This window comes from Dendrobates tinctorius, unplaced genomic scaffold (genome assembly GCF_039654945.1).
Source record: "Dendrobates tinctorius isolate UK_male_01 unplaced genomic scaffold, ASM3965494v1 ptg000036l, whole genome shotgun sequence".
Taxonomy (NCBI): domain Eukaryota; kingdom Metazoa; phylum Chordata; class Amphibia; order Anura; family Dendrobatidae; genus Dendrobates; species Dendrobates tinctorius.
Window position 1 is genome coordinate 36,367,495 of NW_027361704.1, and position 108,852 is coordinate 36,476,346.

Consider the following 108,852-nt stretch of genomic DNA (forward strand, 5'->3'; position numbering starts at 1 on the left):
GTCAGCAATAATGTATAAATCCTATATAGCAGACCTTTGCATCTGACTGTTGTGAGCAGGGTGGATATAAAAGGAGCTGAGTTCGCGAAAACGGGACTTCTAGCGGGAAGACAGGGTTTGTGCATGGAGAAGGTTGACTCCATCTCTGCTGTTCCACGCCAACCAGAAGGCCGATTCGGTGGTCTGTCCTTCCCTGTGTGCGCAACCTGTGTATGGAAAGAGCTGAGTATATTGAAGACCCCTGAACCCGAGAGCCCTGACCAGTGGCACCACTCACAGTGACTGACAAGCTTCACAGTACTGACCTCGTATTACACGCTGATTCAGGTGATTCTGTTGTGGTCACCTCGAGACTTTGTGCCGCACTTGCTGCGCCATCTACAACCGCTTGTTCAACATTGTGTTTCAGGATTGGGAGACCACGTCTGGAAAGGCCAGGATACGCCGCTTCAGTAAAGAGACAGTGCTTCAATTTCATCTGGGATAACTTCAGAGACATTTCACGCCACCTGTGCTGCCATCGTGGGATCCAGGGAGTGAGACACCTTCAACAATGTGCTCCAGATTTTCGATGAGACCCATGGAGACCCCACTGACCTAGGGGAACTGAGAATGCATCTCTTTAGCCGCATGCAGAGGGAAGGGGAGACTGTTACACAGTACATGAACGCATTGCAGAAGCTACATACTGCGATTGTCAGAAAAGTTGGCATACACGTAGGGCTTACTGATATAATGCTGGGAGATTTTTTAGTGACGTGCTTGCGAGATGCACTGACAAAGCAGGCCCTGCGAGAGTGCGTGAGGGTGAACGCTCGCTTGACTTTTTCTGAGATAGGAAGCGAAGAGCACATGCTTGAACAAGAGCAGGGTTTGACAGTCCTGGTGGGGAAGGTCTGGGGCGCAGAAGTGTCCGTGAATGCAGACACTGAACCTCAATGTGAGGAAGAATTGCGGAAAGAACTTCCAAACCTGAAAGGAGAGATGGCTGATGTTAAAAAGAAGACCGAGGCCATTACAAATTCTTCAGGGGTCAGTGGAGGCCTGGAGTCTTACCGGGATTCCAGAGTGTACAGTCAACAAAGACCTTTCACTTGCTTTAACTGTGGCAGAAACGGACATATGGCGTGGGAGTATACATGCCGGGGAAAGGATCAGCCCCGACGTCTGTTAAATTAGAGGGCTCTGAGGTGGGAGGATGCAGCCCAGAGCCAGGACAGATGTGAGGGAGTAGTGTAAGTCCCACTAATTTAGTGTCTGCGTGCCGTCTGGGCTGAGTTTGACGGTCGAGCAGTGCACTGCCTGGTGGATACAGGCTCTCAGGTGACGATGATGCCAGAGGCCTATTTTCGGCAACATTTTCCTGAAGTTGGACTACCTAAGTGGGGCCCAGTGATAAAGTTGATGGCTGCTAACCAATTACCCATTCCAGTTGCAGGGGTGGCGTGGATGCAGATCTTCATGTGTGGCAAGGATCTGGGATGTAAGGGGGAGAAGTGAACAGCGTACACACAGTTACTCTGGGAATGAATGTCCTGAAATAATTTGGAAGTCTTCTTATAAATGAGCTCTCTAATGAGACCCTGAAGCAGTGGAGTCTCCACTTCCCCCAGTGAAGAATATTCCAACAGTTGGTCCGTGTAGCTCAAGCGCAAGAGTTGTACCAGGATGAAGGAGCATTGGGAAAAGTGATTGTGCCTACTTCTGCCAAACTCGCTTCTCCCCCATAGCAAACGGTACATACTCTGCCCATCCGAGCTCAGATCCCTTTGGAGGGACTGGAGATTCATATTGAGCCTTCCTTTTCAGAGAAACTGCCCTTGGTGTTTCTGGTAGCCCGTACGTTAGCCACAGTGCGAGATGAGGCAGTACCCATACGTTGTGCTAATCTAGAGGACCAGGACATCACAGTTTGTCCCAGAAATGAAGTGACCTGAATTCCTCGGTGACACCGGAGCCTCAGCATATTCAAGAGGGGCGTACTATTCTAGGCCAACAAATGCGAGCCGAATTAACTGGACTCACCCAGGAACAGATGCAGCAGGTGGAAGTTCTCTTTGGACGATATAAGGCTGTGTTTGCTCATCATGAAGATGACTTTGGCTGCACCACGGCCATCATTCACGAGATACCCACGGAAAACACGGCGTCCATAATAGGACGCTATCCACATATTCTGACACAATTATATCAGGAGGTGAAAAGTATGCTGGGCCAGATGTTGCAGAGAGGTGTCATCAGAGACAGTCAGAGTCCCTGGGCTGCTCCAATAGTTTTGGTACGGAAGAAAGACGGCACACAGCGTTTTTGTGTGGATTATCGGAAACTTAATTCCTGTACCGCGAAAGATTCATATCCTTTGCCCAGGATTGAAGAGTCACTGTCCGCACTCGGGAAGGCTAAATTCTTTTCAACGTTAGAAATCGCCAGCGGCTATTGGCAGGTACCAATGTCAGAATGGGATTGAGCAAAGATTGCCTTTATTCTGCCCATGGGCCTATTCAAATTCAACCAAATGCCATTCGGCTTGGCTAATGCCCCCGGGACCTTTCAGCATCTCATGCAAAAGTGTCTTGTGATCTGAATTTCCAAGCTCCGCTAATTTATTTAGACAATATCATATTCTGCGCTGCTTCATTTGAGGAACACCTACAACGTCTGGAACAAGTGTTGAGTCACTTGCAGAAACACGGATTGAAGGTGAAACCTCAAAAATGTCACCTGTTCCGCACTCAAATTGAGTACCTGGATCCTGTTGTGTGTGCTGAAGGAGTGAAACCCTCTCGTGAGAAGATCGCTGTGATACAAGATTGACCCACTCCAGAGACAGTGAAGGATGTTCGAGTGTTTCTAGGATTTACTGAGTATTACCACCACTTTGTGAAAAACTGTGCTCGCCAGGCCAGACCACTGCAGGACCTGTTGAAGGGAGCACCCTCAGGCACAAAGAACTGGAATATTTGCTGGAAAGAACATCAGGAAGAGGCTTTTCAAGATCTTAAGAGGGCATTAACGGAAGCTCCTGTGTTGGCTCATGCGGACTTTTCTGAACCGTTTATTCTCCACAGCGACGTGAGTTTGCATGGACTTGGGGCTGTATTGTCGCAGATGCAGGGCCAGAGCGAGAGGGTGATCGCTTATGCAAGTCTGTCCCTTCACGATTCTGAACATAATCCGGACAATTACAGTTCTTTCAAGTTGGAGCTGCTCGCGTTGGTGTGGGCCATGATGGAGAGGTTCAGAGAATATATGTACGGGTCTGAAGTTCTAGTACATACCGATAACAATCCCCTGGCTCATCTGGAAAATGCAAAGCTAGGGGCCCTGGAGCAACAGGGGGTGGCCCGAATTGTGAAGTTTCGGTATAGAATCACATACAAGAGGGGAGCAGAGAACCTTCATGCTGACGCCCTGTCTAGGGTAGGACATAGGTAACCAGGATGGAACAGAGATGAGGAACTGGAAAGTGAGGAGATTCCCAGGTTTCTAGAGCCCGCCAAGACGGTGGTGGCGACGCAGGACCAGGTTCAAGCACAGGACCCAGGAGGCGTTTTAGTGCGTTCCCAAGATGAATGGGCCCAGCTGCAACAAGAAGATGAAGAGCTTGCTCTGTTGAGACGGTGTGCAACTACAGAGAGACTCCCCAGTCTGGCAGAGAGAAACACTCTTTCTCCGTGGATTCTTCGGCAGTGGGATCGCCTCCAGACGAAAAATGGTCTGCTTTACCGGAAAGTGCAACTTCAGATGGATATGAACATTGCCTAGTAATGGTAGACCATTTTACAAAATTTGCTGTTGTGATTCCTACCAGAGATCAAACTGCGGAATCTGCTGCATATGCCATCTGTAAAAATGTTATCCAAATTTACAGCTGTCCAAAATGGATTCATTCAGATCAGGGAGCCTGCTTCCTGGGAAAGATGATGGAGTAACTACAGCGCACGTACCGAATTGACAAATCTTGGACTACACCCTGCGCGTGCAACCTGTGCACGGACAGAGCTGAGCATATTGCAGACCCTTGAACCCTAGAGCCCTGACCAGTTGACACCACTCACAGTGACTGAAAAGCTTCACAGTACTGACCTCGTATTACACGCTGATTCGGGAGACTCTGTTGTGGCCTCCACCTTGAGACTTTGTGCCGCACTTGCCGCGCCATCTACAACCGCTTGTTCAACACCGTGTTTCAGGTTTGGGAGGCCACGTCTGGAAAGGCCAGGATATGCCGCTTCGGTAAAGAGACAGTGCTTCAATTTAATCAGACATTTGTCGCCACCTGCGTTGCCATCGTGGGATCTATCAAATTCTTCCGTCCGGGAGCCACAGACTGATAAGTTAATTTGCTTTAACTGTCTATTGTTAATGTTGCATCCCCCTATTGTTTTACCCCCTCCTGAATTTGTATACTTCCATACCTTCGTACTCTCTGCATGGAGCAGTAACCGTTAACATCTCCTTGCATATAGAACCCGTTAACTCTCGCTCTGCCTCCTGCTCGTCACTGCATCCCACGTTCCAGATAGTACCTTACATCTGATTGAGTTTTTCCTTCTCTTTAGCAGTGATTAACCTCTACATATCTTCTAATTACTGATGGCTGTACTCAATATTGCTGTGTTATCCCGTTAATGTTTATGGGTCAACACCACCATATGCAGCACAGCTGCTGCTAAGTAGATGTCATGTATGTATACAGAGCAACACAGACATTGAAGATGTTGCAGCGATTGAACTAGAGCTGCATTTGATCATTTATGGGATGCAGTCATTTAGACCCCTTGCCAATCTAATACTGATGAGCTACCTGTAACATCTGTGCCGATTTGTATTTCCTCTGTTTCCGCTTTGGCTGCTGGGCAGTGTCGCACCTTTATTGCTGGTGACGCATAACAGTCCTATTTTTTTTCCTGGAACTTTTGGTGCCACTTAATCAGAAAGTTTTGGGGTTGATTTTGGTGTAGATTTTGATCACTCCTTTCTGAGAGCCCTGGTCAAGGCTGTCAGCTATTTAAACCCCCGAAGCTTTGACTTTCACTGCCAGTCAATATTTCTTCTTACCTGTTCTATAGTTCGGTTATGTTCTACCATCCTGATTTATGACATTCGCTGACCTCGGCTTGTATTTAGACCACCCACTTCCTTTCTCATTTCGTCCCTGAAGTGGTGACCCTTCTTGTCATCAGCAAGGTCCCCCAGATGGCAGTTGACTCTGTGGCCCCAGCACGAGTCCCTGTATACATCCAGATTCCTGAACAGGGATTAAAGAGTTAGAGCTTGTTTTTCCATTGAAGCGCTATTAAAAGCTGACAGGCTCCCATGAACAGTGTAATCTTGACACTAGCCTAGGACTAAGCTATCAATATTGTGAAAAGCCTCTTTAAAGAGAACCTGTCGATTGATTCATGCTGTCGAACTCTAAGACGCTGATGCATTTCAGAAAAACATACTTTGAAAAACTGGCTGGGGACTATGGCTCAAATTGATTAAAGCTTTATGACCAGAATTTTGGTGTAAAAGTTTTGAAAAGTCACAACATTTTGGCGCAACTTGGAGTTGCATCAAAATTTTGCAACTTTTGATGTTTTCACTCCAGTGTCTCTAAGTTCCAACAAAATGGGCGGACCTGGTGCGGGGCAAAATGCCACAGCTTGTCTAGATGATGACGAGCTGTGATGTTCCTTATGCCAGATATCTTACTTTAGTATCTGACTTGAGTGTGGTCTCTAGCGTGGCACAAAGAGGAGCACTCCACTCATCAGATGTTCCAGATTCATGAAGAGTCATGCAACCCTTCATGAATCAAGAGCATATACAGTAACTCCAGCATGCCTCCTCATCGAGACCAGCTTGAACAATCCCGGTCTTGATTAAATGGGCCCCTATTCATGTATTCTGAGACAGGTCCCCAAGTTCAAAGCAGTCTCTCTGCTTGTTCTCCATGACTGACAGGTCTCTTTCTGTAAACAAACACAGAAACAGACTTATTAATTTAGGGGTTACTAGTGAAGAAAAGCCATCGAGGACCAGTCTCAGACTAGTCATCCAAGATGCATGGTCCCTAGTCAGCTTTACAAAGCCACAGCATCAAAGGGTAAAACATTAATAGCTGCAGTAATGAAGCCACGGTTTTATCTCATGTCAGGTTCCCTTTAATATGCTGGGGCTTCCATTTCACTTTCATCCTAAACATTTTCAAAAACAACTTGGGTGCCATAACCTGTGGGAACAAGAATGTCAACTATATTAGGAATATCTCCCAGTTCTCTTAAAAATGAATGGAAATCACTCAATATAATGTTTTCCAAGGGCAATCAAGTAGGTTTATTCACTTTATTTATTTTTTTGATAATCTTTAAAATTGAAAATGAAGGTTAAAGTTTTATTTGATTTTTTTTAAGGTGTTTGTCTTAGTTGCTACACTTTATCTACGATTCAGACTATTGTAATGAAAATATATTTGCTAAAAGAAGAAAGAGAACAAAATAACTGATTGGTTACAAAATCTTTCCAGACTTCACCCCTTCATTCAGACAGAACAGGGCAGAGTAAGAAATCTCCACCCTCCACACAGTGAGGAAATTGCAGTGAGTAGTTTGGTTGCTATGCATGTTAATGACTTTGCACCCTGAGCTGTAGGATCTGTTTTAAAAGAGGACAGATAAGGAAGGCAGCCTCACATTGGAGGTGGATTCTGGAAAGGCAGGACTGAGGCTCAGAGCAAGCCACCAGAGAATACAGAGGAGGGCACCCTGAGCCAGAGCAGCACCACAGCAAGAACAGCAAAGCAATAGGGACATGAAACCCTTTGTAGCAGCGCTCCTTCTCCTCCTCATAGCTGTGTGCGCACTACACGTGGAAGGTGAGTTCTGTGATTCTTAGTGATCCAACCTATACATCTGGCAGTGCTGATCCTGACATCTCAGCACTTCCATATTAAATACCTTATATTAGGCTTTATTTGACCTTACCTATATTTTTACAGGTATGATTGACTGTCGGATAATTTTAGATTCTTCTCATATCTTTTTAAAGCGGACATCTCCATCAGATTACTGTCTGTCTAATACCATTTATTTATTATACCTGCACCAAAGCGAGAAGTTTCCACCTCTTTTAACTCTATATTTTTGTATTTTTGGTCTCCCGTTACATTGTATCCCATTATACAATTATTTGTTTGACACAATTTACGGAAGCATTACACTTTTTTTTTTTTTACCCTCTGCAGTTATGCTCTCGTTTTTTTTCTCTCTAGGTTCAAAATGTAAATGTTCCCGAAAGGGTCCAAAAATCAGATTTTCCGATGTGCAAAAGCTGGAAATTAAACCAAGGCATCCGTACTGCGAAGAGAAAATGGTCATGTATGTGATTTTTCGCTTACTTACTGCATGTTTCTTACAGATGACGAGCAAGTCTAAATCCTATATTTAACTCTTTCGATCAAACTAATCACTTTTTGGGATAAGATTTCTGCAGATTTAACTGCGGCTTAGTTTTTGCCATATGACAGCTCAGACTTTCAACTCTTGGCAAACCCAGTTCAGCAGAATCTGTACAAATAATTCCCATGCATGAACTTCTACATCATTTATTGAGCCTTATTTGCCAAGTGTGTAGGCTCTATATGTGATTAATCAGTATGTAAGTGTGTGATTATTTATGCCCCCTATGCATCAAATATGCTAATGATGCAGGTGTATGGGGTATATGTCATAATTAGGATTTCATGACATCAATCTACATGGTAATTATTGATCACTTGTGGACCACAGGCAATCAATAGTTACCATGATGGATTGAACTAAATTGCAAAGCTAGCTGTGCTGCATCTGTACATTGAGGGATTGTGTCATACTACAGTATTACATTGTAATGCTATATTTCTACAGCATATTAGGTCCACTGTGTGAATAGAAGGACTTTAATACTGATATTATGGGTTATTTCAAGATGCTGGAGCATTGTGCATGAAGATCTGTGATGTGTGAGAGGTATCACAGTGTTCTTGGTGGTATTCAAGAAGAATGCATTGATACTCAGCTCTGTAATTATTGTTACCTATATAACCAGCAGTTAACCTCCCCCCCAAAAAAAACAAAACAAAAAAACTTCTATATCTATCCAACGTTGAAGTGCGTAGCTATACCAGTTTCTTCCTCTTTGGTTAATTACTAGATGTGATAACCACTAGTAGCTCTCATTACAGACCTGTTGGAGCTCGGCATCCAGCTTTCTTAGACTCATAACTATAAAATCTGTTTAAATATGCACAGATACAACTGGGAAAGCTGGGCAAGAATCTGAAAAATCTGCATCACAATCCCAGGGACAGCTGTAGTAAATGTGATGAAGGTTGCCAACCATATTTTCCACATTCTCTAGGAATAGATAGAAGAAAAATATGTATTTGAACTAACAATGAGTATTGTAGTATTTTTTTAAGTTCGATTTTTATTCTTTTGTTTAACTGTTATTTATTTCACTACTTATTAATTTTAATCTAAAGTTTAATAGCTTCTTAAATTGCTGCATTAGTACGGGCATTGTGACTCCATTGCGTTGTGACTAGAGATGAGCGAATTTGTTCGGATTTTGTCTCCGAATCTAATTTTGACATATTCGAGCCATATTCGAACAATATTCATGCCGAACGTATTTCTTATGATCGGTTCCGAACATATTCAGTAATTTCTAATCTCATTCAATCTAATGACGTTTGGCTATGTCCAGCGAATATTGCAAAAACAATATTCGAATCTGATCATATTCGGAACCAAATCCGAATAAATTTGCTTATCTCTAGTTGTGACGTCACTTGTTCCATCAAAGTAGATGACGGCACCAGTCCAAATGTGTAGATATAGCAGGGTGTCAATATTGAAGTGCAGATCTTGAAACTATGCATAATATGTGCTATTTGTGGATTCAGGGCAGAGGGTAATATTACTGAAATACCATAGTGTACAAAGGAAACAGGTAAAGGTGTTGTTTGCTTTCGATAACACCCCTCCCATATGCTTTATTAGGGCTTATGGGGACAGACCAGGTGGAGGAGGATTACTTAGTTTATCCAGAGCAGAGAATAAGTACAAGGAGCTTCTCTTGTTCTTGAGGACTTGGTGGGTTTTATGAAGACCATCTATTATCTGTAAGTGTCCTATTTTCTTGACAGAATTGAACTGCTATTGGTCCCAATGATGAGCTACTTACTGAAGGAAGCAGAACAAAGTTCAGACAATCCTAGCTACAATCGATTATGTATCCATTTCTTACTTCTGGAGTTAAAGGGAACCTGTAGGCAGGATGCAGTCCTTCAACCATCACCACTTTGTAATCTTGGACAGTGGCAGGTTTTCAATGACCATCATGTATCTTCTGACAGATTTGCCATAATAAAGTAAAATGTTTTGGAGCACTGTATTAAGCAATAGTAAGAAGTTAGTGGGGAGGAACTGCTCTCCTAAACAGTCAAACTGTCCTGGTCCGTTTCTTTGGATGGTTGATATCTCACAGACTGGGTGTATAATCATAAACCACCCTAAGCAGAGTCCAGAGAAGGAAGGGTGCATGCATAAAGGTGGCTTGTGATGATGTTCCTGATCTGTGGGACATCAATCAGGAGGGTGACCAGCAAGCCTCTACATCCTCCTGACTTCTTACTACCAGTTGAAGACTGTGTATAAAGTTATTTTTCACTAAATCAAATTTGTTGGAGTCAAACTGGATAACATATTGGTGGGATTTGGAGGGCCAGCTCCTGCTGACAGATTGTCTTCCCATAAAAATGGAGCAGTAAATGACAAATTTTGCCCTGTAATTGTAGACATTTATATCTTATAGCTTTCCTACCTTAAGGGATTGTCCAGTTTTTATCAATTACAATAGATAGTGACAGCTCTACAGTGCAGTGCCAGACCCCTTAACCACCTTAACATGCCCTATTATGCCATATTGTAGTGACAGCTCTACAGTGCAGTGCCAGACCCCTTAACTACCTTAACATGCCCTATTATGCCATATTGTAGTGACAGCTCTACAGTGCAGTGCCAGACCCCTTAACTACCTTAACATGCCCTATTATGCCATTTTGTGAGACAAAGAAAACCTATATTTGTACTAAATATACAGATTATCTGCCCTACCAGTGCATCCCCAATTACCTGTTTCCTCGTTACCTACAATTGTAGTTATTGTAAAGTAAAAATGCTCTGCAGTGACAACAGTTTAATAGTTGTATGGAGTCGGCAATATGAGCAGTGGCTTATTAGTCTGAGAACTTGCCTGAATGCCAAGAGTCAACTGCAAAATTTGTGATAGAAGGAGTAATGGTCTTACTTAGCACATAGTGTATAACAATGCTTTGTTGAATACTCTGTGAATGAATTTAAAGGGCATCTTTAAGCAGACTCTTTTCTTTCTAATCTGAGGACAGCATTAAATAGGGATTAAAACACTGAATTCAATGATGTGTCACTTATCACACTGTATGCTCTTGTTTACTTACAGTGAAGACTTAATCACTAGGACATTATCATTGTTGTGACTAGTTGGCATGTGCTTGCTAGTCTGACACCTGGTGTGGGCGGGGTTAGCTTTCTCAGCTCTTGTTTATACTACATCTAAAATCTCTATGGCACATCTGCTACACCCAATAAACTAAATTATAAATTGCTGTAATCAGGGTCTCTTTGTCTACATCATGCTGCTCTCATATGAGATAGCAAAAACTTACAGACAGATTCCCTTTAACACCCATTTGTAGAGACCAAGATAAATTAAAGGTTAATTTCTGTTTCATAGTCATAGTTATGTTGCTGCAATTCACTTGCAAAATTGTATTCAAACTTTTCAAAAAATGATCTTTATCTTGACATGCTAGCAAAATCCTTCACTGGCTTTAATAGATCACAGTAGGCAGGTGGCCAAACATCAGCACTTATACAATTAACCTATACCAAAAGAGTGTTGGAAAATCATGTTTCTTTTTTTTTAAAGCTTGTCATCTCGTGCAACTCATCTAGGGATATTTGAAGCCAAAAGCAAAATCAAAGAGCAAGTCTTTACCAGTGTTTATTAGAACAATTCTTACTGAAAAGCCCCCTTGTTTTATACTTAGCTGCTTGTTTTTTCCAAGAACCTTTATTATTAACTTGCTTCCTTAATGATTTCAAATGACCACCCATTAACCATTTGCAAAACACTATATATTTCAAGTGTATTTTCTTTTTGCCTATCTCAAGTGTATTGCTATGAACTGTTTCCCTACATTCATAGGTATAACTGTCAGGGTAGCAGTTTTTGTGAGCCTATCCCTAGTTGGTAAGAGAAAAAAACAAGAGGCAATCACTTTAAAATCATAACAGTTTCACTTTTTGAACGTCCTTGTTTCTGATGGACTTTGTGGTTGAATGCTTTTGGTTGTTTATTATGCTCCTGTATGTTCCTCTACCCGAAAGAAACCTGTACTTGTGCAGCTAAGAGTTTGAGAATGTTGTAAAAAACTAATTTTAGTGAAACCCCATTTACAAAAATCAACATAAGTGCCTGCGTAGGCATGGACAATCAAAATATTGACTGAAATATTACATAGTCATATAGTGACTTCGATCTGTTACTTTGAAATGCAATTTTTGACTTCTTGTAAACTCCTTAACTAAAGTAGGAAAAATTAAAATTCTCTGGTCAGAAATATGTGATCAATTAGATTGTGAGAACAGAGTAGAGTAGTCTAATCTGCTAGTGTCACAAATTGTGGTAGTCAACCATTAGGCAACTCTTCTAGAACATCTGGCAAGCTTCTCAAATCTCAAAAATGGTGGTAGTCAACCATTAGGCAACTCTTCTAGAACATCTGGCAAGCTTCTCAAATCTCAAAAATGGTGGTAGTCAACCATTAGGCAACTCTTCTAGAACGTCTGGCAAGCTTCTCAAATCTCAAAAATGGTGGTAGTCAACCATTAGGCAACTCTTCTAGAACGTCTGGCAAGCTTCTCAAATCTCAAAAATGGTGGTAGTCAACCATTAGGCAACTCTTCTAGAACGTCTGGCAAGCTTCTCAAATCTCAAAAATGGTGGTAGTCAACCATTAGGCAACTCTTCTAGAACATCTGGCAAGCTTCTCAAATCTCAAAAATGGTGGTAGTCAACCATTAGGCAACTCTTCTAGAACGTCTGGCAAGCTTCTCAAATCTCAAAAATTGTGGTAGTCATCCATTAGGCAACTCTTTAAGAACATGTGGCAAGTGTCACGGTCACGTGTGTCTGGACGCAGATGATACAGCAAGGCGGACCCATAACACACGTGACCCTGGATACAGCACCTCCAGTAGGGCGAATTTAAATAATAAAACGTGCAGATGGATACGCCGCCTCCACCTGGCGAATTTAGGAATTACACGTTATACATACATTCTGGAAACCCCGCCTCCAGTAAGGCGAATTTAAATAAATAATAAGGGGGACCTGGGTCACATTAACAATGGTGGGCCCTGCAATAGGGAATGGGGACATGGAGACCACCTGCACTCCCCTGAGCCAGTGTCCCTGCACTCCTCACATTCCCTATACAGGCTCCGCACCTGTCGCCGCACGCGAACCTTAAACCCTTGCTCGCCCTGACCCTAAACCCTCGCTAGAGAATTGGTCGGTGCGGAGACTAATCCCACCACTGCACTAACAACACACATGAGGAAAGAAGACAATACAGGGGAACACCACTTAGCTTTATGCTCTGTGCTTATGCTCCTGCAACAGAGCCCTCCACCTGCGTGCGTCTTCTCCTCCACCCGGATCCATCACCATAACAGGATCCTTCACCATAGTGCAGCCTTGGAGCAGAGTCCACCACCAGTTGCTGCTGCTTAGTAACAGAGTCCCAAGGATGAGTTCAGCTTCTGCCATGAAGTCAAGCATGCTTGAGTCCAGCTCAGCAGCCAAGTCCCACATGGTGAGTGCCACTCTCCATAGTCGCCACTCCACCAGTCCATGCAGACACTTCCTGCTGACACCATCACTGCAACCCCACCACGCCATGCCAGCCCTTCGTCCAGACACCATAGCTGACACACGTCCCCCCTGGCTAAGCTGCGCAGGACTCCTCCTCAGCTCCATCCTTCCACCAGGCTCTCACCAACTCAGAATATCGGGAATGAATGAATATCACCAGCAGTGATTACACACCCTGAGACTCATTTATAGAGCCCCACACCTGATTCATAATTACAGAGAACTTTAAACTGAAAACCTAAGGTGCGATACCACTAACCACCACCAGGGACAGTCAGGTCACTTTGGCAACTTGCCAAAAGGAAAAAAAAGTTCACTCTGTGCTTTTAAAACTGTCAGATCACTTCAGATCATGACAGCAAGCTTCTCAAATCACAAGAGAGCTGGCAAATTTTTTTAGGGGTTCATAAGAAATCTCCGAGAAGCTTCTGGAAAAGCAAAGCTCCACCAACATATTCTTTGACTTGACACTAAGAACTGAAGTCTAGCGGCGTATTCACAGGATGCCGGTAATAAGATGTGAGCGTGATATTGCAAATAAATATTCGTGTGCCACAAGTCTGACAATTTGGAAAATATACAAAATTTGCTATAAGGGCATAAAACTACCTGTTGCTTGAATGTCAGATTTTGGCAAGTACATATATTGGCCATGTCAGTAGGGTATAGAGTACAGATGATTGGAAAGATCTGTGGCAAACCAAATTTGAGTTACATTTCCTAGAATCCACATGTCTTAGCAAATTTGAACAGTTTGCAATTCGATTGGTATGAATCAGTCAAAAACAAAGTGTCATCTCACACACTATCAAAGAGTCACAGTGGACTAATGACATTCGGTGCTGCCAGGCAGATGTCTCCATAATGCCCTCAGTGATCACATAACATGGTCTACTGCAGCCAAATGTAGCAGGGCTATCACAGTAAGTATAAAAGATGAGGTGTGGCCAATGAGTGCCATTTTATGCTTTTCAAACATAGGGAGAGAGGTCAAAAGGCACAGCTCATTCCACATAAGGAAGGAAAAAGGGGCTAATGTGGAAGAACATTTATATCAATAGAGCGAGAGGTGGCAGGTGGCACCAGAAATGAAAGGGTGATTGATTAAAGGGAATTTGTCACTAGGTTTATGTCACCTACAGTACCTGAGAACAGCTTGATGTAGAGACAGAAACCCTGATTCCAGCAATCATCACTTTATTGGCTGCTTACTGCAGTTTTGATAATATCACTGTTTTCAGCTGGAGATTGTCACTAGAGGACAAGGTACCCTGTTGCCATGTAGTTCTCTATATTCATGATCACTGTATCACCACACCCCCACCACTGATTTGCATCTTTCTACCTATGCACAGTGCACACTGAAATCTGTCAAGTGGTGCTGGCAGAGTTCAGTCAAGAGTCAAGGATAGCCTCACGTGTGATTGTTGCATAAGTGAAGCCTGTTTCTTACAACATGCACAAAACCATTACAGAAATAACTTTGTAGAAAAAATAATATACTCCTGTCAAAAGTAATTCTAACTTAAAACTTGGCTCAGATTTGAAAAGGAAACCCTTCAGTCATGATGTTTCTATGAGGGAATTTTTGTTGTGCAATACAATGGAATTATAGTAATTATAGTGCATGATACCACAAGCAAAGAAAAAAAAACATTACTTGTACTGCGACCAGAAATATTCAGAATCACAGTTTGATACTTAGCTATAATGTAAGTAACAGAGAAAAATAAAATCATTTATACAATTATCACAAACCCCAAAAATAATTAAAAAATGGCAAGGTCATGTTTACAATACATACAAAAATTGTTCATTCCAGAATGTATATATTCTCCGATATGTCCAAGGATATACCTTAACCATGACTGGTCACGGGGAGTGCCTGGCGCTCAATGGTGCCATCGCTATTTTCAACTGAACGTGTTTCCTTGGACATGCATCCAGTTGAAAAGTAGTATGATGCAGAGAGCAACTGGCCCCCTGCTACGTAATAGAAGCATAAACCATCAGCCTATCAGAGATCATCCGCTGCAGGTGACATCAGACCATCACAGTGACATCTCTGCTGTCGCTAGTGTGTCAGGTGTGACTGACACTCATCCTGGATCTGACTGTAGAAGAACTTTGCGATTAGCTCAATCACCACCTTGATTTTTGTATCTCTTGATATCCCTCTCCCTTTAGGACCCAATGGTTACCTCCACCTTCTGCTGTTAACTAGACAAGTTTGCTACCCCTAACAAGGGCCTATTGATAGGGTCAGGTAGGGATTAGGTTCCTGCTTGGTGATAGGTGCAGAACCTATATAGGGATGTTTAGGGCAGAGAGGGTGATTTTACTTCTGCCTAGGGGTCTCCAATCCACACTTCCATAGTGTATGAGCTCCCCCCTCACTTTCTCCATTGTTGTGCACTTACTCCTTCCTCACACAGCTTGACAATGGCATTGCATTGCCTTTTTTAATTTCCTTTTTTAAAGAGGTCCACTATTGTAGACATTTTCAACATATTGGTAATATTGTCATTATTAGTGGATGAGGGTCAGAAATGGGGAAATTATTAGTTTATGGGGCCACAGTGAGGATATTAGTACTGCATGTGATGATAGAGTGAGACATTATAATGTCTTACTCTCTGCCCTATACATTTATAATGTCCTCTATTGTGACCTAATACACTAATATTTTCCCACTTTATGGCCCCACACACTAATAGTGTTCCACATTGTGTCTGTAAACCTTTATAATGTCTCTTATTAATGTATGAATAATGTATTGGGACAAATTATGGGACATTACAACTGTAAAATGGAATAAAAGGCGTATGTTACTAGGGTATGGCTGTCATTGAAAGTGTCTTTACTGTTGTATTTGAGCACAAAGTGGGAAACCGCTTTTTCAGGGGGGCACAAAGTGGAATTTTAACATTGTACAGGGCCCCCAAGAGGGATTATAAGCATTATTCCTGTATGGAAGCCTCAGATGGGGACATTTCTGCTGGGAGAGGGTCACAAAGATGGGCATCACTACTTACTGTAGTATGTTTTATTTTTTAAGATACTGTTAATGTGTGAGCATAAAAGGGATATGCTATTACTGTGCAGGGCACCAGGGCAGCTCTACACTATGTTGGTTCTATTTTTTATCCAGCACAATAAATAAAATTTGGTTAGTGCAATAGAAGTGATCAGCTACAGATTTTTGTCTGTTACATTCTGCAGAGACAGCTCATGGCTGGAAGATGCCATAGCAATCTGTGCCGGATAAAGAAGAAAAAACATTATTTTAATTGGAGACAACAATGGTGACTATGGATTTACCTGTACTGTATACACGTATACTACCTACAGAGCTCCGGTGTATGTCACTCTTTGTCACTGTATTACCTGTACACTGACTCTATACACTATGTACAGAGCTCCTCTGTATAATATCACTGGTGATCACCTTTTATACCTGTACATTGACTTTTTATATAGAACTCCTGTATATAATATCACCGGTGATCACTGTATTACCTGTACACTTACACTATATACAGAGCTCCTGTGCATGTCACTAGTGATCACTGTATTAGGCCGGTTTCACAATTACATTTAGGGCCGCAGCGTCGGCCTGCGCATGGACGCCGCTAAGCCCCGCCCCTGCCGCGCCTCTGCCAGTAGCTCCGCCTCCGGGCGCATGACGCTGCATGCGTCATGCATCCCCTATCTTTATCACTGAGGATGCTGGCCGTGCGCAGTATGCGTTTGGCGGCGTCTGCGTCCTTTTGATGGTGCGCCGAGCGCAACCAAATTGCAACAGGTTGCGTTTGGCGCTGGTCGGCGCACTGTCAAAAGGACGCAGGCACCGCCAAAACGCATACTGCACACGGCCTGCGTCCTCAGTGATAAAGATAGGGGACGCATGCAGTGTCATGCGCCCGGAGGCGGAGCTACCGGCAGAGGTGTGGCAGGAGGTGGGGCTTAGCGGCGGCCGTGTGCAGGCCGACGCTGCGGCCCTAAACGCAAATGTGAAACTGGCCTTACCTGTACAGTATACATTATATACAGAGCTCCTGTGTATAATGTCACTGGTGATCCCTGTATTACCTGTACACTGACACTATATGCAGAGCTCCTCTGTATAATATCACTGGTGAGCCCTGCATTACCTGTACACTGACACAATATACAGAGCTCCTGTGTATAATGTCACTGGTGATCCCTGTATTACCTGTACACTGACACTATGCACTATTTAGTATATACAGACCTCCTGTGTATAATGTCACTGGTGATCACAGTAGCACCTGAACACTATACAATATATACAGAGCTACTGTGTATTATATCACCAGTAATCACTATTACCTGTACACTGACACTATACATTATATACTGCGCACCCTTGTATAATGTCGCTTGTAAGCACTGTATTATCTATACAAATAAACTATACAATATATGCTATCAACAGAGCTCGTGTGAATAATGAGTGATGTGATCACTGTATTACCTGTACTCTTAAATAGTGATGAACGAGTATACTCATTGCTCGGGTTTTCCCGAGCATGCTCGGGTGTCCTCCGAGTATGTTGGCGTGCTCGGAGATTTAGTTTCTGTCTCCGTAGCTGCATGATTTGTGGCTGCTAGACAGCCTGAATGCATGTGGGGATTTCCTAACAAACAGGCAATCCCCACATGTATTCAGGCTGTCTAGCAGCCGCAAATCATGCAGCTGCGTCGACAAAAACTAAATCTCCGAGCACATCCAAATACTCGCTGATCACCCGAGCATGTTCAGGAAAACCCGAGCAACAATTATGCTTGCTCATCACTACTCTGGAAGTATACAGTATATGTTATCTGCAGAGGTCATGTGTATAATGTCACTGGTGAGCACTGTATTACCTGTACACTTACCTTTTACCTATATAGTATCTGCAGAGCTCTTGCCTATAATGTCACAGATGATGATAACAGCGTTAGTACAGTGGTTTTTGCTAATGATCAGTATGGTGGTATTATTTGTTCCCTATTTGGTGGTAATATGTGATCTGGTCATAGGGTGGTCAAATTTGTCTCTAGTGTGTGGAATTGTTGGTGGTGTTGGTATACTGTAGAGTATTTTAGTTATCTTGAGACAAATGTGGTGGTAATTTGTGGTCTTGATGTGGAGGCACTATTCAGAGCCTGACAGATGTTCCCTCATATGGGAAAGGAATCTTTACAAATAAAACAATCTACATTTAATGTAATGCAACAAATCGATGACCAGTGTACAAAATACATGTACCATGTTATCTAATATTCAGTACACTGATACATTGAAAAGCATAGCAGACATTTCCTTCAACAAGCTGTGGTTGCTGAAGTTTCAGAACACCGTCTAAGTCTCTGATGTGCTCCCTAATTTGAAACATTATACCAACACTCTGTAGTAATTGATGACAAAATCGCGACACATGAGCTTAGATACAGACCGCTGGGCTACAAAAATGAATACAGAGCCCAGACTGGCATTCCTTTTAATTAGCAGGAAGAGAATTCTCTGTGTGCGAGTGGCAGGATTAAATACCTAACCAGATAATCCATGTTTAGTCCAAGAAGCGCACATTTATCGGCACATCTTGCAAATGAAAATTAATCGCATATTGTTTACTGAATAAATTGTGTTTGCAGTTTTTGTTCCGGCGCCAGGCCTTCCAAATGTTTAACTGCAGATGACCTACATTTTGTCAGGCGCAGCTGGTATGCGTGCTTAGCTATCTCTTTGCAGCCAAATTTATTTTTTAAAAGTGCATTTGGGAATCCATGTAAATCACTAATGCTAGATGTTATTACTAAACAATGCTTAAATTGACAACAGACATTATTAGCATGGTAATATGTCACCTATAACTGCAGAGGTTACAGGCAGATCCTGTGATTTGGCTCGGAGCAGCAGAATCTGTGTCTAATTCACCCAACATGTGTGGCCCAGTAGGATAGAAATGTCTATTTGGCATCAAGGTTAAATATCTACTGTATGTCACAGGGATATATTACTGCATGATATTTGTTGACTGGGACTTAAACGTTCCATAAAAATCCAGAAAATACAAATGCTACTCACTTACGATATGTTTTCCGATAAATCATGCAAATAGTTGTGTTCCAGAAGGCAGAAAATTGCCTCTCATTTGCCATTTAGAGAGTTCTCCTGTAAGTTGGCCAATACCTTGCTATTGAAGACCATGAGTCTCGTATTAGCTAAGGAGAAACATTCATCTGTATAAACATTTAGTATTCTCTTTTAGACTTTTACAGCACACAGCAAAGATTTGGTTAATGTCAAGGATATCATGTAGAACCAGTTTCACATATCAATTATACAGCTACATCACTAGAACCCTAAATTTTCTTGTCAGATGCCTTGTCAAGACACCATGTCCCATTCAAACAAAGGGTGGGAGGTATTGAAATCCAACATGCCAAATCCATCTTTTCCCAATATCTAATACTCAGGAGATCTGCAACCGATCCAACAAAATATTCAGCTTTGGCAGTTTTGGCTCAGTTTTATTTATACACAGTATACGACTAGCTTTATACTTTTTCATCAGAACTTAGGGTTGTCCAAGTAGTGGATTAATACTACAGCTTTGTAAAACTGACCTTACTAGTATACTTCTGGCAAGGAGGAAGGTAGGAAGACTGTGGACAATGCTTTCTATCTCTTCTGCTCGCAGTTGGTTGATGATGGTTTAGACTATTGGTTAAGCACTGAGGATAGCATACAGTAAGTGATGGCATCCCTGATTCCATTGCTGGGTTATTTACTGGATGCCTTTTGACATAGTCTCTAAAATTACAGGTAGGTGCAACGAAATTTCATGAACTGCAGATTTCATGAACTGCAGACTCCACACCCTCCTGCTCATGACTGACAGCTTTCTCCCATACTTTGCATTGGATGACAATTAGCAGTGAGGGGCTGGCATGAATTCAAGGACTACTGAGTATGCAAATTGTCTCTTCAGAGAGGAAGAGGACTAGAACTCTAGTGCCATCTATTGGAAGTAGCAATCCTAGAAGTCAATGTCGACCCTTTAACGAGCCTTGTTACATGACTTAGGATAAAAGCCAAGCCAGATGGAAGTAGCAATCCTGGAAGTCAATGTCGACCCTTTAACAAACCAGATCTCACACTTTGCACTGACGAGGGGCAGTACCCCGAAACACAGTTTCTGCAAATTGAGATTCTGGCTTGGCTTTTATCCTAAGTCATGTAACAAGGCTCGTTGAAGGGTTAACATTGACTTCTAGAATTGTTACTTCCAATAGGTGGCACTAGAGTTCTAGTCCTCTTCCTCTCTGAAGAGACAATTTGCATAATTAGCATATTTCCCAGAGGAGCATTGCAGCTTTAAGTCTCCTCATCTCGACATGTTTATATCATTCTCCGCAAGGAGAAATGATACTGCTTGGATATCGGTCAGACGCCTCTCACACAGCCAAGCCAGATCTGACACTTTGCAATGACACGGGGCAGTACCCCGAAACACAGTGTCTACAAATTGTGATTCTGGCTTGGCTTTTATCTAGGGATGAGCGAGCAAATTCGTGGGTATTCTGTAGTCGGCGAGTAATGCGGTACTCGAATGAAAGGGAGTATTTCACTACTCGCCTCGCTATTCGGTTCTCCCAACCAGCAGTTGCCAATCACAGTAAAGAAGCACCCTTCTCGGTTGTGGATGGCATTACTATGAGTGGCTGGCCGCCCAGCTTCCTATGAGTCATCAATCATAGCCTGGCACTAAGCCCTGCCTGCCGCCGCCATTTTCTGCACATTGCATGCAGAACATAGCTAGTGTAGGGAGAGTGTGGGCAGCTGCTAGGGAGAGTTGTGTTTTTTGGTTCAAATCAGCCAGAAATCCTCTTTGAAACCCAAAAGCTATTTTCAGAGCTGAAAGTATAAGATCAGGGACCGAGTAGTGACCGTTTTCCCAGCTTTTTTTCAGGTCACATTTACCCCTGCAGGGCAGGTTTTTTGTGCTGTTGCCGTGCTGCATTCACAGCGAATAGCACGCATGGTACAGCACAACTGAGACGCAGCCAGCATCGCTGTCTTGTGTGGTGTCTGGGCTGCGTATTCGTGCCTTAAACCTCAGGGCAGTTTTTTGTGCTGCTACCGTGCTGCGTTTACATAATAACAGAAAATAGTACGCATGCATGGTACTGCACAACTAACACGCAGGCAGCACCACTGTCTTGTGTGGTGTCTGGGGTGCATATTCTTGCCTTAAACCTCAGGGCAATTTTTTAGTGGCAGCACCGCTGTCTTGTGTGGTTACAGGGGTGCGTAATCTCACCTTATACCTCAGGGCAATTTTTTTCTGCTGCTGCAGTGCTGTTTGTAAAACACAAAGCAGTACTAGGCTGTAGTGCTACCTTCCACAAAGCACTAACTGATCCTTGTTCCCCAATATCTGCACTGAACATCTGCAACTATGGCAGAAAAATCCAAAATTCCTAAAAAGGCTGTTGTGACGGGACAGGGACGTGGACGTGGGGTCGTTGGTGCCCAACGAGGCACAGAGTCTGGGAGATTTAAGAAGGTTGATGCATCTAGTTTCCTGGTGAAATTTCCCGGTCTGGAACAAAAAGGGACCTGGTAGCCAGAAGAATACTGTCTTGAATGGCTGACAAGGCCTCCACGAAATGTTCTAGAAGCACCCAATCGTCCGTGACAAAACAGTCTACTGTCCACACCGATAACGCTGGGTCATCCTATTCTCAACCTGTTTCTAGTTCATCACCCGGTCAGGAGTCACAGGAAACATTTGACCCCAACCTTGGTCATGCCGTGGATCTGTTTGATCCATTTTCTTTTGTTGCCTCTGGCCTCTCACTGCGCGACATTGAAGAGGAACGTGAGGGGGTATCATCAGTTGAAGATGGCCAAATATTTGAAACCCCACGTCTAGAAGAAAGCCACATTCATCCACGTTATATACCGGGTGAAGAGGTGGAGGCTGATGGTGATGACACACAGTTCCATCTGTCCAGTCGCCAATATCAATATGGAAGGAGGATGACCTGGACGATGAGGTGGTCGATGATGAGACCATCGATCCGACCTGGGCCGTTGGCATGCATAGCCAGCACAGCAGCACAGAGGATGAAGGTTGATATGTAGCACCAACAAAGGCACCAAGGGCTACTGGTTTGAGCAGAGTGCGAAGTGTGTCAACTGTTGCCAAGAGCAATCCCTCTGTGCCCCAAGTCAAGGCAAGGGTGCATTCAGCCGCTGTCTGGAAATTTTTTTCCGATAGTCCTTCTGAACCAAATGTTGTCATCTGTAACATCTGCCATAGGAAGCTGAGCAGAGGCCAGGGCAAAGGCAACCAAAGCACCACCAGTATGCAGAAACACATGGCAGCCAAGCACCCTAGTCGGTGGGCTAAACAACAGGGTACCAAATTAGTGTCTGCTACTGCTGGTCAAACCACTGCCATGTCGCCTGTGATACAGCCTCACCAATCTGCTGGGCAGGAAGCAGGTGATCATCATACCTCTTGCTCACAAGCTGTGGTTGCATACACACAGGCCACAACAAGCTCATCCACTTGTTTGTCCCAGGAAAGCGTCCAATTGTCCGTGCCCCAGATGTATGAAAGGAGGCGTAAATACCAAGCCACGCACCAACAAGCACAAATACTGAACGCACACATTGCCAAGTTGCTAGCTGTGGAGATGTTTCCGTTTAGGCTTGTGGGGACACAGTCTTTCCATGATCTTTTGGCTGTGGCTGCCCCACGATACTCGGTTCCCAGCCGGCACTATTTTTCCCGGTGTGCCGTCCCCGCATTACACCAGCATGTCGTAAACAAGCTAAAGCGTGCTCTCACTAACGCCGTAACTGGGAAGGTCCATCTTACAACAGACACGTGGACAAGTACTTGTGGCCAGGGACAATACATCTTTGTCAGGACACACTGGCTGAACCTGGTGGAGGGTGGGACAAAGTCTCAAACTGGACTATCAACACATATCCTACCCACGCCATGAATAGTGGGCCCAACCTCAATCAGGGTTTCCGCCTCATCATATACATCCAGTCTCCCCTCTTCCACCTCCTCCGCCTTGTCATCCTATGCTGAATTACCCTCCACATCACTCCCAACTTGGGAGCTGTGCAGCAGCGCATCGGCAAAGCGGCAAAACGCTCTGCTGAATCTGATCTGCTTAGGTGACACACCACACAGACAGATCAGTCGCTCTCCCCACTGCAACTCCAACCTGGTCTGGTTGTCTGCGACAATGGGCGTAACCTGGTGGCGGCTTTAAAGCTCGGGAAGCTGGTACACAAGCCATGCATGGCTCACGTGCTGAACCTGGTAGTGCAGAAATTTATGAAAACATACCCTGACTTGCCGTACGTACTTGAGAAGGTGCGCCGTATTTGCGTGTGCACCGAACACAGCATGTTGCATTTCGGCGCGCTCGGCGCACCTTCAAAAGTGCACAGCGCACGCCAAAATCCTACTAGTGCACAGCCAGCGCACGATCTGTGCACCCTATGCTAAAGATAGGGTGCGCAGATCGCAAGCGTCCATGTGCGATAGTAGGTGGCGATGACCGGATGGGGCGGGCAGGGAGCCAGCAGGGGGCATGGCTTAGCGGCGCCGTGCGCTGCGTGGAATAAACTCTAGTGTGAAACTAGCCTTAGCATGTCACTCTCTGCAAGGAGAAATGATACTTCTTGGATAAAGGACTACTGAGCAAAGATATCATTGAGACTTACTCTGATGAGTTATATGGATGCAACCGAAGCCCATCAACAGACTCTATTGTGCAATGTACACCATCAAGTCAGCACGGGACACATAAACAATGGCCTCTTCTGATTAAAACCTCCTCCACCTGCAGTAGCAGTTTAGAGTCAGTGACTTTTATTTAACCCTTTAACCTACAGATGTGTTACAGAGGGCAGTATTTATCCAAAGCCGTTTTGCACTCACTCGATAGATACGTGTAAACCAGTATGCTGTTGCAGAATCTCAGTAATATCTATAATAATAAATGCCCTAAGCAGCTTCCGGTTGTAACAACTTCCGTCCAGTTGTAACCGGTGACGTCACCACACACACGCACATGTTAACCCTCAACACACCACACCGCCTCAACACACACTCCTCTCACGTTTCACCTCCACTCATGTCCACTCACTCTTTCACTCCACATACGTTCCTTTCGCTCACTCCGTTTCTCATACTCACACCGTCATCGTCGCTGCCCCGACATCTTCCTCCGCCGCCGCGATCCAGGATCCAGACGTTCTCCAGGCCGCCGACATATTCTTGCGGGACGCCATCTTGGATGTCGTGAAATCCCGCGATATTCAAGATGGCGTCGCCGCAACAATATGTCGCTGGCGTGGACGACATCGTGATCCAAAAAGATGGCGTCGGTGAAATCTCGCGAGATTACGCCGACGCCATTTTGGATCCCGATGTCGCCCATGCCAGCGACATGTTGTTGCGGCGACGCCATCTTGAATATCGCGGGACTTCACGACATCCAAGATGGCGTCCCGCAAGAATATGTCGCTGGCGTGGGCGACATCGGGATCCAAAATGGCGTCGGCGTAATCTCGCGAGATTTCGCCGACGCCATCTTTTTGGATCCCGATGTCGTCCACGCCAGCGACATGTTGTTGCAGCGACGCCATCTTGAATATCGCGGGATTTCACGAAATCCAAGATGGCGTCCCGCAAGAACATGTCGGCGGCCTGGAGAACGTCTGGATCCTGGATCGCGGCGGCGGAGGAAGATGTCGGGGCAGCGACGATGACGGTGTGAGTATGAGAAACGGAGTGAGAGAAAGGAACGTATGTGGAGTGAAAGAGTGAGTGGACATGAGTGGAGGTGAAAGGTGAGAGGAGTGTGTGTTGAGGCGGTGTGGTGTGTTGAGGGTTAACATGGCAAGAGGTGTTAACGACGTCGGCGAAATCTCGCGAGATTTCGCCGACGCCATCTTGCATTCATGAAGTTGCGTCATTTACCTCACGCCGATTTGCTGTGCGGACGCTTGGCATTGCCTGTACCACCATAACTACTGCTGCCTTGGTCCTATGCCTGTTTACTGCCGGTGTCTAATTACTGGACCAATTTGCCTGTACCGCCATAACTACTGCTGCCTTGCTCCTCTGCCGGTGTCTAATTACAGGACCAATTTGCCTATACCGCCATAACTACTGCCTTTGTCCTCTGCCGGTGTCTAATTACAGGGCCAATTTGCCTATACTGCCATAACTACTGCTGCCTTTGTCCTCTGCCAGTGTCTAATTACAGGGCCAATTTGCCTCTATCGCCATAACTACTGCTGCTTTGGTCATCTGCCTGTTTACTGCCGGTGTCTAATTACAAGGCCAATTTGCCTCTACCGCCATAACTACTGCTGCCTTGCTCCTCTGCCGGTGTCTAATTACAGGGCTAATTTGCCTCTACCGCCATAACTACTGCTGCATTGCTCCTCTGCTGGTGTCTAATTACAGGGCCAATTTGCCAATACCGCCATAACTACTGCTGCCTTGCTCCTCTGCCGGTGTCTAATTACAGGGCCAATTTGCCTCTACCGCCATAACTACTGCTGCCTTGCTCCTCTGACTGTTCACTGCCTGTGTCTAATTACAGGGCCAATTTGCCTCTACCGCCATAACTACTGCTGCCTTGCTCCTCTGCCGGTGTCTAACTACAGGGCCAATTTGCCACTACCACTTCATAACTACTGCTGGGCAATTACAGGGTCAATTAGTATCTGTTTACTCTACAATACTCCAGGACGCCTTCTTCACTGCCAGATAACTGCCAAATAGACTCCTTTACCTGTGCCAACATGAGTCATAACAAAAAGTATGCCAATGCCAGTGAAAGGAAAGCAGCTTTAGCACTACGACAAAAACAATGCCGTGCTAATGAGACTCCTGAGGAAAAACACCATCGCCTTGAGAAGATTAAGGCTTATAAACGCCGTCGCCTCACACATGAATCCCCTAACTCTAAATCCATAAGATTGGCTGAAGAAGCCTCTGCACGCCGTCACCGCCGACAACAGATGGCCTCTTCCTCATCATTATTATTAGACTCACAACAGGATGCTTCCACATCAGCATGTGGAACAATTTACTGCTACACTTCATCCCATATGCCGTTCACTGACATAACTAATCAGCAATCTGTTTCTGCCCTATCAATACCACCATTCAATACCGATGCACAGTATGCCAATGCCAGTGAAAGGAAAGCAGCTTTAGCACTATGACAAAAACAACGCCATGCTAATGAGACTCCTGAGGAAAAACAGCATCAACTTGACAAGATTAAGGCTTATAAACGCCGTCGTCTCACACACGAATCCCCTAACTCTAAATCTATTACATTGGCTGAAGAAGCCTCTACACGCCATCACCGCCAACAACAGACGGCTTCTTCCTCATCATTATTAGTAGACTCACAACAGGATGCTTCCACATCAGCATGTGGAACAAGTTACTACCACACTTCATCCTATATGCCGTTCACTGACATAACTAATCAGCAATCTGTTTCTTCCCTATCAATACCACCATTAGTCAATACCAACGCACAGTTTCTTCACATACAAGCTGCAGTTAGCCCGCAGAAAGTGCAACCAAGACAAATATACGTTGGTCTCAAAACTAGGCGCACCCCATCGGTTGGACATGCACTTCTACTACAACCTCACATTTTCACTAATGATGAAAAGAGTATTACCGAACACAGCTGTGGTGACATGACCCATGTATGTGAGCATTGCTAAGCTTTGCATTTTGTAGCAGAGATACCTTCTGATAACAACTTTACGCTCTGCTGTCAGAAGGGTAAAGTCCATGTACCCATACTACAATATCCTGATGTCTTTACACGTTTGCTGAAAGGGCAAAGTGAATTTAGCAAAAATTTCATGGATAATATTCGAAGTATTAACAGTTCCTTTGCTTTTGCCTCCATGGGTGCAAATATTTCACCACCTCCTGGATATGGCCCATACTGTTTCCGCATACATGGCCAGATCTATCATAGAACTGAAACACTACATCCCTCAGATGACCAGCAACTCGCATTTGCCCAACTTTACATTCTCGATACCACTACCGCAAACGAACAACGCTTACGATGTAAAGAAAATCAAAAATGTCATCCTACATTGATGAACATTATTGCCCTTCAAATCCAAACTATTAATCCTTTTGTGGAAGCTTATCAAATGTTACGTGATGTGGAAGAACAAGAAAAAATTAAATCTCTACAAAACGGAACTGTCATGCCAAACATCACTATGGCTAATAAACAAGATCGTACTCAAGACCCTCAACGCTACAATAATCCCACTGTCAGTGAAGTAGCAGTCGTGTTTCAAAATGACAATGGTGAGCCACTAATGTCCACTCGCAGGATTTCAGAATACTCAAGATGGCATGGCCGCAAGAACATGTCGCCGGCGTGGACAATGTCGGGATCCAGGATGGCGCCGGCGGAAGAAGATGTCGGGGATCGTGGAGCAGCGACGATGACGGTGTGAGTGAGTATGAGAGACGGAGTGAGAGAATGGGTCGTATGTGGAGTGAAAGAGTGAATGGACGTGAGTGGAGATGTTGAAAGGTGAGAGGAGTGTGTGTTGAGGCGGTGTGGTGTGTTGAGGAGGTGTGTGTGTATTGAGGGTTAACATGGCAAGAGGTGTGTCACTATCCTCTCGATGCGATAGCATCGGGCCTTAATCTACTATAATAAATGGGCTAAGCAGCTTCCGGGTTGTAACAACTTCCGTCCAGTTGTAACTGGTGACATCACAGCACACCTCTTGCCATGTTAACCCTCAACACACCACTCCTCAACATACACTCCTCTCACCTTTCACTATCTCCACTAATGTCCACTCGCAGGATTTCAGAATACTCAAGATGGCATGGCCGCAAGAACATGTCGCCGGCGTGGACAACGTCGGGATCCAGGATGGCGCCGGCGGAAGAAGATGTCGGGGATCATGGAGCAGCGACGATGACAGTGTGAGTATGAGAGACGGAGTGAGAGAAAGGGTCGTATGTGGAGTGAAAGAGTGAGTGGATGTGAGTGGAGATGGTGAAAGGTGAGAGGAGTGTGTGTTGAGGAGGTGTGTGTGTATTGAGGGTTAACATGGCAAGAGGTGTGTCACTATCCTCTCGATGCGATAGCATCTGGCCTTAATCTAGTATGTGATAAACTGATAATTGCTACAAATGGTCCTGCTCTTGTGTCTGCTCTTGGATTACTGACCAGACACTTTTGAAAATATTGCTGATAATCTGATATGTTGACGTCCAATGAAAACTATTTTGCTTCAAGTGGTTTACTCTGATATTGAATCAAATGTCAGAAAAAATAAAGGCAGCAGAGCTATGGAAGTCAAATATGGCACTAGGTAATCTAAACCACAATATACTGTATGCTGACAACCAGCATCTTGTTTCATTTTGGTTTTGTAAAAGAATCTGAAACAACATCTTGAAACCCTTTAGATAATGCCATATGGAGAATGGCCTATGCAGAGAGCTCAATAACTGACCACGAGAAAACACAAAATCCATCATAAAATCTGCACATTTCAAAGGGCCTCATAAATCTTTATTGTTTATGGTCAAATTGGGCAAAAATGGGTCATTTATCCTGGGGCTTTAATTGCTTGTCTTCTTTATACCACTCTCCACATCATGGACTAATCTTAAAGTATAACAGTACAGTATGTACCAAGAATATGTGATTGATGCTGTTTCCAACTTTAGGACCCACACCTGTCTCGGGGGAAGAGGTGGTCATCCACGCATAGTTTTGTGCATTACCTTCTATTAAAGTCAACGCAAAGGACCATGTATGCAATACTAACTCTCCAATGAAAATGCAACATTCTAAAACTTAAAGCGGGTTCCCACATCTGACTGACATTGATGGCATGTATTCGGATATGGAATAAATGCCTTAGATCAGAATATCCTTTTAATTACTGCATGACTTTGGCTGAATGGGAGAGAGTTTCAGATTTGTTGCAATTTTCAATGAATTTTTGGGTACAATCTGCTTTTATGGGACCACATGGAAGTTAGTGCCCTCCCACAACTTAAATCAGCAAATGATGTGAATTGCTTAAATGGAACCTGCAACATCCCTAAATGCTATTAACTTGGTGTTACAGGGTTAAAATGCAGGCTTATTGCATTAAAATGCTGCCAAGTCGCATTGCTAAAAGAGTGGCTACCAGGAGAAGATGAACTTTTTGCTCCTGGGAGCTGCCGTCTTCCAGTCTTTCAAGCGGCTTCAGACACCACTAACGGCATTCCGAGTGGTAGCTCTAAGTACGCCCCATCACTTTTATTGACACATCTCTCTGCACAAATGCATTGCAGAGCAAGCTGTCAATCAAAGTGTTTGTGTGCTCACAATATACTGAGCAATGGCACAATGACCGAAACTGCCCAGGCGCTCCTCTACGGCTGAAAGTTGGCGGCTCTCAGGAGGAATGAAGTTCAATTTCTCTTGGTAGTTGCACTTTCAGTATGGCGGTCAGACAGAATTTGCAGATTAACCTGTTTTCTTCAGGTTAATAGCATTTGGGGACATGACAGGTTCATTGACAAATCAGAAATGTTTTGGAAAATTTTACATTTTGCTAAAAATTTCGCTTTAAGCTTCAATGACTACTTAGATTTTCCTCTATGATAACCTACAACAGCCAACATCAATGAGAAAATTCTCATACAGCATATCATAGCTATGAAATAGCATACTATAAAGTACATGATATGACATGCCATAACTCAAAAGGGATTCCCCGTGAACAAAGTACATTTTAATCAATAGATCTTGGAATAATAAGTTTCACAATGGGATGTGTTAAAAAAATGTTCCTGTGCTGAAATAATCTTATAAATGTGCCCCTGCTGTGTACTGTGTAATGGCCGTGTCTGACCATACAGGGACATGGTCTGATCATACCACCGCTCCTGGGCAGGGGAGGAAGCAAGAGTATACAGACAGGACAGCATGGGATCACATCTCCTGGGCAGGAGAGGACGCAAAAGAGGGGATATAGTCAGGACAGCATGGGATCAAGCTGACTCTGTGAGGTAACATTTCCCTTCCTGTTCTTAAGAATTGTTTTACCTCAAAGAAAGAATCAGCTGCAATCCCCTGCTGCCCTGTCTGTATGCTCTTTTGCATCCTCCCCTGCCCAGGAGATGTGGTACGATCAGACCATGTTCAAGCATGGTCATTACACAGCACATAGCAAGAGACATTTTTTTTAACACATTCAATTGTTAAACTTATTGGTAGAGTTGAGCGACTTTTGGTTTTTTAGGGTCGCGTTTCGTTTCGTGAAACCCGACTTTTCCAAAAGTCGGGTCGAGCAAGATCGTCCGATTATAGGGAAAAGTCGGGGTCGTCCCGAAACACGAAACCCAATGTAAGTCAATGGGGAATAAAAGTCGGCAGTGAGAGGAGGACAGGAAACACACCTACAGTGCCCATTTGAATGCCAAAAGCATCAATTCTTCTTTCTTAAGCTTGTCAACCTTAATTAACTTCATAATACAAGTTACGCACTGAAAAATGGGGGTTATTTGGCTACAAACTGTGGGGGGGGGGGCTGGCTCCAGGTTTTCATGTGCCCTGGGTGAAAGAGCGCCCCTTTAACACATACCACAACTCATCATGCTCCAATACGGCAGAGAAATAGCGGTATAGTCCAATGAAAAATACCTCACTTTTTACATCTCATGACGAGGCCCATCTATTTCTCCATACAGAATCATTGGTCCCATATAATGTTTGAAACAGTATATGATGAGCTCCACATAATGCTACAGTATATGTTGGTCCCCATGGATGAAGCTCCACTGTCTTATGGGCCCAAATAATGCTCCAAACATAATGGGCCCCATTTCTAATGCTCTAGTGTATAATGGGCCCTGTAAATGCTGCTCCAGTGTCTGATGTCCACCTTTGGAATGTTCCAGTGTATGGTGGGCCCCATCTATCATTCTCCAGAGTATAGTGCTCCCCAAAAATTGCTGTCCCAACATTGAAAACAATCAAATAAGTCTCCTCGCTAGGGAATCCCTGTACTTGTCTGGACAGGTGCTGTAGCTTGCTTAACAGCTCGCCAGCCGTTCTCACGCCCAGTATGGATTACACGTGATTGCACAAAGGTGAGAAAGGGTACCGTATCCCCAGATAACATGTATGGATAGCGTACACATTCAAAATATATGTCTCAAGAGGCAGGCTCAGACGGTGTTAGGCCCAGTATGGATTGCACGTGATTGCACAAAGGTTAGAAAGGGTACCGTATCACCGGATAACATGTATGGATAGCGTACACATTCAAAATATATGTCTATACAGCATGAGGCAGGCTCAGACGGTGTTAGGCCCAGTATGGATTGCACGTGATTGCACAAAGGTTAGAAAGGGTACCGTATCACCGGATAACATGTATGGATAGCGTACACATTCAAAATATATGTCTATACAGCATGAGGCAGGCTCAGACGGTGTTAGGCCCAGTATGGATTGCACGTGATTGCACAAAGGTTAGAAAGGGTACCGTATCACCGGATAACATGTATGGATAGCGTACACATTCAAAATATATGTCTATACAGCATGAGGCAGGCTCAGACGGTGTTAGGCCCAGTATGGATTGCACGTGATTGCACAAAGGTTAGAAAGGGTACCGTATCCCCAGATAACATGTATGGATAGCGTACACATTCAAAATATATGTCTCAGGAGGCAGGCTCAGACGGTGTTAGGCCCAGTATGGATTGCACGTGATTGCACAAAGGTTACAAAGGGTACCGTATCCCCGGATAACATGTATGGATAGCGTACACATTCAAAATATATGTCTATACATCAGGAGGCAGGCTCAGACGGTGTCAGGCACAGTATGGATTTGACGGCCCAGATTACACAGCGGAGGAGCAGGGAGAGGTAAAGATTGCAAATGCTGGGGCCCTGCCCAAGCAAGGGGGGCCCACTCGTGGGCGTCGGTACTGGCACTGGGCCCCTCATAGTACAGCGGTGTGACTGACGGCGGGTGTGCACCACCACCGTCAGAGACACTTGATTGCACTATGAGGGACCCTGTGCCAGTGCCCGGGCCCAAGAGTCGGCCTACCCACCTGTCCAGGGCAACGGCACTCGCACGGTGTCGTGCGCTAGGTGGTGACCCCGGCCATGGGGGGGGAGGCAGCACAGTTAGGGAGTTTTAGAAAGTGGCATATGTTGATGTTGGACATTCAGCTGATGCAAAAGGCGAAATAGGTGAAGTACCAGGAAGAGGTGGACCAAAGCAAGCCATTTTTCTGTCACCCTATGTGTCATCAGGGGAAGGTGGGACAAAATCCTTGGAAACCCATGCGTGGTTCATTTTAATGAAGGTTAGATCATCCACATTTTGGGTTGACAGACGGGTCCTTTTTTCTGTCAGGATTGATCCAGCTGCACTGAAGACTCTTTCCGATAGCACACTTGCAGCTGGGCAAGCGAGCTCCTGTAAGGCATATTGGGCCAATTCAGGCCAGGTGTCCAGTTTAGCGGCCCAATAGTCAAAGGGGAATGACCTGTGTGGGAGAACATCGATATGGGAGGAAAAGTAGTTTGTAACCATAGTTGACAACTGCTGTCTCCTGTCACTTTCTATCGATGCAATATTACCAGTTGTGTGAGCGGTATTTGAAAAATCAGTCCACAACATTGTCATGAAACCCCTGTCTCCAACGCCACTTCTTCTGTGTGCACCACGAACACCTCTGCCAAGCTGCCCCCGGCCCGTACGGCTCGTGTGAGAACCATCACCGCTGCTGTGTGCTGGGAATGCCTCAAGCAACCGATTTACCAGAGTTGCTTGTTTATTAGCCAATATTAGGTCAAGGTTCTCCTGTGGCATGATGTTTTGTAATTTGCCTTTATAGCGTGGATCCAGGATGCTGGCCAACCAGTAGTCGTCATCGTTCATCATTTTGGCAATGCGGGGGTCCCTTTTTAGGATCCGCAAGGCATAATCTGACATGTGGGCCAATGTTCCCGGTGTCAATGATGCACTGCGAGTGCTGGGTGGAGGAGCACTTTCTGGCAAATCCACATCCCTCCAGTCACGCACAAACCCTGTACCAGACCTTGCCATGCCAACATTTTCACTTGCCCCACGAGATGCATCCTCCTCCCCTAAGTAATCATCCCCATCATCATCCTTCTCCTCCTCTTCTTCCTCCACCTCGTCCAGGAGAGGTCCCTGAGCAGACAATGGCTGAATGTCATCAAGGATTCCCTACTCCTCTTCCTCCTCATCAACATTGGCTGCAGACGCCTGCTCCTTAAGGTGCGTCAAAGTTTGCATGAGCAGACGCATAAGTGGGATGCTCATGCTTAGGATGGCGTCGTCTGCGCTTACCAGCCGTGTGCATTCCTCAAAAGACTGAAGGACTTTACAAAGGTCTTTCAGCTTCGACCACTGCACACCTGTCAACTCCATGTATGCTCTCAAAGTGCCTGGCCGTGTATCCTCCCACAAATGCATTATGGCCTGCCTCTGCTCGCACAGCCGCTCCACCATGTGCAGGGTGGAGTTCCACCTTGTTGCAATGTCGATAATGAGGCGGTGGTTGGGAAGGTGGAGCAATCGCTGCAGCTTCTGCATACGAACGGAGTGTACAGGCGACCGGCGGATGTGCGCGCACAGTCTTCGCACCTTCTGGAGCAGGGCTGTTAACTCCAGATAATTTTTGAGGGAGCAGTGCACCACCAGGTTCAAGGTGTGAGCCAAGCAAGGTATGTGGCTGAGTTTTGAAAGGGCTATGGCTGCCACAAAATTACGGCCGTTATCACTAACTACATTGCCTGCCTCAAGATGTACACTGCCCAGCCATGACTCAGTTTGTCGCTTCAAGTACTCGGCCAGCACCTCGGCGGTATGTCTGTCGCCCAAACACATCATCTGCAACACAGCCTGCTGACGCTTTCCACTAGCTGCTCGATAGGGGGACACATCGTGTGCAACAGTGGCAGCTGCAGATGGAGTGCTCGTATGACTGCGCTCTGTGGACGAGCTTTCGCTTCTGGAGGAGGAGGAGGAGGGTGGAACGCCTTCAGCCAACTGTTTCCTAGACCGTGGGCTAGGCAGCACTGTCCCACCACCACTGTCCCCTGTGGACCCTGCATCCACCACATTAACCCAGTGTGCAGTGATGGACACGTAACGGCCCTGGCCATGCCGACTGGACCATGCATCAGTTGTGAGGTGCACCTTTCCGCTCACTGACTGCTTGAGTGCATGGACAATGCAGTTTTTCACATGATGGTGGAGGGCTGGGATGGCTTTGCGAGAGAAGAAGTGGCGACTGGGTAGGTCATAGCGTGGTACTGCATAGGCCATGAGTTCGCGGAAAGCTGTGCTTTCCACCAACCGAAAGGGCATCATCTCAAACGAGGTCAGTTTGGCAATGTGGGCGTTCAAACCCAGTGTACGCGGATGAGAGACTGAGTACTTTCTTGACCTACTCATAGTGTCTGGGAGGGTGAGCTGGACTTGAGAGCTGCATATGGTGGAAGTAGCGGTGGACAGGGCGGACTGAGAGAGGGTTGATGATGGTGATGGAGTTGGTGTTCTTTCTGATGGCCTAGAATCAGTCTTTCGTTGATATAACAGTGGGATTCCCTGACTGCTGTGACCTTGCAACGACACCTCAACATTTGCTGCTGTGCTAACCGGTGGGCTTACAGTGGGGGAAACAATGTAGCGTTGATGACTACCTTCGTTGTGATCAGTTGCACATGTGGCACTTGAGGTTTGGTGTTGTGTCCACGCTTGCAAGTGCATGCTGGTTAAATGTCTAAGCATGCAACTGGTATTCAAATTTTTCAGATTTTTCCCTCGGCTAAAGGTCTTTGCGCACTTCTTACAGATAACCTTGGCCTGATCATGAGGATTTTGTTCAAAAAAGTGCCACACTGCACTCTTCCTACTTTCGCAGACATTTTGCGGCCTAGCACGCTGTGATCTTTTCACCCTCTGGACAAGCTGTCCAGCAACTCTTTTGATGTTTGGAACCTGTCTTTGGAGTGCTCCGGGCCTGCCAGATAACAGCTGTTGCGATGTCGATGTCTGCTGTGGATGCTCCTCATCTGAGCTATTGGAAGCAGCACCCTCTTCCCCCAATGGATGCCAATCTGGGTCAACAACTGGGTCATCCATCACCTCCTCTTCTATGTCATGTGCACCTTCCTCTGTGTCACCGTGTATGGTGGTATAGTGTGCGGGAAGGGGCACCTGAGTCTAATCAGGGTCAGAATCTGGCTCTGTACACTGCGAGGACAATGTAGTGCTCTGAGTGAATGTACCAGCAGAATCATCCATCAGCGGCTGTGCATCAGTGCACTCCATGTCAGATTCATCTTGACCTGGGTAATTCACCATTTCACTTGATAATCCAGGCATGGTATGTGAAAACAGCTCCATGGAGTAATCAGTAGTATGGCCTGCGTCATCCTTCAATCTTGGTTGGGGTGAAGGACACAAGGAAAGGTGTGGTTCATGAACATGAGCCTCCAATGACGACTCAGTGCTTTTACTTTTTACAACTGAAGAAGAGGAGGCGATAGAGCTGGAGGCTGAGTCAGCAATGTAAGACAAAACTTTTTCCTGATGCTCTGGCTTTAAAAGCGGTTTGCCAACTCCTAGAAAACTAAGCGTTCGAGGCCTTATGTAGCCAGACGATGACGCAGGCTCAACACCTGCTGCATTCGGTCCTATTTTGCTCTTGCCACTACCATCAGATCCACCACCAACACCATCATTACCAGCTGCCAACCCCCGCCCAATTCCACGGCCTCTTCCACCAGCCTTCCTCATTTTTGGTAGAAATGTAGACAAAATCCAACAAACTATATAGTATGTAAAACAAGGTACAAGGTGTCTATAGGACAGGGGAGATTTTGAATGTCTGCACACACTTTTGGACACTGGACACTTTTGGATTGTGTGAGGCCCAATGAATATCTGAGCGCTCTGTGACAGGCTCGATGGCACAGCTGTGACCTAAGTGACTAGAGGATAAGTGAGATTTTGAATGTCTGCACACACTTTTGGACACTGGACACTTTTGGATTGTGTGAGGCCCAATGAATATCTGAGCGCTATGTGACAGGCTCGATGGCACAGCTGTGACCAAAGTGACTAGAGGATAAGGGAGATTGGATTGCTTTTAAAAAAGCAGTTTGCGGAGCAGTGGGTAAACAGCAATGCCAGCCTGTCAGGAAGCCTTAAAAGGCAGCCCAACAACCAACACCACTGATACACCACTATATAGCCTCCCCTTGCACTGCACACACAGTGACTGGTGTGTTGTGCAGGCCAAATTGCTATCAGCAGCAGAAGCAGTTTTTTTTTCTTCTCAGCAGGACAAAAAAAAAAAATTGGGATTGCTTAAGCAGTTTGAGGCCCAATGAATATCTGAGCGCTATGTGACAGGCTCGATGGCGCAGCTGTGACCAAAGTGACTAGAGGATAAGGGAGATTGGATTGCTTTTAAAAAAGCAGTTTGCGGAGCAGTGGGTAAACAGCAATGCCAGCCTGTCAGGAAGCCTTAGAAGGCAGCCCAACAACCAACACCACTGATACACCACTATATAGCCTCCCCTTGCACTGCACACACAGTGACTGGTGTGTTGTGCAGGCCAAATCGCTAGCAGCAGAAGCAGTTTTTTTGTCTTCTTCCCTGCCTAACGCTCTCCCTACAGAATCAGCAGCAACCTCTCCCTATGCTAAGATCGGCAGAAGTAAGATGGCGGTCGGCGTGCACGCCCTTTTATACCCCCTGTGACGCCCACCAAAGCAAGCCAATCACTTGCATGCCCTTCTGAAAGATGGTGGTGACCCGTGCCTATGTCATCACGTTGCCCACAGTGTCCGTGGATGCTGATTGGCTGAAAAAGAGCGCAAAACAAACTTTTGAAACGCGACTTTGGCACGTAAGTCGCCGACCTCGTGGCCGACCTCATCCTAGGGTCGGGTTTCGTTTCATGAAACCCGACTTTGCCAAAAGTCGGCAACTTTTCAATTTTTTCGACCCGTTTCGCTCAACTCTATTTATTGGTATTCCAAGATTTATTGAATAAAATGATCATTGTTCATGAGAAAACCACTTTAAGGCAGGCAATAAGATTGGGGCTACACGGTGAGCATAGCCACAACACTGGTCATATGGCCAAACATCATTGTATGTCACTGCTGCACTGCCACATTGTGCAAGTTAATAGAGTCGCATTGTAACTTGCAATGTTACACGACTGTGGAACCAAATTGAAAAATGCCAGTTAGGTTTTTTTACAACTTTTATATCCTGGACCCTGCAGGACACAGTATGACCCCACTCACTGGCACTATGTTGCGAAGCCGAAGTGGTTGCGCAATCTGTATTACCCTCACAAAAGGACAAACTGCTTGATGGGTGAACAACATCAAAGGATATGTGGAACATCTGCACTATTATAAATAGTTGAATTTGGAGGAGGTCTGACCTCTACCGGTCCAAATTTCATGTCCAGTCCTACGAAAAACTCATCCAATCTCTGTAGTGAAGTAGAATCTACTGTGTACCCACCAAATTCTAACGATATAGAGATCCTTGTCATTTGATTGGAGTCGCAGTACAAGACACAGCTTATGGAAAAAACTTGAGGTTTTCACAAAAAAAGCTATTTTTTTTCTAACCTCATATTTTGCCTAATTTTTGCAAATGTGTATGAGTAATATGTAGAGGTGAGCTAATTTTCAGAAATTCTTTTCAGGCAAAAATTCTTTACAGGCACCTCAAAATTTCCGTGAAAAGACTTTTACTATGCTCTGAGGTCTCCCTAGAACCCAAAGTATTATAAATGGAGTGTTACAATGCTAAGGAAGAATAAAACCTTATGTTTAACCGTCTCTCACCTGTTCTGCAGCCGCAGATCTTTTCCAGTTTCTCAGCTCGTGCTCTCTGGTCACTCTTTGGATCTTTCTGGTACTAGGCCTTGCATGATCACAGGGGGCATGATATGTTTCGTGTCACTGACATGCGTCCTTCCCCGTTCGGCTTACAAAAGACTAGTGGTGGAGGATGTAAAGATTGACGGGAGGGAGAAAGCAAAGGACCGGCACGGAGCTGCAGCACATGTGAAGGGGGTCTTACCAGGGAGTATTACGTTTAATAAGTTTTTGTCCTTAACTAAATCAAATACGGTAAGTCCAAACTGAATTATGAGAAAATCTGGTGAATCTGAATTTTACATGAAATTCATGACATTGAATTTGTCACAAATCGATTTGTATGGACATAGTACCGTAAGCTCTCTATATTAACGTATTAATAGTGGTCTCGGGGCAGAAAGAAAAATCTACAGAGCTTTATGTGGCCAGATTTGGCATGGGAAAATATAAATAGAATAACCTATATCATGAATGAAGAGAAAGGCAAGAACATGATGTAATGGAGTGGTCATGTTTTCCAAACTATAAAAGGGCAGGCTAGCAGTGATGCAGTAAGGCTGGCATGCAAGGCATTTACCCACATCTGTGGGTGTTGACAGATCATAGGAAATATTTCTTTATGTCCTGCCTGTGCTAGAAGAGAGCAATATTGGAAGTGTAATAACATGCCATCAATGTCTGTTCATTTAACACTTTAATGACCAGGCCTGAAAGGGCCTTAAAGACCAACTAATACATAATATGTACTTTTTTTTCCCCGCTTTTGCCTGTCTGCTTTTCAGCCATTTCTAACTTTTTTTTTTTAAATTTCTTTACAAGATGTGGCTGCAGAAGGCCATGTTTTATGCTTGACATAAATTTATTGCAAAATTTATATTCATTTTATTTTATGCCGCAAATGTGGAAAATGTTCATTCTTGCTATAGTTTTTTAAAAATATTATATTTTTTATTTTTATATTTTTATTTCTTTTACACATCAAATTACCTGTTGAATAAATTCAGGTTGTTGTAGTTGTGTAGATACTTAATATGTGTAGGTTATCATTTTTTCTTCTTATATGTATAGAATAATATGTTTTTATGAAAAAAAAATCATATTTTTTACAGTGGAGACTTTACTTTGTAAGTCTTCTTGCAAATTTTTTACGTAAATTGTTTTACATAATTTGTTCCCCAAGAGACTATCAAAGACCTGTTATTAATTTTTATTTTCCCACTGTAACTGGGCCATCTTTAGGGACCCTGGTTATAGGGGAAAACCGCACACTAAAGTGACAAAAGTTGCTAGCAAGCTGATCTGTGTCTGTTAAGACTCAGCAGCTCTGCCATGCCAACAGACAATCAGAGATCATGGGATTGCCAGGTCCTAGATTCATCGGCTATGCAGTTGCCTCTGTATACTACATACTATTCACTGAAAAAACAATGATAAAAAAAATAAGCAAATACCCCACAGTAAATCTATTTATATAATTGCCTTTTTAATGTTTTCATTTCTTGCTCTGTCCATATGTCACTGTATCCCAGAATTCCAAGCGGAGGAAGTTCACCGACCACCATATTGGGACACCCAAGTGATGGGTGTCTCAATATGGAAACTGCTGCTGGTACCAACCTATTGCACGGTACAACCAGCGGAACACCGTCGCACCACACTCACACATACTCTATATGCCGTACGCACCACACACACTCACACACACTCATACTGTCAGACTCTCACACTTACTCACTCTCACACACGCACACTCACACACTCACACACACTCACACACGCACTTACACTCGGCTGATCCCGGCGGCAGATGCGCAACGTGTCTACAGGCAGAGGAAGCCGGTCACATTAAAGGGGTTTTCCCACCAACGAAAGTTCATTTTAAAAATTGTCTATGCCTGACCATTTACGGAGCATACCACATCTCCTGGGCAGGGGAGGAAGCAAAAGACAAGGCTGACATTACAGCAAGGGATCACAGAGGATTCATTTTGTGAGGCAAAATATTTCACTGACTGTTTCTAAACAATATTTTACCTCACAAAATGCTCTAATGTCAGTATTGTCTTTTGCTTTCTCCCCTGCCCAGGAGCTGTGGTATGTTCTGTACATGGTCAGACACAGACAATTTTTAAAATGAACTTTTGTTTATGGGAAAACCCATTTAAAGGGAAATTCCTCCTGACATGCTGTGCACTGACTGTTTAGTGATGGGGTACACAGGTCAAGCAAAAGGTGACATGAGAGGAGAAAGACAGCAGATGGGGGAGAGTGAAAGCGCATAGGGGTGAGGCAGACAGAGCACAGGGGGGAGACACCTCAAACGAGACAGCACATGAGGGGAGAACATGGCACAGGAAGGATAGAGACAGCAGACAAAGGGGATAGCACACGGCATAGACAGGACAAAGAAGAGAGCACAGACAGGAGAAGTCAGCACATGGGGAAAGAGAGAGTGGATAGGTGGGTGAGCACATAGGGGAGAGACATTCTCAACGCTGCAAAGTCTGCCCCCATCGCAACATTACCGCCCTCCCGATGCAATAGCATCTGACCTCCATCTAGTAAATTTATAAATAAATAGCAACAGTCCATGAAAATAATATTGGGTGCTTAGTTAATGTATTTTTGATAAAAAACATAAACGCCATCTCACCATGTCAAGGTGACCCTATTCAGTATGGTCCTAACTTCTAGTATAAAAACCTTACCATTTATCAAGTGACGTACATGTGAGTAAGGGCTGAGAAGGACTGAAACCCAGCTAATGGACACAAGGCCATGAGGAACTACATGAATGTAATGTCCTGCTCATTGTACTCATTGAGCAAGCAAAAGAGAAGACAGAAATGGTGATGAACCACTTCTGTTTTCTCCACCGATCCCTGGCTGTGTCTACAGGATTGCAGGAGTCTTACCGTCATGCCTTAAATTTACAATGATGTGGGGATAAAGCCCATGACCAAGCACCTTATATTTATGGACTTTTGTCCTGATGAGGTCAAATGCATTTGTCTGCTGTTTTGATTCTTTCCCCAAATTCCTAATACCACTGGTTAGGTGGTGAATAAGCTACTTTAAAAATACTTATGTTGCTGATCGTATTACTAGCATCAATGAGAAGATGAAGTTTAAAGGGACTAACATTAACCAGTTCATAGGTAAAAACTTGTTGATAACTGGTGGTATTGTATAGGCAGAACTTGCAAGGAATGAGCCCTTCTTTGTACTACTGCTACACAAGCTAGCTATTCAAATGTTTTCACAGCATAATGCAATATACAGTGAAGGCTGAAACTTTTACAGAAAATGAAGTATTTCACTCATACACATGTTTTGTTATGTTTACTTTCTTTGTGTGTAGTGGATCAACGCAAAAAAGTGGAGGAGCAAATTGGACATAATTTCACACAAAAAAATGGGCCAGACAAAATTTTTTGGCACCTTTCCAAAATTGTGGGTAAACAACTTTGTTTCACGCATGTGATCATATACTCATCTGTTGCAAGAGTATCAGGTGTGAACAATATGAAAATCATACCTAAAATCAAATAAAAAGAGAAGTTGACTCAGTCTTTGCATATTGTGTCTGTGTGTACTGTACTAAGCATGAAGAACAGAAAGAGGAGAAAAAAACAGTCTGAGGACTTGAGAGCCAAAATTGTTGAAAAATATCAACTATTTCAAGGTTATAAGTCCATCTCCATAGATCTGGAGTTGAGTTCCCTGGAATCAAATCTCCCTGGAAGGGGGCGAAAGAGAAAAATTAATGAAAGGTTACAATGCAGGATAGCTCGGATGGTGGATAAACAGCCCTCAACTAGGTTTCAAAGAAATTCAGAAATTCAAGCTGTCCTGCAGGCTCAATTTGCACTGACACTGATGCACCCTATGTCGACATTATAATGAAATGAAACACTAGGGCAGGAGACCCAGGAAGACCCCATAGCAGACTCATAGACTGCAAAAAGCTAGACTGCAGTTTCCTAAAATATATGTGAGTAAGCCAAAATCTTTCTGGGAGACCACCTTGTGGACAGATGAGACCAAGATAGAGCTTTTTAGTAAAGTACATCATTGCACTGTTTACCGAAAATGTCCTGCAAAGAAAAGAACATAGTACCTACAGTCAAATATGATGGAGGTTCAAAAATGTTTTGGGGTTGATCAGTTGCCATTAGCACTGGGTGCCTTGACTGTGTTCAAGGCATCATGAAATATGAAGATTACCAAAGATTTGAGGTCGCAATGTATTGCCCAGTGTTAGAAAGCTGGTTTTGCGTCCTACGTTATGGTCTTCCAGCAGGACAATGACCCCAAACATACTTCAAGAAGCACCCAGAAATGGATGGATCAAAGCACTGGAGAGTTCTGAAGTGGCCAGCAATAAACCAGGATCTAAATACCAATGAACACCTGTGGAGAGATCTTAAAATTTCTGTTGGGAGAAGGCACTCTTCAAATGTGAGAGTCCTGGAACAGTTTGCAAAAGAACAGTGGTCCAAAATTTCAGTTGAGAGGTGAAAGAAGCTTGTTGGTGATTATAGGAAGTGATTTATTCCAAAGGGTATACAATCAAATATTACATTAAGTATAGAGTGAAAAGAAAGTTGGCCGGACCATTTTTGGATTTTTGTGTGAAAATTATGTCCAATGTACCTTTTTGTCCTCTGTTTTTCAAGTTGCTCCAATACACACAGGAAATAAACATGTGTATAACAAAACATGTGTAATGGCAATAATTTTCTGGGAGAAATACTGCATTTTGTGGAAAAAATGTCAAGGGTGCCAACACTTTTGGTCATCACTGTATTTCATATGCAGTAATAAATGCATACATGTAAGAACACAAATCTATTTTTTTTTAAAGTGTTCAGACCTATGTATTGTGTATTTTTTATTACTTTTTTTGGATTCTACTATAAAGCATATTATTCAATATCCCTTCTTTATGTTTTAGTGTAACCATGCATGTATCTCGGCTCAGAGGACAACAATACTGCTTACACCCTAAGCTACACAGTACAAAGAAGTTCCTCAAGTGGTACACAATATATCGGGAAAAGAACAGGTAAGATTACTGTCATTATTATTTCTACTAGTAATGTACAGAAGGACCATTATTACTAAATCTTACATATTATTACTGATACTATCGTATACAGGTGCAAGAAAAAGCTGTTCCTTAAGTAGTCCTCATTATTTATCTTTTTAATAGTTTTTTTCACTGCAGAATTTTTTCCTGGATTACAATTTAGGAATAGTCTGTATTCTATGTAGAATTTCCTCCATTAAAATTGCATAGATACTAACATTACGTTTTTGGCAACTCAGTGATGCTTTAACCCCACACTCACTTGGTTGCTTTCTTGACGTCCATATTTCTTGTCTAAAAATTCCAATTTGATTGTGTAAACCCCAATCTCTTTTAGACCTACAACACTGCTAATCTATTGGGACAGTTTCCAAAAAATTATTATAGTCCTGGAAATTTAGGACAGTTGATCTGTGAAATTGAATGTTACTAAGGAACTGTCCTTCTGTTGCGTCTTTACGCAGAAATGGTGCCACCAATGAATGTTATTTTGGTGAGCTTTTAGGTAAGTTTGCCCTAACACTTTTCATGGGGAGATGATGACAATGTAATTCAGCTAGATCCTAAATTCAAACATTTGCATCTCATAACAAAAAAATAATGGGAATCTGTCAGCAGGTTTTTGCTATGTGATCTGAGGACAGCATGATGTAGGGGTTAAAACACGGATTTCAACGACGTATCACATGGGCTGTTTACTTTCAATGAAGGTTTTAACATTAGGACATTATCATTGCTGTGACTAGCTGAGTGTGTGAGCCCTGGTCTGACTCTGCCGCTCCTCCGATAAGCAGCTCAATGTAAATAGACATTGTATATAGAGCCTGGTGGGGGCGGGGTTAGCTGTCTCAGCTCTGCTGCATTGCTAATTCTAAGAACGCTGATTTTGTCAGAACTGCTCCAACCGTTAATCTAAGTGATACATCCTTGGATTCAGGGTCTCTTTGACTACATCATACCGCTCACAGATGAGGTAGCAAAAACCTGCTGAAAGATTCCCTTTCAATGAAAGGCCTAATTCTCTATGTCAGCCAATAACATAAAGCCAGAATTAAAAAGAAAACATTCTAATACTATAGAACACGCAATTTGCTATATACAATATACTTAGAACTGGGTGTGGAAAATACTGAGAAATGGTAAAACTTTTTTTCAGAATTTTGAACATCATTCTTTTTATTACATTCTTATCCAAGGAATGCAGAACTTATTAAAAACATCTTCTGAGAATAATTGTGACCTCTGGTTGCACAGAACAGTAGATTTTTTGTGTGCACCTTTTGGGAGAACAACTCTAGTTTGACTAAATATTTAACTGTTTCATTTCTAGCTCATTTGTCAGAGTTAAGAATATACATATTCTAAGTATTTACTGCACCTACTTTGTCAGCAAGCCGATATACCTTTCCAGATATGCTTTTTCATATGTTCATTGGAGGACAAATACAATGTGGGTCCGTTTAGTCCGGGCTGGTTTAAAGCCCCCATCACACACAGCGAGATCGCTGCTGAGTCACAAGTTTTGTGACGCAACAGCGATCTCACCAGCGATATCGCTGTGTGTGACATGTATCAGTGACCGCCCCCCCGCCGGGTATTGCTGATCGTGCTCGAAAGCCCTGGACAACTTTTTGATCGTTGGTCTCCCGCTGGCCAGCACATATCGTTGCGTGTGGCAGGTGGGAGACCATCAGTCAGCGAGCTGGAGCTGGTATCCAAGGTAAACTGCGGGTAACTAAGCACGCGCGTCACTTAGTTACCCGCTGTGCACCTTAGATACCAGCGTGCTGGCGCTGGGAGCTGGTATCCAAGGTAAACAGCGGGTAACAAGCTCGCCACGTGGTGCTTAGAAACCCGCTGTTTACCTTGGATACCAGCTCCCAGCGCCAGCACACTGGTATCTAAGGTACACAGCGGGTAACTAAGCGACGCGCGAGCTTGTTACCCGCGTCGTCGCTGGTCCTGATTGCTGGTGAGATCTGCCTGTTTGGCAGCTCACCAGTGATCATGTAGCGACACACCAGCGATCCTGACAAGGTCATATCGTTGTCGGGATCGCTGGTGCATCGCTATGTGTGACGGGGGCCTTAGACAAAGTGGGGCCCCCCCTAGGCAAAAGTTTAAAGTGGGACCCCAAATGCTAACTCATATTGCACCTTCACACAGAAACATATCGGTTGTATTTACATGCACTGCAGGATGTTAACCCCTTAGTGACAGAGCCAATTTGGTACTTAATGACCAGGCCAATTTTTACAATTCTGACCATTGTCATTTTATGAGGTTATAGCTCTGGAACGCTTCAAAGTATTCTACTGATTTTGAGAATGTTTTTTCATGTCATATTGTACTTCATGTCAGTGGTTAAATTTAGCACATTCATACCTGGTATGTGGGGGAAAGCCACTGTTTGGGTGCATGGCATGGCTCAGAAGGGAGGGTGCACCGTTTGACTTTTTGAAAGCAAAATTGGCTGGAATAAATGGTGGGTGCCATGTCACATTTAGATGCTTTCTGATGTACCTAAACAGTGGAATCCCCCAATTCTAACTCCAACCCTAACCCTAATACACCCCTAACCCTAATCTTAACCATAACCTTGATCCCAACCATAACCATAACCCTAACCACAACCTCAACTCAAACCTAACCCTAGCCCAAGTCTAAACCCTAGCTTTAGCCCCAATCCTAACCCTAGCCCCAACCTTAACCCTAGCCCAACCCTAACCCTAGCTCTAGTCCCAACCCTAACCCTAGCCCCAACCTTAACCCTAGCCCAAACCCTAACCCTAGCCCAAAATTAACCCTAGCACAACCCTAACCCCAGTTCTAGCCCCAACCCTAACCCTAACCCCAACCCTAGCCCTATCCCAACTCTAACCCTAATTGAAAAATGGAAATAAATACAAACATGCTGCCCATGCATGTACTGTGACTGTGGCACAGTTGCGACACAAGCAGCTGTGGCGCCGATCAGCTGATCAGCCAACGCAATCCAGAAAGCCAGGTTCCCTCTGTAGCTTATTCGGTAAGCTGTATAGCTTGCCGAATAAGAGGGAACCCATACAAATTCACTCAACCCTAGTAAGGATGATTCTGAGAAAGGTCAGGAATCAGCCCAGAACTACATGGAGGATCTGGCCAAAGACCTAAAGGGAGCTGGGACCACAGTCTCAAACATTACTGTTAGTAACACCCTATGCCATCATGTATTAAAATCCTGCATAGCACGCAAGGTCCCCCTGCTCACGTCAGCACATATCTAAGCCCATTTGAAGTTCACCATTGACCACCTTGATGATCCAGAGGAGGCATAGGAGAAGGTCATGTGGTTAGATGAGACCAAAATATAACTTTTTGGTATTAAATCTACTCAAGGTATTTGGAGGAAGAAGGATCCAGCACAACTCCAAGAACACCGTCACAACAGTGAAGCATGGTGGGGGAAACCTCACACTTTAGAGATGCTTTCCTGCAAAGGGGACAGGAAGACTGCATTGTAAGGAAGGATGACTGTGGTCATGAGTTTTGAGATTTTAGCTTACAACCTCATTCCCTCAGTAAGAGCATTGAAGATGGGTCATTGCTGGGTCTTCCAGCATGACAATGACTTAAAACACACAGCCAGGGCAACTAAGGATTGGCTTTGTAAGAATCATTTCAAGGTCCTGGAGTGGCCTAGCCAGTCTAGAGACCTGAGTCTAATACAAAATGTTTGGAGGAAGCTGAAACTCAATGGTTCCCAGTGACAGCCCTTAAACCTGAAAGATCTGGAGAAGATCTGTATGGAGGAGTGGGCCAAAGTCCTTGCTGCGATGTGTGTAAACTTGGTCAATAACTACAGGAAACATCTGAAACTGAAATGACAAAGCTTTCTGTACCAAATATTAAGTTCTGGTTTCTTTTTTTGTATCAAATACTTATTTAATGCAATAAAATGCATACTAATTATGTAAAAATCATACAATGTGATGTTTTGGATTTTTTTTTTAATTCTGTCTCACAGTTAAATTGTACCTACGATAAAAATTACAGACCTCTCCATTCTTTGTAGGTGAGAAAACTTTCAAAATCGGCAGTGTATCAAATACTTATTTTCCCCACTGTATACACATATTACAGATGAGGTCTGAAGAGTTGTGAAATGTACTGTATTGACAAGCGTAGTGCAACACCTAATGATTTTTGTAAATCCATAGGATTAAATATAAAGTCGGGCTCCATTTCCCCTACCATACAGAAAGGCTATGCTCATCCACAGTATATTTAACATAAGTTTGTAAAACTTTTTTTGGCTAGTTCCTGTCCTTACCAGGAGTGATATCAAAATCTAGTTACATCTATTAATAGCATGAGTGGAGTTCAGACTTTCTGCTTCAGGGCAGCAAGTTCTGATTAGACTAGAAATTTCACTCTAATTATGTTATTTGGAAGCATGTGTCAGTCCATCATGATGAAGCCCCAGCTGTGGGCATTAGAATTTCCCTGGAGAGCCCAAATTAGCTACACATGCAGAGAGAAGATGATAGGAACTTTATATATAAAGCCTAAATTAGAAAATATTCTCGGGCACCTAACAGCTTCTGTCTCATGTTGTAAGGGATTTCGGTTTTGAATGAATGCTTTAACTAATTCAATGCTAGATCACATCACTTTATTCTAGGATTAGAGCATGAAAGGTGACATGTTTTCAAAGAATCTAGAAGTTGACAGAGATCTTTTCCTTATTTTGATATACACTATATGATAACATAATTTCTCCAGCTACACCATCCATATTAGAGTAATGACATGTAATGGAGGTTACTATTATATAACCCAGGTCATTTCTCGATGGCTTAGGAACCACGTGTATCACCTCAGCGCCCTGTACTTTATTACGCAACACATATGTTATCCTTTTGGCAAATGTGTACTTCAATGTTGATTTCTGACTTAAAAGATTGACACCATCATAGGTTATTTTTCGGGTATGTGTACACAATGTCTTTTTCTGGTAGATTCTACTTAAAATCCACCTTAACCCCTTACCAACAGATTGACGCATTGGTACATCATAGTCCGCTCCCTGTCTTCCTAAGCCCACATCTTTGACAACAGATGATGACTGTGTTATTCAGCCATCATCTGCCTCACACTGCCGTGGGTGAAGTGGAGCTGCTAACTTGTTAAAAGCCACTATATGTCTATGACACCAGCTATTACAGTGCAGCCCAAGGGGTATGCAGTTCTAACTGCTCATCTGTGCCGCCGATCGAGGGTTTCTGATGAGTTGCCATGATGGACGTGGGAATGTTGAAAACATCCATGTCTCTCATGCTGGTATTCCTATGAAAGATGTCCTGTGGCTGGCGTTCATAGTGCACCTTGATTTTTGCTATATACAGCAATACTATAATATTGCTGTGTAAAGTACTTGCAATCAGAAGAAAAATATGAAAGGCTAAAAAAATATAAAAGACAAAATCAACATCCACTAAAAATCAAGAAATAAAAAACACACGTGATATCTCAGACAAAGCCTCCACAATGAGCAAACGAGAAAGAAAATTCTTACGGAAAAGAAACAGCAGTGTTTTCTGCTACAAAAGCTCTGTGGTTGCGCTAATGTCTAAAAGAAGCTGTGTGCACAAACCTAAGGGTATGCTTCCATGTTCAGTATTTGCTGCGGATTGGACACTGCGTACAGCCGCAGCATACAATTCGCAGCAGCCAGATGTTACAGCATAGTGGGGGGGATTTTATGAAATCCCATCTCCACTATGCATGCAGGGACATCCACAGCTTCCCAGCTTAACATGCGGCACATCTTTCTAGACCGCACCATGTCTATTTATCTTGCAGAGACACTCAGTCTCCGCAAGATAAATATTACAGTCTATGTATAGGACTCGGTGATTCCGCATGGTTCAATGAACACATGCGGAATCACCGTGCATACAAAAGCTGGCAGTGCTTTGGACAGAGATACATCCAAAGCGCTCCAGTTACAGACAATGGAAACATATGTGGTGCCCCTGAGGCTCAGTCGCCACAGAGGTAGTGCACCTTCTCCTTAGGTGTGGTGCCCCACCATCCAGGTAAGTTGGAGGCTCCTGATCACGCTCCAACACTCGCACCCCACACAATAGAGTAGTTCAGCAAAACCACATTGCGGCTCCTTGCTTAGAGATAAGCAGAGCACCTTTGGTGGTTCCCTGCTTGGAACACTAGACGTGCTGGGAGGTGAGTGGAGTTCAGAATATATATATATATATAAGAGCGGGACAGTTCCAGGATTGAGGGGAGTTGAGTCCAGAGTTGGAGTAGAGAGGAAGCCACTCGGGAGGAGTGGGGATCCCTGGAAGAGGGATGGAGGAAGGAGTGCTGCAGCTGCCTCAGTGATCTGAGCCAGCTGGCATGGGAAAGGAAAGTAGGAGAAGGACATTGAACTGAAGCCTGAGCTTCCATAGAAGGGAAAAGACAAGTACGGAACGTAGGCGTAAAAGGGAACACAGAGGACGTGGGTTAGAACTTCTAGGCTGGTTTCTTCCTCTAAGTGCAAGGCCGGGGCCCGGTCCCCGAGGTTGCATGGATACTAATGGTTCTGCAGCAGACACCGGTGGAGTAGTGGGCTGTAAATGCACTACTCCCATCTATGACTTGAGGGCACAACAGCAACACGGATAGAGAGCCGGGACTTAGCTGTAGAGAGTCCCCGAAGCAGGCTACAGCTGTCTGCTGTGCAAGTAGAGTTCTTGGGAACACCTGTCAGGAGGAACTCTGGTGTAACACAGTACTAGGAGATCTTCACACTTAAAGGCGCTATAGAGGAGACGTTCAGAAAAGGCACATAAGTTGGCGGAGTGTGGAAGGGAGCATTCCATCTTGCCTGGAGGTTGACTGAGTCCCTGACCCGGAGGACACGGCACAGAAGCGGGCACTACAGATTGTGAGTAAAGCTTTGGAACTACATGCCCTGGTGTCCTCCATTCCTTCCTGCATCCGTCCGCCTGGCATTGCTACATCCCCTGCGCCGGATACTACACCATCTAAGTGTCTCCACATCTACACTGCCCTGGGACAACAGTCCTGCCTGTGGAGGGCTATACCATCCTTGCTGCACCACACCATCTGTCCCAGAGGCATCACAAACTATTCATTTAACTACATTTCACCATTCACATCTTCCTATTACTTGGGCGCCCAGGGCCACGGTCCGAGTCACCGCTGCTGTGACACATCCCACTGATAACGGCCCGGTACCGAGTACCCCACAGCCCTGGAAGGGCGACCCACATACCCTTAATGTTAGAGAAGAAACCAACATTGCCTAATGGTCATGAAGTGTATACAGTAGGTGCTCCGATGTGGCAGTCATGGTGTCACGGATATCTCTGGATAGAATTGTGGTGATATTATTATGTTGTCATTATTTTGTTCTACCAGAATATAATAGTAATAGATACTACCCAATATTAAAGTGGGTGCCGGCTATTTCAATGTCATTTTTGTCCTTACGGTGGGGCATACATTTTACAGCATGCTTTGGTATGCTTTCAAAGCTGAGGTTCCTAAATGACTACATTGCTGTAACTCTCAAAAGATAGACAATCACATATTGGTACTAAGGTGGCTCAGTGGTTAGCATTGTTCCCTTGCAGCACTAAGGACCTGAGCTTGGATATGACCTGGCCTTTGAAAGAACCAATGTGATTTTTAAACTTGCGAGTGACATTCTATCCAACAGTTCCTTTCTCTTCTAATTTGGCAAAGCTTGAAAAGGAAATATCTTACACCCAACCTTAAGGACTCACTCAGACGTCAATGATTTTATCACAAGTAAAAATGTAGACCATTGTTCACCAGTGTTTTCCAACTGAGTGTTTGTGCTGCATTTCATTTTTTAACTATGAGTTTTATCAGTCCTTATTACTGACTAATTGTAATAGTAATTATGGATTTTAAAATATTTAAAAAAAAAATAAAAAATATAAGTTCATATCACCTCCATTTCGCCCCATTCAAAATAAAACAATAAAAAAAATAAAGCACACATTTGATACCGGCGAGTTCAGAATCGCCCAATCTAACAATAACAAGTAACCCGATTGCTAAACGGCCTTATGAGAAAAAGTCAAAATGCCAGAATTACGTTTTTTGTTCACCGCACCATTGTAATAAAATGCAATAACGGGCGATCAAAAGATTGTATCTGCACCAAAATGGTATCATTAAAAACATCAGCTCAGCGTGCAAATTAAAATCCCTAATCCAACCCAAGATCACAAAAAATGGAGATGCTACAGGTAACGGAAAATGGTGCAATTTTATTTTTAACAAAGTTTGGAATTTTTATTCACCACTTACTGTATATACTCGAGTATAAGCCGACCCGAGTATAAACCGACCCCCCTAACTTTGCCACAAAAAACTGGGAAAACATATTGACTCGAGTATAAGCCTAGGGTGGGAAATGCTCCATAGATTATTCCCCCATATGGTGTCCCCAGAAGAAGCTCCATAGATTATTCCCCCATATGCTGCCCCCATAAGAAGCTCCATAGATTGTTCCCCCATATGCTGCCCCCATAAGAAGCTCCATATTGTAACCCCATATACTGCCCCCATAAGAAGCTCCATAGATTATTCCCCCTTATGCTGCCCCCATAAGAAGCTCCATATTGTTCCCCCATATGCTGCCCCCATAAGAAGCTCCATAGATTGTTCCCCCATATACTGCCCCCATAAGAAGCTCCTTAGATTATTCCCCCATGTGCTGCCGCTGCTGCTGCATGTAAAAATAAAAAAATGACATACTCACCTCTCTGTTGCTGGGTGTCAGATACTCACCTGTCCTGCGTCCATGGCTGCTCACCGCTATCTGCCACATCATCGGCCAGTGACGTTCAGACTGCAGGGGGCGCGGCGCACACTAATCACGTCACCGCGCCCTCTGCTGTCTGAAGTCACTGACCGATGACAATGAAAATGAGGATGAGTGACCTCATGGAGATCAACATCCAACACTGCGGAGACACCATCACATGTTTCTCAACGCAGTGATTCTAGAGCAATGCCCCCATCCCTTATGGGAAATATGCAAAAACATGTAGAGACACCATCACATGTTTCTCAATGCAGTGTCTCAGCAGTGTTGGATGTTGATCTCCATGAGGTCACTCATCCTCATTTTCATAGTCTTTTACTAGGCATTGCTCCTACTAGCCAGCTTCCTACTCCACACTGATGAGGGGCAATACCCCGAAACAGCTGTCTGTGGATGGATACCATGTTTTGGCATAGGTGGTTTCCTTCATTGGAGACTGCCCTTCCCGTGGTTGTTCCTTCCCGGTGAAAGACCTGGCTAGTCATTGCTTGCGTTGAGAAACATGTGATGGTGTCTCCGCGGCTGATTGATTTACTGACCGATGACAGACAGCAGAAAGCAGCCATAGACGCAGGACAGGTGAGTATCACTATACTTACCCGTCCTGACGCTGTTGCTTGAGCCCCCAGCTTCTCCACGCTCTCTCTTCCTGCGTTCAGCGGTCATGACATACCGCTCATTAAAACTCATGAATATGCACATATTCATGAGTTTTAATGAGCGGTACCACGTGACCACTGAAGGCAGGAAGAGAGAGCGCGGAGAAGCTGGGGGCTCAAGAGACAGCGTCAGGACGGGTAAGTATGACCTGACACCCCCGCCCCCCCTCCCCCTCCCCCCGGTGTATATGACTCGAATATAAGCCGAGAGGGGGACTTTCAGCCCCAAAAAAGGGCTGAAAATCTCGGCTTATATTCGAGTATATACGGTAGATAAAAAAGAACCTAGACATGTTTAATGTCTGTGAACTCGTAATGACCTGGAAAATCATAATGGTAGGTCAGTTTTAGCATGTAGTGAACATGTTAAAAAAAAAAAGAAAAAAACTGTGGGATTGCACTTTTTTTTGCAATTTCACCGCACTTGGAATTTTTTTCCGTTTTCCAGTACATGACAAGGTAAAAACCAATGGTGTCTTTTAAAAGTACAGCTCGTCTCACAAAATCAAGACCTCACATGGACATATTGACCAAAAAATAAAAAAAAGTTATGGCTCTGGGAAGAAGGGGAGCAAAAAATGAAAACTCAAAAACGAAAATACCACCAGAGGTTAAGGGGTTAAGACGAGATGGCTTTTTCACGGCCCAAATCCGCGTATGAAAAACTCACAGCGTTTATTAGTTTCTTCCATTTGTCGGATGAAACTCGCCTATTCAAGTCTATGGATGCACAAAAAAAAATCAGATCCCATATGGATTAAGCATAATAGCATCTGATTATTACAGATACATTGCAATTCTTTATAATGCAAAACTATATTTGGTGTTGTAACATTTAATAACTGATGTATGGAAATGGATCTTAAATGGATGCCAGCTAGATTTCATGCAAGTGAAAATTGAGATGAAAATCGTCTAATTTTGAGGATGAATATGGGCACTGTATTCAAGAATCTTCTGCGCAGGCGCCAGCGATTTCCGCTCCAGTCACTTACATTGTGCGCGCCGATAAGGTGCTCTCCCCATTTCCTCCCTACATAGTCATTGCTGTGTACACATGGTTCCTAGAAATGACTATGCAGGGAGGGAGTGGGGAGAGCATCTTATCAGTGCCCACACCAGAGGTCACAGTGACTCGCCTGCGCAGAAGATCCTTGAATGCAGCACCCATGGAAGGGAGGTATTGATGACATAAACTAAAATAATAAAGAAAATTTGATCAAAATTACTGATGAGCAATCATTAATGTCATATTGATGCCAGAGGTCCACAGAAGAAGAAATCGCTATAACCATGTTTAATCTCTAAACTTTGTAAAAGAATATATGTTCTAACGGAAATAGTTTTTTTATTCAGAAAGACTTACATTGAACTACTCATTGTAAATTCTGAAAATGAGACTCAGGAGCTTTTGTTTTTCGTAGGTCCTTGGGTTTGGTAAACCACAAATACAGTGCCTTGAGAAAGTATTCGGCCCCCTGGAACTTTTCAACCTTTTCCCACATATCATGCTTCAAACATAAAGATACCAAATGTGAAGAATCAACAACAAGTGGGACACTATTGTGAAGTTGAACGAAATTTATTGGTTATTTTAAATTTTTGTGGAAATTCAAAGACTGAAAAGTGGGGCGTGCAATATTATTCAGCCCCTTTACTTTCAGTGCAGCAAACTCACTCCAGAAGTTCATTGTGGATCTCTGAATGATCCAATGTTGTCCTAAATGACTGTGTGTAATCAAGTCTCCGTATAAATGCACCTGCTCTGTGATAGTCTCAGGGTTCTGTTTAACCCCTTCACCCCCAAGGGTGGTTTGCACGTTCATGACCGGGCCAATTTTTACAATTCTGACCACTGTACCTTTATGAGGTCATAACTCTCGAACGCTTCCATGGATCCCGGTGATTCTGACATTGTTTTCTCGTGACATATTGTACTTCATGTTAGTGGTAAAATTTCATTCAAATAACTTGCGTTTATTTGTGAGAAAAACGGAAATTTGGCGAAAATTTTGAAAATTTCGCAATTTTCCAACTTTGAATTTTTATGCCCTTAAATCACAGAGATAAGGCACACAAAAAACTTGATAACTAACATTTCCCACATGTTTACTTTACATCAGCACAATTTTGGAACCAAAATTTTTTTTTGTTAGGAAGTTATAAGGGTTAAAAGTTGACCAGCGATTTCTCATTTTTACAACACCATTTTATTTTTAGGACCACATCACATTTGAAGCCACTTTGAGGGGTCTATATGATAGAAAATACACAAAAGTGACACCATTCTAAAAACTGCACCCCTTAAGGTGCTCAAAACCACATTCAAGAAGTTTATTAACCCTTTAGGTGCGTCACAGGAATTTTTTTGAATATTTAAAAAAAAATGAACATCTAACTTTTTTTCATAAAAAAAATACTTCAGGTTCAATTTTTTTTATTTTACCAAGGGTAACAGGAGAAATTGAACTGCAAAAGTTATTGTGCAATTTGTCCTGAGTACGCAGATACCTGATATGTGGGGGGGAACGACTGTTTCGGCGCATGGCAGAGCTCAGAATGGAAGGAGCGCCGTTTGACTTTTTCAATGCAAAATTGGCTGGAATTCAGATTGGACGCCATGTCACGTTTGGAGAGTCCCTGATGTACCTAAACAGTGGAAACCCCCTACAAGTGACCCCATTTTGGAAACTAGACCCCCCAAGGAACTTATCTAGATATGTGGTGAGAACTTTGAACCCACAAGGGCTTTACAGAAGTTTATAACGTACAGCGGTACAATTAAAAAATCATATTTTTTCCACAAAAATGATCTTTTCACCCCAATTTTTATTTTCCCAAGGGTAACAGGACCCTAAAAGTTATTGTGCAATTTGTCCTGAGTACGCTGATACCCCACATGTGGGGGTAAACCACTATTTGGGCGCATGGCAGAGCTCGGAAGGGAAGCAGCGCCATTTGACGTTTTTGGCTGGAATTGAGATCGGACACCATGTCGCGTTTGGAAAACCCCTGATGTACCAAAACAGTGGAAACCCCCCACAAATGACACCATTTTGGAAACTAGACCCCCTAAGGAACTTATCTAGATGTGTGGTGAGAACTTTGAACCCCCATGGGCTTCACAGAATTTATAACATAAAGCCATACAATTAAAAAATCATATTTTTTAAACAAAAATGATCTTTTCACCCTCAATTCTTATTTTTCCAAGGGTAACAGGACCCTAAAAGTTATTGTGCAATTTGTCCTGAGTACGCTGATACCCCACATGTGGGGGTAAACCACTATTTGGGCGCATGGCAGAGCTCGGAAGGGAAGCAGCGCCATTTGACGTTTTTGGCTGGAATTGAGATCGGACACCATGTCGCGTTTGGAAAACCCCTGATGTACCAAAACAGTGGAAACCCCCCACAAATGACACCATTTTGGAAACTAGACACCCTAAGGAACTTATCTAGATGTGTGGTGAGAACTTTGAACCCCCATGGGCTTCACAGAAGTTTATAACATAAAGCCATACAATTAAAAAATCATATTTTTTCCACAAAAATGATCTTTTCACCCTCAATTCTTATTTTTCCAAGGGTAACAGGACCCTAAAAGTCATTGTGCAATTTGTCCTGAGTACGCTGATACCCCACATGTGGGGGTAAACCACTATTTGGGGGCATGGCAGAGCTCGGAAGGGAAGCAGCGCCATTTGACGTTTTTGGCTGGAATTGAGATCGGACACCATGTCGCGTTTGGAAAACTCCTGATGTACCAAAACAGTGGAACCCCCCACAAATGACACCATTTTGGAAACTAGACCCCCTAAGGAACTTATCTAGATGTGTGGTGAGCACTTTGACCCCCCCAGTGCTTCACAGAAGTTTACAACGCCCGGGCGTGAAAATAAAAAATTCGTATTTTTTCCACAAACATGATCTTTTAGTCACCATTTTTTTATTTTCCCAAGGGTACCAGGAGAAATTGGACCCCAAAAGTTGTTTTCCAATTTGTCCTGAGTACGCTGCTACCCCATATGTGGGAGAAAACTACTGTATGGGCACACGTCAGGGCTCGGAAGGGAAGTAGTGACGTTTTGGAATGCAGACTTTGATGGAATGGTCTGCGGGTGTCATGTTGCCTTTGGAGAGCCCCTAATGTACCTAAACAGTGGAAACCCCCCACAAATGACACCATTTTGTAAACTAGACCCCCCAAGGAACTTATCTAGATGTGTGGTGAGCACTTTGACCCCCCCAGTGCTTCACAGAAGTTTACAACGCCCGGGCGTGAAAATAAAAAATTCGTATTTTTTCCACAAACATGATCTTTTAGTCACCATTTTTTTTATTTTCCCAAGGGTACCAGGAGAAATTGGACCCCAAAAGTTGTTTTCCAATTTGTCCTGAGTACGCTGCTACCCCATATGTGGGAGAAAACTACTGTATGGGCACACGTCAGGGCTCGGAAGGGAAGTAGTGACGTTTTGGAATGCAGACTTTGATGGAATGGTCTGCGGGTGTCATGTTGCCTTTGGAGAGCCCCTAATGTACCTAAACAGTGGAAACCCCCCACAAATGACACCATTTTGTAAACTAGACCCCCCAAGGAACTTATCTAGATGTGTGGTGAGCACTTTGACCCCCCAGTGCTTCACAGAAGTTTACAACGCCCGGGCGTGAAAATAAAAAATTCGTATTTTTTCCACAAACATGATCTTTTAGTCACCATTTTTTTTATTTTCCCAAGGGTACCAGGAGAAATTGGACCCCAAAAGTTGTTGTCCAATTTGTCCTGAGTACGCTGACACCCCATATGTGGGAGAAAACTACTGTATGGACACACGTCGGGGCTCGGAAGGGAAGCAGTGACGTTTTGGAACGCAGACTTTGATGGAATGGTCTGCGGTTGTCATGTGCGTTTGGAGAGCCCCTGATGTACCTAAACTATTGAAACTCCCCACAAGTGACCCCATTTTGGACACTAGACCCCCCACGGAACTTATCTAGATGTGTGGTGAGCACTTTGAACCCCCAAGTGCTTCACAGAAGTTTATAACACTCGGACGTGAAAATAAAAAAAATCATTTTTTTTCCACAAAAATGATATTTTTGCCCCCAATTTTTTTTTTTCCTAAGGGTAACAGGAGAAATTCGACCCCAAAAATTGTTTTGCAATTTGTCCTGAGTAGGCTGATACCCTACATGAGGGGATAAAACACTGTTTGGGCGCATAGCAGAGCTTGGAAGGGAAGGAGCACCATTTGACTTTTTCAACTCAGAATTGGCTGGAATTGAGATCAGACGCCATGTTGCATTTGGAGAGCCCCTGATGTGCCCAAACAGTGGAAACCCCCAATTCTAACTCCAACCCGAACCCCAACACGCCCCTAACCCTAGCCCTAACCCTAGCCCTAACCCTAGCCCTAACCCTAGCCCTAGCCCTAGCCCTAACCCTAACCCTAGCCCTAACCCTAACCCTAGCCCTAACCCTAACCTAACCCTACCCCAACACACCCCTAGCCCTAACCCTAGCCCTAACCCTAATGGAAAAATGGAAATAAATACATTTTTTTTATTTTATTATTTTTCCCTAACTAAAGGGGTGATAACGGGGGGTTTGATTTACTATTTATGGCGGTTTTTATGTTTGGCGGCTGTCGCACGCTAAAAGACGCTTTTTATTGTAAAAATAGTTTTTGCATCACCACATATTGAGAGCTATAATTTTTCCGTATTTTGACCCACCGAGTCATGTGAGGTCTTATTTTTTGCGGGACGAGTTGACGTTTTTATTGGTACCATTTTCGGGCACGTGAAATTTTTTGATCGCTTTTTATTCCGATTTTTGTGACGCAGAATGAACAAAAACCAGCGTTTCATGAATTTCTTTTGGGGGGGGTGCGTTTACACCGTTCCGCGTGCGGTAAAATTGATAAAGCGCTTTTATTCTTCGGGTCAGTACGGTTACAGCGATACCTCATTTAGGTCGTTTTTTTATGTTTTTGTCGGTTTTATGCAATGAAAACTATTTTATATAAAAAATAATTATTTTTGCATCGCTTTATTCTGCGAGTTATAACTTTTTTATTTTTTTGCTGATGATGCTGTGTGGCGGCTTGTTTTTTGCGGGACAAGATGACATTTTCAGCGGTACCATGGATATTTATATGCGTCTTTTTGATCTCACGTTATTGCACTTTTTGTTTGGCGGTATGATAATAAATCATTATTTTTTGCTTCGTTTTTTATTTTTATTTTTTAAGGGGTTCGCTAAAGGGGTTAACTAATGGGACAGTTTTATAGGGCAGGTCGTTACGGACGCGGCGATACCTAATATGTGTACATTTATTGTTTTTTTTTTTATTATTTTAAAAAAATGAATTTATTGGGGAATATTTTTTTTTTTTTTTACTAATTTATTTGGCGATTTTTTTAAATTTATTTTTACACTTTTTTTTAAATTTTTTTTTACTTTATTACATAATCCCAGGTGGGACATCACTGTCCTGTGACAGATCGCTGATCTGTCACATCACAGATCACTGTGACAGATCAGCAATCTGTCACAGGCAGTGCACAAGGCTTCCTCATGCCTGCGCTTTGCAGGCACTGAGGAAGCCAGCTTCCCCAGGCCCCCGAAGGCCCCCGTCGCCATCTTGGATTCGGGGGCCTGGAGGATAGGAGTCCCCCGCAGCAGCGCTGCACATTGCGCTGCCGTGGGGGGCTCAGGGAAGCACGGAGGGAGCCCCCTCCCTGCCGATGCTTCCCTTTAACTCCCGGTACACCGCGATCACGTTTGATCGCGGTGTGCAAGGGGTTAATGTGTCGGGGGCGGTCCGTGACCGCCCCTGACACATTGTGCCGGGTGTCAGCTGTGATAATCAGCTGACACCCGGCCACGATCAGCGGCGCTCACCACGTGGGCGCCGCTGATCGCGGTAGACGTACTATCCCGTCCCCGGTCATACGGGCCCGGGTACCGTGGACGGGATAGTACGTCTCATGTCAGGAAGGGGTTAATACACAGAGAGCATGTCCATGATACTGTTGTGGAGAAGTTTAATGTCGGATTTGGATACAAAATGATTTCCAAAACTTTAAACATCCCAAGGACCACTGTGCAAGGGATCATATTGAAATGGAAGGAGTATATCATACCACTGCAAATCTGCCAAGACCCGGCCGTCCCTCTAAATTTTCATATCAAACAACGAGAAGACTGATCAGAGATGCAGCCAAGAGGCTTTTGATCACTCTGGATGAACTGCAGAGAGCTACAGCTGAGGTGGGACAGTCTGTGCATAGGACAGCAATCAGTCATACACAGCACAAATCTGGCCTTTATGGAAGAGTGGCAAGAAGAAAGCCATTTCTCAAAGATATCCATAAAAAGTGTTGTTTAAAGTTGGCAACAAGCCACCTGGGAGACACACCAAACATGTGGAAGAAGGTGCTCTGGTCAGATGAAACCAAAATCGAACTTTTTGGCAACAATGCCAAAGGATATGTTTGGCACGAAGGCAACACAGCTTATCACCCTGAACACACCATCCCCACTGTCAAACATGGTGGTGGCAGCATCATGGTTTGGGCCTGCTTTTCTTCAGCAGGGACAGGGAAGATGGTTAAAATTGATGGGAAGATGGATGGAGCTAAATACAGGACCATTCTTGAAGAAAACCTGTTGGAGTCTGCAAAAGACCTGAGACTGGGACAGAGATTTGTCTTCCAACAAAACAATGATCCCAGACATAAAGCTAAATCTACAATGGAATGGTTCACAAATAAATGTATCCAGGTGTTAGAATGGCCAAGTCAAAGTCCAGACTTGAATCCAATCGAGAATCTGTGGAAAGAGCTGAAAACTGCTGTTCACAAATGATCTCCATCAAACCTCACTGAACTTGAGCTGTTTTCCAAGAAAGAATAGGCAAGAATTTCAGTCTCACGATGTACAAAACTGATAGAGACATAACCCAAGTGACTTGCAGCTGTAATTGCAGCAAAAAGTGGCGCACCAAAGTATTAAGTTGAAGAGGCCGAATAATATTGCACACCCCGCTTTTCAGTTTTTGAATTTCCACAAAAATCTAAACTAACCAATACATTTAGTTCAACTTCACAATTGTGTCCCACTTGGTGTTGATTCTTCACCAAAAATTTACATTCAGTATCTTTATGTTTGAAGCATGATATGTGGGAAAAGGTTGAAAAGTTCCAGGGGGCCAAATACTATCGCAAGGCACTGTACAGTTAGGCCCATATATGTTTGGACAGAGACAACATTTTTCTAATTTTGGTTCTAGACATTACCACAGTGAATTTTAAACAAAACAATTCAGATGCAGTTGAAGTTCAGACTTTCAGCTTTCATTTGAGGGTATCCACATTAAAATTGGATGAAGGGTTTAGGAGTTTCAGCTCCTTAACATGTGCCACCCTGTTTTTAAAGGGACCAAAAGTAATTGGACAATTGACTTCAAGGCTATTTCATGCACAGGTGTGGGCAAACCCTTCGTTATGTCATTCTCAATTAAGCAGATAAAAGGCCTGGAGTTGATTTGAGGTGTGGGGCTTGCATTTGGAAGGTTTTGCTGTGAAAGAAACATGCGGTCAAAGGAGCTCTCCATGCAGGTGAAACAAGCATCCTTAAGCTGCAAAAATAGAAAAAACCCATCCGAGAAATTGCTACAACACTACGAGTGTCAAAATCTACAGTCTGGTACATCCTGAGAAAGAAAGCAAGCACTGGTGAACTCATCATTGCAAAAAGACCTGGGCGCCCACGGAAGACAACAGAGGTGGATGATCGCAGAATAAACTCCATGGTGAAGATAAACCCATTCACAACAGCCAACCAAGTGAACAACACTCTCCAGGAGGTAGGCGTATCAATATCCAAATCTACCATAAAGCGATGACTGCATGAAAGTAAATACAGAGGGTTCACTGCACGGTGCAAGCCACTCATAAGCATCAAGAATAAAAAGGCTAGACTGGACTTTGCTAAAAAAATATCTAAAAAAGCCAGCACAGTTCTGGAAGAACATTCTTTTGACAGATGAAACCAAGATTAACCTCTACCAGAATGATGGAAATAAAAAAGTTTGGCAAAGGCATGGTACAGCTCATGATCCGAAGCATACCACATCATCTGTAAAACACGGCGGAGGCAGTGTGATGGCATGGGCATGCATGGCTACCAGTGGCACTTGGTCACTAGTGTTTATTGATGATGTGACACAGGACAGAAGCAGCCGAATGAATTCTGAGGTATTCAGAGCCATGCTGCGTGCTCAGATCCAGCCAAATGCAGCCAAACCGATTGGTCGTCGTTTCATACTACAGATGGACAATGACCCAACATATAAAGCCAAAGCAACCCAGGAGTTTATTAAAGCAAAGAAGTGGAATATTCTTGAATGGCCAAGTCAGTCACCTGATCTCAACCCAATTGAGCATGCATTTCACTTGTTAAAGACTAAACTTCAGACAGAAAGGCCCACAAACAAACAGCAACTGAAAACCACTGCAGTGAAGGCCTGGCAGAGCATCAAAAAGGAGGAAACACAGCTTCTGGTGATGTCCATGAGTTCAAGACTTCAGGCAGTCATTGCCAACAAAGGGTTTTCAACCAAGTACTAGAAATGAACATTTCATTTACAATTATTTAATCTGTCCAATTACTTTTGGTCCCTTTAAAATCAGGGTGACACATGTTAAGGAGCTGAAACTGCTAAACCCTTCATCCAATTTTAATGTGGATAATCTCAAATGAAAGCTGAAAGTCTGAACTTCAACTGCATCTGAATTGTTTTGTTTAAAATTCATTGTGGTAATGTCTAGAACCAAAATTAGAAAAATGCTGTCTCTGTCCAAATATATATGGACCTAACTGTAGATAACACAAGTTCAAACAGTGGTTTTGTTGGTTCTTCCAGCTTCAATATCTATTCCAGGTGACTCACACAGAGTATAGGAGTTGATCATACTGTAGCCTAAATGTTGGCAAGTAGGCAAATATTGTGCTTATGGTTAACCCTCATGCCAAAAAAATTCTCATTGCACAGTAAAGGTCAAAAACAACAATGGCAGCATCAAACCATTGCTCAACATGTTTGTATTTTTGCAGTATACAAACTATTTTTTGGTAAGGTGAGAAAATCTCTCCGATTAACTCTGATCAGAGTGTGATCGAATTATCGTGGAGAGAAAAAAAAGGTTTCTCCACCTTCTGTATAATGTCAGTCCATGACAATCGGACCGCACTTGGATGTCAACCTAGTCTGGTCCGATTTTTTTTTTTTTTTGCCACGAACCCATAGAGTTGAATAGGGGAGTGTCATACGATTCTCAGGGGTAAATTATGCATTCTGCATTTTTTTTTCCTTGGGCAGACTTGGTCCAAAAAAAAAAATTGGACATGTGCATGGCCCCATAGAATAACATGGAGACACGTGCTATCTGTCGAAATGATGGATGGCTTTCATCTGATTTATGCGTGCATCGCCACGAGCCTGAAAGGTTGTTCAGTTTGAATAAATGGATCAATAATATAGGTATGACATGAATATTGTCTCCAGGGCCAGAGCTCAAGTCAATTATAGTTATATAATAATTTTTAATTGCATGAGTTAATTAACATATGAATTGTGCTTTCTTTCTAGAGTTTATGAAGACTAAGAGGAATTTCCATTTGCAAGATACAATGACAAAGGCAACCAACTGCCCCAAGAGAAGCGCAAGCAAATCAACAACTTCTTTCCTAGCTTTCAGATAATCTATGCTTCTATCACAATAAACACTCTTTAAGAGGGGTCCATTTGTACATTTTTAGTCCTACAAAAATAAGACCTTTGAAATGTATAGTTGTCTCATACTTTTCTGAATTTTACTGTAACTGTCTACATGATTCTGAAAATGGAAAGATTTTGTGTTATACCGTAATTCTATGATACCATTTGTGTGTTTGATAAAGATTAATAGTATGTATGAGCTTTATAAGTTCAATGAGTATGTCGTTAAAAGGAGAGATTCTTTGATTCACCAATTTCCTCTTTACATATTTTTTTTCCCATTATTTTTCTATTTTGTTGAAGACTTCCGCAATATTTTAATGCTATATCACTAAAGAAAAACAGTACGTCTCCTTGGATAAAATCAGTCATTTTTTTTAGTTATTTCCAAACATCCCTTCGGGTTTCATCACGTCATTTAATAAATCAGAATAATCATTTTTTTTTTCACTTTAACCAAAATTTAGACCCAGTCTTTTGAAATATTTTACTTTAAAAAACTTTAGAATTAATTTTTAATTAAAAAAATGCACAAGAAATTTAAAACAATCAAAACAATCCCATTTTTATCCGAAAAATGTATTTTACTAATAAAAATGCTATTTGTACCTCGTGTAATATTTTAAGCAAATTATTATTTACAAATTAGACATAAAAAGTGAATTTGCATTTTTCTATTTATAGTTATTGTAATGATTTTTTTAATTGCATAAGTGCATTTTCTGCATTGGGTAAAAACTACTCTAAAGCTCATTTTGGGTCATGAGATAGATATATATATCTGAATACTGTCTCTCAATTAAATGCATGAAAAAGTGCAATCTGGATCCATTGGAAATGTTTTTTTTTTTTTTAAAGAGTCATTATTTCCCCTTTATGTCTCTACATAAAATCTAAACATATAGTATACAGATACATTTAAACACATGTATATTCAGTTTAATCCTACCATCATTGAATTTCCTTGGGGGGAAAAAGAGAATTTTGACAGGACGAGGATAGCATGGCAGGCTATGCTATTGAATGTTGCCCATTAGAACATGCAGTGTATGCCGGTACCGTTCAGCATACGTTTAGTCACTAGAAAGCTATGTACAGTATGTGACAGTATACATTTACACACTTTTTTGTTGTACAGATGTAGAATTGGGACGTAGCCGATAAAATGTTCTGAATTCAGGCACATTCTGGTTTCATATGGCAGCAATATAACCATTCTTATATTGACCACATTTTCCTATTGTTCAGCTGAAGTGAATTTAGGGTATTTCTCCTTATGGCGATTGCTATGGTTGTCACGTCCAGACCATAACACAGATCCATATTTATCCCAGCTTATTTTTCCAGAATAAAGTCCAATAGAAGCTTTAAAAAATGTTTTTACACGTTGTATTCAAACAAAATTGAAATTTTGAAATTTGAAATTTTGAAATGTACACGTTGTTAGTCATATACAGACATTGATTCTATGTACAAAATCCTGAAATACTGTTTTTCACTCAATATTGGACCATATGATCCTTTCTTACAGAACATAGCCAGAGAGATGAATACTTTATAATATGTAAATAGACAATGTTGATAAAGGTTCGTACTACAAATGTGTATATTATCTATGTATGTATTGTACCGTTAAATTATCATTTTATTTAAGTATATTCAGTTTGTAGAAGAGTTGCATGTTGGTTTCTTATTCATTTTTTAAATAAACTGGGGAAAATGTCTTGTTTCTTTTTGTTCTTTTCTTTTTGATATTTTTAGCATTATTTTGTAGGTTGTTAATAGCATTTTCATGTATGTTCTTAAGTAGTAGGTAAATGTCCCATGACTAGAGCTGAACACACTCGAACTGTACAGTTTGGGGTTTACGCCGGACACCTGGTGTCTGGTGTTGAACTTCGAACACGGACTTCTCCTGAAAGTTTGTTTTAGTGTTCAGAGTAGTGAAAGAGACCATATTAAAATAACAAGTTCAGGTTCCTATTCACTTCTATGGGGTTCATGTTCTGGTTAACCTCTTCACGACTTTGGACATATCCATACATCCAGGTCAATAACTACTTACTGACCTAGGATAAATGGATACATCCAGGTGATTATGCGTGCACAGGAGCTGTGTACGTGCGATCGCTGCTTGATGTTCAGCGATGCTGACATCTGGCATTCACTGCAAGGAGTGATGCCAGGAGAATAACCCTCTAAATGGTGGGATCGATAATGATCAAAACATTTAGAAGGCAGGGAGAGGGAGAGAACCTCCTCTGCCCTCTGATCTACACCCCCGTGAAGTAATCGATGTGGCCTGATTGTTACCATGGTGACCCAATGTCATGGCGACATTCGGGTCACCAGACTATAGCAAGTTAGTGAGATTATACACAGTGCATGATTTAACTAACTTAAGTCAGTGCAGCACTGACAGTTGCAAAGCATAGCAATGCTCCTGCATTGCTATGCTGTCACAAATCATTAAGAGATTTGTGGCAGCTCTGGGTCTGCTGAATTTTAAATGTTTCTTCCTTTTTCTTCAGCAAGAGTTAATGTCTGTCTCTTGCTGACAGTTCTTTTATGTTGGTCAGCTGTTGTTGGTTGGTAACCACTCCCACCTTCCTTTAAATAGTCACATGACCATCAACTGATTGTCAATTATAGAGTTCTTCAATGTAGACCAGCTAAGGGTGTGGAGCTCTCCTGTGACTACGTAAGAAAGTTGTAACACCAAAGAGCAAGCACATAAGTTCAAAAGTCAACAAATAGATGAGTCTGTTCCTCCTGGCTTGCTGAAAATAGATGTCAGATTAACTAACCCCTTTTACCCCCAAGGTGGTTTGCAAGTTAATGACCAGGCCAATTTTTACAATTCTGACCAGTTTCCCTTTATGAGGTAATAACTCTGGAATGCTTCATCAAATAAAAGTGACATATTGTACTTCATGATAGTGGTAAAATTTATTGTATACTAGCTGAAGAGCCCGGCGCTGCCTGGGCATAGTAGCTAACTGTGGTTAGTTAAAGCAAATTATAATTATCCTCCATCCCATAGTCCCATGCCCATATACCCATCATACATATCCACGATCCCATAGGCCCGTGCCCATATACCCATCATACATATCCTCCATCCCATAGCCGAGTGCCCATATACCCATCACACATCCTCCATCCCATAGTCCCATGCCCATATACCCATCACACATCCTCCATCCCATAGTCCCATGCCCATATACCCGTCATACATATTCGTCATCCCATAGTCCCATGCCCATATACCCATAATACATATTCGCCATCCCATAGTCGAGTGCCCATATACCCATCACACATCCTTCATCTCACAGTCCCATGCCCATATACCCATCATACATATCCTCCATCCCATAGTCCCGTGCCCATATACCCGTCATACATATCCTCCATCCCATAGTCCCGTGCCCATATACCCATTATGAAAAATGAGGATGAATGAACTCATGGAGATCAACATCCAACACTGCGGAGACACCATCACATGTTTCTCAACGCAGTGATTCTAGGGCAAAGCCCCCACCCTTATGGGAAATATGTCCTTACATTGGCTGCCCATTCATTATAGGATCCAATTCAAAGTACTTGTTCTCACCCACAAAGCTCTCCACAGTGCAGCACCCCCTTACATTTCTTCCCTCATTTCTGTCTATCGGCCTAGCCGATCGCTGCGCTCTGCAAACGACTTTCGACTAACCTCTGCACTAATCCATACCTCCAACTCCCGACTCCAAGACTTCTCCCGTGCTGCTCCTATCCTCTGGAATGCTCTACCCCAAGAAATCAGGACTATCCACAATTTGCATAGTTTTAGGCGCTCCCTCAAAACACACTTGTTCAGAGCGGCCTATCACGTTCACTGATCAAAGTAATTCTCTGTGTAAGTGTGCTTGTGTAGCCCATTCACTATCTCCATCCATCCTTCACTCCCTCAAGATGGCTGGACCTTCATTGTAAATACACAATTGTAAATACACACCTGTACTTTGTATCTCCCCCACCTCATTGTAGATTGTAAGCTCTCACGAGCAGGGTCATCTCATTTCGTCTTATTTTGCTTCAATTATTGTGTTGTTAACGTTGTTACTTATGACTTGTGTTTTGAAACTGTTAAACTGTAAAGCGCTGCGGAATATGTTGGCGCTATATAAATAAAGATTATTATTATTATTATTATATGTAAAATATGCAAAGCACAAGCTGCGGAGACACCATCACATGTTTCTCAACGCAAGCAATGACTAGCCAGGTCTTTCCCCAGGAAGGAACAACCACGGGAAGGGTGGTCTCCAATGAAGGAAACCACCTATGTCAAAACATGGTATCCATCCACAGACAGCTGTTTCGGGGTATTGCCCCTCATCAGTGTAGAGTAGGAAGGGATGGGGGCTGTATACACCTTGTACCTGGTTTGTGAGTGCCATGAACCACTGTGAGAGCCCCTGATCTGCCAGAACAGCAGAAACTCCAACAAGTGACTCCATTTTACCAACTACAACCCTCAATGAATTCATCTAGTTGTGCAGTGATCATATAGACACCATGGGTGTGTCACAGAATTTTATAACACTGGGCAGTTAAGAAAAAATTCTTACATTTTTACCACTAAAATTTAGTTTTAGCCCCAGATATTACATTTTCAAGAATTGAGTAAAAATAGCAAGCACAATAATGTGTCCCAAAATTTCTACTGAAATGTAGCTGTACAGTACTGCTTAGCTATACTGAGAGACTCGAGAGGGACAGAGCACTATTTTCTTCCTGGAGCGCAGATTTTTCTAAAATAGTTTACAGGCACCATATACATAGCCCCTAAGTAGAGATGAGCGAAACAGGTCGGTCAAATTCATAAGTCGCCGACTTTCACTGAAGTCAGGTTTCATGAAACGAAACCCGACCATAGCGTGAGGTTGGCCACGAGGTCGGCGACCAGAACGCTAAAGTCGCATTTCAAATGATGCTTCCAGCTCCCTTTTTCAGCCAATGATGGAGGACGCACGCTGTGGGCAACGCGATGACATGGGCATCGGTCACCACCATCTTTCAGAAGGGCATGCAAGTGATTGGTGTTACACCGCTCCGCCATACTCACCCGGCCTCCGCTCCCACGCCGCAGCCTCTCTCCACCCGACGGCCGCGGCGGTCACCTGAGACAGACCCGCGACCGATGCCTTCCCTGCATGCTATGCGCATGCGCCATAGGCCGCGGCCGCGCCTCCTTCCTGCTTCTTATGCTCCGGCTGTGCCCTGACCCGGAAGCACATTTGGACCAATGGCTGACCAGACGGGGCCATATCAGGCAGCTTCCCCCTGAGGGAGGCGCCTGATCGTTGTGTTTCCTGACACTCTGGCCTCGCTCCATCGTGCACACTCTGCTCCTGCAGTTCCTGTCTCGGCTGCTCCTCACAGCAGCTTCTCAGTCCTGCTACCCGTGTTCCTGTCGTCCTACTCCAGTCCTGCCTTGTGTTCCTGCCGTCCTACTCCAGTCCTGCCTTCACTGTTCCTGCCGTCCTACTCCAGTCCTGCCTTGTGTTCCTGCCGTCCTACTCCAGTCCTGTCTTCAGTGCTCCTGCCGTCCTACTCCAGTCTCAGTCTTACTCCGGTCCATCCTGAGCCGCCCCTCTCGGTACCGGCTACCGTGGTACTCAAACCCCTGGGCCTGCTCCTAACGGTCCCTGTATAGGGGTCGGTTCCACCTGGCAGCTCGCCCGGGGTCCCTCGGTGCCACGGTCCAGAGGGTCCACTCTCGGAGCTCCCGCTCCTGACCACCCACGCTAACAGTACGATCAGGCCCTGGACTCCGCCGGTACTACGGCTGCTACCCAGAAAGAGTTGCTATTCCTACGGGAGAATCAGGGGCGCATTATGTCAATCATGAAGTCGATGGACACCCGTTTGTCGGCCTTACAGGTGGCCGATCCTGGAAATGCCACTCAGCTGGCCAGTCTCCAACAGGAGCTGGGCCAGCAGCAAGATACTCAAACCCACATTTTGTCCTACATGGCCTCCTTTGATAGTCGCTTGTCGGCCCTCCAGGCTGCCGCTGCAGTGCCGACTCCTCCCCCTGCGTCTGCTGCTCATCCGACGCCCCGCCTCGCCAAGCCGCCTCGTTTCACCGGGGATCCCAGGCTCTGTAGGGGGTTCTTAAATCAGTGTAGTCTCCACTTTGAATGGCTGCCGCAGCAATATCCCTCGGACCGGGCCAAAGTGGCCTTCATCATGTCCCATCTGGAGGGAGAGGCCCTTTCTTGGGTAAACCCGCTCTGGGAACGTGACGACCCGGTCGTTTCGAGTCTCCCGGTTTTCCTGGATACGTTTCGTAAGGTTTTCGATGAGCCGGGCCGGTTAGCCTCTCTCACTGAGTCACTCTTTAACTTACACCAGGGCTCTCTCACGGTCGGACAGTACGCTATTCGCTTTCGCACTATTTCCTCTGAGCTCGGCTGGAATAACGCAGCTTTGGTGGGGGCATTCTGGCGCGGTCTTTCTAGTAAAATAAAGGATGAACTCGCTGGTCGAGATACCCCGTCCACCTTAGAGGACCTTATCTCGCTGGCTACCCGCATTGACCTGCGCTTCCTGGAGCGCGCTCGGGAGTCAGTGAGAGACAGGCGCTCCTCCAGGTCAGTTCCTCCTTTCACTCAGTCGGCCAGCTCACGTTCAGTCGGATCTTCTTCCCTCTCTTCGGGTGAGTCCATGCAGATAGATCATCTCAGGTTGGCCGAGTTACGTCAGAGAGAGAGACGGGCACAAGGTCTGTGCCTCTATTGCGGTCATTCGTCACACTATATCCGCACCTGTCCTAAGAGACAGGGAAACGACTCCACCTAGGTCAGGTAAGAGAGGCCTTCCTAGGTGATGATGATTCCTCTCAACCCCTTACGATTTCTGTGCTTTTGGTTTCAGGAGGGAGGCGTGGTTCCGAGGTGGCCTACGTGGATTCGGGCTCAGCGGGTAACTTCATTCGGCCGGAAGAGGTAGACAAATACCAAATTCCTGTAGTCACTCTATCTAACCCAATTCAGATTGCCACCGTGGATGGCAAACCGCTACAGGTGACCGTCACCTTGGTCACTGAAGAGGTGGAATTGCAAATCTGAGCCTTACATCGAGAGAAGATAGCCTTTTACGTTTTACCTAAGCTCTCTCACGCCATTCTACTCGGTCTTCCATGGTTAAGGACTCATCAGCCTGTTCTCGACTGGTCTTCTGGGGAGATACTCCGCTGGGGGCACCCGTGCCAAGCTCGCTGTCTGACTCCTGTCCGCCTGGCGGCCGCTCCACGGTCACCTCCAGACCTCCCGGGTCTTCCTCCAGCTTACAGCTCCTACGCCGATGTTTTTGATAAGAAGGAAGCAGAGGTCCTCCCTCCACACCGGCCGTTTGACTGCCCAATTGAACTTGTTTCTGGTTCAACCCCCCCAAGGGGCAGAATCTACCCTCTGTCTCCCGTGGAGACCACCGCCATGTCCGAGTACGTCCGAGAGAACCTCGCCAAAGGCTTTATACGGAAATCCTCTTCGCCCGCGGGAGCCGGGTTCTTCTTCGTCAAAAAGAAGGACGGGACTCTACGGCCATGCATTGACTATAGGGGCTTGAATGAGATTACCATCAAGAACAGGTACCCTCTTCCACTCATTCCGGAACTGTTTGACCGTCTCAGAGGGGCTCGGGTCTTTACCAAGCTGGACCTCAGAGGAGCCTACAATCTGGTCCGTATCCGTGCAGGTGACGAGTGGAAGACCGCTTTCAACACTCGAGATGGCCATTACGAGTACCTGGTCATGCCCTTCGGTCTTTGCAATGCTCCTGCAGTCTTTCAAGAGTTCGTCAACGAGATCTTCCGGGATCTCTTGTACTCCTGTGTGGTCGTGTACTTAGACGACATCCTCGTCTTCTCGCCGGACCTCTCGTCCCACAGAAAGAGTGTCCGCCTGGTGCTTCAGCGTCTTCGGGAGAACCGTCTGTATGCAAAGATCGAGAAATGTCTCTTCGAACAGACCTCTCTGCCATTTCTGGGATACATTATCTCCGACGCTGGTCTAAGGATGGATCCCGAGAAGTTGTCTGCCATCCTCAAATGGCCTCGCCCCGTCGGATTAAAGGCGATACAACGATTCCTCGGGTTCGCCAACTATTACCGGCAATTTGTCTCCCACTTCTCCGCGATCACAAGACCCATTTCTGTGCTCACCCGTAAAGGGTCTACTTCCAAGGATTGGTCTCCTGAGGCAGAGGAGGCCTTTCTGTCCCTAAAACGGGCTTTCTCCACGGCTCCGGTCCTGCATCGCCCTGAGAGCGATCGACCTTTTGTACTCGAGGTGGACGCTTCCTCGACTGGTGCCGGGGCGGTGCTGTCCCAGAGAACCGCCTCCGGTCGCCTGCACCCTTGTGGCTTCTTCTCGAAGGCCTTTTCTCCATCCGAGTGTAACTACTCGATCGGTGACCGGGAACTTTTGGCCATCAAGTTGGCCTTGGAGGAATGGCGCCACCTCCTGGAAGGAGCTGTCCATCCTTTTGTCATCTTCTCGGACCACAAGAATCTGGCCTATCTCCAGTCTGCCCAGAGACTAAACCCTCGCCAGGCCAGATGGTCTTTATTTTTTGCCCGATTTGATTTCGAGCTCCGATTCCGTCCCGGCAGCAAGAATTCCAAAGCCGACGCCCTGTCCAGGGTCTTCCAACCACACGAATCCACGGAGGAACCGTCACATATCATTGATCCCACTAGGATCATCACCGTGGCTCCAGTGAACTGGCTTACTCCTCCGCCTGGCAAGACGCTTGTGCCAGAGAATCTCAAGCAAAAGGTTCTTCTATGGGGGCACTCCTCCAAACTGGCCCGCCATGCCGGAACTAAGAAGACCCTTGATCTTATCAAACGTCACTACTGGTGGCCCTCACTTCGCCAAGATGTACTCGATTTTGTGGCTTCTTGTCCATCCTGTGCAAAGAACAAGGTACCACGGAGATCTCCGTCTGGCTTGTTGCTTCCGTTGCCTGTCCCTACGGTTCCTTGGGAGAACATCGCCATGGATTTCATCACCGACCTACCCTGCTCTGCGGGCTGCTCAGTCATTCTGGTGGTGGTGGATCGTTTTTCCAAGATGGCTCACTTCATCCCTCTGCCCGGTCTTCCCTCAGCGCCGGAGCTGGCCGAGATCTTCATTCATCAAGTCTTCAGGCTTCATGGACTACCTCGACGCATTGTGTCTGACCGAGGGGTTCAGTTTACCTCCAAGTTCTGGCGTTCGCTTTGTAAGCTTATGAACGTTTCCCTCGACTTCTCCTCGGCCTACCATCCACAGTCCAACGGACAAGTAGAGCGTACCAACCAGACGCTTACGGGATACTTACGCCACTTCTCTAACGCCCACCAGAACGATTGGGTCAGCTTACTCCCCTGGGCAGAGTTCGCTTATAACAACCATGCTGGTGAGTCTTCGGCCAAGTCTCCGTTTTTCATTGTTTTTGGCAGACATCCTGGTGTCCCTCTTCCGATAACCCCTGCCTCTGAGGTACCCGCGGCCAATGCCTTGTCCTCGGAATTTTCTAAGATTTGGGCTGAGACCAACACATCACTCAAGAGATCCGCTGATCAGATGAAGAACTATGCAGACAAAAAGAGGTTGGATTCTCCTCCGTATCGTGTTGGCGATAAGGTCTGGCTCTCCTCCAAATTCGTCCGACTAAAACTGCCCTCCTACAAGTTGGGTCCACGCTACATCGGTCCGTTTGAAATTCTGGGACGTATTAACGAAGTTGCCTACAAATTGAGGTTGCCTGCTTCGCTCCGGATCCCGAACACCTTTCACGTCTCTCTCCTGAAGCCTGTGGTGCTGAATCGTTTCCATTCCTCGCTTGATCTTGGTCCTCAGCCGGTGGGTGCCGACAACGTTTTTGAAGTGCAGGACATCCTCGCTGTGAAAAGGGTTAGAGGTAGGACTTTCTTTCTCGTTGATTGGAAGGGCTTTGGTCCTGAGGAGAGATCCTGGGAGCCTCGGGAGAATATTAATGCTCCCCGTATCCTCAAGAGGTTTCTTGTTAATCTCCGGGGGGGGCGGCTTAGGGGAGGGGGTACTGTTACACCGCTCCGCCATACTCACCCGGCCTCCGCTCCCACGCCGCAGCCTCTCTCCACCCGACGGCCGCGGCGGTCACCTGAGACAGACCCGCGACCGATGCCTTCCCTGCATGCTATGCGCATGCGCCATAGGCCGCGGCCGCGCCTCCTTCCTGCTTCTTATGCTCCGGCTGTGCCCTGACCCGGAAGCACATTTGGACCAATGGCTGACCAGACGGGGCCATATCAAGCAGCTTCCCCCTGAGGGAGGCGCCTGATCGTTGTGTTTCCTGACACTCTGGCCTCGCTCCATCGTGCACACTCTGCTCCTGTAGTTCCTGTCTCGGCTGCTCCTCACAGCAGCTTCTCAGTCCTGCTAGCCGTGTTCCTGTCGTCCTACTCCAGTCCTGCCTTGTGTTCCTGCCGTCCTACTCCAGTCCTGCCTTCACTGTTCCTGCCGTCCTACTCCAGTCCTGCCTTGTGTTCCTGCCGTCCTACTCCAGTCCTGTCTTCAGTGCTCCTGCCGTCCTACTCCAGTCTCAGTCTTACTCCGGTCCATCCTGAGCCGCCCCTCTCGGTACCGGCTACCGTGGTACTCGAACCCCTGGGCCTGCTCCTAACGGTCCCTGTATAGGGGTCGGTTCCACCTGGCAGCTCGCCCGGGGTCCCTCGGTGCCACGGTCCAGAGGGTCCACTCTCGGAGCTCCCGCTCCTGACCACCCACGCTAACAATTGGCTTGCTTTGTGTGGCATCAAAGGGGCTATAAAAGGGCATGCACGCCGACCGCCATCTTACTTCTGCCGATTTCAGCATTCGGGAGAGGTTGCAGCTGCTGATTCTGAATAAGGGAGAGCGCTAGGCAGGGAAGAAGAACAAAAAAAATGCTTCTGCTGTTAGCGATTTCCACTTACAACACCACACTTTGTGTGCAGTGACAGGGGAGGCTCTATTTTTGTGCATCAGCTCTGTTGGTTATTAGGCTGCCTTATAAGGCTCCCTGATAGCTGCATTGCTGTTTGCACACTGCTGAGCAAACTGCTTTTTTTAAAAGCAAAAATAGTTTTCTTCCACTTTTCAGCACAGTTACCAAGCGTTCATTTTTCCACACTTTTGTGTGCAGCAGTCCTGCTTATTAGGCTGCCTGCTGCCATACTTAGACTGAGAGCATCATTGTCAGCCTCTTAAAATCTCTAGGGAGCTTCCAATTCTCCCCAATACTATATACACCTTGTACCTGGTCATACACCAGCCAATTTCAGCCTGTTAAATTGAGGTGTAATCTATAGTGGGCCTGAGATAATAGTTCAGCCTCCTAAAATCTCTAGGGAGCTTCCAATTCTCCCCAATACTATATACACCTTGTACCTGGTCATACACCTGCCTATTTCAGCCTGTTAAATTGAGGTGTAATCTATAGTGGGCCTGAGATAATAGTTCAGCCTCCTAAATTCTCTAGGGAGCTTCCAATTCTCCCCAATACTATATACACCTTGTACCTGGTCATACACCAGCCAATTTCAGCCTGTTAAATTGAGGTGTAATCTATAGTGGGCCTGAGATAATAGTTCAGCCTCCTAAAATCTCTAGGGAGCTTCCAATTCTCCCCAATACTATATACACCTTGTGCCTGGTCATACACCTGCCTATTTCAGCCTGTTAAATTGAGGTGTAATCTGTAGTGGGCCTGAGATAATAGTTCAGCCTCCAATTCTCCCCAATACTATTTACACCTTGCACCTTGTTTTACAGTACCATATAGCTGGTGGTATTTTGGGTACATTTTTCCAAAAATGAGGACGTATGGTGGAAGAGGCCGTGGAAGTGGGCGGGGGTTGCCAGCTGGTACTGATGGTGGTGGTGGTGCATCTGCTGGTAGTGGCAAAAGCACAATAGCACCTAAGGCAGGAGGAACAAGTTTTGGCTTATATTGCTGACACAGTCTCCAGCTCTATCGCCTCCTCTTCAGAAGTTTCAAAAAATAAAAGCACTGAGTCGTCAGTGGAGGCTCCTGGTCAGGAACAACACCTTTCCTTGTGTCCTTCACCCCTACCAAAAGTGAAGGATGCGGCAGGCCACACTACAGATTACTCCATGGAGCTCTTTCACATGCCATGCCTGGGTTATCAAGTCAAATCATGAATTCCCTAGTCCAAGATGAATCTGACATGGAGTGCACTGATGCACAGCCACTGCTAGATTTTTCTGCTGGTAAATTCACTCAGAGCACTACATTGTCCTCGCAGTGTACTGAGGCAAAATCAGACCCTGATGAAACTCAGGTGCCCCTTCCCGCATACTATACAACCTTACACGGTGACACAGAGGAAGGTGCACATGAAATTGAAGAGGAGGTGATGGATGACTCAGTTGTTGACCCAGATTGGCATCCATTGGGGGAAGAGGGTACCACTGCCAATAGCTCAGAAGAGGAGGAGGAGGATCCGCAGCAGGCATCGACATCGGAACAGCTGTTATCTGGCATGCCCGTAGCAGTCCAAAAACGGTTTACAAAAACCAAAAGAGTTGCAGGACAGCTTGGCCAGACAGTCAAATTAGCAAAGCGTGCAAGACCTCAAAATGACTTCCATAGTAGGAAGAGTGCAGTGTGGCACTTTTTTTTAACAAAATCCTAATCAGGCAAAGGTTATCTGTAGGAAGTGCGCAAAGACCTTTAGCCGAGGGAAAAATCTGAGAAATTTGAATACCGGTTGCATGCTTAGACATTTAACCACCATGCACTTGCAAGCGTGGACGGACTACCAAACCTCACGTACCACATGTGCACCCGCTCCGAATGAAGGTAGTCAGCAACGCTACATCGCTTCCCCCACTGTAAGCCCACCGGTCAGCACACCACCAGCCAGCAAATGTTGAGGTGTCGTCGGAAGGCCAAAGCAGTCAGGGAATCACAATGCTATTGGTACGAAAGAATGAATCTAGGCCATCAGCAAGACCACCAACACTTTCACCATCACCATCACCAACCCTCTCACAGTCCGCCCTGTCCACCGCTAGTTCCACCATATGCAGCTCTCAAGTCCAGCTCACCCTACCAGAGACTCTGAGTAGGACAAGAAAGTACTCATCCTCTCATCCGCGTACACTGTGTTTGAACGCCCACATTGCCAAACTAATCTTGTTAGAGATGATGCCCTATCGGTTGGTTGAAAGCGAAGCTTTCCACAAGCTCATGGCCTACGCAGTACCATGCTATGACCTACTCAGTCGGCACTTCTTTTCTCGAAAAGCCATCCCAGCCCTCCACCTGCATGTGAAAGACCGCATTGTCCATGCACTCAATCCTCACAAAAGATGCATGGTCCAGTAGGCATGGCCAAGGCCATTACGTGTCCATCACTGTGCACTGGCTTAATGGGGTGGATGCTGGGTCCACAGGGGACAGCGGCGGTGGGACAGTGCTGCCTAGCCCACGGTATAGGAAAAAGTTGGCTGTAGGCGTTCGACCCTCCTCCTCCTCCTCCTACAGAAGGGAAAGCTCGTCCACAGAGTGCAGTCGCATGAGCACTCCATCCACAGCTTCCAGTGTTGCGCACAAGGTGTCCCACTATCGAACAGCTAGTGGTAAGCGTCAGCAGGCTGTGTTGAAGATGATGTGTATGGGTGACAACAGACACACCGCGGAGGTACTGGCCGACTACTTGCAGCAACAAACTGAGTCATGGCTGGGCAGTCTACATCTTGAGGCAGGCAAGGTAGTTAGTGATAACGGCCGGAATTTTGTGGCAGGCATAGCCCTTTCAAAACTCAGACACATACCTTGCCTTGCTCACACCTTGAACCTGGTGGTGCAGTGCTTGTCAATAATTACCTGGAGCTAAAAGCCCTGCTCCATAAGGTGCGAAGACTGTGCTCGCACATCCGCCAGTCGCCCGTACACTCCAGCCGTATGCAGAAGCTGCAGCGATTGCTCCACCTTCCCAAGCACCGCCTAATTATCGATGTTGCAACAAGGTGGAACTCCACCCTGCACACGGTTCAAAGGCTGTGCGAACAGAGGCAGGCTGTAATGCATTTGTGGGAGGATACATGGGCAGACAGTTTGAGGGCAGACATGGAGTTGTCTGGTGTGCAGTGGTCGAAGCTGAAAGACCTCTGTAAAGTCCTTCAGTGTTTTGAGGAATGCACATGGCTGGTAAGTGCAGACAACGCCATCATGAGCATGAGCATCCCATTTATGCGTCTGCTCATGCAAACTTTGACGCACATTAAGGAGCAGGCGTCTGCAGCCGAGGAGGAAGAGGAGGAGGGAAACCTTGATGATGGTCAGCCATTGTCTGCTCAGGGAACTCTCCTGGATGAGGTGGAGGAAGAAGAGGAGGAGGAGGAGGATGATGGGGATGATTATTTAGGGTAGAAGGATGTTTCTCAGGGGGCAAGAGAAAATGTTGGCGTGGCAAGGTCAGGTACAGGGTTTGTGCATGACTGGAGGGATGTTGGTTTGCCAGAAAGTGCTCCTCTACCCAGCACTCGCAGTGCATCATTGACACCTGGAACATTGGCCCACAAGTGTGATTATGCCTTACAGATCCTAAAAAGGGACCCCCGCATTGCCAAAATGATGAACGATGACGACTACTGGTTGGCGAGCATCCTGGATCCACGCTATAAAGGCAAATTCCAAAACATCATGCCACAGGAGAATCTAGATCTAATATTGGCTAACAAACAAGCAACTCTGGTAAACCGTTTGTTTGAGGCATTCCCAGCACACAGCGGTGATGATGGCTCTCCCACGATCCGTAGGGGGCAACATGGAAGAGGTGTTCGTGGTGCACACAGGGGTTTCATGACCATGTTGTGGACTGATCTTTCAAGTCCCGCTCACACGACTGGTAATACTGCATCGATTGAAAGTGACAGGAGACAGCAGTTGTCAACTATGGTTGCAAACTACTTCTCCAATATCGATGTTCTCTCTCACCTGTCATTCCCCTTTATTGGGCCTGTAAACTGGACAACTGGCCTGAAGTGGCACAATATGCCTTACAGGAGCTCGCTTGCCCTGCTGCTAGTGTGCTATCCGAAAGAGTCTTCAGTAGAGTTGAGCGAAACGGGTCGAAAAAATTCAAAAGTCGCCAACTTTTGGCAAAGTCGGGTTTCATGAAACGAAACCCGACCCTAGGATGAGGTCGGCCACGAGGTCGGCGACTTACGCGCCAAAGTCGCGTTTCAAAAGTTTGTTTTGCGCTCTTTTTCAGCCAATCAGGATCCACGGACACTGTGGGCAACGTGATGACATAGGCACGGGTCACCACCATCTTTCAGAAGGGCATGCAAGTGATTGGCTTGCTTTGGTGGGCGTCACAGGGGGTATAAAAGGGCGTGCATGCCGACCGCCATCTTACTTCTGCCGATCTTAGTATAGGGAGAGGTTGCTGCTGATTCTGTAGGGAGAGCGTTAGGCAGGGAAGAAGACAAAAAAACTGCTTCTGCTGCTAGCGATTTGGCCTGCACAACACACCAGTCACTGTGTGTGCAGTGCAAGGGGAGGCTATATAGTGGTGTATCAGTGGTGTTGGTTGTTGGGCTGCCTTCTAAGGCTTCCTGACATTCCTGCATTGCTGTTTACCCACTGCTCCGATAACTGCTTTTTTAAAAGCAATCCCAATTTTTTTTTTTTGTCCTGCTGAGAAGAAAAAAAAACTGCTTCTGCTGCTAGCAATTTGGCCTGCACAACACACCAGTCACTGTGTGTGCAGTGCAAGGGGAGGCTATATAGTGGTGTATCAGTGGTGTTGGTTGTTGGGCTGCCTTCTAAGGCTTCCTGACATTCCTGCATTACTGTTTACCCACTGCTCCGCAAACTGCTTTTTTAAAAGCAATCCAATCTCCCTTATCCTCTAGTCACTTTTGTCACAGCTGTGCCATCGAGCCTGTCACATAGCGCTCAGATATTCATTGGGCCTCACACAATCCAAAAGTGTCCAGTGTCCAAAAGTGTGTGCAGAGATTCAAAATCTCCCTTATCCTCTAGTCACTTTGGTCACAGCTGTGCCATCGAGCCTGTCACATAGCGCTCAGATATCAGTGGGCCTCACACAATCCAAAAGTGTCCATCCAGTGTCCAAAAGTGTGTGCAGAGATTCAAAATCTCCCTTATCCTCTAGTCACTTTGGTCACAGCTGTGCCATCGAGCCTGTCACATAGCGCTCAGATATCAGTGGGCCTCATACAATCCAAAAGTGTCCAGTGTCCAAAAGTGTGTGCAGAGATTCAAAATCTCCCTTATCCTCTAGTCACTTTGGTCACAGCTGTGCCATCGAGCCTGTCACATAGCGCTCAGATATCAGTGGGCCTCACACAATCCAAAAGTGTCCAGTGTCCAAAAGTGTGTGCAGAGATTCAAAATCTCCCTTATCCTCTAGTCACTTTGGTCACAGCTGTGCCATCGAGCCTGTCACATAGCGCTCAGATATCAGTGGGCCTCACACAATCCAAAAGTGTCCATCCAGTGTCCAAAAGTGTGTGCAGAGATTCAAAATCTCCCTTATCCTCTAGTCACTTTGGTCACAGCTGTGCCATCGAGCCTGTCACATAGCGCTCAGATATCAGTGGGCCTCACACAATCCAAAAGTGTCCATCCAGTGTCCAAAAGTGTGTGCAGAGATTCAAAATCTCCCTTATCCTCTAGTCACTTTGGTCACAGCTGTGCCATCGAGCCTGTCACATAGCACTCAGATATCAGTGGGCCTCACACAATCCAAAAGTGTCCAGTGTCCAAAAGTGTGTGCAGAGATTCAAAATCTCCCTTATCCTCTAGTCACTTTGGTCACAGCTGTGCCATCGAGCCTGTCACATAGCGCTCAGATATCAGTGGGCCTCACACAATCCAAAAGTGTCCAGTGTCCAAAAGTGTGTGCAGAGATTCAAAATCTCCCTTATCCTCTAGTCACTTTGGTCACAGCTGTGCCATCGAGCCTGTCACATAGCGCTCAGATATCAGTGGGCCTCACACAATCCAAAAGTGTCCAGTGTCTACACGTGTCTGCAGAAATTCAAAATCTCCCCTGTCCTATAGACACCTTGTACCTTGTTTTACATTACTATATAGTTTGTTGGATTTTGTCTACATTTCTACCAAAAATGAGGAAGGCTGGTGGAAGAGGCCGTGGAATTGGGCGGGGGTTGGCAGCTGGTAATGTTGGTGTTGGTGGTGGATCTGATGGTAGTGGCAAGAGCAAAATAGGACCGAATGCAGGAGGTGCTGACCCTGCGTCATCGTCTGGCTACATAAGGCCTCGAACGCTTAGTTTTCTAGGAGTTGGCAAACCGCTTTTAAAGCCAGAGCATCAGGAAAAAGTTTTGTCTTACATTGCTGACTCAGCCTCCAGCTCTATCGCCTCCTCTTCTTCAGTTGTAAAAAGTAAAAGCACTGAGTTATCATTGGAGGCTCATGTTCATGAACCACACCTTTCCTTGTGTCCTTCACCCCAACCAAGATTGAAGGATGACGCAGGCCATACTACTGATTACTCCATGGAGCTGTTTTCACATACCATGCCTGGATTATCAAGTGAAATGGTGAATTACCCAGGCCAAGATGAATCTGACATGGAGTGCACTGATGCACAGCCGCTGATGGATGATTCTGCTGGTACATTCACTCAGAGCACTACATTGTCCTCGCAGTGTACAGAGCCAGATTCTGACCCTGATGAGACTCAGGTGCCCCTTCCCGCACACTATACCACCATACACGGTGACACAGAGGAAGGTGCACATGACATAGAAGAGGAGGTGATGGATGACCCAGTTGTTGACCCAGATTGGCATCCATTAGGGGAAGAGGGTCCTGCTTCCAATAGCTCAGATGAGGAGCATCCACAGCAGACATCGACATCGCAACAGCTGTTATCTGGCAGGCCCGGAGCACTCCAAAGACAGGTTCCAAACAACAAAAGAGTTGCTGGACAGCTTGTCCAGAGGGTCAAAAGATCACAGCGTGCTAGGCCGCAAAATGTCTGCCAAAGTAGGAAGAGTGCAGTGCGGCACTTTTTTGACCAAAATCCTCATGATCAGGCCAAGGTTATCTGTAAGAAGTGCGCAAAGACCTTTAGCCGAGGGAAAAATCTGAAAAATTTGAATACCAGTTGCATGCTTAGACATTTAACCAGCATGCACTTGCAAGCGTGGACACAACACCAAACCTCAAGTGCCACATGTGCAACTGATCACAACGAAGGTAGTCAGCAACGCTACATTGTTTCCCCCACTGTAAGCCCACCGGTTAGCACAGCAGCAAATGTTGAGGTGTCGTTGCAAGACCACAGCAGTCAGGGAATCCCACTGTTATATCAACGAAAGACTGATTCTAGGCCATCAGAAAGAACACCAACTCCATCACCATCATCAACCCTCTCTCAGTCCGCCCTGTCCACCGCTACTTCCACCATATGCAGCTCTCAAGTCCAGCTCACCCTCCCAGACACTATGAGTAGGTCAAGAAAGTACTCAGTCTCTCATCCGCGTACACTGGGTTTGAACGCCCACATTGCCAAACTAATCTCGTTTGAGATGATGCCCTTTCGGTTGGTGGAAAGCACAGCTTTCCGCGAACTCATGGCCTATGCAGTACCACGCTATGACCTACCCAGTCGCCACTTCTTCTCTCGCAAAGCCATCCCAGCCCTCCACCATCATGTGAAAGACCGCATTGTCCATGCACTCAAGCAGTCAGTGAGCGGAAAGGTGCACCTCACAACTGATGCATGGTCCAGTCGGCATGGCCAGGGCCGTTACGTGTCCATCACTGCGCACTGAGTTAATGTGGTGGATGCAGGGTCCACAGGGGACAGCGGTGGTGGGACAGTGCTGCCTAGCCCACGGTATAGGAAACAGTTGGCTGTAGGCGTTCGACCCTCCTCCTCCTCCTCCAGAAGCGAAAGCTCGTCCACAGAGCGCAGTCGTACGAGCACTCCATCTGCAGCTGCCACTGTTGCACACGATGTGTCCCCCTATCGAGCAGCTAGTGGAAAGCGTCAGCAGGCTGTGTTGCAGATGATGTGTTTGGGCGACAGACACACCGCCGAGGTGCTGGCCGAGTACTTGAAGCGACAAACTGAGTCATGGCTGGGCAGTGTACATCTTGAGGCAGGCAAGGTAGTTAGTGATAACGGCCGTAATTTTGTGGCAGCCATAGCCCTTTCAAAACTCAGCCACATACCTTGCTTGGCTCACACCTTGAACCTGGTGGTGCAGTGCTTCCTCAAAAATTATCCGGAGTTAACAGCCCTGCTCCAGAAGGTGCGAAGACTGTGCGCGCACATCCGCCGGTCGCCTGTACACTCCGTTCGTATGCAGAAGCTGCAGCGATTGCTCCACCTTCCCAACCACCGCCTCATTATCGACATTGCAACAAGGTGGAACTCCACCCTGCACATGGTGGAGCGGCTGTGCGAGCAGAGGCAGGCCATAATGCATTTGTGGGAGGATACACGGCCAGGCACTTTGAGAGCAGACATGGAGTTGACAGGTGTGCAGTGGTCGAAGCTGAAAAACCTCTGTAAAGTCCTTCAGTGTTTTGAGGAATGCACACGGCTGGTAAGCGCAGACGACGCCATCCTAAGCATGAGCATCCCACTTATGCGTCTGCTCATGCAAACTTTGATGCACCTTAAGGAGCAGGCGTCTGCAGCCAATGTTGATGAGGAGGAAGAGGAGGAGGGAATCCTTGATGACATTCAGCCATTGTCTGCTCAGGGACCTCTCCTGGACGAGGTGGAGGAAGAATAGGAGGAGGAGGATGATGATGGGGATGATTACTTAGGGGAGGAGGATGCATCTCGTGGGGCAAGTGAAAATGTTGGCGTGGCAAGGTCTGGTACAGGGTTTGTGCTTGACTGGAGGGATGTGGATTTGCCAGAAAGTGCTCCTCCACCCAGCACTCGCAGTGCATCATTGACACCGGGAACATTGGCCCACATGTCAGATTATGCCTTGCGGATCCTAAAAAGGGACCCCCGCATTGCCAAAATGATGAACGATGACGACTACTGGTTGGCCAGCATCCTGGATCCACGCTATAAAGGCAAATTACAAAACATCATGCCACAGGAGAACCTTGACCTAATATTGGCTAATAAACAAGCAAGTCTGGTAAATCGGTTGCTTGAGGCATTCCCAGCACACAGCAGTGGTGATGGTTCTCACACGAGCCGTACGGGCCTGGGGCAGCTTGGCAGAGGTGTTCGTGGTGCACACAGCAGAAGTGGCGTTGGAGACAGGGGTTTCATGACAATGTTGTGGACTGATTTTTCAAATACCGCTCACACAACTGGTAATACTGCATCGATGGAAAGTGACAGGAGACAGCAGTTGTCAACTATGGTTACAAACTACTTTTCCTCCCATATCGATGTTCTCCCACACAGGTCATTCCCCTTTGACTATTGGGCCGCTAAACTGGACACCTGGCCTGAAGTGGCCCAATATGCCTTACAGGAGCTCGCTTGCCCAGCTGCAAGTGTGCTATCGGAAAGAGTCTTCAGTGCAGCTGGATCAATCCTGACAGAAAAAAGGACCCGTCTGTCAACCCAAAATGTGGATGATCTAACCTTCATTAAAATGAACCACGCATGGGTTTCCAAGGATTTTGTCCCACCTTCCCCTGATGACACATAGGGTGACAGAAAAATGGCTTGCTTTGGTCCACCTCTTCCTGGTACTTCACCTATTTCGCCTTTTGCATCAGCTGAATGTCCAACATCAACATATGCCACTTTCTAAAACTCCCTAACTGTGCTGCCTCCCCCCCATGACCGGGGTCACCACCTAGCGCACGACACCGTGCGAGTGCCGTTGCCCTGGACAGGTGGGTAGGCCGACTCTTGGGCGCGGGCACTGGCACAGGGTCCCTCATAGTGCAATCAAGTGTCTCTGACGGTGGTGGTGCACACCCGCCGTCAGACACACCGCTGTACTATGAGGGGCCCAGTGCCAGTACCGACGCCCACGAGTGGGCCCCCCTTGCTTGGGCAGGGCCCCAGCATTTGCAATCTTTACCTCTCCCTGCTCCTCCGCTGTGTAATCTGGGCCGTCAAATCCATACTGTGCTTGACACCGTCTGAGCCTGCCTCCTGATGTATAGACATATATTTTGAATGTGTACGCTATCCATACATGTTATCCGGGGAAAAGGGACCCTTTCTAACCTTTGTGCAATCACGTGCAATCCATACTGGGCCTAACACCGTCTGAGCCTGCCTCCTGAGACATATATTTTGAATGTGTACTCTATCCATACATGTTATCTGGGGATACGGTACCCTTTCTAACCTTTGTGCAATCACGTGCAATCCATACTGGGCCTAACACCGTCTGAGCCTGCCTCCTGAGACATATATTTTGAATGTGTACGCTATCCATACATGTTATCTGGGGATACGGTACCCTTTCTAACCTTTGTGCAATCACGTGCAATCCATACTGGGCCTAACACCGTCTGAGCCTGCCTCCTGATGTATAGACATATATTTTGAATGTGTACACTATCCATACATGTTATCTGGGGATAGGGTACCCTTTCTCACCTTTGTGCAATCACGTGCAATCCATACTGGGCCTAACACCCTCTGAGAATGATAGATGGGGCCCACCACACACTGGAACATTCCAAAGGTGGACATCAGACACTGGAGCAGCATTTACAGGGCCCATTATACACTAGAGCATTAGAAATGGGGCCCATTATGTTTGGAGCATTATTTGGGCCCATAAGACAGTAGAGCTTCATCCATGGGGACCAACATATACTGTAGCATTATGTGGAGCTCATCATATACTGTTTCAAACATTATATGGGACCAATGATTCTGTATGGAGAAATAGATGGGCCTCGTCATGAGATGTAAAAAGTGAGGTATTTTTCATTGTACTATACCGCTATTTCTCTGCCGTATCGGAGCATGATGAGTTGTGGTATGTGTTAAAGGGGCGCTCTTTCGCCCAGGGCACATGAAAACCTGGAGCCAGCCCTCCCCCCCCACAGTCTGTAGCCAAATAACCCCCATTTTTCAGTGCGTAACTTGTATTATGAAGTTATTTAAGGTTGACAAGCTTAAGTAAGAAGAATTGATGCTTTTGGCATTCAAATGGGCACTGTTGGTGTGTTTCCTGTCCTCCTCTCACTGCCGACTTTTATTTCCCATTGACTTACATTGGGTTTCGTGTTTCGGGACGACCCCGACTTTTCCCTATAATCGGACGATCTTGCTCGACTCGACTTTTGGAAAAGTCGGGTTTCACGAAACGAAACGCGACCCTAAAAAACCAAAAGTCGCTCAACTCTAGTCTTCAGTGCTGCTGGATCAATCCTGACAGAAAAAAGGACCCATCTGTTGACCCATAATGTTGATGATCTAACCTTCATTAAAATGAACCATGCATGGGTTTCGAAGGATTTTGTCCCACCTTCCCCTGCTGACACATAGGTTGCCATAAAAATGGCTCGCTTTTGTCCTCCTCTTCCTTGGACTTCTCCAATTACTCCATTTGCAGCTGCTGAATGTCCAACATCAACGTATGCCATTTTTTCAACCTCCATAACTGGGCTGCCTCCCCCCAGGGCCAGGGTCACCACCTGGCGCATGCACCCATGTGAGTGCCGTTGCCCTGGACATGTAGGTGGGCCCACTCTTGGGTGACGGCACTGGCACAGGGTCCCTCATAGTACAATCAAGTGTCTCTGATGGCGGGGGTGCACACCTTCCGCCAGGCATACCGGCGTACCATGAGGGGCCCTGTGCCAGTACCGCCACCCACGAGTGGGCCCCCCCGCTTGCTCAGGATCACAGCACTTGCAAAGTTGAAATACTTACCTCTCCCTGCTCCACCACCGTGACGTCTTCCACGTTTCCTGACAGTGACATTCTGGTAAGAGAGCGCGATGACATCACCTCTGTACGCCCTCTGCCTAAACAGTCCAAGTGCAGAGAAATGGAAGATGAGGACGATGAGGAGTCCAGACTAGTACAGGGATTCCCTAGCGAGGAGAACTATTTACTTGTTTTGAAGGTTGGGAGCAATTTTTTGGGGAGCACTATACTCAGGAGAATGATATATGGGGCTCACCATACACTGGAGCATTCCAAAGGTGGATATCAGACACTGGAGCAGCATTTACAGGGCCCATTATACACTGGAGCATTAGAAATGGGGCCCATTATATATGAATCATTATTTGGGCCCATAAGACAGTGGAGCTTCATCCATGGGGACCAACATATACTGTAGCATTATGTGGAGCTCATCATATACTGTATCGAACATTATATGGGACCAATGATTCTGTATGGAGAAATATATGGGCCTCATTACTTTGTATAGTGCACTATGTGGTGGCCATAATACTGTATGGAGTAATATACTGTCCGTTTTTGGAGCTATTGGAGAATTTAAAATGGATATCAGTCATGTGATGTAAGAAGTGAAGTATTTTTCATGGTACTATACCGCTATTTCTCTGCCGTATCAGAGGATCATGAATTGTGGCATGTGTTAAAGGAGCCCAATAACACTCTTTGGCCCTGCGCCCACGAAAATCTGTAGCCAGCCCTACCCCCCCACAACTTTAGCCAAATAACCCCCAGTTTTCAATGCCTAACTATTATTATAAAGTAAATTAAGGTTGAAAAGCTTAAGTAATAAGAATTGATGTTTTTGGCATTAAAATGGGCATTGTAGGTGTGCTTCCTGTCCTCCACTCCTGCTGACTTTGCTTCCCCATTGACTTGCATTGGGTTTCGTGTTTCAGTCGGCCTTCGACTTTTCACGATAATCGGACGATTGCGTTCGACCCGACTTTTGCGAAAGTCGTGTTTCATGAAACCCGACTCGACCCGAAAAAAAGCAAAGTCGCTCATTTCTACCCCTAAGTGCTAGAAGATCATAATCCCTCCCTCAAGTGACCCCATTTGGAATTTATAACCCTATTTCAGAATTTATTTACAGGTGTAGCGACAATTTTGACTCCATGGGTGTTTTCCAGAAACATGCTGTCACGACTCTGTGCTCAAGTGTCCCGAGACCAGTGGCTCCTTCCCTATCCTTAACTCTAGGCGCACCTTAGTTCGATCAGTTCCCTGGATTGCTTTTGATGGTGAAGACGCCGGGGCCACATACCTTGCCTTAGCTCATGAATCTGCCATCAATCTGTACCCTTACCCCACCCACGGAAGAGGAGAGTAGTAGTGTAACAGAATACACCAACCAGACTAACAAGGTAATATAAATAGTGATAATGAAAAATATTAAACATACTCAAACAGACAACAGAGGAATGCACGGGAGAGTGGAGGATGGGGGTTAAACAAAAGTAGGAGAAGAAAGGGAATTAGCACGCACTCAAACCTAGCAACAGTCACAGATAAATCCACCAACTGTCTTCTCCAATAAAAACTACCAATAACCTCCAGCCATGCAGAGTAAGCTAGCTCGACAATTAGTGCTAGCCAGGGTCTAGATTATTAAACGCACAAACCTCAGTGACATTGTCAAATGTCAACAAAAAGGTGAGGCTGTACAAACAGCCCCCTTAGGCAAAAAGCCCAAAGCACCCACTCCAGAGTCAATCTATGCATGCAAGGAGGAAAACAGAGCAAACGGGTGAGTGGAGTAAAAAAATCATCATTTTTATTAATTTAATGCATACAAGTATAATTACAAGTAGTGATAGATAAAATCATGAATGAAACAACACCACAGGATGAAAGAACAGAGACCCCCGGGCAAATGAACAGCCACCATGCATGAAGGGGCATACAAGTGCGTATAAATGAGTGGTGAATACCACCTCACTACATCCACCTAGAAATCACTGCACCGCGATGTGTAAATATGGTGGTACACCAAGGGCGCTAAGTGCGCCAAGTATAAAGAGCGGTATCTTACCGGGGATGGAGGCAGGAGCTGAATAAGCCCGGGGCCAGGTATGGGCGAGCCCGACACGCGTTTCGCTTTTATAAAGGCACGCTTTCTCAAGGGAAGTGAGAAAGCGTGTCTTTATACACTCGAAACGCACGTCGGGCTCGCCCTTACCTGGCCCCGGGCTTATTCAGCTCCTGCCTCCATCCCCGGTAAGATACCGCTCTTTATACTTGGCGCACTTAGCGCCCTTGGTGTACCACCATATTTACACATCGCGGTGCAGTGATTTCTAGGTGGATGTAGTGAGGTGGTATTTACCACTCATTTATACGCACTTGTATGCCACTTCATGCATGGTGGCTGTTCATTTGCCCGGGGGTCTCTGTTCTTTCATCCTGTGGTGTTGTTTCATTCATGATTTTATCTATCACTACTTTTAATTATACTTGTATGCATTAAATTAATAAAAATGATGATTTTTTTACTCCACTCACCCGTTTGCTCTGTTTTCCTCCTTGCATGCACAGGGTCTAGATTATATAGAAAATGGAAGTGGCTAATAGTGAACAGCTGATACAGGAAAGATTCCAGGAGCTTTCAACTGAGCATATTAACCACTGAACTGCTAAAAGAAACTTGCACAATTTAATATGAAGGTGAAATGTTTCAAATCAATGGAGGAGTAGGAGAAATCAGACCCTTTGGTCTTCTGGCTTCTCTATATCGCGTTAAACCAATGACACAAGCAGCAATAAATGTTGCCAAGTGAAAATCGCAAACTGCTGTTGTAGTGACCAGTACGCAGTAGGGACCAGTGCATTGTAGTGACCAGTATCTTATAGTGACCTGAAGATTATGCCCAGCTTATGTTTCTGGACCTGTATGCACCTGTAAGTTAGGCAGGCTGTCGTTGCTTCAGAAAGGGCAAACATATAGATGCTATATGTGGTTTAGGTACACTGTGGGGCTCAGAATGGAGGGGGCATTTGGATTTGGGAAAGCAGAATTTGCTGAATTTCTTTTGTGGGGCGAGGAGCCATTTCCATTTCCAGAGCTTTTGTGCTACCAGTAGTGTGGAAGTCCCTACAGTATATTTCCGTTAATAGATGATGGACCTGAGTGGTGACTTATTTTTTTGTGGATTGAGTTGAAGCTTTTTTTAGGAACATTTTACATAACATTTGTGATCACATTTATCCGGCACACTACGTTGAGCACTTACATTGGGGTTTACATCTAAATTTTTAAATGACGTGATTCAACTGAAACCCTCCATTCACTATAATGAGGCAACAGAGTTACTCTGGACTCCGTCTGGCCTCAGTTTAGTGGTGTCCTTCTTTTCCCAAGTGCACAAAACTGTGGTCAATGGCACTTTTATGCAATCCTAAAAAGACAGACACCTCAGGATCACAGGTGCTCTGGCGTCCCAATTCCTCTATTTGCCTCATTCTAGGGAATCTTCCACTGGGGGGGTCCGTTTGAATCACATATTTCAGAGATTGACATGGAAACCGCAGTGTAAGAATGCAGCGCAGACCGCAGGATAAATGTGTGCCTTACTCAGATCTTTGAGGACAGAATGAACAAATCAACAGTGTCACGATCCATGTTGGATTGTGACATATTTAGCACATATAACCTTTTTTGAGCCTTTGGCTTAAGGTTAGTTTTGCCCCCGGTGGCCGCTGGGGTTATTTGCACTGCAGTTGCTTTAGTTCTGGTTTTGCCCCCGGTGGCCACTGGGGTTATTGCATGTAAATTACCAAGCAGGTGTGATTTCCCTGGCTCCTACCTATAAAGGAGTATCAGGTGTTCTCAATCACTGTTGGTGATATTGTTCATTCCCAACCAACCTTAGTGGAGAAAGGAGCTATTGAGAGGAGTTCCTTGCAGCTCAGCCAGAGCTTGGAATTAGCAGCTATTCAGATGGAAGCTGGATCTGGGTGTTGTACTCTGTTGCTTGGAGCAATTGCAGCAGAGCAAAGCTAAGTTGAGTGTTTTCCCTGTTTTGTTGTATTTTCCGTGTATGTATTAGTACAGCGGTGGGATTAGTATCTGCACCATTCAGTTCACTAGTAAGGGATAGGTGCAGGGCAATTTAGGGATTGAGGCATCCTGCTCGGCGACAGGTGAAGAGCCTGTATAGGGAACGTTAGGAGTGTTCAGGGACACTGCCTCAGGGGAGTGCAGGAGGTCTCTACGTCCCTGTTCCCTATTGCAGGGTCCACCGCTGTAACTGTTTCCCCGGTGTTCCCCTTGTTTGTCCTGGTTTTAGTGCCATCCTTTGGGTCGCGGCACAGAGGACTGGTCACTCCGTGACATTATCACCAACCCTTACCAAATTTTTCTGGTGAGCCATGACCCACATACAGGTCTCTGCCCAGCTACTTCAGCCCCTTGCTGATGAGATTAGGGTGCTGTGTGGCTAGGTGGTGCATCAGCTGCAGCAGTTGGTGGAGTTTGGGGCCCTGGTTCAGGTGCAGGCTCAGCAAGAACCCAAGATATCCCTCCCTGACAGGTTTTCTGGAGGGAGAGATAAATTCTTGGTTTTCAGCAAGCCTGCAAGTTATACTTCAGGCTTCGCTCTCTTTCATCAGGGAGTGAGGAGCAATGGGTGGGAATCATTATGTCCCTTCTTAAGGGGGATCCCCAATCCTGGGCCTTCTCCCTGCCGGTCGATTCACCATCCTTACGATCTGTGGACAAGTTCCTTGCGGCATTGGTGCTAGTGTATGGGTAATGCTGATGGCGTCTCCCTGGTGGAAACCCAGCTCCGTAGGATTAAACAGGGAGCCCGGCTTGCTGAGGAGTACTGCTCAGAGTTCAGGAGGTGGGCCATTGACACGCAGTGGAATGGCCCTGCACATAGGAGTCATTTTGTGCAGGGCCTGTCTCCAAAGTTGCAGGATACTCTGGTGCAATACGCCGCCCCCAGGCCGCTGGAGGCCACCATGTCCCTTGCCATCCGAGTGGATAGGCGCTTCAGGGAGAGACATACACCTATTGTGCCCCCTATAGTCCTCTCTGGAGAGGAGGACACACAAGTGCAGACTGAGTAACCCAGGCAGCTCGGAGTTGTTGATGCTAAAAAGGGGTTGCCTGTGGGTTACCGTGGTGTGGGGGTATGTTTTTCCTTTAGGAAGCCTGGCCATTTCATAAGAGCCTGCCCAGTGCGTGCCAATTCTCCAGTCAAACCCATGCAAGTAAGAGGAACTAGTTTTCATACAGTGTTGCCTATGGTTCGTGGAGTGATGGGGGCATGTTTTCACTGTGGGCAGACTGATCATGTCCTAAAGGCTTGCCCAATGCCCGCCAAATTATCTGTTGTAGCTAAGAAGCCGCATCCCCCTGGTCGTGTGGAGGAAGACGACCTGGGAGTGTATATTTCCTCCATTTTGCCCTCTCAAGGCACTATGTTAGCAGAAGTGGTGGTTGGCTGGGTACCTGAGGGCATACCGGTGCTTGTGGACAGTGGTGAAGTCAGTCTGTTGGATGCTTGTTTTGTCCAGACACATGGCCTGAGGTGTAAGATGCTGAGCAAACCCCTAAGCGTCCAGGCCATTAACTCTGTCCCACTGACCCATGGGAGGTTGACCCAAGTCGTAGAAGACATTCAGCTGCGTATAGGACGTCATGAGGATTCCCTGTCATGCTACGTCTTGGAGGGAATGACAGTACCTATCGTTTTAAAGCAAGCAAGTCAATGGGTGTGAGAGAAAAATCGCACAGCACTCGCACCATGCGAGTGCTGTCCGATTTTTGCGCACCGGTGTCCTTTGAAAAGCTGGCAATTCATGTCCAGCTATTGTAAAATCACACTGACAGCTCACAAAACACTAGATGTATACACACAGAATACATATATAAATTTATATAGATGGCAGTGACACACGCATATATATACATATATATTGGGCGGCACGGTGGCTCAGTGGTTAGCGCTGCAGCCTTGCAGTGCTGGGGTCCTGGTTCGAATCCCACCAAGGACAACATCTGCAAGGAGTTTGTATGTTCTCCCCGTGTTTGCGTGGGTTTCCTCCCACATTCTAAAGACATACTAATAGGGAATTTAGATTGTGAGCCCCATTTATATAAAGATTATTATTATTATATATATCTAATATATAAAGCTCAAGTGTGTGTATGTATGTGTATGTATGTGTGTGTGTTTGTGTGTTTCCGGGATTGGCATCCGCACCGTCGCAGCTACAGCCACAAAATTTGAATACACAAAATGGAGGGCACAGCTTAAATAATGCGGGTTCACCACAGATGTACAAAACAAAATATATGAAAAAAGTAAACAAGAGAGTACATCCACAAAATGGGAACTCCAGCAAACAACTATAACAAAAATATAGCAATCTTTATTAATTACATGTATACAAAGCAGCAAAGAAAGATAAAAACATTTAAAAACACAGAAAAGTGTTAATCAAGTCACAGCCATGTAATGCTGACATAGTGACTCTCCCACAACAAATACCCCTATTATCTGATGTTGAATGGATATATATGCATATATGTATAACAGGCTACTGAGAAACAATAGATGTGGTGCTCAATATGCGAGCACTAGACCTTAACTGGTTAAAAGGCCATAGGAGATGATTCATTAAACACAGCACCATGCAAAGAGGGGAAAATATATATAAATGTAGCCAATTATTTGAAACAGTCAGCAAATATTGAACTGCTCAGAAGAGGTCTAATAGCCCCTAAGTTAGAAAATGGTGGAAAAGGCAAACAAAGAACCCTTACGTATCCAAAAATGAAGTGCTGAGACGGAGGCCCAGAGATGAAAACAGTAGCCTGCGGGGAAGAAATGTGGGGAAGCACACCCCACGCGTCTCGCCACACCTGTGTGGCTTTCTCAAGGGAGAATGAAGCGCTGGGAAGGTACATGCATAGCGTCATTAAATAAGAAGAAAACGCATGATGAATAATTAATTAATTAACATGATACTAACCCATGAGGCGAATGAACGCAGTGTGGCAGCGGCCATCTTGTCGGCTTTACTAGTGTATGAATAAAGTTGTGAGCACTGCCAAAAACTTTATCACATGCGCAGTTCAGCGGCAGCCATCTTGTCCACATTGAGAATGTTGTGGGAAGCAGGGTGTATTACAGTCTGCGCTGCCGAGATTCACAAATCACCTGGGATGCAAGATGTTGTAGCAGTGTACTCCTTTATTTCCTCCTACACGTTTCGGTGCCCTTCCTGGCACCTTCCTCAGGGATATATCCCCCCACCATTTTTGTATTGATCTTGTCCACATTGTCAGGTGAACAAATAAAGTTTATTGAAGCGATATAATAGAATAGAAACGCCTACATATACAAAGTATCGCGCTGGTTACCTTATCAAAGTCCTAGATAAAGGACTGCAAATAAGAAATGATGGTATAATCAAAGAGCTGTGTACAGTCAGAGCGCCTCTGAGTACCCGGGCGCATGCGCAGTTTGGCGGTGGTCATATTGTAGGTCCCCCTTACAAATAAAGTTTTTTAAAGTTTAATACAGCGATATGATGAAAACGCCCACATACACAAAATGTCGCACTGATAAACTTATCAAAGTCCTAAGTAGATGAAGGAATTAAAAAAAATATATAATAATGATTGTATAATCAAAAAGCTGTATATAATCAGAGCGCCCCTAAATATACTGGCGCATGCGTAATTGAGCGGCGGCCATATTGTCATCAACTAAGACTAGAATAGTGGCACCACTGAAAAACAGATAGCAAGCCAAATGTTTTTACGCATGCGCATATTGTTCGCATATCCAAATGAAAACAAAGAGCAAACCAAATATATTTACGCATGCGCATCTTGTTCACATATACAGGTGGACATGAAGAATATAATATAATAAATTAACCCCTACAACTCCAAAATTTAACCCACAAACCCTCATCTAACTACTAGTGATAGACATCTAAAAAAAAACATGAAATGAAATGGTTAACTGTATGTAAACCATGTGTCATTTCATGTCGGTAGGAGAATGATTTTCCAAAAGCCAGCAAATGTTTCAGCGGCTATACTGCTATGAAGAACTGTATGAATTAGAAATATATATATAAATGTGTCTATATGACATATATATATATATATATATATATATATATATATATATATATATGTCTAGATCTATTCTTTCATTTCTTTAGTTAACCGGTCAGTGTGATTTTACTGTATTGTAAAAAGAATTGCCGGCTTTTGGTAAAGGACACCGGGTGCGATTTTATCGCAAGTCAGACATCTGGTCCGTTTGTCATCCGATTTTTTCTCGCCCCCATAGACTTGCATTGGCGAGTCCGATCCGAAAATCGGTGACAATCGCAGCATGCTGCGATTGTCTCGGTCCGAGGAACGGATCCGACAAAAAAACGCATGATGGGAGCTGCCCCATAGAATAACATTTGGACGAATGCAATGCGATATTTTATCGCATTGCATTCGTCCGATTTAATCGCTAGTGTGACTCCGGCCTAAGACAGCTAGTGCACTTCATCATTTGACTACACTGGTTGATTTCAATACTATTTTCAAGTTGATCTAGCTTCCTTACTGCTTCTAGGTCTCTGTGCCCAAGATGTTTGTGCCATACATGGATACAGTTCTTATACAGATCTTGTCTAGCACTGTACACTCTTTGCATTTTAGCTAATAAAGTTCATCTTGGATTTTTCCTTCTACAAGAGTGTGACCCTTCTTTGAGATGATGCAACTGTTATCTCTAAAAGTAATCACATTCCCCTTTTATGTGAGCTTCTTTACTGACAGAAGATTGCTTTCAAGACTGGGAACATAGAGAACATCCTTTATTGGGATCTTTCTGCTTTGTGCTGAGGAAACTGGACAGTGGAGGTAGCTGTCTCCTACTTCTTCTGAAGTCATATAGTGACCATTAGCTAAGATGACTTTTTCTGACTTCTCATTTCAGTGAAGAAATCCTTGTTATTTGTCATACGGCTGCTTGCACCAGAATCTATACACCATATATGCTTTGCAGATGTGCCTGTACTGGCATTAAATTCACTTTCATCACATGCAGAATCTTCCTTTAGAGCTCTTTTAACACTTTGATGACTGTCCTGCTTTTTAAGCTGACTCATTCTTGCTTTCCAAAATCTTCAGTCTTCTTTAAGGTGATCGGGCTATTTACAGACAAAACATTCATGAGTTTCTCTTAGATTGCTCGTACATTTAGGGAAATCCTGGAGTTTTAATGCTGTTTCTGCTTTGGGTTCATAATTGGGTTCATAATTGCTGCTTACATGCTGCGTTTTCTCTTGTCTTCATCCACAAGTTTGCTTTTAACATACTTTAGAATCAGCTCATTATCTGGCTGTGCATCTACTGCAGTCACGAGTGTGTCATAACTCTCTGGAAGACCATTTAATAGAAGTGAAGCAACATGAAAATCTTTCATTTCTTCTACAATACCCCTTAGATGCTCCACAATCTCTAGGGTGTTTCTTATATAGTCCTGCATATTCTGCCCATCACTTAGTTTAGACTGACATAGCTTTCTCATGAGATAAAGCTTATTGCTGAGAGTGGATCTTTTATGCACTTTCTGTAACTCATCCCACATCTCCTTTGCAGTTGCACCCTTGCATATATGCACAATCTGATTATCATCTACACTGAGGGAGATAGTGCTTTGTGCTTTCTTTTCCATCTCTAGCCAATCATCAGGTAATGGAAGAGGCACTTGTTCCTGAGTATATTTCCACATACCTTCTCTTATGAGCAGCATCTTCACCTTGATTTTCCAGGACTGGTAATTCTGGTTAGTGAGACTTGACACTGATAACTTGACAGCATTGCTGCCAGTGGACATCTCTCTTGCTCTGTGCTGCTTTTACTCTGGGCTTCTGTTGCTGTTACTCTGAGGCTCTGTGTCACTCTTGGCCCGTAACGTATTGGCAGTGGATTATTCAAGATACTCTCCAAGTGTGTGACAACAGAGCTTCTTTATTCAGGAATAAACAGGAACAATATATGATAAGCTTAATAGATCAGAAATAAATCATTTGTGGGTCTCTATCTCTGCAGCATCTACAGCAGGCTGCTTCTCTCATACATAGACACAGGAAAAAAGAAACTACAGTCACATGTTCTCCTCTGGGAGTTTTTTTAACTTTATAAACAGCATACAAATCTAGCAGCTAAACCCTCATAGACAGGAATGGAGTTGTTGCACCAAACGTATTCCAACAATAATGCACCCTCATAATCATATATAAAATATAATGCACCCCATAGTCATATATAGTAGTTTAATGCACCCCCATAGTAGTATAATGCACCCTACAGCCATATATATAGCAGTATAATGCACCACTATAGTAGTATGATGTACCCCATAGCCATATATAGTAGTATAATGCACCCCCATAGTTATATATACTAGTATAATGCACCCCATAGCCATATACAACAGTATAATGCACCCCCATAGTTGTGTAATGCACCCTATAGTCTTATATAGCAGTATAATGTACCCCCATAGTAGTATGATATACCCCATAGTCATATATAACAGGATAATGCACCCCCATAGTAGTATAATGCACCTCCATAGTAGTATAATGCACTCCCATGGTATCATGCACCCCCATAGTAGTATAATGCAGCCCCATAGTAGTATAATGCACCCCATAATCATATAAGGCACCCCATAGTAGTATAAGAAACCCCCATAGCAGTATAATGCACCCTCATGTATTATAATGCACCCCATAGCAGTATAATGCACCCCCATGATAGTAAAAGGCAGCCTCATAGTAGTATAATACACCCCATAGTGCACCTTTGCTTATGAAAAAAAAAAAGTTTTTCCTTACCTGGCCGAGCACTGTCCTCTGCTATGTTCATCTGAGGTGCTGACCATCGACCCGGAGTGTGACAGTGACATCATACTCCTGTGACTTGCACACTGACATCAGCTGCCGGCTTGTGATTGGCTGGCGACTGTTAACTGTTGCTATGCCAGAGGATATCCTCCTGCACGGCAATAGACTTTAACTTAGACGCACGTCCAGGAACTGAATGGGCAGAATTTTGCTGCTGGGACCAGGTGAGCAGAAGAGAGGGGACCCGCTCCATGCCCCCTTCACTCGCCGGGCCTCATACACCAGTAACGGAAGTAATGCCCTTATGGCGGCCCTCGTTATACCTAATATGTTCTCTCTCAGTCAGAAACAATGAACTACTATTTTATGGACTTCTGGGTCAGCAGATTTGACCAGTAGCAAGAGCTGGCCTAATTATGTTCAACGTTTGGTAAACTGTCAGCAGGGCTGGTGGCTTTGTCCCACCCAAGTGGGCAAGGCTATTTGCTGCAAGCATGGAATAATCTGTAAAAATGAATTAGGCTTGGATCAGTGAAGACTTTCATTCAACTACACTTAATGCCAATAATTAGATTTACATTTACATTTTTGTATGGATTGTGGAAAGCTATTGCTTTTTTATATAGCAAAGAATAAAACTTCCCATTCAGGATTATTTTTGTACCACCCTCATGTACGTGTAGCCTTTGGCTCATACTTGATGACGGGAGGGGGTTTGCAGAGCTCAAAGGTGCGGCGTTCTTGTAAACAGTCATTTATTTATTTTTAATCCTAACTTTATGTGTGCACATTGCAGCTAGCCAATCAAGGCGCAGGAAACATCCACAATGTCCTGACTCAACGGTTTGTGTCTTTGCCTGCTGAAGCCACATGTCCCTCTCCACATAAAGAGTGGACATCTTGTTTTAGTGCCATTTTGACACGTTAATAGCACAGAGAGGCTACTCCTGATGGCACTGTTAGCAGCAAGACTTTAGCTAGTTAGCTAGGCGGTTGTATATCAGTCAGATAATGTAGCTAGCTAGTGTCCAGTGTGTCTGTAAAATTTACTTGCCAGCATTTTTTTTGACCCTTACAGAGGTCCACAGGCAAAGCCAGCAGGGCTGCAAGTGTGCTGTGCACTGTTTCTATTGTGCTCCATGCACGAGTATAGCGTTCTAAATCTTTTTTTTTCAATAATTAAATGTGAAACAGCCTGCTGTATCCTACCTTGTCATTTAGTGCTGTGGTGATATGAAACTGTTTGCAGACCTAATGAACATTAAAAATATATGTACTGTATTTTTCATATTATAAGACACTCCGGATTATAAGACCCACCCCAAATTTTGAGGAGAAAAAGAGGATTTTTTTTTTAATAATATGGTGGTGCTTCTTATAATCCATGCGTCTTACTGCATACTGGGGTGGTGGCTGCAGTGAAGCGGGGTCCCAGGGTCACTGCTGGAGGAGGCAGAAGTGGGGTGATGCTACAGGCCACAGGCTGGGATGAGGGAGTGTCCGATGTGCAGTGCGACGCTGCAGGTGTCCGGTACTGCACTGCAGGTGCCCGGAGGAGCTCCCGGGGTGTCCGGCGGTGCTGCTGGGGTTTCTGGCAGTGCTGCTAGGGACTCCGGTGCTGCTGTGGGGGTCTCCCGTTCTGCGGGGGTCTCTGCCGACAGTTTATGAAAGGCCAGAGCCCCCCCGCAGTTCTGTGATTTGTGGACTCCTGGAAAATGGACGCCAGGGGCGGCACATGCACAGATGGAGATCTCAGCATCAAAATCTCGGGAGATGAGATTTCAGCATCTTATAATCCATAAAATACAGTATATAATTTTTCTGTTGCAAAACGTTACACAGCACGCCGTACCCCACTTTGTCATTTTGTTGGGTTGAAATTAAGCTGTCTGCAGATCTCATGCACATAACAAAAAAGTTTCTGTTGCTAAATGTCTTTCAGTAGGGGACCTGACTTTCAAATTGTTTGTAGCATCTAGTGGATTATAGGGGCCTGTTCCAGAGGCCCCCAAAAATTCTTCTGTTACTAACATCATACAGTAGGGGACATCTCACTTTCAAATTGTGTGTAGCATCTAGTGTGTTACAGTATATAGGCCTGATTCAGAGGCCATCAAAAAATTCTTCTGTTACTAACGTCATACAGTAGGGGACATCTCACTTTCATCTTGTTTGTAGCATCTAGTGTGTTCTAGAGTCCTGATCCAGAGGCCACAGAAACATGTTTCTGTTACTAACATTGTACAATAGGGACATCTCACTTTCAAATTGTTTGTAGCATATAGTGTGTTACAGAGACGTGATCCAGAGGCCACCAAAAATTCATCTGTTGCTAACTTCATACATTAGGGAACATCCTGCTTTCAAATTGTTTGTAGCATCTAGTTTGTTATAGAGGCCTGATCCAGTGGCCAGCAAAAAATTCTTCTGTTACTAATGTCATACAGTAGGGGACATCCCACTTTCAACTTGTTTGTAGCATCTAGTGTGTTATAGAGGCCTGATCCAGAGGCGACAGAAAAATTTCACTGTTAGGCTACTTTCACACATCAGGTTTTCGGCGTCAGGCGCGTTCCGGCGTCGTGCCGGAGCGCCGGATCCGGCAAATGTTTTGTAAAACCGGATGTGACGGATCCGGTTTTCTGCCGGATCCGTCTTGCGCTTGACAGCTAAAACCGGATCCGTCTCATCCGGTTCATCCGGTTTTCGATCCATTTTTCGACGGATTACGCCGGATCCGGTTTTTAAAATCGCCCCTTGTGGCCTTCCGAACGGGATTGGCTACTGAAAAACTATATATAGCGTGTTCCTACAGCCCTTCTTTGACAGGTTGTAGAGGAGAAAGTGCAGGTTGGAGAGAAGAGCAAGTTACTGGCGAAGATGGATGTTGTGATTGGAAATATTTTGAAGAATTTGGCGGATTTTACAGCGGAGGCGAATCGTTTGAGGGTGATTGTTCTGGAGAAGGAGAGAGCGAGACAGCAGCACATCAGGCATCGTAGACGAAGTTTGTGGATCCACCCCATCACAGCCAAGAGAATGACGCGTGGGGTCTATTCTACACTCTGCATGGACCTTAGACGAAACCCGGATAAATTTTTTGGATATGTTCGGATGAAAATGGAGAATTTTGATTACTTGGTGGAGCGCATTGCACACCTCATAAGAAAAGCGGACACCTATTGCCGCTTCTCTGTTTCACCCGCAGAGCGTCTGATGGTGACTTTAAGGTAAGCCACATTTATTGGATATGCTCGCATCAGAGCACACTTTCACTGCAATCATGTTGGTGGTAGTTTGCATCTCCAAGTGTTATAGCTGAGTTTTGGTATGTCATGCTGTGATTTTAAACTAATTGATTGTTTTTTAATTCCCCACAGATTTCTTGCAACTGGAGAATCCCTTTCGTCACTGCATTTCCAGTACAGACTCGGGATTTCCACCATATCTGGAATAGTGAAGCACACATGCCGTGCACTGTGGGACTCCTTAGCTGAAGAGTTTTTACCAGAGCCCACAACAGAGTGGTGGATTGAAATTTCAGAAAAGTTTCAACAGATATGTCAGTTTCCGAACTGCTTGGGCGCTGTGGACGGAAACATATCCGCATTGTAAAGCCAGCGGGATCGGAATATTTCAATTACAAGAAATATTTTTCAATTGTCCTCATGGCCATCGCTGACGCGGAATACAAATTTATTGCTGTTGATATTGGGGCCTATGGCCGCTCCAATGACTTTCAAGTTTTCAAACTGTATGCCATGGGGCGTAAACTGTATGGAAACACCTTCCAGTTCCCATCCCCTAGACCGCTGCCGTAAACATCTGGTCCACCTATGCCATTTGTCTGTGTAGGGGATGAAGCCTTCCAGCTGTCAGAACACCTTTTGAAACCGTATGGTAGCAGAGGATTGTCAAGAACAAAACGCATTTTTAATTACTGCCTCACAAGAGCAAGAAGAATGGTTGAATGTACCTTTGGTATTCTGACAGCCAAATGGCGGGTCCTATTGACTGCGATCAACCTCAAGACAGAAACTGTGGACGAGGTGATCAAAGCTTGCGTGGTACTCCACAATTTTGTTATCTGCAAGGAACCCATTTCCATTGAGGACACCTCCGAAGAAACCACCTTGCAAGATTACCATGACATTACCACTAGAAGTTCTGTGACGGTTTCAGTAATGAGGGACAATTTTGCAGTTTACTTTATGTCACCTCAAGGCAGAGTACACTGGCAGGATGACACTGTGAAAGATTTGTGCCCTTAACCAAACTTGTGTACCTTCTGTACCAACAGTATATACCTTTGCCAACCAAAGTTGGCTATCTTGTCATGGTGTTAATATTTTTACCTTTAGGCCACAGGTGTGTACCTGGTTGTGTTTTATGCAAAGTATTTCACCTTTTAACAAAAGTTGTGTACATTGTTAGGAAATCACCAACAATAAACACAACTTTTTAGGTGAAATACTTTGCTTCAAACACAACCAGGAACACAACTGTGGCAAAAAGCTAAAATTTACCCACAGTTATATACCTGGTTTTAAATACCTTTTTACCTTTGAAATACCCTGTATTTAACCTTTCTTTTAAACATATTTCGCCGCAGAAAGAAATGACAGACAACCATTGTAAAACGATAATTTAACTTTTATTTAAAATATTTTTTTTTTGTAAAATGTTTTTAAAGTTAAAAAAAACTTTTTTAATAAAGGTTTGAAACCAAATGGGCATTTTTATTAAAAAACACACATTACAAATCTGTGTAGTGTGGGGTGGAAATACTGCTGGAGGGGCTGCGGGACGCTTCGACACTGGGAGTGTGGAGAGAGGACAGGGATCGTGGTGGGGAAGGAACAGTTAGAGGTGAAGGTGTGGAAAAAGCTACAGAATGGGTGGACATGTGGGAGGCAGAAGAGGTGGTGGGCGGTGGAGTGGAGGGTTGGGCAGGGACTGTAGGAGCAGATGATGTTGATGGAAAGTTGTATGGGGAAGGAGTTTGGTACGGGGAAGGAGTTTGGTACGGGGCAGGTTGCTGGAAGTGGGGAGATGTCTGGTACTGGGGAGGTTGCTGGTACTGGGGAGGTTGCTGGTATGTAATAGGAGGGGGAGGATGGAAAGTGGCTGGAGGGGGTGCAGGTGGAGGAACTACTGGGGTGGGAGGAGGAGGTTGGGAGGTAACATGCTGGAGAGCACCGTGGCATGAATGCATTACATGCATCTGCTGGGTAGGAGAGAGCGTTTCCATGCGCTCCACAACAGACCTGAAAAAGGTGTGGTTTGGCGAAGATCTTGCTTCTGAATGCATGGTTTGCAAAAGTGTCTTCACCTCCAGAATGCTGGAGTTGATCTGCTGAAAGCCTGCAGAGATTTGCTCTGACAAGACTTTTAGACAGTTCTGGAAAGATGCATTCAGATGCAAGAACTCTGGTGCATAAGTCTTTTCCTGACCCCTCTGCCGCCCAGTACCCGCAGGTGTACTAGAGGTGGCAGGGGCAGAAGGGTGGGGTAAAGGGAAAGCGATCTCCTCACCAGCAGCTTCATGTAATGTAGGCGGCCACGATGCTCCTGTGCTGGTGGATGGGACAGATGGGTCGAATGTGTGGGAAGGCTGGGAAGGTGCAGATGTACCGGGGCGGTCGAAGTGTCCCTCGGTGCTGGTCTCCTCAGGGATCGCCTCAGAAGGGTCCAATCGTGCAGGCTCCCGAGTGCTGCTCACCGTGCTGTGGAATTAAGAGAAAAAAAAACAATTAAAATAGTGACATGGCATGGTCCTGGCTGAAAAAAAATTGTTACATCTAAACATTTTTTTTTCACATGTGGTGTGTAATATTTACCTTCTGGTGACCATTGTATCCCGGAGGAACGACAGGGCTCGTGCGTACTTGTACTTGCTCCTGCGTCCTCCAGATCCATTCGGGGCCCGCATCCCTTTATTGAACTCCTTCTTGAAATGATCCCTCACAGACCGCCACCGCTTCACAATTCTGTCCCCTGAAACGAGAAAGGACAAAGTGGTTAGTATACAACATCAGTGTTTCCCAAACTCCAGTCCTCATGGTCCCCAGGGGTCATGTTTTCAGGATTTCCATAGTAAATAGAAATCCTGAACACATGATCCGTGGGGACCACAAGGACTGGAGTTCAGGAAACACTGGTTTACATCAAGCAACCGGTACTGTATATACTTACGCTCTTTAATCTGGGCCCGAGCATCGAGGTCCTCCCAGCGGCCCACAAGGAGCGAACAGATTTCCTCCCAGAGTTGTCGGGTAACAATCAGGTCAGCATGGCGGCGGTCAGCCATATTCCATAGCGGCTCCCTTTCTCTGACGAGATCGATGAGGTGGTCAACATCAATTCCTCCATCCTCACCGTCTGAGTCGGGAGCACGCTGTGAAGGCTGTTAAAGTAAAATAGAAAAATAGCAAAATTAGTCACCACACTTAAGACATGAAATAAAAAGTGTACCAAAATTTAACTTAAATATTATACTTACATGCTGGTGACCGCCGCGTTGCTGTCGCCGACAACCCTAGGAGGCACTGCGAGGACCTCTTGGCCGAGCACCAGATTGGGAAGACTAGAGAAGAAAAGAAAAAAATTTATGTGTTTGGATGTTGGCATTTGTTTGCTGTGTGAGGTCTGCGGTACATTGTTTTCTATGTGTTGTGTGTAGTGTGATGTTGTGTTTCTGCATTTGATGCAAAAAACTTACCAATTGTGAGCCCACTCCAGGTGTCTGTCCACCCCTTCCTTCTTCTTCTGAGAGCTCCTCTTCAGCTTGTGATTCCTGTTTTGAAATAAAAGCCAATGAATAGACATATATTTCAGAGATGATGGATTTTGGAAATAAAAACTTACCGTCAAATGCTGACGATGCGAGGGAGGGCTCCCAGAAGAAGATGTGCTGTCATGTTGCTGGCCAGACTCCATGGCTGTGGGTGGTGCTGCTGCTGTTGCTGCTGCCAGTGCTGCTGCTGCTGCTGCATCTCTTGGGCGGCTGTTGAATAAAGAGAAACAAAGGGCCAATGAATATCTTGATATTCCATGGCCCTAGTTTTGAGGAATGGGGGATTTGATAATTACCATCTCTCATCTGCTGCTGGACTCCCCTCGCGTTGTTCTGCATGTTCCCTTTCCTGCTCCATTTGGGGTGGTGGTGGTGCTGATGGTGCTGCAGTGGTCTCCTGCCTTCTCCTGCGCCTGGTTGCTGTCTTTGGTGGCATGTTGAGTGTGGCTGAGGGTCCCACTGTCATGCTTTTATATACAGTGGGGAAAAAAAGTATTTAGTCAGTCAGCAATAGTGCAAGTTCCACCACTTAAAAAGATGAGAGGCGTCTGTAATTTACATCATAGGTAGACCTCAACTATGGGAGACAAACTGAGAAAAAAAAATCCAGAAAATCACATTGTCTGTTTTTTTTTCATTTTATTTGCATATTATGGTGGAAAATAAGTATTTGGTCAGAAACAAAATTTCATCTCAATACTTTGTGATATATCCTTTGTTGGCAATGACAGAGGTCAAACGTTTTCTGTAAGTCTTCACAAGGTTGCCACACACTGTTGTTGGTATGTTGGCCCATTCCTCCATGCAGAGGAAAGAGGAGACTCTTAAAGAAGAAGTTACAGGTCTGTGAGAGCCAGAAATCTTGATTGCTTGTTTCTGACCAAATACTTATTTTCCACCATAATATGCAAATAAAATGAAAAAAAAACAGACAATGTGATTTTCTGGATTTTTTTTTCTCAGTTTGTCTCCCATAGTTGAGTTCTACCTATGATGTAAATTACAGACGCCTCTCATTTTTTTAAGTGGTGGAACTTGCACTATTGCTGACTGACTAAATACTTTTTTTCCCCACTGTATGTGTGCTGTGGGCAGAGCTACTGAGCATGCTCAGACCCAAAAAACCGGATCCGGCGCATTGCGGCGCTCATAGGCTTTCATTGTGTGAAAAAGCCGGACACGCCGGATCCGGCGTGTCCGGCTTTTTCGCCGGAGACAAAAAATGTTACAGTAGCCGTTTTTTCCAGACACCGTATTGCGACACATTGCCGGATCCGGCGAAAACCGGATGAAACGCATGGCCATCCGGCGCGATCCGGCGCAAATGCAAGTCAATGGGGGGGAAACCGGATCCGGCATTGCATTTCGGCGGATCCGGTTTTTGTCAAAAGTGCCGGATCGCGCCTGACGGCGAAAACCTGATGTGTGAAAGAGGCCTTACTAACATCATACAGTAGGGGACATCTCACTTTCAAATTGTTTGTAGCATCTAGTGTGTTATAGAGGCTTGATCCAGAGGCCACCAAAAAATTCTTCTGTTACTAATGTCATATAGTAGGGGACATATCACTTTCAAATTGTTTGTAACATCTAGTGTGCTACAGAGTCCTGATCCAGAGGCCACCTAAAAATTCTTCTGTTACTAAAGTCATGCAATAGGTTACATCTCATTTTCAAATTGTTTGTAGCATCTAGTCTGGTACAGAGGCCTGATTCAGAAGCCACAGAAAAATTTTTCTGTTACTAACGTCAAACAGTAGGGTACATCTTACTTTGTTTGTACCATATCTTCTTTGTCATACAGGACTCATCTACAATCAAACAATTCTTTCTTCTGTGAAAAACGTGATTCAGCACACCATATTTCACCTTGTAATTTACTGCCGCTGAAATTCAGCTGTTTGCAGAGCTGTTGTAGAAGTAAAAATCTAATTTTTGTTGCTAATACTGTGATCCTACCACACTATCTGAGCAACATGATTGGGAAAAAGTGAAGCAGTGCTGGAAGGGGAATTAGACTTTGTGTCAAGGTGTACGTTGGGTGGGTGGTAATGCTTGTGAAAGCACTAGTATCCGAACAACACATCACGTCCTATGCAAAGACAACTGACAACTTATGTTACTGGATAGGCTACTCCACAACCTTTTTTTGGCAGACGCACTGTGGTATGCCTTGTTGATGAGGCCCAGAAAGAGCATGTGCTCGAGTGGATGGCAAGTGCAGCTTCTCCTCCTCCTCCTCAACATCACACCCAGTACAGTTCACAGAGGTGGCACCCAAATTACCCTTGCTTCCCCCCACACCCCAACTCTCCAACCTTACAGCTGACAGTACGGAACCACAGATGGGTGAGTCTGAAGAGCTGTGTCAAGAGGAGGAAATCTGCACCGATGCATAAAATGCATAATTTTTTTTTCTAGCTTGGATCCGGGGCAGGGCGAAGTAGGGTCTGAGCAGCATCCTGACCCTCATCATCAGACATTAACCCCTGGTGGGGGGAGGTGATCATGATGAGACTCAGATATCTGAGGCTCACGCGGACTGTACTTTGAGAGCAGGAAGAGGAGGAGGGCGACTTCAAGGGCGAGGAATGTAATAACATAGTGGATGATGATGAGGTGTCAGATCCTAGTTCCCGTGAACCTAGAGGCACACAGCTGAGTAGGTCATCTGTGGAGGAAGAGGAGAAGGCTACGTTGCGACATACGTTGCAGACACATAATAATGCAGGCACGACAAGCAATGCATCCTCAGCCACAACTGTGGCTGTGACCAGCAGCGTCCTCAGGTCTGCAGATTGCAGGGGTGGCAAGGGTTGCCTTGCCTGTGCATTTTTTGACACTGCAAAAGATGAGACAACTCACGTAATCTGCCAACTTTTGCAAAAAAAAAAAACTGAGTTGAGGTAAAAAGTGCAATAATTTGACTACTACATGTATGGACCTTCACATGCGCAAACAACAAGCTTTACACTGGGAATCCCACTTCGTAAAAATGCGGACCTCAACAACCATCAGCCACCCCATCAATCGCATCTGCTGCTTCTTCCTACTCCTCTGTTACTATGCCAACTATTGAGATGCAGGTCTTCGACCACAGAATCCCGGGTTCTTTACCCACTCCAGTGATGCTGACTGAGATCCCGCCATCACCTGTAATGGAAGTGGACATGCCTACTGTTTTTGATCAATCTCAGAGAACAAGCACTCCACAAATTTCTCAATCCACCGTAACATCTTCGCCTGCACCTCTCTCACAGTCCAACACTTTGTCCGGTTCACCGTACTCCACCCTTTCTCAGCACTGCAGCCAGCCCATGGTACCGCAGTTGTGGCCACATAAAAAATGGTTTCCTCCTATGCATGACAAAGCTAGAAGGTTGAACTCCACCATCTCCAATCTATTGGCCATGGAAATGCTGCCTTTCCGCCTGGTAGATACTGACGGTTTCTGAAATCTGATGGCCGTCGCAGTCCCCCAGTACTAATTGCCCAGTCATCATTACTTTTCTAAGAAAGTTGTGCTTGCACTACACAGGCATGTCGCAGACAAGATTACCGGTTCCTTGACTAAATCTTTGTCTGCTGGGTGCATTTCACCACAGACACCTGGACTAGCAAGTATGGCCAAGGGTGTTACATATTGCTGACTGGGTACTTGGTGACTCTGGTCTCTGTAGAGGCAGGGACTGCTCCACAAGTCTTGAAATCCCCAAGGCTTTCAGGACAAACCTCTATATTTAACAAATCCTCCACTGCTTCTGCCTCCTCCTCTATCTCCTCTAGGGCCTCCACCTATGCCCTCAACCTTTGCCTTAATGAGACACACGTTCCAACAGTGCAGAGTGAATCCCCACCACTTCCGTACTGCACAGCTAGGGCTCATCGCAATCAGGTAGTGTTAAAATTGATATGACTTGGAGATTGAAGTCATACAGCTGAGGAATTGTGGGCATCTCTCCAGGCTGAGCCCTCCTGGCTCCAAGGAAGGCTGTGTCCGATAACAATGCTAACTAGGTGGCAGCTATACAGCGGGGCAAGCTCACACATTTGCTTTGCATGGCTCAAGTCCTCAACCTGGTGATACAACATTTTCTCCACCACTATCCTGGCCTGGGTGAGCTGGTACAGAAAGCATGGAAACTGTGTGCTCATTTCCGCCATTTGTACCTCTCAGGTTATCAACTTGCATTGATATAGAGGTCTTTGCCAATGCAAGTTAACAGGTTGATATGCAATGTGATGACACGGTGGAATTCCACTCTGCACATGTTGCAGCGACTGTGGCAGTAGCAATGAGCCTTGATGCAGTATGTCATATCATATAGCATGAGCCAATGCAATATGGAAGTGGTGCATGTCACTTTTACGGAGTGGGCACAGATTAAGGACCTCTGCACCCTTCTGCATAGTTTCAAAATGGCTAGTGCTGACAATGCCATTATCAGCATCACTATGCCAGTCACCTACATGCTGAAGCAGACTTTGAATAGCCTGTGGTAGGAGACAGTGGTCCCAGAAGAAAAGGAGGAAGAAGAGGAGAATGCAGAAGGGATAACATTGTCCCTAAGCTATAGACTGTCCACACACAGGAGGGTGCCAAGGGAGGGTGGATTACTGTGATCGAGGGGGCTTGTGAAAAAAGAAAAACTGTTAGTGAAGGGGCAAGATGAGAAGAACAAATGGGGGAGCAAGAGGTGATGAGCGAACTACTGTTAGGAGATGAAGAGGATAATCCTTCCCT

At 45.0% G+C, this 108,852-nt stretch overlaps 1 protein-coding gene across 1 annotated transcript; it reads left to right on the plus strand.

Moving 5' to 3' along the window:
- The first annotated feature begins 6,596 nt into the window (after nt 1-6,596).
- On the plus strand, nt 6,597-65,191 carry CXCL14 (C-X-C motif chemokine ligand 14). The gene is made up of 4 exons (XM_073573797.1): nt 6,597-6,862; nt 7,259-7,364; nt 43,017-43,127; nt 63,340-65,191. The coding sequence occupies exons 1-4, from the start codon at nt 6,799-6,801 to the stop codon at nt 63,353-63,355; spliced, it is 297 nt and encodes a 98-aa protein (XP_073429898.1). The 5' UTR covers nt 6,597-6,798; the 3' UTR covers nt 63,356-65,191.
- The last annotated feature ends 43,661 nt before the right edge of the window (nt 65,192-108,852 follow it).

Excerpts from the sequence above, each read along its gene's own strand:
- CXCL14 (XM_073573797.1), top strand. The coding sequence starts at position 6,799 with ATGAAACCCTTTGTAGCAGCGCTCCTTCTCCTCCTCATAGCTGTGTGC. Across the intron at positions 6,863-7,258 it reads GTGCGCACTACACGTGGAAG|GTTCAAAATGTAAATGTTCC; the intron begins GTGAGTTCTGTG and ends TTTTCTCTCTAG. Across the intron at positions 7,365-43,016 it reads TGCGAAGAGAAAATGGTCAT|TGTAACCATGCATGTATCTC; the intron begins GTATGTGATTTT and ends TTTATGTTTTAG.